The following is a 113,119-nucleotide window of genomic DNA, read 5'->3' as shown; positions in this document are numbered from 1 at the left end:
TAATTAGAGAAAGCAGAAGCCATCTCTTTGGGAGGGTGTGGGTAACCTGAAAAGGTTGCATAAATAATTTTGTAGTTTCTCACATGCGGATGAAAAAAATATATAGAGACTTCCGGTCAAGATGGCGGGTAGGTAAACGCAGTATTGCGTCCTCCCACAACCACATCCAAGTTACAACTAAACTACAGAACAACCACCATTCAAAACCGCCTGAAATCAAGCTGAATGGAAGTCCTACAACTACGGAATTAAAGAAGCTGCATCGAGACTGGTAGGAGGGGCGGCGGCGAGACTACAGTGAGACGGGCTGGTCCCACACCCACGTGTGGTGGATAAAAATCAGGAGGATACCTCGGCTGGGAAGGTCCTTCCTGAGGACTGAGGGGTCCCCGTCCCACACCAGGTGCCCTGTTCAGGATTCCAGCGCCAGGAAGAGAATCCCCATAACTTCTGGCTGGAAAAACCAGCAGGAACTGAGGCTCAGGGGGGCGGCTGGAGCCCCAGGCAGCTCCTTAAAGGGCCCGCGCACGGACTTATCGGACTCTCTCCCTCTGAGCTTGGAGGGGAGGCAGCTCGAGGGGCCCCAGAGACATACAGGGAAGAACTGAGCTGTTTGGCACTGGAGAGGGGGCTTTCTCCGGGACAAACGTGCTGTCAGAGGCCTTTGTTCCTTTGGTGAGCCCTTCCCTGGGGCGGCAGACAGTCGCCATATCTGGGACTCCAGCAACCTGGCTCACACTGGTAGCCCCGCCCTGCTGACTCCCTGAGGCCCCGCCCCACCCAACTTTCAAGCCCACCCAAGCTGTTGCCACTTGCTTAACCATAGAGATTGGCCGGTCTTGGACCCTGCTTCGGGTTTTTCCTAAATTCTTTCAAACGAGCAGCATCTGGTTTCAGCGAGCCCCATACCTCTCATTAAGTAATACACTGAAACAAACACAGGGCAGCAGCCAAAATGAGGAGACAAAGAAACAGGTCCCAAATGAAAGAACAGAACAAAACCCCAATAAAAGAACTAAGCGAAATGGAGATAAGCAACCTAACAGATACTGAGTTCAAAATACTGCTTATAAGGATGCTCGATGAACTTAGTGAGAACCTCAGTGAACTTAGGGAGGGCCTCAAGAGCATAAAAAAGGACCAGTTAGAAATCATGGATACACAGTTAGAATTGAAGGAGGCATTAACTGAAATAAAGAGTATGTAACAGCTTCAATAATAGAGTATGTAAATCAAAGGAGCAAACCATCGATTTGGAATATAAGGAAGCAAAAAATGCCCAATCAGAACAGCAAAAAGAAAAAAGAATCCAAAAAAATGAGGATAGTGTAAGGAGCCTCTGGGACGACTTCAAGTGTGCCAACATTCGCATCTTGGGGGTGCCAGAAGGAGAAGAGCAAGAACAAGAAATCGAAAATCTGTTTGAAACAATAATGGCAGAAAACTTTCCTAACTTGGTGAAGGAAGCAGACATACAAGTCCAGAAAGCACAGAGAGTCCCAAAAAAGATGAACCCCAAGAGGCCCACACCAAGACACATCATCATCAAAATGCAAAAGGTTCAAGACAAAGAGAGAATCTTAAAAGCAGCAAGAGAAAGGCAGCTAGTTACCTACAAGGGAGTTCCCATTAGGCTGTCAGCTGATATCTCAAAAGAAACTTTGCAGGCCAGAAGGGAGTGACAAGAAATCTCCAGAGTGATGAAAAGCAAGAACCTACAACCAAGATTACTCTATCCTGCAAAGCTGTCATTTAGAATCGATGAACATACAAAAACTTTCCCAGACAAGAAAAAGTTAAAGGAGTTCATCACTACCAAACCATTATATGAAATGATGAAGGGTCTTTTTAAAGAAAAAGATAAAATGTATGAACAAAATGGCAATGAATACATATCTATCAACAATGGAATCTACAAACAAAATGAACAGATAGAACAGAAACATTCTCATAGATACAGGGAACATTTTGTTGGTTGCCAGTTGGGAGAGGGGTTGGGAGAATGGGTGGAAAAGGTGAAGGGATTAAGAAGCACAAATTCATTGCTAGACTGACAAACCTCAAAGGGAAAGGGGTGGGGGGGATGGGAAGAAATAAACCAAAGAACATATATGCATAACCAATGGACACAGACAATAGTGTGGGAAAAGTGGGAGGGGGGCGGGAGTGGGGAGGAGGGGGTCAATGGGGGTAAAATGTGGAACATTTGTAATACATTTTACATCCAACAATAAAAATTTGGAAAAAAAAAAAACACCAGGAAAAAAAACCAAAAAACTAAAGGAGCTAATAATCACCACCAAACCAGTATTATATGACATGTTGAAGGGTCTTCTTGAAGGAGAAGACAAAAAATGTAAACAATAAAATGGCAAGAAATACACATCTACCAACAATTGAATCTACAAACAAATGAGCAAGAAGAACAGAAACAGACTTATAGATACAGAGAACTTTTTGTTGCTTGCCAGGTGGGCAGGGGCTGGGGGTGTGGGTGAAAAAGATGAAGGAATTAAGAAGTACAAATTGGTTGTTAGACTGATGAACCTCAAAGGGAAGGGGTGGCGAGGGCAAATGAGATAAACCAAAGAATTTCTATGCATATATGCATAACCAATAGACACCGACAATAGCGTGGGGAAGGAGGAAGGGGGCCGAATTGGGATGGAGGGGGGTCAATGGGGAAAAAAAGGGAGGACAACTGTAATACATTCAACAATAAAGATGAATTAAAATATTTTTTAAATGTTTTTATTGTTTAGAGAGAGGAAGGGAGAGAAACATCATGTGAGAGAGAAACATCAGTCAGCTGCTCCTGCATGCTCCCTACTGGGGACAGAGTCTGAAACAGGCATGTGCCCTGACTGGGAATTGAACTGGGATCTCTCAGTGCACAGGGCAATACTCAATCCACTGAGCCACACTGGCCAGATGGGCCTTGTTATTTTATTTTATTATTTATTTTTATCCTCACCCGAGGACATTTTTCCATTTTTTGTACAGATAGAGTGGGAGGGAGAGAGGAAGAGAGAGAGAGGGAAACATCGATGTGAAAGGGACACATCGAGTGGCTGCCACCCGCACGACCAACCAGGGCCGGGGACAAACTGCAACCGAGGTACGCGTGCCCGTAGCGGGAACCGAACCTGGGTCTCTCCGGACCGCAGACGGACGCTCCAACCGCTGAGCCAAACCGGCCAGGGCTGGGCCTTGTTATTTTAAAATGTCACCTTGATTTTTATCAGGAGTGCTGGGTCTGACGCTCCATCCTGGACCAGCTGGATCATGATTTGCATTTTTAAATATTTTGTATTGATTTTTTTTTTGTTTTTAAGAGCAAGAGGAAGGGAGAAAGAGAAAAACATCAGTATGAGAGAACATCCATCAGTCACTTCCTGCATGCCCCCCACTGGGGATTGAGCCTGCAACCCACGCATATGCCTCAACTGAGAATCGAACCCCCAATATTTTGGTGCACAGGGCGATGCCCAACTAACTGAGCCACACCAGCCAAGGCTATAATCTACATTTTAACAAGATCCCAGGTGCCTTAGGTGCACATAATATTTGAGAGGCACCATTCTAAATGACTGATATTTTACTATAGATAGTTAAAAGCCAAAAACACAGAAAACAAAAATCTCAGAATCACCAAAGACAAGTCAGGTGGCAACCTTACAATGTACACACACACCACACTACACTGTTCCTATTCTTGTTCTACCTGAGCCACTGAAACTATTCTTGTGGACTGACACTGACCTGCTGTGAGGGGTAAATCCTTACTCTGGCAGCATTAGTAGAAAAATGGCAGTTGGTGTGGCCTCTGGGAAACTAAAAAAAATTGATTAAGCCAATTGAGACTATTCTGCGCCCCTGTGAGAAGCCTCTCCCCTCCATTTCTGTTCTACCTCCCTTCAGCTCTGCCTAGGGAATGTTCCCTACACAACTTCCTTTCCTCTAATATTTTTGTTCCCAAACTACTTTCTCAGAGTGCTGGGCTAACACTGGAGTATTTGGTAATGAGGGGCCCTGAGGTACTGGAGCATGACATTCTTTCTTTATTGATTTTAGAGAGAGAGGGAGGGAGGGAGAGATGGAAACATCGATGAGAAAGAACATCGATTGGCCGCCTCCTGCATGCCCCACAGGATCTGGTCCACAACCTGGGCATGTGCCCTGACCAGGAATTGAACCAGTGAACTCTTAGTGTATGGGTCAACACTCAACCACTGAGATACACCGGCCGGACCATGTCAGATATTTTTTAAAAAGCAACAAATAAACAAAAAACTCATAGATAGAACAGAATGGCAGAAGGGTAGAGGGGTAGAGGGAGGAAGATGAGAGTAAACAGGATCAACTAATGACAGAAAGAGACTAAGCTTGGGGTGGTGAGCACACAATAGAGTATACAGATGCCATAACATTATATACCTGAAATTTAATGTTATTAATCAATGTTACTCCAATCAATAAAAAAAAACACACCTAATCAGTGTGAAAGATTCATATGCTAAAGTCAATTAACATTACCGACTAAAAACTCCAAATAACAAATCTTGCCAAATTTAAAATCAGCAAAATTTGACGTAAAATATAAATAAAACTTGGTAGAAACCTACAACAGCACTGTAAAATGTCAGACTAAAATCTGATCACTGAGTGGAGTACTTGTCCTTTCCTAGGAAAATAATTCCTAAGGAAAATAATTTCTGTAAGATTAAACAAAAACTAGTTTGCTAATTCTCTACAGAAAATGGATTCAGCCTTGGCCCATTTGGCTCAGCGGTTAAAGTGTCGGCCCACAGACCAGAGAGACCCAGGTTTAGTTCCCGGCCCCTGACCAGGAATTGAACAGAAAACCAACCTTTCGAAACTGAGGGTACTCAACCAAATGAGCCACTCTGGCTGGGCTGTTAAGAATATTTGTATTTAGTCAAAATATTCTCAAAGTCAAAAAACTTCCATTGAGTAAAAACATTCCTATTCAAGGGATCACAAAATGGCTATTTGGAATTTCTGATAAAGGGATTTGAAAGTTAGGCCTCCTTCCCTACCCCTACCTAAAATGCCATCTGGTTTCCTAGTGGTAAGGAGATACTATAAGAACTCTGTAAGCCCTGACCATGAGCTTGGCCACTCTCCACATGGGGTCCTCCAGTGTGTCCACCCACGGACTCTAGTGCAAGGTGTATGTGGGCACACTGACCCTGGCCAGCCTCTCTCCTGTGGCCGGCTCTTCCTGGTGGTCATACTAGACGTTGTACATCTAGCCTGAGCTTATAAAGGCTTACAACAGAAATTCAAAAATACAACAGAAACCAGTCTTGCTTACATTTATTTCCACTCTCAACTTCTTTTCCTCTGGTTTGAGTCAGAGTATTACTCATTTTTAAGAAGCCATTTGCTTAAGTTGTTGGGAGAGTCATTCTTTTCCTCCCTTTCTCTCATTGTTTCTCTGTCTCCTGAATTTATAGAAATGTTACCATACATGGAAATGATCACGTGTCCTGGAGCCTTTCCTATATAGAGATGGCCAGTTTCAAACCCTGCATCCATCTACTCCTGGCAGCCCCTCCTGCCCGAGTTGCATGTGCAGCCCTGCTCCCCAGCGCCCCCACGTACACTGAGCACGCACGCCTGGCGTTCCAGGCATTCCACGTTCCCCTGGAAAGCTGACACTGGAGAGGGCATGAGATCCAGACATGTTTCCTGTGGCACATTCAGCTTGCAGTACGCAGGGAAATACTCGTCCTGATAGAAGGTGAGACCTGGACCGATGAGCCTGAGAACAGTACCCAGCAGTGCACCCAGTGCCTGCCCAGCACTCACATCCCCCAGAACAGTGTTTCCTGACAAGATGCTGGCAGCTTGGGGAGCTCTCGGAGCATGAACGTGGTGCTCTCAGGAACTCGGCGCTTGCCCAATTCAGAGTTAAAGGGCTCTAGAAAGCGGACAGTGGTCTGGCATCACAGAAATACCCCTAAGACTTGGAAAAAAGGTGACCCTCGAGCCACTCCTCTAGGCAAACAGAAAGTCTGCTGGCTGGGTGATTCAGTGAGGGTCACTCTGAAAGTGCACAAAAATGTCTCCGACAAGGGGCAGGGCAGCAGAGAGCACTCAGTGTGCCATCGCCTAGCCGTGAGGCCGGATGTGAGGAAGGGGCCTGTGTGTGGGAGGGGAGGAGACACCGGGCAATGTCACTACGTACATGGGCTGAGAAAATGCAGTTTTCCTCTTCACCTTGGTTATTCACAAGTCCTAAAATATCTCAGAATATCTTCTGATTAGCCATCAATGTTTAATCCCTATGAGGACATAATTACTACCACTCTGTTCATTTTTCTATTGTGAAGTTAATAGTCTATGTATGAATTGTTTTTGCAGTTTTGTTTTTGCCTCCTGGGGGATTTCAATGAACTGCTAAATCATCAATTTTCTAGATTTGCTTGCTTGCTTTTATAACTGCCCCTGGAAGCCCATTTCCCCCCCTTGGAAGATCCTGTACAATAGGCTGCAGGGTAGACAGGTTCCAACACCCCTTGCCGTCCTCAGGACCTGGCTGCCTGCTCCTCACACCCGATGCAGACAAGCCGCACGGCGCCAGCCTCAGGAGCACAGCGCCCAGGGTGCCTCTGTCATCTGCCAAGAGTACAACCCAGCCCGGGGGGCATGAGCAGATTTCAATGAAATTACTAAACTAGTTAAAAGACAAATTTTTAATCTACTTTTCCCATTTTATACTAAATCATTAATACAGGTCACAAATTTCATTTATTCGCAGGCATCTATAAAACAATCAAAACTGTCTATATATCTCTATACAGATCTTATTAATAAATTTTATTTGGACAAGAGAACTTGTGCCACAACAGTTTTAAACAGCATGATTAAAGTCTGTAACACTCCTAAGAGTGGTCACAGATATGTACAGTATGTGAAGGAAAAGATGCACCTCAGAGCTGATCATGATCAAGTTAAAAACACCTGACATACAGTATACGTGCTAATAAATTTCATTCAGGTCATGACCAGCATGAAAAAAAGTCAGGACATAGATAACTCAGCGAACATTCTGTAAATGTATACAGCAATATGCTGCATTTATGAGTTAAAATCACATTCTACTTTAGTGTTAGCATCAAGCCCTTAGGAGAAATAAAAAGCATCTCCTTCCCCATTAACACATGTCAAAAACTATTCACACGTAGGGCTGACTGGGCAGCTAGCCATGAAGCGCATAGGTCCTTGACTGTGCGGAAACAGTGAGAGTTAATACTGAAGATCTCTTTCACATCCTGGCTCTCAGCCGCCTTCTGGCTATAATTCCATCTATCAGTCATTAAATAAAACCCGGAGAAAGCAATGCAGGTCTCTGGGAATCTCATCCCTTCCATAAGAAAATGCTCTGCCAATTCAAGTTTCATTCAGTCAGGAAGACAGAAGGATTTAAGGCTTCGGTGACAATTATAATCCTCTGAGAAATTATTTTCCCTTAAAGTCAAGATAAGATAATAGTGTTTACTGTACTTTCTCTTGACTCTTAAAATCCCTGGTGCCGGTGTGGGCAACATGCATCTGCAACTAAGTCTGCAAAAAAGAAAGGTCTCCCTTCCTCCTCAAAGTGTCCCAGCTCACACTCGTGTGGAGCGTGTGTCAAACCTTAACTTCCTAGGAAGCAGGAAAGACACCGAGGTCGACACTTTCTAGTAGGTTGAGGAAGCTGTGCTCATGGCATCTTCAGAGATTTTGGTACTGGCAGGGTGGATGCTTGCAAAATACTTGACGTCACTGTCACGATCCATCTGAAGAGCCATGATGGTTTGTTCTACAGCTTCCTGATGACAGCTGGCAGAGGTTAAGAAATAGTCTGGAAATGAGAAGTGCAAATTACAAACAATTAGTCTAACATTTCAGTTTTGTTAAGTACAAGTATACAAAGTTCTCAGTCATTATAAAACATGATTTTTCTATAAATATAAAACACAAGCTATGCTGAATTATAAACAGTAATCCACACTGATTTGTTATATAAAAAAACAAACACAAAAGTCCCCAAACTTAGATTAAATCTCATGATGATTGTTCAATGGCAGCGGAGCTAATATATTAACACTTATACTTGTTACAGCTATTAATTAGCTAAAAAAGGAAAAACACTCCCAAATACCAAACATACATACTGAAAACCAGAGTCTTCTCTAGCTATTTTATTGTAATTGCTATTTTAAAAAATTAAATGAATTCCAAAAAAGAAAAAACAAGCAATATTAATTTACCCATATTCACTGAAGTCTATTAAAAACTTCTTTCTGTGATTCATTCATGAGTTCATGCATTCAAATGATATTTATGAGGTATTGTGGGGGGATGACAACAAATAAAATGATCTGAATCTTAAGGAGTTTATAATTTGTATCAAAACAAATAATATCGGCATTTGTGTTCTGCCTAAGAAAGAAGAGGAGGAAACACAAACACGCCTGGAGGCCCCAAACAACATATCATGGGGGGGGGAGGGGGGACTCTAACGGCAGTATTTTTTCATAGTTATGAGTGAATGCCCAAAATTCAAACTAGTAAGTTTTTTTTTTATCCTCACCCGAGGACATTTTTCCATTTTTTGTTCAGATAGAGTGGGAGGGAGGGGGGAGAGACAGAGAGAGAGAGAGAGAGAAACATCAACGTGAAAGGGACACATCGAGTGGCTGCCACCCGCACAACCGACCAGGGCCGGGGACAAACTGCAACCGAGGTACACGCCCTTAGCGGGAACCGAACCTGGGTCTCTCCGGACCGCAGGCTGACGCTCTAACCGCTGAGCCAAACCGGCCAGGGCAGGGCTGTAAGTTTTAAATTATTAAAAGAAATTCACTTAGAACAGAAGGGCAATAATTAAAAGTTCCTATCACTGCCCTTTAATCTTCACAGAAGGAACCACTATGAACTTACAATATCTTCTTCTATCAGATTATTTCTACAAACATATTATCTCCTCCCCACCACAAACACTTTTCCTAAGAATTAGGTACCTACCTTTTTCTAGCAGAGTTTGTCTTAATGTCTTTGCAAGCAGCACTCTAACATTTGGAACCCTGTCATTTGCTAAGGTCAGCAAATGTGGCATCAGACGCACAGCAAACTGGTCCATGGGAAGGCAATCATCTTCAATGACAGTCTGGGGAAAAGAAGTAACTGCTTCAGATTTGCCAATTTAGTCTACCTGAGCCATACTAATCAAGTCTTTTAGTAACAATGTAATTATTACAGATTTTAGTTACTGCTTTTAAACCAATATTCCAGGCACTTGGGAACTCAAAACAAAAACGACATAATTAAGTCCCCACTGAGACACAGTTTTTAAACTGCCCCACAGAGACCTGGAGTGTTCATGGTCACATTCATTTTCACACCTGTGCTATGGTCCACAGACCCCAAGCGTCCTCTAGGGGACCACTGTGGATGTGCCAGCTTTATGAAGAGCTCAGTGAACTTTATAGGACTTGTCAACCAGGCAGATACCCAACTGAGGAACAGGAGATCCTATAAATAACCAGGTGGCAAAATTCTGTCCTTTAAGAATAAAGAAAATGTTGAGAGAGATAAGGAGTAAAAGAATAAACCTAGTTCTAGATAGAAAGATGTGTCACAAACAGCCCTGGTTGGTTTTGCGCAGTGGTTCAAGCATTGGTCTGAAGACCCAAGAGTTGTGGGTTCAATTCCCAGTCAAGGGCATGTACCTGGGTTGCAGGTTTGGTTCCCTGCCCCGTCAGGGTCATGCAGGAGGCAACCACTGTATCTTTCTCACATTGATGTTTCTCTTTCCCTCCCTCCTTTCTACCCTCTCTAAAAAGCAATGGAAAAATATCCTCAGGTGAGCATTATCCACATTTTAAAAGTGTCACTAGCCCTGGCCAGTTTGGCTCAGCGGTTAGAGCGTCGGCCTGCGGTCCGGAGAGACCCGGGTTCGGTTCCCGCTAAGGGCACATACCTCGGTTGCAGTTTGTCCCCAGCCCTGGTTGGTCGTGCGGGTGGCAGCCACTCGATGTGTCCCTTCACGTCGATGTTTCTCTCTCTCTCTCCCTTCCTCTCTCTCCCTCCCACTCTATCTGTACAAAAAATGGAAAAATGTCCTCGGGTGAGGATAAAAAAAAAAAAAAAAAGTGTCACTAATGGGTAAGTCTTCACTTACCTGGCAGACAAAGACAAAGGCTTGACGACCAGACCACTTGGGACATCTACCAAAATTTTCCACAAGCTCATCGATGAGGTCCACACCAAATGTTGGTGGTGTCGCCATGTGCAGCTTCTTCACCATCTCACTGACCTAGGAGAGCGAACGTGGAGAAGTGAGGAATATCTTCATTTTGTGATCTTATTAAAGACTTTGCTGATCTAAAATTGTAACAATTTAAAAACATACCAACTTGTAGGAAATCCAGCGAACAGAAGAAACTTTATCTGCACATAGATTCAGAGCAATGGGGCGTAAATAATCATAAACATCTCTGGGACTATATAATTCTAGAAGTAAAATCAGCTGTCTACAAAAATGAATATGAAAAAGATAGTTAATATTTTAAAACAAGACAAATAAAGATATGTTGATCATCTGAATATTTATAATACTGGATACTACTTGTAAGATGACCACATACAAAGACTAGTGATTAACCTGGTCTCTCATGCATAGCATTATCCCTGTCTCTGCGCATCTGTGTCCACAAGAACTGAGACAGAGCAAAGCATTTCCTAATATGTTCAACTGGAACATGAAACCCATTTTTCTCACACTAACTGTTTAGAATGTGCTGAGAAACCTTCATCTACAATCAGTTATCTAAATAAGAAAGTTCTGCCAGGCCAGTGTGGCTCAATGGATTGAGTGTTGTCCCATGGACTAAGAGGTCCCGGTTTGATTCCCAGTCAGGGCACATGCTGGGGTCACGGGCTTGATCCCTAGTAGGGAGTGAACAGGAGGCAGCTGATCTATGTCTCACATCAACGTTTCTACATCTCTCCACCTCCCCCAAATCAATAAAAACATAAAAATAAATAAATTAATTAAAAGTTCTAGCAGTTTAAGGTAGCCTAGTATTAAGGCTCTATGCAGATTCTAAGGGAAAGATACATTTACTAGAGATAACATAAGTGGTCCTCTACCAAATTCCCATTACATCTGAGGAGTACTGAAGACTAAAAGCACCCACCAGGCTAATTTGAGTAGATGCAACAATGTTCATAAAAAAACAACTTGAATATAAATGAGAATTCTGCCTTTCAGATTTTAAATTTAAGATTATCTACATGTGTAACCAATAGAAAGTGAACTGGTCATGGTTTCAGTAACCAGTTATCAATCAGAATCCAAAATTATTAAATGGAAAATTTCAGGAGCAAATAATTCATGTTTTAAATTGCACACCATTCTGAGCAATGTGATGAAATCTCGAGCCATCCTGTTCCTGCCTTCCTGGGACTGAATCATCCCTTTGTCTAGCATCCACACTGTACACACTACCTGCCTGTGGTCACTTAGCAGACGATTATCAGATAGACTACTGTGGTACTACAGAGCTTGCTGTGTCCAAGTAGCCCTCATTTTACCTCATAATGGCTTCAAAGCACAAGAGTAGTAGTAATGCTGGCAATTCGAATATGCAACAAGAAGCTTTTAAGTGCTTCTTGACATAATAAGAAAAAAAAAATCGTATGCTGAAGTTGTTAAAATCTATGGTAAGGACAAATCTATCCATGAATAAATCTTGAAATCATTATGCTAAGTGAAGAAGCCGGACACAAAAAACCATGTTATGTAACCATTTATTTTTATTTAAAAAAAAAATTTTTTTTTCTTTATTGATTCAGAAAGAAAGGAAGGGAGAGGAAGAGAGAAACATCAATGAGAGAGAACATCGACTGGCCGCCTTCTGCACGCCTCCCACTGGGGATTGAACCCACAGCCTGGGCATGTGCCCTGATCGGGAATCAAACCGGCAACTTTGTGGTCCATGGGTCGACACTCAACCACTGAGCCAAGCTGGCTGGGCTGTAACTACATTTGTATAAAATGCTCAGAAAAGGCAGATCCAGAGACAGAAAGTAAATTAATGACTGCTAGGGGAAAGGGACAGACAGAAGTAAAGGTTTCATGTTTGAGATGATGAAATGTTCTAGAACTAGTTGTATTATATTGTGAACATACTAAATGTTATCAACTGCAACTTTGGTTATGTGCATTTTATCACAATTAAAAAAAAAGAGAAACAGACTTAAAAAAACAAAAAACAAAAAAAACAAAACACTAAGAAAATTCACTACATTACAACAAATGTTAAAGACAGGATACCAGTTGAAACTTGGATTTACACAAAGTAATGAACAAATCCAGAAATGGTAAAGATGAAGTAAATGTACACCTCTGCAAAATAATCTAATAAACTGTAAGAACTTACTCAGCCAGTTCAGCTCGAAAGCGCCAATTTCTACTATTATCTGTCACCAAAAACTCCTGAAGTTGATAAAGATATTCTCTTCTTTTGTCAATATGAAGAAGCTAAAATAACAAAAAAATATTCACTAGGACAAGGCATAGACATTACTTTTTTTTTTTTTTTTGTGGTACGTGCCCCTAGCAGGAACCAAACCCAGGACTCTCTGGTCTGTAGGCTGACGCTCAAATGCTGAGCCAAACTGGCCATGGCCAGACATTACTTTTTTTACAAGACTGCTTAAAAATCACTATAGATAATATGGTTAATTCGAATATATATTAGTAAGTCCATTTAATTATCTGGCTGGTTTGGCTCACTGGTTAGAGCATTGGCCCAAGGACCCAAGAGTCTTGGGTTCAATTCCTGGCCAAAGGCATGTACCTTGGTTGCAGGTTCAAACCCCAGCCCCAGCTGGGGTCATGTAGGAGGCAGCCAATCAATGTGTTTCTCTCACATTGATATTTCTCTCTCTCTCTTTCTCTCTCTCTCTCCCTACCTCCCACTTTATCTGAAAAAAAAAAAAAAAAGGAAAGATATCTTCAGGTGAGGATTTAAAAGAAAAATAGATACATTTACCTTTACCTTTAAGAGTGATTATCCTGTGGCTCAGTGGTTGAGTGTCAACCCCATGCACCAAGAGGTTGCCGATTCGATTCTCGGTCAGGGCATATACCCAGGTTGTGGGCCAAATCCCCAGTGAGGGGCATGCAGGAGGCGGCCAATCGATGTTTCTATCTCTCTCTCCCTCTCCCTCTAAAATCAACCAATAAATAAAAAAAAAATTTTTTTTTAAGTAATTCTAGGGATCACACTGATACTAAAAATATTTCCAAAAGTGGGAAGAAAAAGGAAAGGTTATCTTTACATGAGAAAAGAAATTAATAAATGTTGAAGAAATTATAAAAACAAAAAAACCCATAACATTTTACAACAAATACAGTAACAATTGATTCAGGCAAGAACTGCATATAGATGCATGGATGGAAAAAGCACTGGGTGAAAGACTTGGGGGGAAAGGATGTTCGGAGTTTGAACCCATCACCACACCAAGAAGATATTAATCACAAACGTAAAAAAAAAATTTTACAATGAAGGAAGTGAGCCGAAACTACTATAACCAAGTGACCAGACTCAGTGTCACCAGTTAATTGAACGAGCTCACATCAGGGCTAATATGATGTGATGCATTCAGAAAACACCTGCTGTCCTATATAGATAGGTATTCCTGCAAAGAAAAACCTGTTTAATTTGAATCTAACTGTGTAATAGCACTCAGACCATTTCAGATTGAAGGGCATTTTGTAAAAAAAAAACAAAAAAAAAAACTGGCTTGGCCTCTTCAAATATGCCAATGACATTAAAGACAAAAAGTCAGGAAAACTGTTCTAGATTTCAGAGGAATAAGGATACATGATTTCAAATTCAATATGCAACTCTTGATTGGATTCTAAATTGAGGGACAAAAGGCTTTAGGACATTATTGGGACAATCAGAAAAATTTCAATGTGATTGGTATGAAAAAGTACATGTTATTAATGTTTTTTTAAAAAGTAGGATTACAAGGTAATTCCTCCACTGAAGTACTTTTGTGCCTTAAGCCTTAGAACTTCTAAAGAATAGTCTGTTGGTTGCCAGAGGAGAGACGAACTAAGGGAACTGACTGGGTGAAAAAGGTGAAGGGATTAAGAACTACAAATCTGTAGTTACAGGGATGTGAAGTACAGCACAGAGAACATAGTAATATTGTAATAACTAAGTATGGCAGCAATTTTCAACCTTTTTCATCTCTTGGCACACAAACTAGTTACAAAAATTCTGCAGCACACCAAAAATTATATTTTTTGCTGATCTGACAAAAAATGGGTATAATTTTGATTCATTCACATTGGACAACTATTGTTATGTTGGCTGTTGTCATTTTTTACTTGACAATCTAAGGGAAAAGAGGTAAGTGCCCCTGACTAAATAGTCAGGTACTGCATGCTTTAAAAATTCTTGAGTCACACTGGTTGAAAGTGGCTGGTGTATGGTGCCAGGTGGGTACTGGAAATATTGGGGGAACACTGTATGAAGTATTTGATTGTCTAAACACTATGCTGTACATCTGGAACTAATACAAAATTGTATTGAATATAAAATGCAATTGGAAAAAAAAAAAGACCTATGAGGTGCCAATTTCAAGGCTAAAGTCTAAGAAACAATAGTATTTGAGGATCAAGCAATTTGTGCGGTCAGGGCTGTTCACCTCAGACACCGAAGATCTGACATCAAAGGAGGGAGGATTAAGGTTAAATTCTTTTTTATTTTACGTTAAAAAAATTTTTTTTTCTTTATTGATTTTAGAGAGAGAGAAAGAGAGAGAGATAGAAACATCGATGGGCCACCTTCTGCATGCCCCCCACTGGGGATTGAGCCCACAACCTGGGCTTGTGCCCCAACCAGGTATTGATTGTACTGGCAACCTCTTGGTGCATGGGTCAACATTCAACTACGGAGCCACACCAGCCGGGCTAAGGTTAAATTCTTCTGAAATACCACATAAAACCTCTGAACTTAATGAAAATCTTTTATATATATTTAATTCAATTCAATAATTTTGAACAAGTACAAATATTTATAAACATGTTCTAACATCTTAAATAATAATTATGATAAATTTTATTTTTAATTTACTTACTGAAATTGATTTTAGAGAGAGAGAGAGAAAAACATCAATGTGAGGGAAAAACATCAACCGCTTGCCTCCACATGGGCCCTGAACGGGATCAAACCCACAGCCCAGGTATGTACCCTGACCAGAACTGAACTCTCCATCTAATGGTATACAGGACGACACTCCAACCAACTAAGCCACACTGGCCAGGGCAGCATAATTATTATTTTTTAATCCTCACCACAGGATATTTTTCCATTGATTTTCAGACAGAGTGGGAGGGAGGTAGAGAGAAAGAGAGACAGACAGACAGACAGACAGACAGACATTGACTGATTGCCTCCTGTACAACCCCAACCAGGGCCAAGGATTAAACCTGCAACCGAGGTACATGCCCTTGACCAGAATCGAACCCAAGACTCTGTTTTTTTTTTGTTTTGTTTTTTATCCTCAAAACCAGGGCAAGACTCTGGTTTAAAAGCCAACGTTCTAACTGCTGAGCCAAATGGGCCAGGGCTATTTTTAAATTAAAATTTAAAATGATACCAGCAAAAATGATCAGAATGGGACTTTTTTTTTTTTTTAAGTCACAGCTCACCATCAACATATGGATACATTTTCTTATATAGAACATACAGAAACAGATCTTGGTAGAAGTAGAAAATTAAAATTTCACATCTACAGTGGAATTTTAGTGTTTTTATGCAAAAGAATTTAAAAGTTACCTTCAGAAAATCATGCAAGTGTTTAAGGACACCTATCCTTACTTCATCGAGGTCTTTTAAAAATCCATTAAAAATTGGAACCAGATCTGCAGCTGTCAATTGATCTCCGAGAATGACTGCAAGCTCATGGATGGAGAAGGCCAAAGTTCTTCGAACTTTCCACTGCAGAAATAAAAACAATTGCATTAGTAAGCTAAATACAAAGTACTTAGTACTTTAACTTTTAGACAATATAGTAGTAGTTCCCCCTTAAATGCAGTTTCACTTTCCGAGGTCTCAGCTCCTCTGGTCAACTGTGGTCCAAAAATAGTAAATGGAAAACTCCAGAAATAAACAATGCCTAAGTCTTTTGTTTTTGTTTTCAATTTTTATTAATATATTTTTGTTATAGATGTTTCTCCTCCCCCCCAGACCCTTTCTTAACAATGCCTAAGTTTTAAATGAGTACCATTCTAAGTAATAAGATGAAGTATTTTTTTCTTTATTGATTTGAGAGAGAGAGGAAGGGAAAGAGAGACACATAGAGACATCAATGAAAGAGACATGGATTGGCCGCCTCCTGCATGCCCCCCATTGAGGATCAGGCCCACAACCTGGGCATGTGCCCTGACTGGGAATTGAACCCGCAACCTTTTGGTGCATGGGTTGACGCCCAACCACTGACCCACACCAGCTGGCTAATGATTCATGTCCCAGGCGTATGGAGCCACATCCTGCTCCATATGCCTGGGACATGAATCATTAGTCTTTTTGTCCAGCGTCACCATACTGTGTAAACTCTAGCCCATTAGTCACTTAGTAGCCATCTTGATTATCATATTGACTATTGTGGTTTCGCTGTGTTTATGTTCAAGTAACCCTAATTTTACTTAATAATGGTGCCAAAGCCCAAGAGAAATGATGCTGGGAATTCAGACATGCTAAAGCGCTTCCTTTAGTGAAAAGATGCAAGTTGTCAACTTAATAAGGGCAGGAAAAAAAATATCATATGCTGAAGTTTCTAAGATCTGTGGTAAGAATGAATTTCCTATCCATGAAATTGTGAAGGAGAAAGAAATTTATGCTACTTTGCTGAGATAAATAATATTCGAATAATTTTTATCACAGTATGTATATTGGTCTTTTTGTGTGTTTTCTTAAATCCTCACCGGAGGATGTTTTTCATTGATTTAAATCGGGGAGGGGGGGGGGCGCGGGGAGAAACACTGACATGAGGAACAAATCAACAACCTATGTATGTGCCCTGACCAGAAATCAAACCTGCCACCTTTCGGTGCACAGGACAATGCTCCAACCAACTGAGCCACACTGGCCAAGGAACAGTATATTGTTTTAATTTTTCTATTTTATTCTTAGTTATTGTTAATTTCTTACCGTGTTTAATTTATAAATTAAACTTATTCCTAAGTATGTACGCATATGAAAAATTAGTATTTTTAGGATTTGGTACTATCTAGGGTTCTAGGCATCCAGTGGGGTCTTGGAATGTAGGCCCCTAGATAAAGGGACTATTGTATATAATAGCCAATTTACATCTGAATGTTATTAAAACCAAAACATTAAATTAGAATAAAAGTAACAATAAATACTAAGTTTTAAGTATTTATCAAAAACTAGAAGAAAATATTTAAATCCCAGCACAGTATGTATTATCCACCCTTTCATTTATGAAAAAAAAAAAAGTTTGGAAATTATAAATGGCATAGTTTTTGTAGTTTTCTGAACACTGGCTACCCGATTTACCTTTGTTCTACACTGACCAAAGCCTGGCTAGTATCATCCTCACATTACTGTTCCCCTTCCAATTACTGTACAGCCTATTTTTGATTACAAAAACAACAAAACTAGTTTTTAAGGAATTGGCAATTAAAGAAATACAATAGAAAGATCTGTTGTGTATTGTCCTGGAAAAGAACTCCTATAAAGAAATGCCCTGTGCCCTGGCCAGTTTGGCTCAGCAGTTAGAGCGTCGGCCTGTGGTCCAGAGAGACCCAAGTTCGGTTCCCGCTAAGGGCACATACCTTGGTTGCAGTTTGTCCCCAGCCCCAGTGGGGGTCGTGCAGGAGACAGCCACTCGATGTGTCCCTTTCACATCAATGTTTCTCTCTCTCTTTTCCTCCCACTCTATCTGAACAAAAATGGTAAAATGTCCTTGGTTGAGGATAAAAGAAAAAAAAGAAATGCCTTGCATTTATAGAAAACTTCAGGTTAAAAACATCTTTTTGTTCACGTTGCCTCAATTAAAAATTTTTTTTTTACTGTTACTTAATTCAAAATTTTACCTGCTGAGAAATGGTTTAGAGCAAAGGTTTTATTCCACCCCAAACACTAGAACCTTGTTCTTAAAGTAAAATTTCTATCCATGTTCAACATGTCACACAGATGAAGGCAGAGATGTTTTGATGGAGGGGAAGGGATAGGAGGCATGAAGCCCTGCCCATCCTGAGCCCTCCTAGTCAGCAGGCGCCCAGAGGTACCTGCCCCACCAGCAGAGTGTTCTGTGGGATAAAAATGAAAAACCACTAATAAAGAAGATAAAGTACTCTATGGAAATTGGGCCTTTCTAGGGAGAAACTAAACCCTATATTCTTAAGCATTAATCTACATATAAACATGTCCAATTCTACCACTGAAGAAATGTGTGAATATGGGATAAATTCACTCTGCCTAGACCCTGGTTTCCTAACTTCATAGGTCAGAAGAGGAACAAAAACTGGTCTCTTAAGGTTACTTCGAACTTTAAACTTGCTGAGTCAGCGGCACTGATTCTTTGAAAACTGCAATAATTACTAAGATATCTTAAGAAAAAAATCATTCCTTTTTCAGTATAAATTAGTCTAACCAGACTGTTTTCTTTTTTTTTTTAATTTTTTTTTTAATCCTCACTCGAGGACATTTTTCCATTTTTTGTCCAGGTAGAGTGGGAGGGAGAGAGAGGAACAGAGATAGAGAGAGAAACATCGATGTGAAAGGAACACATCGAGTGGCTGCCACCCGCACGACCGACCAGGGCCGGGGACAAACTGCAACCGAGGTACGTGCCCTTAGCGGGAACCGAACCCGGGTCTCTCTGGACCGCAGGCCGACGCTCCAACCGCTGAGCCAAACCGGCCAGGGCCAGACTGTTTTCTTACAAACTGATTAATTTCATGAAGGAATAGGTTTTGTGGAAGTCATGCAAAATTTTGGTATAAGGAAATCCAACCTAAAGACAGAGAAAGTTAAGTCAATAAAGCCTAGCAAAAGAGCCACAGAAAAGTCAGATATCCAAACAAATGACCGAGAATCAATGTTTCATACAGGGTGTAGTGGTGTGCAGTGTAGGGAATAGCACAGATGCACACACCGTTAACCTCCTCCCATCGGTACAGTGACACTCACAGCACTCCAAGCTCAAAACTCAGCAGTGTCAATACTAACAGTTCTATTAAAAGTTTTAAAATAGAAGCATTTATAACTGTTTCTAATTGCTTCTCGGCCTTTTGGCTAAGATCAAGTGTAGTGTCTGTTCTGTTTCTAGGGAGAAAACTAAATCCCATATTCTTAAGAATTAATCTACACATAAATTTTAGACAATAACACATTTATAAATTAGGAGCTTAGACATGTCAAATGTCATCATTTCCAACACTAGAGATAAAAAGGAAGTCGCCAAATTGTGGAACTTGGACAATGTAAAAAGAAAGCTCTTTGGTATTATTTTCAAACTCTTCTGCATATAATTTCCTATATAATACCAGGTACTTGCTAGATCATGAACAGAAATTCTATTAGGTTTTGAAAGGCAAACTGTGCTTTCTATATGCACATTCTGTTAATTCCTTGGCTGCTTTACTCACCTGCATGTCTGATGCCAGAGTCTCGTAAGTCTCTCTTAGGCAGTGCCAGTTCTGCCTGCCTAGTGTCAAGGCCACGCCTGGAAGGCTATATGCACAGTGCTTAGCAATTTCGGTGTCAACTGTCTGTGCACGAGAGGGATCAGTCATAGACAAATACTGATCTAATAGAGCCTGAGGCACAATGTCCTAATGAACAAAGAGAAAGTACAGGGATGCATTTTGAGTTTAGATATAAACTAGGTAAAATTATTTTTAAATATATGATTTTAACATAGCATCAGAAATAGTAAAGAAAAACCAACCTGAAATTTTCAGTTACATAACTAAAAAGATAAGAAAAACATGCTGAGGGGAATGCATACATAAATAAAAGCAATTCTAGGAGAAAAACAATAAATAAGATCTTAAAACAGCAATCAGCTTAAAGGACAATTAGAATTGATTTCTAAATTTAAAAGAAACATTAAAAATGTGACCAACATGCTGGCCGGTTTGGCTCAGCGGTTAGAGCATTGGCCTGCGGTCCAGAGAGACCTGGGTTCAGTTCCCAATTAGGGCACGTACCTTGGTTGCAGTTTGTCCCCGGCCCTGGTTGGTCGTGCGGGTGGCAGCCACTCGATGTGTCCCTTTCACGTCGATGTTTCTCTCTCTCTCCCTTCCTCTCTCTCTCCCTCCCACTATCTGAACAAAAAACGGAAAAATGTCCTCGGGTGAGGATAAATAAACAAAAAAAATGTGACCAACACCCAGCTGGTGTGGCTCAGTGGATTGAGCGTTGTTCCATGGACTGAGAGGTCCCAGTTTGATTCCCAGTCAGGGCACATGCCCAGGTTGCGGGCATAATCCCCAGTTGGGGAGCGTGCAGGAGGCAGCCAATTGATGTTTCTGTCTCTGTCTCCCTTTCTCTTTCTAAAACAATCAATGAAAACATTAAAAAATACATATATACAACCAGCACCTTTCAGTATTATAAAAGGTTGATATAACCTAGCGAATGTGGTTACAGGTACTTCTGTGCATTATTACCAACATGTATATTTTTAAAAACACTATCACCTGCCTTCGGATGGAAATTTAGCAATTATCTATAAAAATTTTAAGTGTAGCCCTGGCCAGTTTGGTTCAGCGGTTAGAGCGTCGGCCCGCGGTCCTGGGAGACCCGGGTTCGGTTCCCGCTAAGGGCGCGTACCTCGGTTACAGTTTGTCCCCGGCCCTGGTCGGTTGTGCGGGTGGCAGCCACTTGATGTGTCCCTTTCACATCGATGTTTCTCTCTCTCTCTCTGTTCCTCTCTCTCCCGCCCACTCTACCTGAACAAAAAAATGGAAAAATGTCCTCTGGTGAGGATAAAAAAAAAAAAAATTTTAAGTGTATATACACTCAACCATTTGTATAAATGTGAGAGTGGCCCTGGCCGATTTGGCTCAGCGGTTAGAGCGTTGGCCTGCGGTCCGGAGAGACCCGGGTTCGGTTCCCGCTGAGGGCGCGTGCCTCGGTTGCAGTTTGTCCCCGGCCCTGGTGGGTTGTACGGGTGGCAGCCACTCGATGTGTTCCTTTCACATCGATGTTTCTCTTTCTCTCTCCCTCCCACTCTACCTGAACAAAAAATGGAAAAATGTCCTCTGGTGAGGATAAAAAAAAAAATGTGAGAGTGTACAGTCGTCCCTCCCCACTTCACGCTTCGACTTTTGCAGCTTCTTCAAATACTATATTGTATTTGAAAAAAAAAACACGATAGAGTGAAGCCTCGAAGTGGGGAGGGACGACTGTATATAAATAAAGAATCCTACTTTGCAGAAACTCATTTATGGCAGTAGAGTCTGGAACTGATTAACCACAATAAATGAGGACTGACTGTGTGTGTGTGTGTGTGTATATATATATATATATATATATATAATCTTGGTTAGGTATGTATAATATAGTTTTAAAAGGATATACAAAACACAGGTGAAACGGGCTATTTTGGGGAGAACAAGATGGATGGTGTAGGAGAAACACTGGGAAGGAAAAATCACTGAAAGCCTTTGTACCTTTTGAATTCTGAACTATGTAAATTTATTATCTACTTTAAAGAAAGAAAATAAACTGGAAATACATTTACTACAAGAAAGAGACAATCTGTATGTATGACTTGAGAATGTTTCCAATATAAGAGGTGAAAACATTTTAAAAACTATGAACGTTTTTAAAAGACTATGACTCCGCCCTGGCCAGTTTGGCTCAGCGGTTAGAGCGTCAGCCTGCGGTCCGGAGAGACCCGGGTTCGGTTCCCGCTAAGGGCACGTACTTCGGTTGCAGTTTGTCCCCGGCCCTGGTTGGTCGTGCGGGTGGCAGCCACTGGATGTGTCCCTTCACGTCGATGTTTCTCACTCTCTCTCCCTCCCACTCTATCAGTACAAAAAATGGAAAAAATATCCTCAGGTGAGGATAAAAAAAATAAAATAAAAATAAATAAATAAAAGACTGACTCCATTTTTAATAAACAGAACCAACAAAAATAAAGAATATATACAATTAATTTGACCTAGGAAATGTACTCATAACAACATATATAGTCCTAGAAGCAAATAACATGCATAATCATGATAAATTTAACACTGCTTATAATATAATATGACAGCAAAACAACACTTGGAAGCATGTAAGAAACTACTGAAGTTACAGCACCTGGCCCTAATGAAGTATGACACCAGGCTGCCCGGATGCTGTGTTGCGGGGAAGGGGGGTGGGGTGTCTTCATGTGCTCATACAGAAAGATCTCCAAAACGCAATTTTTTTCCCTTTACTGATTTTGAGAGAGAGACAGAGATAAAAACATTGATGAGAGGGAACATTGATTGACTGCCTCCTGCATGCCCCCCCACTGGGGATTTGGCCCACAACCTGGGCATGTGCCCTGACTGGGAATCAAACCTGCGATTTTTTGGTGCATGGGTCGATGCTCAACCACTGAGCCTCACTGGCAGGGCCAAAGTACAATGTTTTAAATAAAGATAAAAGGCAAGGCACAAACTATCATGTTCTGATGATTCCTTAAGCATATTTTCCCACATTTAAAATCTCTAAAATTGGAGTACAATTTGTCACAGATAGCACTTTATTGAGCCTTTTTTTTTTTTTTTAACGTTTTCATCTCTAAAATTGAGCTGTATCTTAGAATTCTTGGCAACTTAGGCATTATAAAATACCTTGGTATGATGGTGTGATTCTACATCTCTTTGAAAAACAGAAAGGGGTACATATATATCCACAATAAGTTTTATATAGCCACAATAAATTTATAAAGATATAGAGAAGGAACTGTGAATGAAAAACGGGATAACAGATGTGAGAAGAGGAAGATTTTTGCTTATATTTTACCCTATTGTTTGAAATTTCTTATTGAAAGTATGATACACTAGTCTTAATTTTTAAAACACTCATTATAAAAAGAACCAATTTCAATGAGAAATGGCTCTAAAAGAGGAGTTAACAACATCTACACCAAATAGAGCATTTTTGTCACTTACTTGTACTTTAGATCTCCTTTCCTCATCAGGGCTAAAACTATTCCTGGTGCTCAAGTCTGAATCATTATGAATATGACGAAGGTTGGAGTCCATATTCTGTTAGGAAAAAATATTTACTTAAAAAATTGAACTGTCTTTATCTAGTTTCCTTCATCTAAATGATCTAAGTTACTCACCTCTTGAGACTGCCAAAGATATAAATACATATAAATTCTTCATGCTTTTAAAAGTTTATGAATATACATTCAGCCTCATAAGAACTTCCCCTGCCGCCCTGGCAGGTTTTGCTCAGCGGTTAGAGCGTCAGCCTGCGGTCCAGAGACCTGGGTTCGGTTCCTACTAAGGGCGCGTACATCGGTTGCAGTTTGTCCCCGGCCCTGGATGGGTCATGCAGGTGGCAACCACTCGATGTGTCCTTTCACATCAATGTTTCTCTCTCTCGCTCTTCCTCTCTCTCCCTCCCACTCTATCTGAACAAAAAATGGAAAAATATCTTCGGATGAGGATAAAAAAAATTAAAATAAAATACTTAAAAAAAAAAAAAACTTCCCCTGCCTTAAATCAAACTTGCTGAATAGTATGCTATATGTATGAAAAAGAATTTCAGAATAAAACTATTTAAAAATTTAGAAGTAATTCTGAAATGGCCCAAATAGCTAAAATTAGCTTGTTTATAAAAAGTACATAGAGGCCCTGGCCAGTTTGGCTCAGCGGTTAGAGAGTCGGCCTGCAGTCCAGAGAGACCTGGGTTCGGTTCTCGCTCAGGGTGCGTACCTTGGTTGCAGTTTGTGCCCGGCCCTGGTTGGTTGTGCAGGTGGCAGCCACTCGACGTGTCCCTTTCACGTCGATGTTTCTCTCTCTATTCCTCTCTCTCCCTCCCACTCTGTCCGAACAAAAAATGGAGAAATGTCCTCGAGTGAAGATAATAAAAAAAAAGGTACATAGAGGACTTGGGATGTCATATGCAGTTTTTCCTCCACTGCTTCTAGTCTTGACCATTTGTAATTTCACAAATATACTTTTTAACAGTAATAAAAAACCACCCCAAAATAAAACAAGATACCTTCCAAAATGCAAAGATAGCACAGTATTCACATCCAATGATAATAAGTAGTCAAGGTTTCATTCTGAACCACCCATATTATACAAAAGTTCTAATATACTAGATGTCATCAACCAAAACACAAAACAGAAATCTGTTAAAGGTCTAAAATCCTTCTTGCCACCCCCAATGTATGTACGTAGGCCCTCTTTCCTGAGCCTTTCATTCAAGCTACTCTGATCTGTGGCTATGTGATTCTGGCATTGTGGTGTATTCCTTCTCCGTTTATAAAAACAAGGGATCAGAAATACTGATACCAAATGATGCTGGTTTGGTGGAATGTGGCAGGAAACTAAGGAAGAATCATACAAAACAGCTCCAAGTATACAGCAAAGATGATGCTAGTAACAGTACCCACCCTCACACTCCAGAGTCCAGATAATGCCACTGGCCCTCCGCAACATGGCCTCAAGTCCCGATCTTCTGCTCAGAATACTGTGTTGCTTGCTGCAGTGAAATGGTCCGATCAGAAACAAAGCACCTCTCCAAAAAGAAAAGGGAAGAGTTAATTATTCTTGATAAAGGGCTTTGTTTCCAGTAAGACTATTTCACTGCAGTGAGCTACATTAACATTGAGGCTACTAAAATGGTCATGTAGACAGGATTAGGATTTACTTTTCTAAACACGGAACATAACACCAATGTGGTGACAATTACTTTTACTTGATGCAAAAAAAGGGAGAGCTGAGAAAATCAGCAACAAACAAAATGTACTAACTAGAAAGTGATTAACTACAACTAATCCCCAATGAAACACTTAAACTGCTCTCACTTGAAAATACTGAGTTTGTTACCTCAACAGCATCGCTGATTAAAGGCATGGCGGCATCATGATTTATTTTACAGTTTGGTAGCTCACTGACGCCCAGTTCATCTTGCGCATCACTTTTCTTTTCTGCATCGCTGGCCTCTTCACGAGCATCCAGACTGGAAGCTCGAAGCGCGGCAGACAGCACGTCTACTTGTGCTATAGGCAGAATTGGAAAAGGTTGTTAAATGGCAGAATTACAATGTGCTTGCAAGTTTTTTCTCCATTTGATTACATGTTATCAATGAAATGTATACTTTTTGACATTGCCACCAAAAAGCTGGAAAAAAACTCTATGATGGTAAATCATTAGTCCTCCAAGAGAAAAAGTAGAAAACTAATATGCTTTCATGAGATTAAAAATGTTTATCCACTATTGTACATTATTCTGCGTTAGTATGAAGGGAGAAATGCTATCTAGTTTTGGAGGTACCTCCAGTTTATTAAAAGGAGTCAATTTCAGTGTGAGTTAACTATGTTTTGGTAGTGCATGAATTGAACTTATAAGGCTTACTTACTAAGCTATTTTAGTAGAAGAGCAGTCACTTTACAAACCCTGCCAACATAAAACAATCGTAATTACAAAGATTTTTGTTGCAGTTACATTTAAACACCTCATATCTTATTCCACTTTATTTTTCTCCAATTCTTTTTTTTTTTATCCTCACCCGAGGACATTTTTTGATATTTTGTTCAGATAGAGTGTGAGAGAGAGAGAGAGAGAGTGAGAAACATCGATGTGAAAGGGACACGTCAAGTAGCTGCCACCCGCACAACCCAACCAAGGCCGGGGACAAACTGCAACCAAGGTACATGCCCTTAGCGGGAACCAAACCCAGGTCTCTTGGTACCGCAGGACGACGCTCTAACCGCTGAGCCAAACCGGCCAGGGCTCTCCAATTCTTTTTGAAAATGAAATCAATGTCTTGCCCCAAACACTGGGATTTCAAATGAGAACTGTCATGCTTGCAGCAAACAACTGACAACTTATCAAGTTCTTAAATGTGACAAGTAGCACTGTCTACATTCTGAGTTACACCTTCCTTAAAAATGTGACTCAAAACTGAGACAAATCGTTCTTCCTTCCCACAAACGAGAAATTTGACACACACACAAAAAAATTGCTTAGCATTACTTCAAGTAACAATCCACCGGAATACTCAAAATATAAATATTTATAATTTTTTAATCCTCACTTGAGGACATTTTTATCTTCAGATAGAGCAGGAGGGAGAGACAGGGGAAGAGACAGAGAGAGAAACATCTATGTGAAAGATAATCGGGTGGTTGCCACCCCCAAGACCCCATCCGGGGCTGAGGACAAACTGCAACCGAGGTACATGCCCATAGCAGGAACCGAACCCAGGACTCTCTGGTCCGCAGGATGATGCTCTAACTGCTAAGCCAAACCAGCCAGAGGAAAAAAAACTTTTTTTTTTTTTACTTTATTGTTTGAGAGAAAGAGAGAGAAACATCTGTGAGACAGCACATCAACTGGTGGCCTCCTGCATGCCCCCCACTGGGGATTTTTGGCCCACAACCTGGCCATGTGCCCTGACCGGAAATCGAACCTGCGACCTCTTGGTGCATGGGTCGATGCTCAACCACTGAGCCACACCAACCGGGCTTTAAAAATTTATAATATTTTAACTTTAAATTTATTTAGTACAAAGTTTAGAAAGTATGCCCCTAAAGCAATCAGAGTATCCATTTTATTAAGATTACCTACTACTATACCTACACATTTATAATATTCTAGTCTAAGTATATTTAGGTCCTTATATACATAAGATACATGAAACATACAGAACAAGGTTCTAGCCTATTAGGGCATTATTTGCTACATTACGTAAATAGAAGGTGTTCAATCATGAAAAATTACTCATGAAAAACATACGCATTCTTTTGAGAATTTCAGGGGCAATGTGTACGAATCCTTTTAATCATTTTAGTTCCCCATTTTGGAATCTTTTAAGTTTCCAAAACAAAATCAAAATAATACTAAAAGACACTGACAATATATAATGGTTAAAATGTTTTGTCCCACATAAAATTCATGGTGTGTATGAGTGAGAGAAAGAGCCCTAATGCATCTTGATTCTGTTCCCTGGAAAGTAACTAATAAATCAGAGCCTTTCACAGAAAATGCCATACATAGATCATTTATCTCTAAATGGACTATGTATTTCTCTTTGTCTATGTTAAGCTTCATCTTCAGGTTTGTATGTTCATAAAAGTTTAAATGAATTACGATGTGAAGTTAAGTTTCTTAAAAAAATTGATATAAAGATCATGAAGATAAAGACTAATGCTGATTCCTCAAGAAACATGACACTTAAATTCTCCAGTAGAGAATGAGGTAGAATGTAATGCTTTGGTAATACTAAAAAAAAAATTTTTTTTTATCCTCACTCAAGAACATTTTTCCATTTTTTGTTCAGACAGAGTGGGAGGGAGAGAGAGGAAGAGAGAGAGAGAGAAACATCGATGTGAAGGGGACATATCGAGTGGCTGCCTCCTGCATGACCCAACCAGGGCCGGGGACAGACTGAAGTACATGCCCTTAGCAGGAACCAAACCTGGGTCTCTCTGGACCGCAGGACGACGCTCTAACCACTGAGCCAAACTGGCCAGGGCTGTAATTCTAAAATTTTAGTAGGATATACCACCATGACAAATTTAACACATGGGTCTTTATCAAGATCTTGATTTTCTTACAATCTAGATTGAAATCCAAGGAACCAGAGCTCATTTAACCACAGATTTGTGAAGAAACATAGTCTGTATTGATTCATGCTCAGAAATAAGGACTCACCTAGAAACTTTGAGTTTTACTCCTTCCCTGAAGAATCTGGTACAGCTGAGCCTTTATAATCTCTTCTAACTCTTCCACAAACTATATTGGTGGTTAGTCACAAATTCCTAACAATTCCTTCATTTAAATCACTAAACAATATGATTTTTTTCTTACTATGACTGCCAAAAGGACCCAATTCTTCCTTTTCTTTCTCAAACTGGAAAGAAATCTATATTGTGTGGGCTTGGGACATTTTTTCTTTTGTAGCCTATGGTAGCTGTGGTAAATCAAACTAGCATCAATAATTCTACTCGGGAACTGCTCTAATTCAATCCTGAAACAATCTGGCAATCCCACATTCCAGGTATTTGAAACTCTGAACAAAGACAGAAGAACTTCAAATTCCATGGGTAAGCATTTCGGGAAAGAGGATCTCTAACACCTTCTTCATATTTTACTACTTCCCTTTTTGGACTTTCATGTAGGATCTACTTCTGTTATAACTCAGAAAGGGCTTTCTTTTTCTGAAAAGTAGTATCTCATGATAGTCTAAGGAAACACTTAAATTATTTGCCCAAAAACTCACAAAGAAAATAAAAACCACCTATGCTTCAAGGAAGGTAAGAGTTAAATTGTGGCACAGAGGCAACAAAGCTGACGTTGGAACTGGAAGGGTATCTCTAAGATGGTTTCTCTGGGCAGGGCCTCCTCAGATCTCACTGCCCATTGTCAAGAAAAAACTTACACATGCGACATAACAAGTTTAGTCCCTGGTCAGAACTTAGTTTTCAACTTTGGCTTCAATTTCTGCCTTTCAAAAAAGTAGACATTTTGCCCTGGCCAGTTTGGCTCAGCGGTCGGAGTGTCGGCCTGCGGTCCTTAGAGACCCGGGTTCGGTTCCCGCTAAGGGCACATACCTCGGTTGCAGTTTGTCCCCAGCCCTGGTTGGTCGTGTGGATGGCAGCCACTCGATGTGTCCCTTTCACGTCGATGTTTCTCTCTCTCTCTCTGTTCCTCTCTCTCCTTCCCACTCTACCTGAACAAAATATTGAAAATGTCCTCGGGTGAGGATAAAAAAAAAGTAGACATTTTCTCACAATTTGAAGAAAATGCCCACGATGGCAGATTAGAAAAGAAACAGCACCCAAAACTAAAGTATACTCCTTTAAAAACTCAAAACACATTCTAACACCATAGAAAATTGGGCATAATACATTTTCAATTAACTATGAAATTAACGTGAATTAAACATGCACTCAGATGTCAATAAAATCAAATGCTTAAGAATTCTGCAGCCTAAGCAGAAAATCCTCAACACTGTCCATCTACATTTTACTATAGAACATTTGACACATAGGCAGTTAATGTACGGTTTCACCTTCTGTGCTCTGAGGCTGGGATTTTTGTCTGGTTTGTTGCTGCTATATATTTAGTACCTAGGGGAACATTAGGCACACAGTAGGTGCTCAATAAATAATGTTAAATTAATAAATCAAGCAATGGCTATGTTATGAAAGTTAACATCCTTATGGACAGAAAGGGCATGACAAATGTAAAACATAAGCCCTGGCCGGTTTGGCTCAGTGGTTAGAGCGTCGGCCTGCTGTCCAGAGAGACCCAGGTTCAGTTCCCGCTAAGGGCGCGTGCCTCCGTTGCGGTTTGTCCCTGGGTCCTGGTTGGGTCATGGAGGTGGCAACCACTAGATGTGTCCCTTTCGTGTGGATGTTTCTCTCTCTCTCTCTCTCACCCTCCCTCCCTCCTACTCTATCTGAACAACAACAACAACAAAAATGGAGGAATGTCCTCGGGTGAGGATAAAAAAATAAATAAAACATAGTGGGTTTTTGAGTATTATGCTAAGCGAAATAAGCCAGTCAGAGAAAGACAAGTGTCACAGGATTTCACTAATTTGTGGAATATAATGAACAAAATAAACCCAGAGACATAGAAGTAGGGTTCAGACTGACAAACGGGGGGGGGGGATATAAACCAAAGAACTTATGCATATAAGCATAACCAATGGACATAGACAACAATGCGGTGGGGGGGGGGGGTCAGGAATAGGGTGTCAATGGGGGAAAAAGGAGAAACATCTGTAACAAAAATAAATTAATTTAAAAAACAAAATAAAAATAAATAGTGGGTTTAAGAGGTAAACTAGAAAGAGAACGGATTAAATCACAATATAGTATGTGTTGAAATCTCTCAATTGCAGCTTATAAATTTACAAACAATTTTAAGTCAAACATGATAAGTATTACCCATCTTCTGAAATGCAAAGTCATATACTGACACTTACATGTACATGTAGGTCTTTTTCAAAAGCAAACTATGGCCCTGGCCGGTTTGGCTCAGCAGTTGGAGCATCGGCCTGCGGGCCAGAGTCCTGGGTTCGGTTCCCGCTAGGGGCACATACCAAAAAAAAGCAAACTATGCATATTACTTTTAGTTTCTTTATTTAAAAAAAAATTAGAGTAGCTATTCAATATTTCAGTATTTTTTAAGTACCTATTATGTGTCAGAAAACTAGAAGGTCCTAAATACAGTGAGAGCTCCCAGAACAGGCTTAAAGTTCTTTTCCATAAAAATGGAGTATAAGAAAAATGAAGTATGAACATTATTGAAGTTTAATCAATCAAATAAAATTTAAGTTGATAAATGATAATAAAACTTATTTCAACAAAAAGCTTAAAGCTGTAAAGACATTTAACAAGAGTTGACTATCCTCAGCTATGAACATCTTTAGTTTTAGATGTAATTCTCTGTCTCAATTCTCCTCATCTGGGAATGGAAGAGAGTGGAGGGATGGAAGAGAAAGACTATAAAGGCAAGATTTTGATGAATATTCTAATTTGTCAAACAAACAAAAACTTCAGTACTTGCTACATCATCAAGTTTCATAAAATGCAGAATGCTGGATCAACAGTGTAAAAAAAAAAAAAAAAATCAATGACTGCCTGGCTGGTGTGGCTCAGTGAATTGAGCATCGACCAATGGACTGAGAGGTCCTAGTTCGATTCCCGGTCAGGGCACATGCCCAAGTTGTGGGCCTAATCCCCAGTGCGGGGCATGCAGGTGGCAGCCTATTGATGTTCTCTCTCATTGATGTTTCTATCTCTCTCTCTCTCTCTCTCTTTCCCCCTCTCCATTTCCCTCTCTATAATCAATAAAGAAAAATTAAACACAAGAACAAAAAACAATCTACCATGAGAGATAAAAAGTAGGATATGTTATTGAAAATATTCATATTGCCCGTTTCAGAATATAACAAAAAAGAATGGACTACTGATACATGAACCAAGAATAAATCTCAAATACATGATGTTAAGTGATAGACTCAGAAAAGTTTGTTATTGCTTGATTCTATGCATGTGGCACTCTACAAAACACAAGATCATAGGGACAGAAAGCAGAGCATAGGTTGCTGGAGGCTGGGCATGACTATAAAGGGGGACACGGGAATGTTCTGGGGCGATGGAACTGTTCTGTATCTTGACTGTGGTGATGGTTACACACAACTGTGTTTGTCAAATCTCACAGAACCGTCCATTCAAAAGGCTAAATTTTACTGATATAAATTATGTCCCAATAAACCTAAAAAAAAAAGAAAGAAACTGTCCATCTACCAGTTAAATTAACTTTCAACAATCAAGGATATGAATTTGCCTTTAATCAAATATAATTTTACATTTGGAGAAAAACTAACAGGAAATCTTTAAAAAATCATGATAAAGCCAAATAAAGAGAACTGCTAACTTAACCACCATTAATGCACTTTTCAAAGTTTGAACACAAGGTTTAGTATATTTTTGTTTTTTTTCCAAAGATTTTTAAATTGATTTTTAGAGAGGAAGGCAGAGGGAGAGAGAAACATTGATATGAGAGTGATACATTGATCACCTGCCTCCTGCATGCTCCTCACAAGGGATCAAGTCCAAAACCTGGGCACAACCCCTGACCCAACCAGGAATCAAACCAGCAACATCCCCAGTCCCCAGCTGCCCAACCAAGCCTCACCAGGAAGGGTGAGGTTTTGTGTTTTAGAAGGATACTGAAGGTTATCGCTTTAACTGCTTTAAAAATGATGTTTACTAACATTAAGCAAACCCACAGTTTATAAATTTTAACTTTAAGACAGGCCAAAAAAACCCCCAAAGACATATAAATCCTGACGACTTCTAATTATAGGGTTTTTCAAAATTGCTTTTGTTTTAAAAATAGCATCTCGGATTTCATTGAATAAGGTTACGAGAGTCCTTAAGAAGCCTTAATCTTCAAAGAAACAGAAAGATAACATCTGCATCAGGCTCTGGCCCCATGGACTTTAATCACTTCCTAAACCCCAGCAAGCAGAACAATGGGACTGCTTCAGGACATTTCATTTCCCATAGCTTAGAACACATATTCCACTTAATAAGAGGTAACTTTTGGTTTGAACATAGAATAACTTTAAGGCTGTCATTCACAATGAAAGAATCTAGGTGATACACATGTAACCCAATGGAAAAAGTAATCTAATTGACTCTTATGGATAGACATCTACAGCTCTTAAAACACATCATATTCCACAGGAAAATAGGAATCTTTGTCTACTGTTAATAAACCATAGTCATTCCTTTGAAAACACTGCATCCAGCTTTGGCCAGTTTGGCTCAGTGGGTAGAGTATCGGCCTGTGGACCAAAGAGTCACAGGTTCAATCCAGTCTAGGGCACGTATCTCAGTTGTGGTTCGGTCCCCGGACCTGGTCAGAGTGGTGTGGGAGGCAACCAGTCAATGTGTCTCTCTCACATCGATGTTTCTCTCCCCTAACCGCTCTAAAAATAAATGGAAAAATATCCTCAGGTAAGGATTTAAAAAATAACAATAATAAATAAATAAAAACACTGCATCCACTGCTATTTTATAAAAAAGCTAACGAGATCAAGAGCAAGATAGTTAAGGCAGGACAAGATTTAAAACTATAGCCCTGGCCGGTTTGGTTCAGCGGTTAGAGCGTCGGCCTGCGGTCCAGAGAGACCCGGGTTTGGTTCCTGCTAAGGGCATGTACTTTGGTTGCAGTTTGTCCCTGGCCCTGGTTGGTCGTGCAGGTGGCAGCCACTCGATGTGTCCCTTTCACACTGATGTTTCTCTTCCTCTCTCTCCTCCCACTCTATCGAACAAAAAATGGAAAAATGTCCTCGGGTGAGGATTAAAAAAAAAAAAAAAAAGATTTAAAACTATAAATTAAAAAAAAAAACACTGAATGGTTGTGAAAATTTCAGAGATTTGTGAATCAACAATTCTGTACATACTATAGTTAGGAACACAGTGATGAGCTTATCTAAATGAAATGTCCTAAAAATCATATCAGTTATTAAGATAAGAAATGATGACAAATAGTCAAATATTTAAAAAGGCATTTTTTCCCCTGGAAAAATGGTCAGAAAATAACATTGTACACCAACTTTAGAATAAAGAATTTGATTGAGTCTTCCATACCTCTAACATCTGGATCATCAATATGCGGCTCTAGATTTTCTATCATTTCTTCAAGTTCCTTTCTGGTGGCCATAGTGATGTTTGAAGAACCTGGTATGGTTACTTCAGGTGTTTCTTCTGGTCTCTCTGGGTTGACTTTATTCCCAGAGCTCTGCTCAAGCTCTATATCTAGATTTATTTCAGGAAGAGGAGTCCTCCAGAAATGGAAAGAGTTGTACAATTCCTGATCTAAGGGAGTGAAATCTTGTGAGCTGGTGCCAACCTCTGGCCGTAATGTAGATATGTAGTTACCAGGTTTTTTATCATTCTCATTACTAGCTGCTTCCTGATGAGAGTCTGAGGACAAAGTACAAAGTAAAGAACTGTCCATTGGAACACTTATTTCACCTGGAGATTTCCTAGTTGTTTCAGCACGATCTTCCATAGTATTTTCCAGTTTGACACTGGAATTACTAATACTGGGATCTGAAGGAACATCCTCTGGCCTGATTTGTAAATCCACTGGGACTTCTTGATCTCTGATCCTTTTATTGTTTCATTTGGGGGGGGAAAATGAAAGTATAAAAATAATTACTGGAAAAAAACAACAACCAATGACAGATAGTACATAAAAAGCATTTAAATAAGCTAAATATTAAAAATTACAAATTATCCATACAACTTGAGTAGTTTATGTAAATTACTGATAATGCTTCTTTTTCCATCAGTTGCTCTGTTCAGAGATGTAAACATCTGTTAAGTCTAAGTCTAGATATTAAAGCATTAGATATTAGTTGGAGAAGATAATATTTAAGAATCCTGGGATTCTATTATACCATGATAATTTCAATAATTAAAAAATAGTAGGAAGGTAAACACCTACAATGCATTTTAGATACACACATTTTTAAAGTTATCTGATATTTAGGGTTATGGCACTGCCACTCTGCTCCAGTGACATATTGAAAAGCTGAGAATTAAAACCTATTTGCTTACATAAAAATGAAAAAACCTCTATACAGCATTACAAAATATCTTATTTCTATCTCACAAAACATATAGGAATCAACTCATGTATTTAAGTTATTTTTATTTCTTCCAGCTCTACTCCCAAAAGTTTTCCCAAAATGGAGTCATGACTTAATTGATAAGGGCAGATGATACAAGTTTCTAAAGACCACTGATTACCAGCCATCCATTATGTAAACTAAAGCACTACATTAATGTTTATCCCCTATATTTTATTAGACTCAAATTAAACTTAACAAATATGCATTGAGCACCTACTAGGAACCAGAAAATGAAATGGGTATTGAGGATTCATATGTGAGATGTAGATCTTATTCGTGAGATTACAATTAGAAGCAAAATGGAAAAAAGAATTTATAAGCAAATAATTGCCAGATAGAATGGTAAACACAGAAGTATGCACAATAAACACAGGAGGTAGAGATGAGAGTTGAAATTAAAAAGCTTTAGAGGAAATGATATAAGTTGTGTTTAGAAAAACCAATAAATGTTTATGAAGCTAAGGGGAAAAACGTATGGAAAGAAAAAACAACATATGCAAAGGCAAGGGTAATAAAAGAGGTGTAATGTTCAGAAAAGAGCAATTAGTTTATTATGGCTAAAAGAAGGACACAATGGACAATAAGAATGAAAAACTTTGCAGAAATCACTGTCTTCCATACCAAATACCTCTGGAATTTATCCTGTGTGCTAAAGGAAATAATGTAAGAATTAAGAGACTAACATTTTTAGATGTATTATTTTTGAAAGACCATTCTGGAAGCAGTATAGAAAATTAGTTGGAGATAAGACAAGAGGCTGGAAACTTAGAAGAGCAGGTGAGAGACAGTGATGACTTTCTGAATGAAGGCAGTGTCTTGGGGGCTAAAGAAGTAGTAAATACATTCAAACCAGTAAGATTTGTTCACTTACTGCATGCTGGTAAGATATTTAGATTTCTGGCTGGAGCAACTGATTAGATACTGGTAGCACCAATAAAAAGTGAAAAATGCAAGAACAATTTAATGAGAAAGCTAACGAGTTCTAGTACGTACAGGATGAGTTAGGTATCTATGTCAAAGGTGGTGGTGAGGTCCATGGGAAACTGTTCAGACACTGGTGACAGGTTTGGAAGTCATCAAGTCAGAGAAACGTGTGTAGGGCTTAGATGTGGGGCAAAAAATATGAATGAAGGAAAACACAAAAGTCACAAAGACTAACAAAGAGTGAAGGCATTTTTCATGTATAAAAGAATAGTAAAGATGAACATATTTTTAAACTTAGAGAAAGAGTGTTATAAGAGATGAAGAAACTGCAGATACAGGAGACTGACGAAGAGACACCTCTTTCTAAAAAACATAAAAGAGCCCTGGCCAGTTTGGCTCAGCGGTTAGAGCGTCGGCCTACGGTCCAGAGAGACCCGGGTTCGGTTCCCGCAAAGGGCACGTACTTCGGTTACAGTTTGTCCCCGGCCCTGGTTGGTCGTGTGGGTGGCAGCCACTCGATGTGTCCCTTCACATCGATGTTTCTCGCTCTCTCTCCCTTCCTCTCTCTCCCTCCCACTCTATCTGTACAAAAAATGGAAAAATATCCTCGGGTGAGGATAAAAAAAAAATAAAAAATAAAAAAATAAAAAAATAAAAAACATAAAAGAGCCCTGGCTGGTTTGGCTCAGTGGTTAGAGTGTCGGCCGGCGGACCAGAGAGTCCCAGATTCGGTTCCCGCTAAGGGCATGTACCTCGGTTGCGGTTTGTCCCCAGTCCTGGTTGGGGTTATATGGACAGCAACCACTCGATGTGTCTCTCTCACATCAATGTTTCTCTCTCTCTCTCCCTCCCTCCTGCTGTCTATAAAAAAATTAAATAAATAAAAAATAATAAAAAACATGAAAAAGAAGCAAGCATGGATATGTAGGTAAATTTGTAAGGTGAGTGTGGGGGTGCTCCCTCGAAACATTATGTGGCTTTACATATACACAATAAAGGATATTAAACAGAAGGCCTAATAGAACTGTGCAAAAGTGGAAGGTGATATTAACACCTATGTAATATCCCATACATGTTAAGTAGTCATCATACATATTCTCTGAAATTATCAACTTTCCTCTGATTAGGCTTTATCTAATATTAATGTTCACTTTATTTTCAGAAACATTTTTAAAAAATATGTAGTTTTTAAAAGTTTTTAAATACAGATACAATATTTAATAAGTCATCTGAAAACATACCACCGTGAAGGCATTTTAAATTCTGATGCTGCCCTTCAATTCTTAAAACTATAAAATATATAGTATGCACACATAAAAAATTGTTACAACTGTGAAAAGACTGAATTACAGCCCTGGCCGGTTTGGCTCAGTGGTTAGAGCGTCGGCCTGCGGTCCTGAGAGACCCGGGTTCGGTTCCCGCTAAGGGCGCGTACCTTGGTTGCAGTTTGTCCCCGGCCCTGGTCGGTCGTGCGGGTGGCAGCCACTCAATATGTTCCTTTCACATCGATGTTTCTCTCTCTCTCTCTCTGTTCCTCTCTCTCCCTCCCACTCTACCTGAACAAAACAATGGGAAAATGTCCTCAGGTGAGGATAAAAAAAAAAAGACTGAATTACAAGTTCTTAAGATTCTCATTACAGCATTGGCACTACATTAATATAAAACTCCAAGCCTTTTAGGGACTCAGATTCCACATTTACTCCTTATTCATAAATATGAGGGATTGGCCTAGATGACCTAAAAAATCCTTTTCCTCTTCAAAAGAGTTCTTGAAGATAGTGCTATTATGCAAAACAAATGTCTTCTATATGTGTATGAATTATTTAATATTTTCCAATTTTGTCTTTCTTATTAAAAGGTATTTTTTTCTTTTGTTTTAAAGAACATTAGTGAAATACTTGGTAAAAACTGAATAAAGTCTTTAGATTAGATGACAGTATTGTATCTATGTTAATTTCTTAATTTTGGTAACTAGACTGTGTGGTTATATATTAATGTCTATGTTTTGAGAAAATATCCACTGAAATATTTAAGGTAAAAAAATATATCTAAAAGTTATTCTCAAAGAATTCAGAAAAAAGAAACAATAAAGCAAATATGGTAAAATAGATTTGGAAAATCTCGGTAAAAGGTACATGGGATCCTTTGTGTTATTTCTGCAGTTTTTCTGATGCCATGCAAACTAAAATTTTCAAATTACAGTAACAAGGTATTGTTTTGTGGGGTTGGGGAGAAAATGAGTAAAACTTTTAAGACTTCATCTTTATCTGATGAATTTTAGAAAGTTCTATTTAAAATATACAAAAAGAATCCAATTAAAAGGCCATTTCATTCAGTATGTAAACTATCCCAAGGGTCTCAAGTTCCTTGGATCACTATTTTCACCTTAGCATTCAGATTAAATGTTAATATTAAAGTTAATTAAGAACATTAAATTTTGCTCTGGCTGGTGTGGCTCAGGTGGTTGAGCATTGTCTGTGTACTGAAAGGTCACCAGTTCGATTCCCGATCAGGGCACATGGCCAGGGTGCAGCTCAATCCGCAGTAGGAGTGCGTGCAGGAGACACCCAATGAATGTTTCTCTTTCTCTCTCTCTCTTTTTTTATCCTCACCTGAGGACATTTTTGCATTAATCTTCAGATAGAGCAGGAGGGAAAGAGGGAAGAAGGAAAAGAAACATCAATGTGAGAGAGACACATCGACTGGTTGCCACGCACACGACCACAACTGGGGCCGAGAACAAACTACAACTGAGGTACGCAAGCTGATGCTCTAACTCCTGAGCCAAACCGGCCAGGGCTGAATGTTTCTCTCTCATATTGTTATTTCTCTCTCCCGCTCTCTCTTCCTCTCTCTCTAAAATCAATAAAAACACATTAAAAAAATGAATATAAAATTTTAATATTCTTAGCAGGAAAAAACAAAGAATGGCCAAGTCATTCTATTTGACTAATGTAAAATTACTAGTTTATCCAAACTTAAAACTCCTAGTCCAGTTTTTTGTTTTGTTTTTATCCTCATCTGAGGACATTTTTCCATTTTTTGTACAGAAAGAGTGGGAGGAAGAGAGAGGAAGAGAGAGAGAGGGAAACATCGATGTGAAAGGGACACATCGAGTGGCTGCCACCCGCACGACCAACCAGGGCCGGGGACAAACTGCAACCGAGGTATATGCCCTTAGCGGGAACCGAACCCGGGTCTCTCTGTACCGCAGGCGGACGCTCTAACCGCTGAGCCAAACCGGCCAGGGCTCCTAGTCCAGTTTTAAAGAGACAAAAACGACACCCAGAGAAGATGGAGGCGTAGGTAAACACGGTATCACCTCCTCCCACAACCACATTAAAATTACAGCTAAACCACAGAACAACCATCATTCAAAACCACCTGAAATCGAGTTGAATGGAAGTCCTACAACTACGAAATTAAAGAAGCCACATTGAGACTGTTGGGGGGGACAGAGATGCTGACAGGCTGGTTCCACACCCATGTGTGGCAGATTAAAATCAGGAGGGACACCTCGGCTGAGAAGGTCCTCCCTGAGCAATGAGGGGTCCCTGTCCCACACCAGTCCCCCCAGCTCAGGGTTCCAGTGCCAGTCCCCATAACTTCTGTCTGTAAAAACCAGAAGGAACTGAGGCTGAGGGAGGCTGAGGCTGCTGGAGCCTCAGGCAGTTCCTTTTAAAGGGCCACACTGACTTACTCGGACTTGCTCCCTCCAGGCTCCAGTATGGGGGAGACAGCTTGAAGGGCATCAGAGACACACTGGGAAGAACTGAGTTGTCTGGCATTGGGGTGAGAGCTGGAGAGGCAGCTTTCTCCTGGACAGACCTGCTGGTGGAGGCCATTGTTCCTTGGTGAAGCCCCTCCCTATAGCTGCAGACTGCAGCCATATCTGGGATGCCAGCAACCTGGCTCACACTGTTTGCCCCACCCTGGTCATTACCTGAGGCCCCGCCCGACCCAACTTTCAGGCCACCCAAGGTGTTTCCAGTGACTTTAGCACAGGAATGGCCTGTTTCAGATTTTACTAAATGCTCTCAAAAATGCAGCATCTGGCCTCAGCAAGCCCCATAACCTCTCACTAAGTAGCCCAAGGCTCAGCACCAGAAGCAGACAGCCTTGGTTCACAGCTTGGTTTTTTTTTGTTTTTGTTTTTTATCCTCACCCGAGGACATTTTTCCATTTTCTGCACAGACAGAGTGGGAGGGAGAGAAAGGAAGAGAGAGAGAGAGAGAGAGAGAAACATCGATGTGAAAGGGACACATCGAGTGGCTGCCACCCGCACGACCAACCAGGGCCGGGGACAAACTGCAACCGAGGTACGTGCCCTTAGCGGGAACCGAACCCGGGTCCCTCCGGACCGCAAGCCGACGCTCTAACTGCTGAGCCAAACCGGCCAGGGCCACAGCTTGGTTTTATCTGGGCAATTCCAAGCCCAGCACAAGCAGCAGCCATCTGTAGATCACTTTAGAGCTTATGCCTGGTGGTCCCAGGTAGAACATAGGCAGAGGCTGACCTTACCCCAGAGGCAGCACACCCAGTAAACAGCTCCAGAACACGGCGAAGCACCACCACCCAGACACCTGCACAAGCGACATATGCAAGGGGTGGACTCAGTGGGTACCAGAACCTTGCTGAAGTAAGTCTTGCTCTATGTGGTGGGCCCCTGCAGAGCTGGTTCTCCAAAGTAGTCCGAGGTCAGTGGGCAGTGGGCACCGCCAGTCCTTGCAGCTGATCAGCCTGAGTAAATCTCTCCCATTGATGTGCCAACAGCAATCAAGACTCAATTACAACAGAAGGGTGTGTACCTCAAGGGCACAGCGGAGGTGACCAGGGAGGTAATGCCACTGGACTCTACGAGACACCTACTACAGTAGGCTGCCCTAGAAAGCCTAAGAGACATAACAACTCTTCCTAATACATAGAAAGAAACACAGGGAGGCAGCCAAAATGAGGGGACAAAGAAACATGTCCCAAATGAAAGAACAGAACAAAACTCCAGGAAAAGAACTAAATGAAATGGAGATAAGCAATCTAACAGATGCAGAGTTCAAAACACTGCTTATAAGGTCACTCAATGAACTTAGTGAGGGCCTCAAGAGCATAACAAAGGACCAGTCAGAAATGAAGGAAGCACTAATTGGAATAAAGAATAATTTATAGAGAATCAATAGTAGAGTAGATAAAGCCAAGAAGTAAGCCATCGATATGGAATATAAGGAAATAAAACACACCAATCAGAATAGCAAAAAGAAAAAAGAATCCAAAAAAGAAAATGAGGATAGTGTAACGAGCTTTTTGTACAACTTCAAGTGTACCAACATTTGTAACATGGAGAAGAAGAGAGAGAATAAGAAATTAAAAACTTGCCCTGGCCAGTTTGGCTCAGCGGTTGGAGCGTCGGCTTACCTCGGTTGCAGTTTGTTCCCGGCCCTGGTTGGGTTGTGTGGGTGGCAACAACTCAATGTGTACCTTTCACGTTGATATTTCTCACTCTCTCTCTCCCTCCTACTCTATCTGAACAAAAGATGGAAAAATGTCCTCAGGTGAGGATAAAAAAAAATTAAACACCTATTTGAAAACTTCCCTAAATTGGTGAAGGAAATAAACATACAAGTTCAGGAAGCACAGAGAGTCCCAAACAAGAGAACTCCCAGAAGCCCACACCAAGAAACATTATAATCAAAATGCAAAAGATTCAAGACAAAGAGAATCTTAAAAGAAGAGAAAAGAAGAGAAAAGAATCTTAAAAGAAGAAACATTATAATCAAAATGCAAAAGATTCAAGACAAAGAGAATCTTAAAAGAAGAGAAAAGCAGTTCATTACCTACAAGGGAGGTTCCATAAGACTGTCGGCTGATTTCTAAAAAGAAATTTTGCAGGCCAGAAGGGAGTGGCAAGAAATATTCAGAGTGATGAAAAGCAAGAACCTACAACCAAGATTACTCTATCCCACAAAGCTACCATTTAGAATTGATGGACATGTAGTTTCTCGGAAAAGAAAAAGCACAAAGAGTTTATCACCACCAAACCAGTATTATATGAAATGTAAAAGGGTCTTGAAGAAAAAGATCAAAATATGAACAATAAAATAGCAATAAATACAATTGGATCTATAAACAAAGTGAACAAGCAGAACAGAAACAGATTCATTGATACAGAGAACAATTTGATGGTTGCCAGAAGGGGAAATGGGTGAAAAAGGTGAAGAGATTAAGAAGTACAAATTGGCCCGGCCGGTGTGGCTCAGTGGCTGAGTGTTGACACATGTACCAAGAGGGTGCCGGTTCGATTCCTGGTCAGGGCACAAGCCCAGGTTGTGGGCCAAATCCCCAGTTAGGGGCATGCAGGAGGCAGCCAACTGATGTTTTTTCTCATTGATGTTTCTCTCTCTCTTTCTCCCCCCTCCCTTCCTTTCTCTCTGAAAATTCATTTAAAAAAAAAAACAAACAAATTGGCAGCCAGTGTGGCTCAGTGGCTGAGTGATGACTCATGCACCAAGAGGTCGCCAGTTCGATTCCCGGTAAGGGCACATGCCCAGGTTGTGGGCCTAATCTCCAATGAGGGGCATGCAGGAAGCGGCCAATCGATGTTCTCTCTCATTCAATGTTTCTCTCTCTCTCCCTCTCTGTTCCTCTCTCTATATAAAAATCAATAGAGAAAAAAAAATTTTAAAGTACAAATTGGTTGTTAGACTGACAAACCTCAAAGGGAAGGGAGAGGAGGAATGGGAAGAGACAGACCAAAGAACTTTTATGCATAACCAAAGGACACAGACAACAGTGTGGGGAAAGGCAGGAGGGGGATGGGAGCGGGGAGGAGGGAGTCAATAGGAGAAAAAGAAGGGACATCTGTAATACAATCAACAATGAAGTTTGACAAAACATAAAGAGACAAAAAAATTTGCTAGTATTAATTCTGAAAAGAATTATACATGTATGAATAACAGTTACTTCAAATTATCAAAAATATAAATTCTCCAAATACTGATTTTTCCTGGAACTGGATAAGAGTCAATGCAAGATCAAACTGCTAAATGCCAAAATTCTGATATTCTGAATTGTCAGGCTTCCAAATGCCATTACACTAGTAAACATTGTTTTCAAAATTGCGACAAAATTCTGCATAGTGAGAATTATCTCCTAAGAGATTGTAGGCAACAAGAGCAGAGGGTAAGCCAGAAATTTCTTTTAAAAAAAAGGAAAACCCTTAAGTGTCCTTTAGTTTATAATTAATATCCTCAGAGTTCCTGACTAGAGAAACTATGGGCCTAGAAAATAAGTACTCACACGTGTATTTCAAGGAAAGAATGACCTATAGAACATCTGGTTAAAGAAGCACTGTATCCTGAGATAAAAGCAAAGAACACTCTCTAAGATACATCTTTCAAGTACTATGAATTAACTAAATAAAGTTTTAACATCAGTAAAATACATCCAAATTTGTACCAATAACAATTTTACTTTCATATAGGTGGCATTATGCTAAACTGACAAAAACTAGCGTAAGTGGTTCATTATTTAAGGTTTTTAAAATCAAGTATTTCCTTATAATAATTCATTCAAAATTTATTATGTGCCAACTATGTGCCAGGCCCGGTGAAGGTGTGACCATATAGAAAGATAAAAAACTAGATTGCTATACAGGATGGGCTTGTAATCTACTGGGTAATATACTCAAATAGATAACTGAAAAGATATTATTAAAAATCAGTGTTCTCATTCCAGTCCTACTGACAGCCAAGATGCAAAAGCTATGAATTTCTGGAGACAGCAAACATACTGACACTGACTTTGTTAAATGAGGTAAAAGTGGAACAGCAGGACTTCCCAAACAGAAAGCAGGGAAAACCAAAAGAATAATATATTCAGAGAACAATATACTTGTTGGTTTGACATAATTTAGAAATGCAAATAAGGAAGTAGCCTTTATTAACACCTTCAAAGAACTGTTAATAGTCTAATCTGGGGTGAGTGAAACAAATTTTATATATAAAGTCAGATGTTTATAATCAATAAAATGCTTCAAAGAGTGTTAAGTGATAGTAAAAGTTTCCAGGATCAGATGAAACAAAATATAATGGAAATATAATGCCAAAAAATTGCTTAATTTGTAACATATTTAAGAAATCTGAATTCTAGGAAGCTGAGAGGACCATGAGAACAGGAACCAAGTTCTCTATTTCTGTCGACAGTAACTGATTCTTAGTAGGTGCTCAATTTTTGCTTCATCAATCAATCTTAAATAACAAGACAAGTTTTAACACAACTTAAAACAAAAGCTAGAGCAGTATTTAAGAGAGGTTAAATATGGTTATGAGATTAATAATAACTAGAACTACCCTTTTTGAAGCTAGGGAGTAAAACTACACAAGAGCTTTTACAGTGTTTAACACAACTTCCTTAGCCAGGAATTCTCCCTTCCTTCCCCTATACCATTAACACAATTCAATAAAGTCAAACACAATAGTGAAAATCCAATGCTACAAATAGTATTGACTTGACATTAAGACATACCTTGTTACAATGGAAGAGAAATTAAAGTTTGTAGCTAAAAGATAACTACCTTTAAATAGCTCTTCCAATAATGTCCTATATAGGCAGTCAGCAGAACCATTGGCCATGATAGACACAGAAACTATTTTTATCAATAAAGTTTTATTAGAACAGAGCCAAACCCATCTGTTTATGTACTGTCTATGGCTACTACACACTGCAAAGGCAGAGAATAGTTGTGACAGAGTTCAAAACATTTACTATTTGGCCTTTTACAGAAAGTCTGCTTACCCCTGTCCTATGCAATTCTCTGTAAATTTTTATTTTCACTTACTAGACTGTCTCCAGATTTAAAAATAAATGTTACATCATAGCCTTTGTAAAATTAGACAATGAAAAGATACACTGATTTTAAAAATGAAAAACAGATAACACCCCCCACCCCATCAGCACTTTTGTCAAACTTCTTGTAGTAGCTGTTTTCAAAAGAACTGACAGATTGTGCTTGCTAGGAAGGCAGGTTTAGAGTGATTTTTCTTCCTTTACAAAAAACAGTACCTCAGGTTTGTTTGGCTACTCAGCAGGACAGTAGGAGAACAGGCAAAAAGGTAAAACAAGGCAGCAGAGAAGAAAGGAAGAACTGCCAAATCAAAACACCAAGAAAGCAAATATCACAGTATCAAGACCTACAGAAGAAAATGTCCATTAGCATCAAGACAAGGGAGGGACAAGACACTATGGTAACTCAAGCATTATAGTAGGGGCTGTTTCAATTATTTCAAGTGCACACCTGCAAAAATTTGTGCGTATTTCCCATGCACTAAGTAAGGTTTGAATTGTTTTTTCCCTAAGTATGTAATATAATAAATTTTAAAAAACTAAAAGTCAATTAAATTTTTTAAATACAAAAAATTTTTTAAATAAAAATCAGTTGTCCTCTAAGTTTCATTTTAAAACCTGTTGCCCTATTAAGACTAATATACTTAAAATTGATATTCTAGTTAGTACACTAATATGATGCTAATCATTAAAATACTTTCCTCCTCAACTGAGATTACAATCATTCTGCAGATAGAGAATCCAAGATCCACAACTAAATAACTGATTAGAAGGAAACATAATAGTAAGAAATGGACTGTATACTAAAACATATTCCTAAATTAGGTTTTACTACTTAAAAAAACCAAACCCTTTAAATTGTATAACCATTACCTCATATATTCTAAATGTCAACTGATGATTTACTAGATAATTAACTTATTAAGTAAACTTATTCCAAACTATTATCAAATCTATCATTTATAGTTTTCTATGTGCCTGGCATCAAGCTAAGTGTGTCATGTGCATCTTCATCTATTCATTTCATATACAAGCAACCCGAAACGACATTTAACAAAGTATTTAAAAAATAGAACGATAAAAATATTAACTAATTTGTATAATCAAGAGAAATAGAAAACTCTCCAAAAAGCCTTATATAAAAAAATAGTAAAAAAAAGTTCCCAAGCAGTAAAACTGGAAAGCAAAGTTTTAAGAATTTATACCTATTTCTGTCTTCTGCAGATATATTTTCTGAACTTTTGCTTTCTTCTTTAAAATACTGGCCTGAGCTTGATGGATTAGCAAAAGTAGATATGAAAGGTCCCAGAGACTGAAAAGCTGCTTGGCGAACCTAGGAAGAAAAGAAGAACAGTCATATAACAGAAAATATAGAATTATTAACAATCTACTTTCTATATGCTGAAAAAAGTATGTTTAAGATAATAACATTTTTCTAAAAGAAACCCAGATTCAGAACTATAAATCATTCTTCGGCTAGAATTTAAAGTTCTTTATAAATTATTTTCTCTTTTACTTTCAATTTTCTTCTTTGTCCTGGCGTGAATGAATATTTAAACCATGAGAGCATGAATGCAAGATCCTGTAAAACATTCATATGAAACTACAGAAAGCCCTGTTGTGTTCTCAGGAACAATAAGAATGAATAAAATTAAGATGCCAAACAGGAAATATTGATAAAGTCCACAAAATGTGATAACTCTATTTAATATTTTCAGGTAGGAAAAACTATAATTTATTCACTACAAGGAAGCAAGGCAGATGTACGAGAGCTACATACGTACACATCAGAAATACAATATTGACTTAAAATATTTTCCACAAAAATCTGGAAGCATATTATTACTGGAAGCATATATTACTGTTATCAATAATAGGTTATAGAATTTTTCTTCATATTGTGTTCCTGCATTATGTTTGTAATCAAGATTAAAATACACAAACATTTGGAAAGGAGAGGTTTTATGGGAAGAAATAGAAGGATGGACACAATCTGCCAAAAGCAACTATGATGGGAAAAACTATAAATCAGTTTCTCTGAGATTACGCCTTTTAGGCATGACAATACCTTTTCCAAGTTTTAAAATGAAGATTACTTGCTATGTGTAAATTTTACAAATGCAAATAAAGATATGAAAAGTATGCCTATTTTTTATATTTACCTGCTTGGAGAGGCAGATACGGAATGATTCAATTGATTTAAAAAAGAGACTAGCATTATACTCATGATAGTAAAAAGAATAGTGTGTGTTAAGATTTTTTTTCCCCTTTATACTTCCATAAAAACATAAAAGGTAACTTTTTAAATTATATGCATAAGTTTAGTGTACTCTGGATATTGTTAAAACTCTGAGCTTGTCTCAAATAGGCATAGAATTTATATGTACCTCAAATGACAGATTTAATGAATCCTTCATTTTAATATAAACTTATTTCCAAATTAATAAGAAATACTGCATGCTGCTCTGCCCAAACAATGACAAAGTGGTTAAATTTCAAAATAAAAACTTCAAATAAGCTACGAAGTCTTTTCTAATAATCTTATACAAGATAAAAACAACATTAAAATAGAATTAAGGCTTAACAGTCTTTTCCTCTATGTAGATTTTGTTTTAAAAATTAATGTGGTGAGATCCTGAGATCAACTTCTGGCATGACAGCATAAGGAGCTCCACTGACCCACACTCTGCAGTGAAATGGGAAAAAGAAACCCACCATTTAACACTTCTGGAAAAGGTCCTAAGGGCAAACAACAAATGAAGTAATATCTAGTGAATAAAATCCACAAAAGCTCAATAAAAAGTTGAGAGTCTATAGTATCTAAACTAAGACCAGCTCAGGGAGGCAGAGCTTCCACTCCAGACTGCTGTAGTCAAGAACAGTGGGTTCCCTCTCCCCCAGCTCCCAGATAAGAAGGCTTTCAGCATTTCTTGCCTTGCCCTCAGCTTCCTGTTGCTTGAGGACAGGTCCTGGGCAAGTGCAATGGAGTGGTAGGGGTTCCCTTCTTCCACCTAAAGCCCATTAGTGGAATAGAGGCTCTATCTCGGACATGGATCAGATTCCTGAGGCCCCAACGATCCATGCCCCAATTGGTGAAGCCAGGAGAGACAAGTCAAGAGAACCTCAAGCTGGTAAACCTCCCACTCCTACCAAAATGCTCTCATCCCAAGGGTGACCTGCGCCTCCTGGAGGGGGAAAACAGGAGTCCACTAAAGTATTCCATCAGTCACTAAACAAACAAATAACAATTACAAGCCCCCCAAAAGGGTACCACTACCCAAATTTGCTACAATTTATTATCTAAAATGTCCAGTTTCCAACAAAAAATTACAGGGCATAGAAAAGAACAGAAAAGTATGATCCATACACAGAAAAAAAAATTAGGTAACAGAAACTGTGTGTAAGAGCAATAAGATGTAGGACTTAACAACAACAATAAAAAATAAGAATAAAGCCCTGGCCGGTTTGGCTCAGCGGTCAGAGCATTGGCCTGCAGTCTGGAGAGATCTGGGTTCAGTTCCCGCTAAGGGCATGTACCTTGGTTGCAGTTTGTCCCCGGCCCTGGTTGGGTCGTGTGGGTGGCAACCACTCGATGTGTACCTTTCACGTCGATGTTTCTCTCTCTCTCCCTCCCACTCTATCTAAAAAAAATAGCAAAAAAAACCACTTCAAAGTAGCTATCACAAATTGTTCACAGAACTGGAAAGCATGATTAAAGAAGTAAAGATATGATGACAATGTCATATCAAATAAAGAATATTAATAAAGAGACATATTAAAAAAGAGAGAACCAAACGGGAATTCTGGAGTTGAGAAGTACAATAACTGAAATGAAAAACTTACTTCATGAATTCAACAATGGATCTGAACTGACAGAAAAAAAATTAGTGAACTCGAGGTATATCAGTATAACTAATACATGACAAAAAACAGAGAGAAAAGAGAATATGAGGGAAAATAAACACAGCATCAGAATAATGTAGGACACCATTTAAGCACACCAACATGTGTGTAATGGGAATACCAGAAGGAGAAGACAGAAAGAGAAGACAAAATATTGAAGAAACAGACAATCTGGACAGACTTATGTAACAAGTGAAGAGATTAAATTAGTAATAAAAAAAAGACTATATCCACAAAGAAAAGTCCAGGCCCAGATGGCTTCACTCCTGAATTCTATTAAACAAGTAAAAGAGAATTACTACAAATTCTTTTTTTTTTTTTTAAATCCTCACCTGAGGACATTTTTGCATTTTTGTTCAGACAGAGCGGGAGGGAGAGAGAGGAAGAGAGAGAGAGAGAAACATCAATGTGAAAGGGACACATCGAGTGGTTGCCACCCGCACGACCAACCAGGGCCGGGGACAAACTGCAACCGAGGTATGCGCCCTTAGCGGAAACCGAACCCGGGTCTCTCCGAACCACAGGCCGACGCTCTGACCGCTGAGCCAAACCGGCCAGGGCAATTACTACAAATTCTTAACAAATCCTTGCCAGAGAAGAGCAGGGAACACTTCCTAACTTATTTTATCAGGCTATTATTGCCCTGATAGCAAAACCAAGCAAAAAGAATTTTTAAAAACTATCGAAGAAAACTATAGACCAGTACCTCGTATATGAATATAAAAATCCTTACCAAAATACTAGCAAAATCCAGCAGCATATAAAGAATTATTATACTATGACCAAGTAAAACATCCCAGAGACTGAAGGTTAGTTTAAAATCTGAAAATCAATATACTACATCATAGTAATGGAATGAACATATTTTATATTTGAACAGTTTAAAAAAAAGAAAGCTAATATAGCTGTCTATTGTCTACTCCTAGACTTAACAATAACATGCCTTAAATATTAAATTGTTACTTAAATTATGAAATCCAAACCATATTTGCTGTAAAATGTATTATTTTACAAAAATAATAAACAAAATCCTACCCAACGTGAAGGATCACTGATCAAATTAATAAATAGTGCCGATAATTTAGTCCGTCGAATTTCTTGACAAGTTGCACATGAAACCGCCATGAAGCATTCAGCACAAGCTTTCCGGACTCCCCACACGTTATCAGAACAAAGTTGGAAAAACCTGGGCAGCTATGCAAAGACAGTGTTTTGTTAAGCAGACAAACACAGTGAGTTGAAATACAGGCATATGTCATTTACTGTGCTTTGCTTTGGCAACCTTTCACAAAGCAATTCTATTGGCACCACTTTTTCAACAAGCTCAGATGATGGCTTGCAATTTTTAGCAATAAAGTGTTTTAACATTAAGGTATGTACATTTTTTTAGATATACTGCTACCACACACTTAATAGACTATATAGTATAATGTAAACAATGTTTTTAAACATTTTTTTTTCTTTATTGATTTTTTTTCATTTTTATCTTCATATAGAGCGGGAGGGAGACAGGAAGGGAGAGAGAGAGAGAAACATGGATGTGAAAGAGACATATTGAGTGGCTATCGTCCACATGACACCAACCAGGGCCGGGGACAAACTGCAACCCAGGCTCGTGCCCTTAGTGGGAACCAAACCCGGGACTTTCTGGTCCGTGGGCCAACACTCTAACTGCTAAGCCAAACCCGCCAGGCCTCTTTACTGAGTTTTAGAGAGAGAGGAAGGAAGAGGAAGAGAGAGACAGAAAGACCAATGAGAGAGAACACCGATAGGCCGCCTCCTGCATGCCCCCCACTGGTGACCTCACCTACAACCTGGGCATGTGCTCTGACTGGGAATTGAACTGGTGACCTCTTGATGCATGGGTTAATGCTCAACCAGTGAGCCACACCGGCCAGGCTGTAAACATAATTTTTATATGTACTGGGAAACCAAAAAATTCATGTGACTTTCTTTATTGTGATATTTACTTTACTGTAGTGGTCGGAACCAATTTACAATCTCTGAGGTATTCGTGTAGTTTTTATTTAATTTTCTATTTTTACAGTGTTTTAAAGTATTAGATTTTAACAAAATTTAAAAGACCTTTATAGTATTAATACTCAGTAATTTTAAATAAATTACACCTAATTCACAATATTATTGGCTATGAATAAGCAAAACACTCCCAACAACTACAGCTTAAATGTTATTATTCAAGAGCTTGTACGTAAACTTATTTTGCATAACAGATGGTTTCAGAAACACTTAAATTATGTTAACTTGTACATTACACATATATATGTGTATATATATAATCTATAAACTAAAAATAATCTGCTGGGGATTTGTCACTAAAAAACTTGAGGGTTGCTAATAAAGACTGAATAAATAAGAATTTATTTGTTTAATAAACATGAGAGACATAAAAACTGATCAGAGTTCTTACACACAATTGCATTTTTAACAAACTGTCTTTATCAAAAACACAGTTCAGATTACAGAAATTTAAACTCCTAAAGTCAAAGTCCTAATATCTTTCTGGTTTACATTCGTAAAATTGTGTTAATAAAATCTGGGTTTAAATGTATACATTTTAAACTTTATGTGCTATTTTGTAATGCACTGCCTTACTCCTTTGTTTCTGTTATACTTACCAACATTTCCTCAGTAGCTTGCTGGCCAACTACACTGCAAATATCTCCAAAATTGGCAGCACAGACCTGATAACAAAGCATCATTGATATTTCAAAATATTACACATAAAAGTTCTTAAAAAAACTTTTTAATTTCACATATCAATATAGTATACACTAAACAGCCCAAGTGTCCATCAGTAGACGAACGGATAAAAAAGCTGTGATACATATACACAATGGAGTACTATGCAGCTGTAAGAAAGAAAGATCTCTCATCCTTTGAGACTACATGGAGGGACCTGGAAAGTATTATTCTAAGCAAAACAAGCCAAACAGAGAAAGACAAGTATCATATGATCTCACTTATTTGTGGAATATAATGAACATAACACACAGTCTGAGGAATGGGGTAGTCCCAGAGATGTAGAAGTGGGGTACAGACTAACAATCCCCAGAAGAGGGGGTGGTGGGGGAGAGATAAACCACAGAACTTGTATGCATGTATGCATGAACAATGGACATGGGCAACAAAGCTGGGGACAGGGCAGGGAGGGAGGGGGAGGGGGAAATCAATGGGGGGAAAAGGAGAAACATCTGTAACAAAAGTAAATAAATTAATTTAAAAATATATATATATAGTATACACTAGAATCAAGTGTCCTTAAACAAACAAGACCAAAAAATACCTTTCGAACATGAAACATTCTGCAATCACAGCACATCTCACAAAACCTAGGCAGGATAAGACGCTCTGTAATGTCCTTCCCAACCATAGGAGCCATTTTGCACATGATCTAAAATAAGAAAACACAATAAAAATATCTTCAAACAAGACTTTTCCAGTTAAGTTTGCTAACTTATTAGAAATATATAATTTAAGAATATACATAATGTGATATGGCATCACATACATTACAAAAATCATTTATCTTATCTGAGTTGAAAACAGATAGTAACTACCAATAATGAAATCAACCAATAATTACCAAATGCACAGTAAATCCAGAGAACATCCTTAAAATTTCATTTTTGTCTACAGTTTCAATCTTATTAATCATTTTACCTGACAACATTAAAAGCAAAAAGAAACCCTACATTTTTCCAGTAAGAAAATAAATGTGGACTGTTTAAAGGGAAAGAGTATCCATAAGAAGGATCTGGGTTTAGTATATCTGTATTGCTAAGAAAAGACTATACAGAAGCAGTACTTACCTTACAAAGTACTATTTTAAATGAAATTGTGCATATTGGAACCATGTCTTTATCCTGCAAAGCTTAGGTTCCAAGGAAGGCAAGGACACAGTTCTGACATACACGTTTTAGTTAATGCAGTGCTAGGCAAAGTGAGTATGAATTGTTTGAAAACCAGTCCAACATTATTTAAATAAATTCCCCCTACAGTTGATATAGAAAGAACTCTGATGATTTGTCATCATTTATCTACTCTATCTACCCCTAGCCATGCAAATATGACAAGTAAAAGGCATAAAGATTGGAAAGAAAGCTCTATTCATATATGACATGATTGTCTGCATAGAAAATCCCTAAGAATCTACAAAGAAGTCAAGGAAACAAATAAGTGAGTTTAGAAAGTTTGTAGGACATATGTCAGAATACAAAAATCAAATACACTTCTATAAATTAGCAATGAACAAGTGGAAACATCTGAAAAGTTAACTGTGTTTAAAAAGCATGAAATCTGCCCTGGCTGATGTGGCTCAGTTGGTTGCTTGGCATCCCGTGTACCAAGAGAGGTCGCAGGTTTGATGCCCAGTCAGGGCACATTTCTCGGCTGCAGGCTCTATCCCCAGTAGGGGCCGTGCATTGGAGGCAGCCTATCGATGGTTCTAAGTTCTCTCTCACTCTCCCTTCTCTCTCTAAAATCAATAAAAACATATTAAAAAACAACATGAAATCTAACAAAATACATACATGATGTCTACTGAAAACTACAAAACATTGATGAGATAAATAAAATACTTAAATAAATGGAGAAATCTACCGTGCTCATGACTTGTAAAGCTGGCAATTATTTCCTAATTGATCTATAGATTCAACACAACCCCTATCAAAATCCCAATCTCCTCAGAACTGGGGATAACACCTACATCTCCCAAACCCCAGCCAGTTTTGTATTTTGACTCCATAATGTTTCTAAGGATTTCCAAGCTCTAGGTTAGAGACCCAAAGTTATACTGTATCACTAATTAAATTTATTCCCCAGATAAAGAACATCTGGGAAGCCAGGGAATGCAAAACATGACAAAATAAACATGAACCAATTAAAAGAGAATGATAGGTTTCATACTAGCACTAGACATAGTCTTTTTACTGTAATCACAATGGTTTACTATTGTTAAATGCCATCCAAAATAATAATAGAGCAAGTAAAACTCTGCTCAATATAAACCAACAGTGATGCCAAATATGATTTCCCTTAAGGAGAAAGTAAAATTTTTAAAATAAAAAATTAATGTATGTCTTAGAACTTGACAGAGGATGAAGGATGTACAACATTGTGAAAATACTAAATATTACTTAACTGTACACTTTAAATGGTTAATTTTATATTTACATTTTACTTCAATAAAAATGGTATTACTGGAAAAAAGTAAACTTATTAACTGGTATCAGAGTACAAAAAAATGAAATCAAGGAATTTCACCAGGAAATGAACTATTTGGATTTAAACAGCAAACTCTCTATCCAAACAGATTTGAATAAATTTTCAGATGGATATATCAGTTTTCTTTATTTTTTGCATTTATCTTCAGCTAGAGCGGGAGGGAGAGAGGGAGGAAGAGAGATAGAGAAACATCGACGTGACAGAAACACATCAAATGGCTGCCACCCACACAACCCCAACCAGGGCCAGAGACAAACTGCAACTGAGGTACATGCCCTTAGCAGGAACCAAACCCAGGTCTCTCTGATCCGCGGGCCAACGCTCTAACCGTTGAGCCAAATGAGCCAGGGTGGATTTATCAGTTTTCTAATTTATTATCAGAATTCTTACTATCTGAACTCAGGAACCACAGATATGAACTGCAACAGATATTACTATATATTCTAATTCATGCCCTATTTTTGATGGCTCTCTATAAAAATATTTGCTAACCATGTCAAAAAAAAAACCACCTGAGAAAATGTACTATCATACTTGACTTTATCATGTGCACAATGAATTTATATATAGTCAAATAATCATAGTTTATATGAAGTAAAATTATTTGCCTGACTATCCTTCCTACAGTGTCAAGGGTAGGAGCCAAGTATTACTCTTCTTTTCCTATTGTTTTTACACAATGCCTGGAAAAGTGTTCAATAGCAATTAAATGGGTTCCTATGTTTCTTCATTCAATACAGTTGTTGCTCTTTTAAAATATTTTTTCTTGCCCTGGCCGGTTTGGCTCAGCGGTTAGAGCGTCAGCCTGTGGTCCAGAGAGACCCGGGTTCGGTTCCCGCTAAGGGTGCGTACCTTGTTTGCAGTCTGTCCCCGGCCCTGGTTGGGTCGTGTGGCTGGCAACCACTTGATGTGTCGCTTTCACGTCGATGTTTCTCTCTCTCTCTCTCTCTCTCCCTCCCACTCTATCTGAACAAAATATCGAAAAATGTCCTCGGGTGAGGATAAAAAAAATAAAAATTTAAAAAATATATATTTTTTTTCTTTAGCCCTGGCCGGTTTTGCTCAGTGGTTAGAGCATCGGCCTGCGGTCCACACAGACCCGGGTTCGGTTCCCACTAAGGGCATGTACCACGGTTGCAGTTTGCCCCCGGCCCAGGTTGGGTTGTGTGGGTGGCAGCCACTGTGTCCTTTTTGCGTCGATATTTCTCTCTCTCTCTCTTTTCTCTCTCCCTCTTACTCTGGGCAAAAAAGGAAAAATGCCCTCGGGTGAGGATAAAAAAAAAAAAAAATTTTTTTTTCTTCATTGATTTTAGAGAGAGAGAGAAACATCGATGAGAGAGAACTTCGATGAGTTGCCTCCTGCACGTCCCCCCAATGAGAATCAGGCCCACAACCTAGTATTGTGACCTGACCAAGATTCGAACCAGCAACCCTTTGGTGCATTGGCTGATGCGCAACCACTGAGCCACACTGGCTGGGCATTAATACAGTTGTTTTTAACTGTATCGGTTATTTCTCCCATTTTTCCATTTTGACATAATAATACATTTACAGTTACTTACTTTCTTGCTGTATATCTTGCTTTTCAGAGCCGAGTGACAGAACCATCTAATTTCCAGTTGCTTGGCACAATAGGGGGCCCACAGAAAATACACTTTTTTCTTGTAAGCCTATGTCCCCTTCTAACTAGTCATTCTACAAATTCAGTAATTTGTGGATGCTTTGATACCTAATACATAATAAACCCTATAACACATAATGTAGTATATTTAATGAGCACCTCCTATTAGTCAATAGAATGACTAATTTTTATGTACATTGAAAAATCACATTCTACTTACAGCCACAGCTTCTGTTTTCACATCGTCATTGCTATCAGGGGCAGTTAGCTCTATCAGGACGGGGCACACTTTGGTCTCCACATCAAATCGCTCAATTAACTCTTGTTCCAACAAAGCCAGCAAAGCGGCCTGACTTGTTTTTCTTACCTAGGAGAAAATTCATAGTATAAACAAAGTATATGCTCAATATAGCAAAACTCTATTACTTGACTTTCATAAAACTAAAGACTTCTCATTTCAGCTGATAAAACCAGGCAAATAAAAATATGTTAATATTTTCTTCAAGTATTAGAAAGATAGAACCTTATAGACTGTGTTATAACAAAAGTGCAACAAAGAAACCATCTACTAAAATGTCTCACAAAGAAACTTTCTGAGGAACACTTATGAGGGAGCCAAGTGAGGATGCAGCTATGAGGTACTGTCTATAATGGCATTAAGGAGACCTCCTACATTTGTCAAACTCTCAACACATCTTGTCTGACATAAATAGTCTTTTGACAAACCGGAATAACAATGTCAAACAGGAAAAAACATTCAAATGAGACCACATAGAATAGACCATTCTACATACATCATACTACATAAATTTCCATTAGGAACATGTAAATGACATTCTTACCTGATTATTCTGATCTGCGAGATATCTAACCACAATAGGTAGTAAGTATTTGGAAAAAGCATATGGGATTGAAGGCCGGTTTTCTTGACAAAACAATGCAATATGAGGCACCTGTTCCATCAGCTCTGCTCTCACAGTTGGCTCTATGAAATGACAGAAATGTGAGTAAACATTCCCCACAATCACAAAATCTTTTCCTGGGCTTGAAACTATTGAGGAAAGGTTTAGACTTTCATCCTCGTTATAAAAAGGACTTACAAGATGTTCTCTAAATCTGCAGTCCCTTCCACAATCACACACAGGTCAACCCCATGAGTTAAAGGACCACCTTACCCCCACCCCAAGCTTGTATCTTCATAGTACAAACTTAGCATGCAATCATTTCCTATAGTGACTGGATGAGTTTATTCATCACCTACATTGTGCCACACTGTGCTAGAGTTTAAATATCCAAGTCACACAAACTATTATATGGTATTATCTATAAATACTACTATTTAAAAACTTCCTCGGACAAGTCATAAGGTCTAGCTTCTAATCTAAGTTTAATCAGTGAATGGAGGATTTATAGTTAGACTTAACTTAGACTAAAAAGGGTATGTAAGTATTAAAGAAGACCAATAGATTTTTTTACAAAACCAAAAAATCCTGAGAACAACCAAGTATATATGGTATATTTAAATGTTGCAAATATAGCACTTCAAATCTCTGGGTTTCAAAAGGGTGAACTATCCAATAAATAATGCTAAGAAAATCAGCCAGTCAGTCAGCAAAAAAGATAGCATTCCCATACCGTACACGTCACATTAATTCTAGTTCTAAAATTAAAGTTCCAAAAGTTTTTATTTTTAAGATCAAAAGCACTAAAAGACAGTATTTTTTAAAAAATGTTTAATCTTGGGGTGGGAAGCCCTTTCAAAGCAAACAAATCCAAAGACCAGCACAATTCACTTTATAAAGGCTTCATTACAGACAACAGATACTCCTACTCAGTTAAAAGGCAAAACTGCATGAAAGAAAACACATGCACAATAAAGTATTAATAATAAATATACAAAGAACCCACTGTTAAAATTACTACAAGAAATAAAATGAGGATATGAACAGGTGATTCACAGAAGAGATGTAAGTGACTGACAAACATATAGACAAGTCATTACATCAGACCACATTAGAACTTTGGCACCTATTACTAATACTATTAAAGTTACCTTAAAATAAATATGCATGTGTCCAGAAGAACTTTGGATTTCAACAAACAGAAATTAATAAAACTATCAATAGAAAATGTTCTAGCATTTTACAAAGCAAGAGCCTTCCTTACCCACAAACCATTTTTGGAATTTCTATTACATGACTATGCCATTTGAAGTTAGACAGTATTTAAAATAGAGTGCTGTTTTGAAAAATAAAAACTTATTTTAAAAAATAGATAATATGGCCCTGGCCGGTTTGGCTCAGCGGTTAGAGCGTCGGCCTGCGGTCCGGAGAGACCCGGGTTCGGTTCCCGCTAAGGGCATGTACCTCGGTTGCAGTTTGTCCCCGGCCCTGGTTGGTCGTGCGGGTGGCAGCCACTCGATGTGTCCCTTTCACATCGAGGTTTCTCTCTCTCTCTCCCTCCTGCTCTATCTGAACAAAGAATGAAAAAGTGTCCTCGGGTGAGGATAAAAAGATAATATGGCCGCTAAAACTGCTAACACTGACCCTAATATATATATATTTCGGAGCAAAAGAAAGACAAGTTACAGTTTTAGTTAAGAATGAAATCAGTAAGTTTTCTTTCTTTGAAGCCCTGTTTAGGCAAATAGACCAATAGAACAAATCAAGTACAAAAAAGACCCATTGACTGCTGACTCATTAAAACATGAAAAGGGAAAAATGGTCTGGTTCAATAAATAGCACTGTGTCAACTGGATACCCACATCTAAAAAGAAAGAAACAAAATACCCTGGCTGGTGTGGCTCCAATGGTTGAGTGTAGTCCCGTCCACCAAAAGATTACTGGTTTGATTCCTGTTCAGGGCACATGCCCTGGTTTCGGGCTGGATGCCGGGTAGGGGGCATGCAGAAGGCAGCCAATCGATGTTCTGCTCTCACACTGATGTTTCTCTTTCTCTCTCTCCCCCCATCTTCTTCTCTCTCTCTCTAAAAATCAGTAAAAATATATTTTAAAAAAGAAACAAAATAAAACTTGTTCCCTACTTCATATCATACCCAAGAATAAATTCCAGGTGGAATGTAGATTTACAAGCCAAAGGTGTAAACCACAAAGCTTCTAGATGAGATAATATAAAAGGATATATTCATAATTTTGAGTTAAGAAAATTTTTCTTAAGCAGGACCAATAGTATTATGAATAAGAGAAAAGAATTACTCTTCTTTACCAGGCACCATTAAGAGTGTGAAAAGACAAGTCACAGCGTGACTTACATTCATTCAAACATGTAAGAAAAAGACTGCTAATTTTTTTAAAAGGGAAGATATTTGAAAAGGTATTTCAGAAAAGATGTCCAAATAGCCAATAAGCATAAACTAGGTGCTCAGCTTTACTGGTCACTGAGGAAATGTAAAAATAAAATTACAATGAGACACAAATTTAAACTACTACCCCTTTTTGAAAAATTTAAAATAAACAAGTTTTGGTGAAGATGTAAAAGACAGATACTCTCATACACTACTAGTAGGACTACTAATTGTTATACCACTTTGAAAAACTCTATGGCATATCAAAGATAAATATATGCATACACTAGAATACAGTAACTCCATTTCTAAGTATATACCAACAGAAATGTGTGCACATGTGCTCCATGTGATTCCTTGGCTCACAGCACTTACAGCCTAAAGCTAAAAGTAATCCACATGCACACTAACAGAAAAAAGGATAAACAAGTTGTACTATATTCACACAGTGATCACTATGTATAACAAATTTCAAAACCTATAAATACATTTACATGCAACAACACGATGAGCTTTAGAAGTATAAAGAAGCTAGGCACAAAATAATACTTTGTGTTTGATTCCATATAAAGTTCACATAGGCAAACTAATCTATATGTTTTATGGTCAAAATGGTGATTACCTTTGGGGGAGAAGACTGAAACAGAAATTAGGAGGTACAGTGAGATGGTTTCTGGATGCTAGTTCTATTTCTTGATTTGAGTAGCAATTACAAGGGCTTTCATTTTGTGATACTTCATGGAGCTGTGCATTTATACTTCATGTATTTTTACTTTTGTTTTTTTAATTAAATTTTTTTTCTTTTATTGATTTTTAGACAGAGAAGGGAGAGAAATAGAAACAACTGATGAGAGAGAACATCGACTGGCCACCTCCTGTGTGCCCCCCACTGGGGATCTGGCCCACAACCTGGCCATGTGCCCTGACCAGGAATCGAACTGGTAACCTCTTGGTGCATGGGTCAACGCTCAACCACTGAGCCACAATGGCCGGGAAATGTACTTTTTCTAGTGTGTTATATTCAATATTAAAAACATAAACCCTGATACTTGTAACTGATTTGGGTTCCAAATTTACACACCCAGGAATAGTTTGAGAATTGCTTCTCTCCTCTCCCCTTCTTCTACCCCCAAAAAGTTACAAACATATGCACAAACAAGAAACTAACATAGAGGAAATCAGAAAGAGGAAAATGGCAGCGGAGTGAATGGAAGCTACACAGACTGTCTCCAAAGACCAAATTGGAATTACAACTAAAATAAAGGCAAGTCATCTGGAAAAACTAACTTAAAAGCAGCTGTAGAGAACCCTTATAACCAGGGATGTAAAGAAGACCCATAAGTGAGGCTGGTAGGAGTTGCGGAGGCACGAGAGGGCTGGCTGGGTACCGACGGGCAACAGCTGAGGGCTGTCTTAGCTGTGAGAAATAACCTCTGAAAAGTCGGAGGTTGAAAACCCAAGCCAGCTCCCCAGCAGAGAGTGGCAGATTTGGGAAAGGCACCCAGATATCACCTGGCTGAGAAAAATCACCAAAGCAGAGGTTAGGTCAGGGAGGGAGAGGTGCAGGGAACACCAGCACTTCCCCGAAGGGCCAGTACACTAAATTACAGCTATACCCACTAACCTTGGGCTCCAGCAGAGAGGGCTGACTGGACTGGAACTGTGTGAGCAGAGTCAGGGGTTTGTGGCACTAGGGAAAGAGCTGGGCAGGACACCACCAGGAACTCTATGCTGAGCCACTCCCCCACAAGACTGTAGCCATCTTACTCAAGAAGACCCTTCTCCCAGAGCGACTTTAGCCTGGGGTAGAAGCAACTGCTCCTCCTTGGGAATTTAACACAACCCAGCCCTGAGAACTACAACCTGAGGCTCATTAACAGCCAGAGACTACCAGTAAGCCAGCAGGCAGAGAAGAGCCTCTGAAAGCTTTGAGCTTTGGACCTGGCTCTTAGTGTTGGGGGGCATGGCTCTGGAGGATGAGCTGTGAAGCCTGAGGCCAAAGTTCCTATGCTAAACCACTCCCTCATGCTTCAGTAGCCATCTCTATCAAGTGGCCCCACCAGAGAGGATTTAGCCTGCAGGAAAAGCAACCGCCCCTCCCTCAAGAATTTAAAACCACCCAGCCCAGAGAAGTGCAACCTGAGGCTCATTAACAGCCAGAGACTACCAGTAAGCCAGTAGGCAAAGACGAGATTCTGAAGTCTTTGAGCCTTGGGTCTGACTCTGTGTTGGGTGTCTTGGCTCTGGGGACTGAGCTATGAAGGCTAAGACCTGGGTCTCTGCACTGAGCCAATAACTCACACTGCAGAAACCATTTTCCTCTCAAAGCAACTTTAGCCCAATGGAAAGCAAATGCCCTACCTGCTGAAAATCCTCTTGCCTTGCCCATCAGTGGGATTTTTCATTCAGCTGAGGGCTATAATCTGAGGATCCTTAAGTAACTGAGACTAACAGTCAGCCTGCAGGCAAAAGCTATGGGATAAATGAGTCTTTTCTTGGCCTGCAACTCTACTCAGGAAAGTAAGACTAGACATTGTGGTTTAGTGTGGTCCCTTCCATACTCATCCAAACCCAGTAGAGAGAGCCACAATCAGCATAACACCAACACTGACAGGGAAAATCTGGTAGGCTCCAAACTCTGCTGAGACAGCCAAAATGGCAAAACAAAGAAACAAATTCCAAATGAAAGACAAGAGAATTCTACAGAAGAAGGGTTAAATGAGATGGAGTTAAGCAAGTTATCAGAGGTAGAGATCAGAATAATGGTTATGAAGATATCGAAACAATGAAAATCAACCAACTGGAAATGAAAAACCACCAAGTAGAACTGAAGAATGACATGGCAGCCCTGGCCGGTTTGGCTCAGCAGTTAGAGCATCGGCCTGCAATCCAGACAGACCCGGGTTCGGTTCCCACTAAGGGCACGTACCTCGGTTGCAGTTTGTCCCCTGCCCTGGTTGGGTCGTGTGGGTTGCAGCCACTTGATGTGTGCCTTTCACGTCAATGTTTCTCTCTTTCTCTCTCTTCCTCTCTTTCCCTCCCGCTCTATCTGAACAAAAAATGAAAAAATGTCCTCAGGTGAGGATTAAAAAAAAGAAAGAATGACATGGTAGAAATAAAGAACACATTGGAAGGAATAACCAGCAGATTAGACAAAACCAAGGATCAGATCAGCAAATTAGGAAACAGGGTAGAAGAAAAATCACTAAATCAGAAAACTAAAAAGAAAAAACAATTAAAAAACAGGACAGTTTAGGATAGATGTGGACAACATGACACATAACAATATCGCCATCACAGGACTACCAGAAGAAGAAAATGAGCAAAGGTAAGAGAACATATTTGAAGAAATAATGGCAGACAACTTCCCTAACTTGGTGAAAGAAAAGGGCATACAAGTTCAGAAAGCACAGAGAGTCCCAAGTAAGAAGCAGCCAAGAAACCCAAACCAAGACACATCATAATTAAAATGCCAAAAATTAAAGACAAAGAGAATCCTAAAGGGAACAAGAAAACAGCAACAGGTAACCTACAAAGGAACCATTATGCATTCAGCTGACTTTTCAACAGAAATACTACAGGCCATAAGGAAATGGCATGAAGTATTCAAGGTAATGAAAAACAAGGATCTGAATCTAAGACTACTCTATCTAGCAAGGCTATCATTCAAAATAGATGGTGAAATAAAGAGCTTCACAGACAAAAAAAGGCTAAGGGTCTATATTAGCACCAAACCAGCAATACAAGAAATGTTAAAAAGGACTGCTGTAATAAGCAGAAGAAATAGACAGAAACATAGCCATAATAAATTAAAATGGCAAATTATAAATACATATCAATAATAACCTAAAAATAAATAGGTGAAACGCTCCATTCAAAAGACACAGAGTAGCTGAACAAATAAGAAAGCATGACTCATATATATGTTGTTTACAAGAGACCCGCCTCACAAAGGTTGAAAGTAAAGGGATGGAAAAAAATTACCAAGCAAATGGATATGAAAAAAAAAAAGCTGGCGTAGCAATACTCATCTGATAAAATAGACTTCAAAATGAAGGCCATAACAAGACACAAAGAGAGCCACTAGATAATATTGAAAGGATCTATCCAACGGGAACATATAACCTTGGTAAACATGTATGCACCAAAATATATTTGAAAACTTCTGGAAGATTTCAAAGGAGAAATTGACAGCAATACAATCATAGCAGGGGACTTCAACACCCCGCTGATATCACTGGATAGATCCTCTAGACAAAAAGTTAGCAAGGAAACAGAGACTCTAAATCAGTGGTTCTCAACCTTCCTAATGCCGCGACCCTTAAATACAGTTCCTCATGTTGTGGTGACCCCCAACCATAAAATTATTTTCGTTGCTACTTCGTAACTGTAACTTTGCTACTGTTATCAATCGCCATCAGAAATATGTGTTTTCCTATGGTCTAAGGCGACCCTTGTGAAAGGGTCATTTGACCCCCAAAGGGGTTGCGATCTACAGGTTGAGAACCGCTGCTCTAAATGATACATGAGTCCGACCGGTGTGGCTCAGTGGACTAAGCACTGTCCCATGGATTGAGAGATCCTGCTTCAATTCCCGGTCAGGACATATGCCCAGGTTATGGGCTCGATCCCCAGTGGGGTGTGTGCAGGAGGCAGCTGATCAGTGTTTCTCTCCCACATTCATGTTTCAATCTTTCTCTCCCTTTCCCTTCCTTTCTCTCTAAAAGAAATAAAGAAAACAATTTAAAAAAATAAATGATACATGAGAGCAAATGAATTTGATAAACATTTACAGAGAATTACACTACAAAACAGCAGAATTCACATTCTTCTCAAGTGCACATGGGACATTCTCAAAGACAGACCACATGTTAGGACACAAACTAAATCTCTACAAGTTCAAGACTGAAATCATATCAAGTATCTGTTCAGATCACAATGGCATGAAACAAGAAAGTAATTACAATGAAAACATTCAAACACATGGAGGCTAAATAGCATGTGATTAAACAATGAATGGGTTACAAAGGAGAACAAAGAAGAAATTCAAAAATTCCTGGAAATCAATGAAAATGTACACACAACAACACAAAATCTATGGGAAGCAGCTAAAGTAATCCTGAGTGAAGTTCACAGTACTACAGGCCTACCTCAAGAAAGAAAAAAAAATTTTTTTTTTTTTTATCCTCACCAGAGGACATTTTTCCATTTTTTGTTCAGGTAGAGTGGGAGGGAGAGAGAGGAACAGAGAGAGAGAGAGAAACATCGATGTGAAAGGAACACATCGAGTGGCTGCCACCCGCACAACCGACCAGGGCCGGGGACAAACTGCAACCGAGGTACATGCCCTTAGCGGGAACCGAACCCGGGTCTCTCAGGACCGCAGGCCAACGCTCTAACCACTGAGCCAAAGCGGCCAGGGCAAGAAAGAAAAATTTTTGATTGACTATCTAACCTCACAACTTAAAGAACTAGAAAGTAAACAAAAAGAAAATCCCAGAGCAAGTAGAAGGAAAGAGATAGTTGCCTGGCCGGTGTGGTTCAGTGGTTGAGAGTCGACCCATGCACCGAGAGGTCACTGGTTCAATTCCCAGTCGGAGCACAAGCCCAGGTTGTGGGCCCCCTGATCACCAGTGGGGGTGGAGCATGCAGGAGGTGGCCAATCAATGTTCTCTTTCACTGATGTTTCTCTCTCCCTCTCTAAAATAAATACAGAAAAAAATAAAGAAAGAAAGAATAAAGCCTCTCACAGCCTGATTTCTAGAAAGGAAAGGGAAGGGAAAGGGACAGGGACAGGGACAGGGACAGGGACAGGGAAAGGGAAGGAAAGGAAAGAAAGAAAATTAGACAGCTATATGCAAAAAAAAGAAACTAGACCGCCAACTTACACCATATACAAGAATAAACTCAAGCCCTGGCCGGTTTTGCTCAGCGGTTAGAGCGTCAGCCTGCGGTCCACAGAGACCCGGGTTTGGTTCCCGCTAACGGCATGTACCTTGGCTGCAGTTCATCCCCGGCCCTGGTTGGGTCGTGTGGGTGGTGGCCACTCGATGTGTCCCTTTCACGTCGATGTTTCTCTCTCTTCCTCTCTCTCCTTCCCACTCTATCTGAGTAAAAAATGGAAAAATGTCCTCGGATGAGGATAAAAAAAAAAAAAAAAAAGAATAAACTCAAAATGAGTAAAAGACTTAAATGTAACTCGTGAAACCATAAAGCACCTAGAAGAAAATGTAGGCAGAAAAATCTCACACAACATACACAGTAGAATTTTCACTGATACATCGCCTAGGGCAAGAGAAACAAAGGAAAAAATAAATGGGACTACATAAAATTAAAAGGCTTCTGCATAGCAAAAGAAACCAGCATCAAAACTAGCACTATGTGAGAGAGCATAACTGCCAACAATACATCAGACAAGGGGTTAATATCCAAAATATATAGAGTACTCATACAACTCAACAAAAGGAAGACAAACAATTCAATTAAAAAACGGGCAGAGGCCCTGGCCAGTTTGGCTCAGCAGTTAGAGTATCGGCCCACAGACCAAAAAGTCACGGGTTCGATTCCAGTCAAGGGTACATACTTTGGTTGAGGTTTGGTCCCCGATCCAGGTGGGGGTTGTGCAGGAGGCAACTGATCAGTGTGTCTCTCTCAAATCAATGTTTCTCTCTCTCTCTCTCTTTCCCTCCCATTCTATCTAAAAATAAATGGAGCCCTGGCCAGTTTGGCTTGGCAGCTGAAGCACTGGCCCGTGGACCAATGAATAGTGGGTTTGATTCCAGTCAAGGGCACATACCTCAGTTGTGTTCGTCCCTGGCCTTGGTCTGGTCGTGTGGGAGGCAACCAGTCAATGTGCCTCTCTCACACTGATGTTTCTCTCCCTCCCTCTCTATCTCAAGATAAATGCAAAAATGTCCTCAGGGGAAGATAAAAATAAATAAGTAAATAAATCTTTTTAAAAAGTCTGAGGTGAAAGGAAGTCAATATTCAAAATGTTAAATTAAAGGTTGAAAATTTCCCCTATCTGACGAGAAGGTAAGAATCCTCAAATTCAAGGAGGAGGGCAAAGTCCTGAGTAAAATAAATAAAAATAAATCTGTACCTAAACACATGACAGTGAAACTGAAGAATGCCAAGGAAAAGAAGTCTTAAAAGCAATCAGAAAAGAAAAACAAGATTACCTACAAAGACCAAATTAAACAACAGGCTTCTCAGTAGTAACAACAGTAAGATGAGAATGGAATATTGGAATTATCAGCTAGAGTTTTATAGTACTTAGTTAAATGATAATTTAAGAGTAATGGTGAAATAAAAACATTTCCAGAAAGGAAAAAGGATATGTCACTGTCAGACCCTCATTAATATATGTCTTTTCAGAAAGAGGAAACTGAACCAGAAAACAGTCAAATGAAAGATGTACTAAGGGAAAAAAAAAATTAGTAAATTAAGTAGTAAATCTAAACAAACATTTATTATATAAAATCATAAAAATATAAATGCTAAATTTAGGGGAATAAAAATCAAGATAAAAGTTGAGCCTGGCTGGTGTGGCTCAGTGGTTGAGCATCGACCTATGCACCAGTTTGATTCCCGGACAGGGCATGTGGCCAGGTTGTGGGCCAAATCCCCAGTGGGGGGCATGCAGTGGGTGGCCAATAGATGTTCTCTCTCATCAATGTTTCTATCTCTCCCTCTCCCTTTCTCTGACTCTAATATCAACAAAGAAAAAAAATTACAAAAAAAAAAAAAAAAAAGATAAAAGTTGATAAAAATAAGGCAGAACAACGGTTTCAAGATTCTGAGCTCATTTGTTTAGGAAGATGGACTATATGCATTACCTTTAAAGTAGTATATATTTAAAATGTCTTTATCTTACTTGAACATCACAATCAACCCAGCCTACCAAGTTTGAAACCTGAAGGTCAACTCCCTTTCTTCCTTCCCTCTCTCTCAACTATCACAGTAGCATTAAAATCCCTCCCTAACCACTTTAATTTCTCTCGAACAACTCTGTCACCCATCTTTTTCATCAAGTCCATCTATACAGCTTGCTGCATTCGTGTTTTAAATCACAAAAATGCAAACTCTCTAGCAGGGCACAGTATCTTTATAATCTAGCCTTCACCTATCTTATTATATAACAGCCTCATTTTTCTAAACTGTAGACTCAGTTAATTCCCTGCTGACCAAATGGGCCAACATCTTGGAACTCTTCAAGCCTCCAAATCTCTTTTCCTCTCCAGAGTAGTTTTCCCCTCTTTATACCTCATCATTCTATCAAATCCAACTTAAATGTCACTTACTTTTCTGAAGTCAGCCCCAACCCTCCCCATTATAATTTATTATTTATATGTTGGTTGCATTCATTAAACTGTTCATTTGATTAGAGGAACCTTATTCATTTTAATAACCACTTTAACATAAAATGTAGAACCTGACATAAAATGTATGTACACTCTTTTATGTTTACTGAGTGAATGGAAAGTATTAAGTGTTAACAGAGATATTTATCATAAACTCAACAAGTTGAGAACAAAGTTCTTTAACTATATGCACATATATGTTTCTAAAAACCAACACTATGGTTGGTAAACAGGTAAAATAAAATAAATTCAAATTCCTCCTTAAAAAATATGCCTCAACTAAGAAAGGAGTAATCACAATGGGATGCAACACTGACAAAATTTTAAGTTAAATTTTATCCATGTCAAATCAAGAAATAAAATTGTAAGTATCAATTATAGTAGATAAGACTCTTTCCTAAAACCATTCTGGAATAAGCATATACATGAGCAACTATGTATACAGAATGTCACCCTGAAAAAGATAATTAGTAAAATTATAAATGTTTTTTCTACCCCATAAGAAAATAAAAAATAAGGCTTATGTCAATAATGAACAGACATTCCCATAAAATAAACTGCTTACCAAAAGATGAGCTCATCTAAAAGTTAAAATATTTCCTAACATGTCAAAAAGTTCACTAGATACTGAAAGACAACACATTTTAATAGTCTTTAAGAAAAACAACACTCTTGTTTTCAAATTTTTTCTAAAGTCAAATATAAAACTATGCTTAAAATTTAGTATTAGGCAAAATTTAATGTTAGGGCCCTAGCTGGGTAGCACAGTTGGTTAGGACGTTGTCCCGATATGCCAAGGTTTGGGGTTCAATCCCCAGTCAGGGCACATACAAGAAACAATCAATAAATGCATAAATAAGTGGAACAACAAAATTGATGCTTCTCTCTCTCTCTCTAAAAATCAATTAAAAAAAATCCAAAAAACAGCCCTGGCCAGTTTGGCTCAGCGGTTAGAGCATCGGCCTGTGGTCCGGAGAGACCCGGGTTCGGTTCCCGCTAAGGGCACGTACTTCGGTTGCAGTTTGTCCCCGGCCCTGGTTGGTTGTGCGGGTGGCAGCCACTCGATGTGTCCCTTCACGTCGATGTTTCTCTCTCTCTCTCCCTTCCTCTCTCTCCCTCCCACTCTATCTGTACAAAAATGGAAAAATATCCTCGGGTGAGGATTAAAAAAAAAAAAAAAAAATCCAAAAAACAGTGTTAGGTTAAAATGGTAAATTTTATTTTATGCATATTTTATCACAATAAAAAATATTTTTAAAAAACTTAACTGTTTTCTAGGCCTCAAATCAAATTTACCTCTTTATTTTTAGAATTTTACAAATTTATTATTATTTTTTTAATCTTACCTGAGGATACATTTATTGATTTTATTTTTTATTTTATTTATTTTTTGGTACATGCCCCTAGCGGGAACTGAACCAGGGACTCTCTGGTCCTCAGGCCAATGCTCCAACTGCTGAGCCAAACTGGCCAGGGCACATCTATTGATTTTAAAGAGAGGAAGAAGAGAGACAAAGAGAGTTAGAGAGACAAAGAGAGTGAGAGAGACAGAGAACCATCGAGTGTGAGAAACATCAACTGACTGTTTCTCAAAGATGCCCCAACCTTGGGTGCCCCCAACAGAGAACCAATCCTGTAACCTAAGAATGTACCCTGACCAGGAATCAAGCCTGCGACCTTTGGTTGCACAGGACTATGCTAAGCAGACCCTCCTATTTTCACTTTGGAGACAAAATGCTTTAGTTTTACAATGGGTGATTAACATTTTTTGCAAGTGAGAAAACATACCAAAGGAAAGGCCCAGCTGAGCAGGGACCCATGCACCAAGAGGTTAGCAGTCCCTGGTCTGGGCACATGCCCAGGCTGTGGGCCTGATCCCCAGTGAGGGGCATGAAAGAGGTAGCCAATCAATGTTCTCTCTCATTGATGTTTCTCTCTCTCTCTCCCTCTGCCTTCCTCTCTCTCTCTCTAATAGCAATAAAAGAAAAAGGAAAAGACTCTCATCTTTAATTTTTTTAAAAAGGGAAAGCATTTTATATATGTGTATAAATATTTACAGCCCACTCCATCCCATCAAATAATTTATTCAAAGTTATTTTTAAAGTTTGTATTATTCCTAAAATATTAATATACATGATGAAAAACAATGTTAAGACTTTTCTACTGAGAAATTTCCTAAATTAAACTACTCTGTCCTGCTATAAAATATTTGGAGTTTGCCCTGGCTGGTTTGGCTCAGCAGTTAGAGCATCAGTCTGCGGACCACAGGGTCATAGGTTCCAGGTTTGATCCCAGGTCCCAATGGGGGGGGGGGGTGGTTCGTGTGGGAGGCAACCAACCGATGTGCCTCTCACATAGATGTTACTTTCTCCCTCCCTCCCTTCCACTTTATCTTAAAATCAATAAAAACATGCTCGGGTGAGGATTAACCAAAAACAAAAGTTTGGATTTTAATAACAGGTTTTTATTTTCTTATTACGAATGGGTTTGATCATTTACTTTGGAAAAATTTTAAAGACATTTCTTATCACACTAAGTTTTATATTAGTTTTAAAAATACAAATATGGTACAATAAAACTTTCTCTGCATGAACATATACCTGAATCGTCAGCTAATCGGCTAATTCTTTCCAAAACAGCAATGCAATCTCTTTCATCATCGCAGACTTCCCTCAATGTATCCAGCAAACTCCGGGCCACCATTTGTCTACACATTCACACACACGCACAAAAAACAAAACAAAACAAATAAACAATAAATATATATAGTGATCAGTGGCATCAATAGTTAATATTCAGAATTTCAAATGGCAGAATCTATATAGTTTTAAAAAAACTTTTTTCTTATACATTAATAACATATATATGTCCATAATTTCCCAAGTGACAAATGCTAGCATGGATTTTATTTTAACAAAATGAAATTGAATATTTACTAAAATATTTTTCATCTTTATCTAATTGATTTAACAAATTTCTAAGGTCAGTGAAAATTCATTTCAACTATAATCTTCAACTATAATAATGAGAAAATTTACTCATTCTTCTTTATATAAAACATCTTTATATTTTTTTACTAAAAGAGTTTTATACATCTATACTCAAAAATGTTAGCAAAGACTTTCAGATTTCCCAGAAAAGTCTGATACAGGTATTCTTTTGACCACAGGAAAAACAATGCATTAGGAAGTGTTAATCTCTTAGTCATTGGCATATCACAATCCCCTTGAACATCACCTGGCACACAGTAGTTATATATTATCATCTGCTGAAAGAAAAATATACTCCTTAGTAATCACCTTACATGAATATCAAAATCATGTCTAAGAGCAAAAAAGCAATAGTACTATTTATTTTTTTGCCAAAAAGCGAAGAAAGAGTGCTTTGTGGTTACTAGGATCAAGAAATAAACAACTGTAAGAGGCCATGGCTGTGATTATTAAGAGAATTTGGTCACAGACTGCATGTTCAATACCTTAAACTAGGTAATTTTATTTTCCCTCCAGAAATTAATGTAATAAAAACCAACCCTCCTCTTCCACTTTAATGAAAAAAATATGCACGTACCTGTTAAATACGTTCTCACTTGCAGCATACTTGTCCAATCTCCCCAGTGGCGTCAACATTTCATCTTGTGAGACAAAGTCCAGGGCTGAAGGTATAATAATCACATCAGACTCTGAGCTGTAGTCATCCACACCAACTATCAGAGACCAGAAATACTCCTTATAACACTCTGAAACTAAAAAGTACCCCTTGCCTGTCTGAAGCAGCACAAGTAAAACTGCCCTTAATGAGTCTAGAATAATACAAAGAATCCACAAGAGAATCTTAGAATCAATTCAGAAGCCATGAACAACTGAAGGATGCTTCCTCTGCCTTTTTTTCCCTAACAGATATGTTCTAAATTGCCTCTAGAAGCACAGGAGTCAGAGGCTGTAGAAACTCAGTATGACATGATCACAGAACAGTGATCAGAAAAGAGTGATGATCACAGAGACCTGAAAACTTATACTTCTAATTAGAGCTCAACTTGTAAACAAATACAATGTCAAACACTGATAGTTAATTCTGCAATGAAGTCAGAGAAAAGCATTATACACAGAAGAGAAAGATAATAATTAACAGCAAATTTATCATCAGAAGCAATATAAGCCAGAAGACTAAAAGAAAAAAAACAATGCTAACCTCCAACTCTACACACTGTAAACAGAAATCTTTTAATTATCTTTGAAATTCACATGTTTCAAATGCAAAGGAGAATTAAAGATTTTTTTCGGACATACAAAAGCTGACAGATAGTATCATCAGCAGACCTGCAATATAAGATTAAAGGAAGTCCTTCAAACAAATAAACAAAAAATTATACTAGATAGAAATCTAGATTTACAACAAAGAAATTAAGAGCAACAGAAATGACAAATATGTGGGTAAAAACAAAAGCCTTATTTTTAAAATCTCTTTAAAGGGTAATTGACTGTTTAAAGCAAAATATGTGCTCTATAAAATAGAGATTAAAAATGTATGGTAAAGCGCCCTGGCCAGTTTGGCTCAGCAGTTAGAGCGTCGGCCTGTGGTCCGGAGAGACCCAGGTTCGGTTCCCGCTAGGGGCATGTACCTCGGTTGCAGTTTGTCCTTGGCCCTGGTTAGTCGTGCGGGTGGCAGCCACTCGATGTGTCCCTTTCACATCGATGTTTCTCTCTCTCTCCCTCCTGCTCTATCTGAACAAAAAATGAAAAAGTGTCCTCGGGTGAGGATAAAAAAAAATATATATATGGTAAGGTTTATAACACATACAGAAGTAAAATGTATGACCTACACTAGCACAAAGGCAGGAAAAGAGTAAAGTACACAGTCCTAAAGTTCCTATACTGCATGTGAAAAGATACATACTAATTGAAGGTAGACTGTAATAAGTTAAACAGACACACACACACACATTAATTATAAACTCTGTAGTGACCATTAAACATCAAAAAACCAACCAAAGACACAGAGCTAGTAAGCCAATAAAAGACATAAAATGAAATCATAAAATAAAAAAAATACTCAAGTCTGGCCAGTGTGGCTCAGTAGTGTGGCTCAGTAGTTGAGCGTGTCGCTGGTTCAATTCACCATCAGGACACATGCCCAGGCTGTGGGCCTAACCCCCAGTAGGGGGCATGCAGGAGGCGGCCAATTGATGTTCTCTCTCATCGATGTTTCTATCTCTCCCTCTGCCTTCCTCTCCCTCTAAAATCAATAAAGGGAAAAAAATTAAGGAAAAAAAAAAAAGAAAAACTCAAAAGAAAGCAGAAAAAGAGTTTGATAAAAAGGAACCAATAAAATGAATAGATGAAAAATAGCAAGATAAGAGACTTAAACCCAACGATATCAATAATCACTTTAAGTGCAAATGGTCTGAAATAGGCCAATTAAAAAGCAGATTGCCATATGGATTAAAAATAACACTTCACATAAAATAATTACTTACATAGTGCAGACATATTTTATACAGGTTATCCTGATCTACAATTCATAGCAAAGTACCTTAATTACAAATCAGAGTTGTAAAAACCACTCAGACACTCTCATTTGGCCTCCGTTTTCTCCTCTGTAAAGTAAGACTGTAGAGCTAGCATGACCTCCATGGTACCTGATGCAGGCTCTAGAATTCTGTCTACCACCAAACTGTTTCAGTCTCAGCTCACACTTGTTAATTTTAAAGATCAACATTAATAATACTGATTCTTGCCATGGCCAGTTTGGCTCAGCGGTTAGAGTGTTGGCCCGCAGACCAGAGAGACCTGGGTTTGGTTCCCGCTAAGGTCACGTACCTCGGTTGCAGTTTGTCCGGGCCCTGGTTGGTGTTGTGTGAGTGGCAGCCACTCAGTGTGTCTCTCTCACATTGATGTTTCTCTCTCTCTCTCCCTTCCTTTCTCCCTCCCGCTCTATCTGAAGATAAATGCAAAAATGTCCTCGGATGAAGATAAAAAAAAAACATAACTGTGTTTAAGACAAGCTTGGGGCACTTAACTCTAAAATAGATTCCCAGATCTCACATATAGACACTGATATATAGATTTGGAGTGAGGCTCAGAACTACTCATTTTTAATAAATATCCCCACTAATTCAAATGCAAATTGTTGAACAACCATATTTGAGAAACACACTTCTAGAAGGTTAACAAAATAATATTTTGCTTCAACTTCTGTCACCACTCTATCAATCATGGCTGACAATTTCTATACAAAAGGAAGTGTTCCACTCTGGCAGAGGCACTGGCAACAAAGGTTTATCTCTATTTCCTAGTACTGCCGCCTCCTGTCATTATCATTCTGACCTCCATCATCCTCCTCTCCAAATTCACGATTTCCTGAGCAATTATAATTATTCTTTTTTAATTTTAAAAAATGATTTGAGAAAGAGGGGAAGGAGAGAAGGAGGGAGGGAGAGAGAGAGAGAAAAGAGTAACATTGGTTGTTTGTGCACAGACAGGAAATGGAACCGGCACCCTTGGCCTATCAGAACAACATTCCAACCAACTGAACTACCCCGCCAGATCAGCTTAGCAATTCTTGATTGGACTAATAAGGCTCTAGATTTCATCTTTGTGGAGGCCACAAGGACAGTGCATACTTAAGTCTTACCCAGTCATACCCTGCAAATGCCTGCAACAGGTAACAAAGAGAAACACAAAATATAATCAATAGGATGTGAGGGCTATCTGGCTGTAACATCCGTCACCCCATTAATCACCAGGGTTGATTCAGCTGATCTGGCTGGCTAGGTGTGTGTCCCCCTCCTCCCTCACCGATCCATATGCGTCCCTCCCGAAGCTGCGTGCTGGGTGGAAGAGGATGACCTTCGTCCCAGAGAAGAGGACCAGTTTTCAGTCAAGGGTATACAAGTAGCTGCGTTCCCCTGCTAGAACCTCCAAACAAGCTCTCCAAATATAATCAATAAAAAACTATCACCACTAATGAAAAGAAATCCTACAGCATATGCTCGAAGTGATGGCACAGTCAATAATATAATCAGATAAAATAGCATACAGGGCCCAGCTGGTTTGGCTCAGTGAACTGAGCATAGTCCCATGGACTGAGAGGTCCTGGTTCAATTCCTGGTCAGGGCACATGTCCAGGTTATGGGCTCAATCCCCAGTAGGGGGTGTGCAGGAGGCAGCCAATTGATGTTTCTCTCTCCCTCTCTCTCTAAAAAAATCAATAAAAACATTAAAATTTTTTTAAAAGCCCAGCTGGTGTGGCTCAGTGGACTGAGCATAGTCCCATGCACCAAGAGGTCACCAGTTCAATTCCCAGGGAGGACACATGCCCAGGTTGTGGGCCAAATCCCCAGTGCAGGGCATGCAGGAGGCAGCCAATAGATGTTCTCGCATCAATGTTTCTCTTTCTCTCCCCTCTCCCTTCCTCACTCTCTAAAATCAATAAAGAAAAAAAAAATAGCATACAGGGAATAAATGTAGCTATATACTGTTATAAGGATTCTACAGCTTATGCAAAGTTGTACATTAACTTTAAATAGATTATGATATATTAAAGATGCAAATTACAACCCTTAGAAATAATCTCTAAAACATGCAAGAAAGGATAGCTAGAAAGTCAATATAGGAATTAAAATGGAATACTAAAAATAGCATGAGCATGAAACCTTGAATTGTCCTGCTCCTTCCTGTCTGCCTGGAAATCGAGTCATCCCTTTGTCCAGCTTGTCCATGCCTTATCATCAGGTCAACAGTAGCCTAACAGTACCTCATAATTCACCTTACTTCATCTCACTATGTAGACACTGTACTATCTCACATCATCATAAGGAGTGTTACTACAGTACAGTCAGATGATTTGGGGGGGAAAATGAGACCCCCACATTCATACAACTTTTATTAGAGTATATTGCTATAATTATTCTATTGGTAGTTATTGTTGTTAATCTCTTACTGTACCAATTCTTGAAAGATACAGGAGGACAGAGAGCAGGAAGAAGGTATTCTAAGCAGAGAAATCCAAAGACAGGGAGTCATGGAAAACCATGTCATATTTAGAAAACTTACAAGTAATTTAGTAGAGGGGGGTCACACAGTTCACATAGACTTGAGGTAGGAGCAGCAGGTGAATGTGACCAACCAAAATCAATTTAGCCTTCTAATTTTTTCTTCTAATCCTCACCAGAGGATATTTTTCCATTGATTTTTAGAAGGGAGGGAGGGAGAAATATTGATGTGAGAGACACATGGATTGGTTGCCTCCTTCGACATGACCTGGAACGGGGCCAGGGATCAAACCTGCAACCCAGGTACTTGTCCTTGACAGGGAATCGAACCCCTTGGTCCACAGGCCAACACTCTAACAGCTGAGCCAAACCGGCCAAGGCAGTCTTCTAATTAATTAATTATTTATTTATTTATTTATATTTTTTTTTATCCTCACCCGAGGACATTTTTCCATTTTTTGTTCAGATAGAGTGGGAGGGAGAGAGAGGAAGAGAGAGAGAGAGAAACATCACTGTGAAGGGACACATCGAGTGGCTGCCACCCTCACAACCAACCAGGGCCGGGGACAAACTGCAACCGAGGCACATGCCCTGAGCGGGAACCGAACCCGGGTCTCTCTGCACAGCCAGGGCAGCCTTCTAATTTTTAAAGAGTAACATTATTACATTTTGCAAATCCTCTTACCTGACTAGAGAAATCACATTACCACTCTGTAGAGTTAGGAATGGTATTTGAGATTTTCTAAGCTATACTTTAAATTCAACAGTTATCTCCTTTAAGCAACAGATAATTCAGGCAGTGTATATATTTATTCAACTATATCATAATATAATTTTATTAAAATTACCAATTATTAATTAAAACCATCATTTATTTATTTATTTATTTATTTATTTAATCCCCACCCAAGGACATTTTTCTATTTTTTGTTCAGGTAGAGTGGGAGAGAGAGAGAGAAGGAGGGAGATGGAGAGAGAGAGAGAGAGAGAGAGAGAAACATCAACGTGAAAGGAACACATCGAGTGGCTGCCACCCGCACGACCAACCAGGGCCGGGGACAAACTGTAACCGAGGTACACGCCCTTAGCGGAAACCGAACCTGGTGTCTCGGGACCGCAGGCTGATGCTCTAACTGCTGAGCCAAACCAGCCAGGGCCATTTACTTATTTTTAATTAAGAAAGAAGAAAATATGATGATGGCTTTCCGAAGCCAAATGACCTGTCTTTACACAGCATTCTAAGAGAACCGAAGGCCTCATTTTGCTCCTCTTCCAATTATACTACACTTAGTTATCATAGAGCAGAGGAAGACAAGTACACAGAAACCTAGTCCCCACAAGAGTACAACATTCTAACTCAATGGAGACACTTCTATTTCTACCTGTATCAATATTATAAGTAAGCCTCTTTTCTATTTCTCTTCAACAATGCTCAGATATAACACAAATTCATGCTAATTTTATGCTGACTCAACAAGAATTTTGTATTGTTTTGTTTTTTACTTATTTTTATTGTTGCAAGTATTATAGATGTTCCCCTTTTTCACCCTTTGACCCCCTCCTTCCCGCTCCTATCCCCCTCCTGCCTTCCCTCCAGCCCTAGTGTCCGAGTCCATTGGTTGTTCATATATGCATATAAGTTCTTTGGTTCATCTCTTCCCACCCCTATCCCTTTGTCAGTCTGTTCCCTATTTCCATGACTCTGGATCACTTTTGGTAGACAACTTATTTTGTTCATTATGTTCCACAAATAAGTGAGATTATATTGTACTTGTCTATCTCTACTGGCTTATTTTGATTAGCATAATACTCTCCAGCTCCCTCCATGTCATCTCAAAGGGTAAGAGATCTCTCTTTCTTACAGCTGCATAATATTCCATTGTGTAAATGTACCACAGCTTGTTTATCCACTCATCTACTGATGGGCACTAGGGCTGTTTCCAGATCTTAGCTATTGTAAATAGCACTGCTATGAACATAGGGGTGCATATATTCTTTCTACTTGGTGTATCAAGCTTCTTAGGATATATTCCTAGAAGTAGAATCACTGGATCCATTTCCAGCACCATTTAAAAAATTTTTTTTCCTTTACTGATTTTAGAGAGAGAGAAAGTGAGAGGGAAAGAAAGACAGAAACATCAGTGAGAAAGAACACTGAATGGCTGCCTCCTACATACCCCCATTGGGGACAAGGCCCACAACCTGGGCATGTATCCTGACCAGGAATCAAAACGGTGACCTCTTGGTGCATGGGTCAATGCTCAACAACTGAACCACACTGGCAGCACCATTTTTAATTTTTTGAGGAAGCACCAAAATGTTTCCCATAATGGCTGCACCAATATGCATTCCCAACTGCAGTGTACTAGAGTACCCTTTTCTCCACATACTAGCCAGTATTTGTTGTTTGAGGATTTGTTGATGGCCGCCATTCTGGCAAGTGTGAGGTGATATCTCCTAGTCATTTTAATATGCATCTCTCTGATGATTAGCAATGTTGAGCATTTTGTCGTGTCTCCTGGCCATTTGTATGTCCTGTTTGGAGAAGTGTCTATTCAGGTCCTTTGCCCATTTTTTAATTGGAAAATTTGTCTTCCTTTTGTTGAGTTGTATGAATACTTTATATATTTTGAATGTTAATCCCTTATCTAATGTACTGATGACAAATATGTCCTCCCAGAGAATGGGTTCCCTTTTCATTTTGATGCTGGTTTCTTTTGCCATGCAGAAACTTTTAAGTTTGATGTAGTCCCATTTATGCATATTTTCCTTTGTTTCTCTTGCTCTAGGTGATGTATCAGTGAAAATTCCATTATGTGTTCCCTGGCTGGTTTGGCTCAGTGGTTAGAGCGTCGGCCCACAGACCAGAGAGTCCCAGGTTTGGTTCCCACTAAGGGCACGTACCTCAGTTACAGTTTGTCCCTCGTTCTGATTGGGGTCGTGTGGGTGGCAACCATTTGTGTCTCTCTTACATCGATGTTTCTCTCTCTCTCTCCCCCCACTCTCCCTCCCGCTCTATCTGAAGATAAATGCAAAAATGTCCTCAGGTGAGAATGGAAAAAAAAAGAAAATTCCACTACCTATGATGTCCCAGATTTTTCTGCCTACATTTTCTTATAGGCTCTTTATGGTTTCACGGGTTACATTTAAGTCTTTTATCCATTTTGAGTTTATTCTTATGTATGGTGTAAGTTGATGGGGTCTAGTTTCATTTTTTTGCATGTAGCAGCTGTCCAATTTTCCCAGAATCATTTATTAAAGAGACTGTCTTTTCTCCACTGTATGCTCTTGCTTCCTTCATCAAATATTAACTGTGCATACTGTCTTGGGTAGATATCTGGGTTCTCTGTTCTGTTCCATTGGTCTATATGTCTGTGCTTGTGCCAGTGTTAGGATGTTTTGATTATGATGGCTTTGTAGTATAACTTGATATCTGGTATTGTGACCTCTCCCACTTTGTTCTCTTTCAAGATTGCTGTGGCTATTTGAGGTCTTTTGTGGTTCCATATAAACCTTCTGGAGTATTTGTTCTAGATCTGTGAAATATTCTATTGGTACTTTATTAGGGATTGCAATGAATCTGTAGATTGCTTTGGGTAGTATACACATTTTAATGCTATCGATTTTACCAATCCATGAACATGGTATATGTTTTTATTTTTTATATCTTCCTCTATTTGTTTTCAATATCCTGTAGTTTTCTAAGAATGGGTCTTTTACCTCCTTGGTTAAATTTATTCCTAGGTATTTTATTTTTTGTTGCAATGGTAAATGGGATTTTTGTTTGTTTATTTGTTTCCCTGAGTGTTCATTATTGGTGTATACGGATGTCATCGTCTTCTGGATGTTAATTTTGTATCCTGATACTTTGCCAAATTAATTTATTAAATCTAGTAGATTTTTGATGGCGTCTGTAAGGTTTTCTATGTGTAATATCATGTCATCAGAAAATAACGACAGTTTACTTCCTCCTTTCCAATTAGGATCCCTTTTATTTTTTCTTCTTTTCTAATCGCTGTGGCTAAGACTTCTAGTGCTATGTTTAATAAGAGTGGTGCAAGTGGGCATCCCTGTCTTGTTCCTGTTCTTAAGGGAAATGCTTGTAGTTTTTGCCCATGGAGTATGCTGTTGGCTTTAGGTTTTTCATATATGGTCTTTATTATGTTGAGATATGATCCCTCTATTCCCACTTTCCTGAGGGTTTTTATCAGAAATGGGTGCTGGATTTTGCATCCCATGCTTTTTCAGCATCTATTGATATGATCATATGATTTTTATCTTTCATTTTGTTTATGTGGTGTATCACTTTTATTGATTTGCAAATATTGTACCAGCCTTGTATCCCAGGGATGAATCCCACTTGATCATGGTGAATAATTTTTTTTTTAATGTATTGTTGGATCTGATTTGCTAATATTTTGTTGAGGATTTTGGCATCTATGTTCATCAGAGATATTGGCCTGCTGTTTCCTTTCTTTGTGGTGTCTTTATCTGGTTTTGGAATTAGGATAATGCAGGCCTCATAAAAAGAGTTTGGAAGGCTTACTTCTTGAATTTTTTAGAATAGTTTGAGGAGAATGGGTGTTAGTTCTTCTTTGAATGTTTAGTGAAACTTCCCTGTTAGGCTGTCTGGGCTTTTGTTTGCTGGGAGTTTCTCTAATTACATTTTTAATTTCCTTAGTTGTTATTGTTTTGTTCAAGTGTTCTGACTCTTCCCAGTTCAGTTTTGGGAGACTGTGTATTTCTAGTAATCTGTCCATTTCGCCTAGATTGTTCAATTTGGTGGCGTGTATAATTGTCCTAGTAGTTTTTAACAATCCTTTGTATTTCTGTGTTGTAAGTTTTTATTTCTCCCCTTCCATTTCTCATTTTGTTTATTTGGGTCCTCTCTCTGTTTCTTGGTGAGTCTGGCTAAGGGTTCATCAATAATTTATCTTTTCAAAGAACCAGCTCTTTGTTTCATTGATCTTTTGAATTGTTTAGTCTCCATGTCACATTTCTTCTGCTCTGATCTTTACTATTTATTTCCTTCTACCGGCTCGGTGTTTTTATTTTTGTTTGCTTTCTAGTTCTTTAAGTTGTGAGGTTAGATAGTCAAACAGAAATTTTTCTTGTTTCTTGAGATAGGCCTATAGTGCTATGAACGTCCCTCTCAGGACTGCTTTCACCGAGTCCCATGGATTTTGTGTTGTTGTGTGTTTATTTTCATTGGTTTCCAGGAAGTTTTTAATTTCTTCCTTGCTCTCCTTGGTAACCCAGTCATTATTTAATAACATGCTATTTAGCCTCGTTTTTGAGTGTTTTTATTGTAACTTGATTTCTAGTTTCATGCCACTGTGATCTGAGAAATGTGCTTGATATGATTTCAATCTTCTTGAATTTGTAGAGACTTGCTTTGTGTTCTTACATGTGGTCTATCTTTGAGAATGTCCCATGTATGCTTCAGAAGAATGTGAATTGTGCTGTTTTGGGGTGTAAGTCTCTATAAATATCTATTAAATCCATTTGATCTAGTGCATCATTTAGAACCTCTGTTTCCTTGTTAATATTTAGTGTACAGGATCTATCTAGTGATGTCAGCAGGGTGTTGAAGTCCCCTGCTACGATTGTATTGCTGTTGATTTCTTCTTTGAAGTCCTCCAGAAGTTTTTAAATATATTTTGGTGCTTCTATATTGGGTGCATTTATGTTTACCAAGGTTATATCTTCCTACTTGAATAGAGCTTTTCAACATTATGTAGTGGCTTTCTTTGTCTCTAATTATGGCCTTCATTTTTAAGTCCATTTTATCAGATACAAGTTCAGTAAGAATTTTTAATCTAGCCCTGGCTAGTGTGGGTCACTTGCTTGGGCATCATCCCATGCACCAAAAGGTTGCCAGTTCGATATCCAGGGCATGTGCCCAGGTTGCATGCCTGATCACCAGTAGGGGGGCGTGCAGGTGGCAGCGCACTAATGTTTTGCTCTCACATGGAAGTTGCTCTCCCACTCTCTCTTAAAAAATCAATCTAGCCTGGCTGGTGTGGCTCAGTGGATTGAGTGTCGTCCCATGGACTGAGAGGTCCCAATTCGATTCCCAGTCAGAGCACATGCCAGGGTTGTGGATTTGATCCCCAGTAGGGGTAATGCAGGAGGCAGCTGATCAATGTTTCTCTCTCACATGTATGTTTCTATCTCCCTTCCTCTCTCTAAAAAACCAATAAAAACATATTTTTTAAAAAATCTAAAAAAAGTCTTTGAAAATATTTTGAATCTACATTGTTCAATCTTACAATTCCCTCAGATGTTTCAAATCCCTATTCTAACACCCAAGATCTACACTCAAAACATCAACCTCTAGTCCTACCTTACTATCATACAATGCTTTTGATGTTTTCTATAGTGCAAGTCAGAGAAAAAAGTGCCAGCAACCAGGAGAACAAAAGCAAGGGAGAGGATACTTTGAGTGGTGTCCTGTCCACTGTTCTATTACATGACATACACACATGCTTAAGGGCACGAGGAGGAAATAAAAAGTAATTCAGCTGTTCTCATATGCTTTTCAAAATGAAGCATCTCACTGCTACTGTCTAAAGATGTATTTTCCAAAAACATGGCCTTTAACACCAACCACCTCATTGAGGAATAAACTACAGAAATAATAAACGAGATACAATGGTGGAGGAAAAGTATGACTTGTAAATATGGCCATGTACATCATACTTTATGAAAAACTATATGGGTTTTTTTCTGACATAATGAATCTAGAAGTTAAGCTTGCTATTCTCTAAAATGACTTTTTCATCAAACTTTTTAAAGGTATAGTTCGTTTAGAAGCCTTCACCTTCCCATCAACACAAATATAATCAATCTGTCCTATTTTTCACTCTTGTGAATCTCTTCTCAAAGATTAGCAATAATATTGCAAAATTTGGGGGGGGGGGGGTGCTTCTTAGACCTACTGTATTCTCTCCAGTATTTGACAAGGCTGACTCTCCCTATTCCAACAGCCTCCTCTTAAATTCCTTTCTTGTGTTCTCTGGAAGTACACAATCCTGAGTATTTTTCCACCTTTCTGTACTATTCTTGCCTATTCCTGTCTGACCCTTTTATGTAAATATAGCTGTATTTCCCTCTACTTTTCTACTCATACATGCATTACACACACAACACACCTCTTCCCTCCTTGATAATCCACAGCTTCAATAATTACTTATAATGCAGATGACCCCTAAAGTTCTGCCCTGATCCCCAGATCCATAGTCGCAGGTATTTCATAGAATCTCCACCTCTATGCTGCATTTGTTCTGAAAATTAAACTGTCCAAACTGAATGAGCTATTCCTCATGACTTTTCAATACCACTTTCTCCCCAGTAACACTGAGTTCTCTTCAAACATGAGATTTTGAGTTACTTTTATTTTACCATTATTTTCTTGCTCCCGTATTTAATTAGATGCTAAGAACTATAAATTCTACTTTTATAAGTGTTCTATATTCCAACCTCTCATTTCCCAACCACAATTCAGAGGCTCTGATATCTTTTGCTAAAGTAAATTGGGGTATTCGAACTCCCTGAGGTAGACAGAGATTTTCTGAGAATAAATCATGTGAATAACTTTAAGGACTATTCCAGACACCAACTTCCAACAGTCCACCCCAAAAATATGCCTGGGGATTTGTGTCAAACCTCCCATATCCCCTTAGACAGAAAGGTATACCTCTAAACCATCGCCAGGCTACAATCGCTACACTTAATACTCAAGGATAATTACTTGATGCACAGCACCAAAGCAAAAAAAACCTCTACTGCAAACAAAGGGACCCTTGAATGTATTTATGAATGTGTTAAGAAATCAACTCTCTAAAGACAGTAATAAATAGTTTTAAAAGTCAGGTACTTTTCAATCCTTTGCTTTAAAAACAAAAAGAAACTGCAAGTTTTTGACACATAAATTGGAAAAAGTTCAAGAAATGCTAACAAAGTTTTTTCTATCAACTTATTTTTGTCAACAAAATTTCTCAGTGCTTATACCTCTTAAAAAAAACAAACTGAAGCTGTAAAGGACAAACACATGACCTTGCCCCCTGGTTTTTAAGGGAATGGCAAGAACTATCTGCTAATAGATAACCACTGCATTGTATAGATAACCATTGCTTTGTGTACACCGGAACTGATTATTCCCTCAGGCATAACAGCTAACTGCAAATATCTGCTTCTGTACAGTGCTTGCTTGCTCCCATACCCTTAATCCAAATTCCTTAACAGGGGCTAAGACAACTATATAAGCAACTCACCCCCTGAGCTCGGGGCTGCTCTCTCCTCTGTGTAGGACGGGACAGTCACCGTGCAGTTAATAAAGCTCTCTTAATTTGAACCCAGTTCGGAGTCTGAGTCTGGTCTGTCTCGTTGGTCTACATACAACATTTGGAGGGCCCAGCGAGATAGACAAATGAGGTCCCCAACTTCGACGGGTTGACCTCCTCAGACTCCGGGAGACAGGACCATTCCAGAAGCAGACGAGCGGTCTAGGAGAAGGCCTCGGAGGAGATGTTCCTCTGCCCCAGACGCCATTCTGCCCCGGAATTGTCTCCACTCCAAAATTCCATCTAGAGAGCATCTGGAAACCCTGGGCCCAGGTTCGGTTCAGCAGATGGGACGTCCCTCGGTAAATCTGTTTCTGAAAACTCTGCAGAGTAAGGGGAAGTGGATCTGCTGGACGCAGCACATAGATCCAGCCCCAGGGCCATAGCAAGACGTTCGATTTGTCTGGTTTTTTGGTCTGTCTTATTTGTTTGTCCTTTTATGTTTGTCCTTTTGTGTTTTGTGTTTCTGTGCTATGCTGGCCTGTGTCCTTCAAAATGGGTCAGGGACCTTCAGGACCTAGGACCCTCTTCAATGTCTCCTTAATAACTTCTCAGACTTTTCCAAGCGCGCTTCAGGTTACAGCATCTCAGTAGACCCTGGATTCTTGCGCACTTTGTGCAAAGTGGAGAGGCCCACTTTCCGGGTCAGTTGGACCTCCCAGGGCACTTTTGACTTAAGCTCTTTGTTTGCAATTCGAGGCGTCATCTACGGGACTCCCGGACACCCAGACCAAACTCCTTACATTGATGTTTGGATTGACATAGCTACTGACAAGCCTAATTATATTAAGAAATGTTTGTGCCCTAATAGGGAGAAGATTTTAATTGCCCAGCTTTCGCGGAAACCTTAGAAGCCCTCGGCTTCTGCTCCTTCCCAAAGGCTTTACCCTGTTCTTTCAGGTCCCCCAGAAGACCCCCTTACTGACCCTGTGGGGCCACCCCCTTGTTGGTCTCTGCCACCTGCCGCTGCCGTGGCTAGAGAGGCTGAAGCCCTTCAGCAGCTCAGTCCTTCCCATACACATGGCGTGGCGGCACCCCTTATAACCCTCCTCCACAGGCGCCAGACTCCTCGGCTGCCATCCTGCCCCTCCGTCAGGTTGCTCCACCACCAGGTGGAGACCAGACTCGGCCCTTCATGGTTTATGTCCCCTTCTCAACTGGCAACCTGTATAATTGGAAACAACAGAGCCCTTCCTTCTCTGATAAACCCCAAGGTTTAATCTCTCTCCTAGAGACAGTCTTCCACACCCATCAGCCCAGTTGGGATGACTGTCAGCAATTGTTGCAGGTCCTGTTGACCTCTGAGGAGAGGGACAGGATCCACCGAGAGGAAGCAAAATTTGTCCTCGGGCCAGATGGCCAACTCCTCACAGATCCGGCCAAAATAGGAGCCTACCTCCCAATTGCTGATCTCTACTTCAGGGCCTCCGAGGAGCAGCCAAAAAGCCAACTCATCTGTCTAAGGCAAGCAAGACTGTTCAAACCACAGGGGAATCCCCAGCGGCCTTTCTTGAACGTCTCATGGAGGCTTATCGCCTCTTTACTCCCATAGACCCAGAGGCCCCTGAGAATAGACGGGCAATTAATACTGCTTTTGTCACCCAGTTGGCCCCAGACATTAGGAAGAAATTCCAGAAATTAGAGGGTTTTGAAGGAAAGAATCTTAGTGAGTTAGTAGAAATAGCTCAGAGAGTATTTAACAATTGGGACAACCCAGAAACGGCCAATATTAAAAAAGTCACAAGAGTAATCATAGCCGCTCTTCAAGAGAATCAAAAAGGGCAACGGGGAAATAGGCCTAAAAACATAGGGCCAACCCCACAGAGACCTAGGGAATGATCTCAGCCACCTCTTGACCAATGTGCCTACTGCAAAGAATATGGTCATTGGAAAAAGGACTGCCTTAAGAGGGGAGCCCAACAGAAACCTAAGGACATCATCCTCTTAGAAGACACTGAATGAGGGGGCCAGGGCTCCTACAGATTAGGCCCCCGGGAGCCCAAGGTAACATTACAAGTTGGGGGCCATCCTGTTGAATTTCTAGTTGATACTGGAGCCACCTTTTCTGTTTTAATGGAGACCACAGGGGCACTTTCATCTGAGAAAATGCCAATTGTAGGGGCAACAGGGAAGTCCAAATCCTACCCTTGGACTACAGCGAGAATAACTGACCGAGGCAAAGGAACTATCACTCATTCCTTCTTAGTTATGCTGGACTGTCCCTACCCCCTCCTTGGCCGAGATCTCCAGAAATTGCAGGCCATGATCTCCTTCAAACAGGGCTCCACTCTAACCCTTAGGGAACCAGCGGTCTCTCTCCTGCTCTCTGTGCCCCTATCCGAGGAATACCTCCTACTAGAAGAGCCTTTTAAAGAAACCTCTAATGCTGTCCTCGAAAAATGGAAAAAAGAAATACCGAGGGTTTGGTCAGAAACTAACCCCCCTGGCCTAGCTAAGCATCAGGCTCCAGTTATAGTACAACTAAGCAGCAATGCCTCCCCCATTCCCGTCTGCCAATACCCGATCTCCATAAAGGCCAAACTAGGAATAACTACCATATTAACAGACTCAGAGAAGCTGGCATTTTAAAACCTTGCCAGTCAGGCCCTGGCCAGTTTGTCTCAGCGGATGAAGCGTTGGCTTGCGGACCAGAGTCCCGGGTTCGGTTCCCGTAAGGGGCACGTTCCACCAAAAAAATAAAATAAAATAAAAAATAAAACCTTGCCAGTAGGCCTGGAACACTCCCCTCTTGCCAGTTAAAAAGCCTGGGACTGAGGATTTTAGGCCGGTCCAAGATTTAAGGGAAGTAAACACTCGGGTGGAAACCATCCACCCCACGGTTCCGAACCCTTACACGCTTCTGAGCCTGATCCCTCTTAACCATGTTTACTATACTGTCTTGGACCTCAAGGACGCCTTCTTTTCAATTCCCTTATTGCCTCTCAGCCAACCCATGTTCGCCTTCGAATGGGTTGATCCGGAAGGGGGATTCTCAGGACAACTGACCTGGACCCGACTGCCTCAAGGATTCAAGAACTCTCCCACCCTCTTCCATGAGGCCTTGAGCAAGGACCTCCAACTGTTCCGGGAAAGGTACGGACATGTCACCCTGCTACAGTATGTAGATGATTTGCTTCTAGCAGTCGCTTCTCTCCCTGAATGTGAGGAGGCCTTGAAGGCACCCCTACTAGAGCTAGAACACTTAGGATATCGGGTCTCAGCCAAGAAAGCTCAATTATGCACCACCACCGTGACCTACCTAGGTTATGAACTCAAAGAAGGAAAATGGTCACTCTTCAATATCAGGATAGAGGCGGTCATGAAAATCCCTACCCCAACCAAGAGACAGGTATGGGAATTTCTTGGGGCTGTAGGGTACTGCCGCATCTGGATCTCTAGCTTTGCAGAGATCGCTAAACCTCTCTATACCAGCACAGGGGGAAAAGACAATGCCTTAATCTGGACTGAGAACAACAGGCCTTTGAGAAACTAAAAATGGCCTTAATGTCTGCACTGGCCCTAGCTCTGCCTGATATCACTAAGCCCGAGACATTGCCAAAGGGGTCCTAACCGAATCATTAGGGTCCTGAAAGAGACCAGTTGCCTACTTATCTAAGAGATTAGACTCCATAGCCTCCGGCTATCCCAACTGCCTGCAAGCCATAGCAGCTACTGCTCCCATTCATGATTGCTCAGACATTCTTTAGACTCTAACTAACCTGAGGTCTGACTTAACTGACAACCCTCTCTCAACTCCAGAGCATGCTCTCTATACAGATGCAGCTTCATCGGGGAAGGAGTCCGATATGCAGAAGCAGCGGTATTCACGCAAGACAAGGTCATGTGGGCCCAGGCACTAGGGCACGGGACTTCAGCTCAGAGGGCTGAATTAATTGCCCTAACTCAGGCTTTAAGATGGGCAAAAGGCAAGTAAACACCTACACTGACAGCCGGTATACCTTCGCCACAGCCCATGTCCACGGGGCCCTCTGCCAAGAAAGGGGACTCCTAACGTCAGGAGGGAAACAGATCAAAAATAAAGAAGAAGTTCTTGCCCTCCTAGAGGCCATTTGGCTACCAACAAAAGTGGCCACTATCCACTGCCGGGGCCATCAGAACTCCAACACCCCTGAAGCTAAGGGGAACGCCTTCACTGATCAGACAGCCAAGGAGGCTGCCCTAAGACCAGTGGGGCCACTAGAGATCCTTCCAGTCCTTCCAGGGGAAGATCTCCCCAAAGAGCCCTCCTATACCCAAGAGGAGGAAGAACTTGGATGGAGGCTCAGCTGCAACCAGGGGCCACATGGCTGGAGACTTCTCCCCAATGGGAGGATCCTCTTGCCTGTGGCCCTAGGCAGAGAGATGATCTCTCAGCTCCATCAGGGCACCCACCTGGGCAAGACTAAACTCTCCAGTCTCATAGCCCGGGACTTTTATGTCCCAAACCTCAACAGACGGACAGAATCTGAAATAAGGAGATGCCCTGCCTGTGCCCAAGTCAACTCTCACCCTCGGGAAACAACAGAACTCGAGACCCGAGAACGAGGCACAGCTCCTGGTGACCACTGGGAAATTGACTTTACTGAAGTCACCCCTGACCAATATAGCTATAAATATCTGCTTGTTTTCATAGATACCTACTCCGGCTGGACTGAGGCTTTTCCTACCAAGACTGAAACTGCAACCACGGTAGCCCGGTTACTGCTCTCTGAGATAGTCCCCGATTTGGCATCCCTCCAGGTCTGGGGTCTGACAATGGCCCGACATTCATTGCTCAAACTACAAAATTATTAGCTAAAGCTTTAGGGATTACTTGGAAATTGCATTGTGTCTACAGGCCTCAGAGATCAGGACAGGTAGAAAGAATGAATAGGGCATTAAAGGAAACTTTAAGCTCCACCTTGAGACGGGCAATAACTGGGTAAGGCTCCTTCCCTTTGCCCTCCTCCGTGTGCGCTATACCCCTTATCTTAAGGGTTTCACCCCATTTGAAATCATGTTTGGCCGACCTCCCCATATCCTATCCAAAATCGGGGACGAGGTCTTAGCCAACCTAGGTAACCATAACCTCCTCAGCTCTTTGCAAGCAATCCAGAGGCTGAGAGAACAGACCCGACAGCTAATCAAGGACACCAGACCCCAACCGGGGACACCCCAGATACCATTGCACGACTTCACCCCTGGTGACTGGGTCTGGGTCTAGAAACATCAGCCTGCTTCCCTCGAGCCTCGCTGGACTGGCCCTTTTCCTGTTATTCTGACTGCGCCCACCGCTCTGAAGGTAGCAGGATGAAAATTTTGGATTCACCACACTCAGGTAAATAAAGCACACCCTGAGCAAATACCTGAACAATGGGCCTTACAGTGGACTGATGATCCCCTGAAGATAAAGCTCTCCAGGGTTTCCTCCTAATCTCTTTCCTGACTCTGATCACCGATAGGGTACCTACCCAATTAGACTTGAGTTCTTACCGCACCCTTCGGGACTTGGTTTGCTTGTGCCTCAGGACTGAACTACCTGCATTTTCCCCCAAGACTCCAAAGACTTATGTATTCTCGCTTATTTTATTCCACAGGTTTATTTCTTCTCAGGAGAAGCCAGGACAGAACATCTCGAATCTACTAATCTTGGGCATCACCTTTTCAAGAGAGCCCCGATCCTAGTTCCTCTTTTAGTGGGACTAGACATTGCAGGATTGACAGCAGTAGAAACAGCGGGCCTTTTACAGGGCCATTTTAGCCTAACCAGCCTGTTCGGCTCAGGTCACCCGAGATCTTCAGGACCTCGAAGACCAGGTATCTCACTTAGAGAAAGCCCTTGACTCCCTTGCCGAGGTGGTCCTTCAGAACCGGCAAGGACTTGACCTATTATTTCTTAAACAAGGGGGTCTTTGTATAGCTTTGGGAGAAGCCTGTTGCTTTTATGCTAACCAATCTGGTATTATTAGAGAAAGCATAAAATTAGTTAAGACGGCGACTAGATGAACGAGAACAGGCTCTATCCACGTCTAAGAATTGGTATGAGAACCTCTTTAATTGGTCCCCATGGTTCACTACTCTTATCACTGGCCTTGAGGGTCCCTTAATCCTCCTCCTATTAATATTAACTTGTGGCCCAATCCTGATTAATCGCTTAATACAATTTTTTAGAGAAAAAGTACAGACTGTTAAGCTCATGGTCCTTAGCACTCACTATCAGAGGCTAGCCACAATGGAAGAAATTGAAGACACTTTAGAATCAAAGATTTGATTTAACCCTAAGACCAGTGGGGAATGTAAAGGACAAACACATGACCTTGCCCCCTGGTTTTTAAGGAAATGGCAAGAACTAGCTACTAATAGATAACCACTGCATTGTATAGACAACCAATGCATTGCATAGATAACCATTGCTTTGTGTACACTGACTGTTCCCTCAGGCATAACAGCTAACTGCAAATATCTGCTTCTGTAAAGTGCTTGCTTGCTCCCATACCCTTAATCCAAATTCCTTAACAGGGGCTAAGACAACTATAAAAGCAACCCACCCCGAGCTTGGGGCTGCTCTCTCCTCTGCGTAGGATGGGACAGTCGCCGCGCGGCTAATAAAGCTCTCTTAATTTGAACCCAGTTCGGAGTCTGAGTCTGGTCTGTCTCATTGGTCTACAACAAAGCTAAATATTGTCTCATTCCAGCAATGAACTGTATTCATCACAAATACATAATTATTTGTTAAAGCCTTATCCGTTTCATTAACTGATGCCTATGAAAGTTTGCCACCCTGAGGCTGCCTTTTTGGGATATTGATTTTAACCTGTTTATTAAGAAACAAGAATCAGTCCTGGCTGGTTTGGCTCAGCGGTTGGATCGTCGGTCTGCGGTCCAGAGAGACCCAGGTTCGGTTCTCACTAAGGGCCCTGGTTGGTCGTGAGGGTGGCAGCCACTCGATGTGTCCCTTTCATGTTGATGTTTCTCTCTCTCTCTCTCTCTCTCTCTTTCTTCCTCTCTCTCCCTCCCACTCTATCTGAACAAAAAAATGGAAAAATGTCCTCAGGTGAGGATTAAAAAATAAAGGAAACAAGAATCAGAAAGAACCTTTGACCCTCCCCTCTTTCCTGCCCAGGAGATTCAGATAAAGGAAACTTACTTAAGGAGACAGAAAGTTTGCCTTAGCCTAATTTAGATTAAATATGGTTAAAAAGAGGGCTTCAAGCAGGGAGGGGCCTGTTAGCTAAATAATTCCCCTTCCCCAATACTATGTCTCATAGTTTCTGAGTTGTATAGAAAGAATTTTCCAGCCAGATATGTCCTGCTCTTTCTCAAATACTTATAAATCACCCATTCTCACTTCTGAAATCTAATACCCTACCCCTTTCTCCTTTTCCCAAAAATGTAATATACCCCATCTTTTGTCTTTGGAATTTTCATGACTATGTGAATTCCCCATTGGTATTAAAATTTTTATTTCCTTCTGTTAATCTGTCTGTTTATTTGATTAGCAGAGCTAGAAGAACTTAAAATGCGGGAGGAAAGTATTAACTTTTTCAGCCTCCACACTATTCAATAAAATTTTGTTTACAAAGTATTTATCATCATTATAATACATTCTGACTGATCAACTGTGCATTAATAATGAAAGCAAAAAAAAAAATGTTTTATGGCCACAGGAAATAAAAATTTTCCATCACTCTTTATGTACTTTTTAGTGCAAAGAAATGTGATAGGGTAATTATTAAAACTTTCAAGCATGTAAATTATTCCAAAATTCTTGTAGGAAATGAAAAGAGATCAAGAAGAAAAAAGAACAATGTAATTTTCTGAAATTTTTTTTATCCTCACCCGAGGACATTTTTCCATTTTTTGATCAGATAGAGCAGGAGGGAGAGAGAGGAAGAGAGAGAGAAACATCGATGTGAAGGGACACATCGAGTGGTCGCCACCCGCACGACCAACCAGGGCCGGGGACAAACTGCAACCGAGGTACGTGCCCTTCGCAGGAACCGAACCCGGGTCTCTCTGTACCGCAGGCCGATGCTCCAACCGCTAAGCCAAACCGGCCAGGGCAATTTTCAGAATTTTTAAAAATAGCTTTAAATGTTAAAATGTATGAGATACAGAGTTTTCTAAATTATTTTAGGAGGTATATAGTAACTGTGTAACACCATTGCCTTAGACTATTACAACTGCCTCAATCCATCTACTTCAGTCTCTCCTCTTTCTAATCCAGTTTATATACCAGAACCACTTCAATATTCCTTAAGTCCTGCTCTGTGCCATACATTCCCTGCCCTTCTTTCACTCTCTCCCAACCCCACCCCCAAACCTCCTGGCAATATTAATTAAGGTACAACTTTCTCGTACTGCAATTCCAAGGATCTCCATGATCTAAGTTCCTCCACTGCATATAGCCCACGCTCGCTCGGATCCATTTTCTACCACTTGTCCCACCACTCTGGGGTCTTAAGTGATTTCATTTGTTCCTTTCTGCCTTCTTTATCATCATCTCAGTTTAAATGTACCTATTTACAAAACCATCAAGGAAGCATTTCCTATTCCTTATAATTAAGATTTCATCCTTTGAATTCCCTGCAGTCTTGTAGGCCCATGCTTTTACTCTGCTAGTAATTGCAGTATTTGAGTTATTTATTTTCTTTTTTTTTCATTTTCTTCTAAGTCTCCCACCCCTAAAACAGACAAATTCACTCTGAAGACAAAAAATGCCTTGCTAATATTTTTATTACCTGAAAACCAGATTCAAGAATGCAAATCATTAATATTTGTTAATAAAAAGGTGGTTCCTAGAAGTACTTTAAGGGACAAGGGTATTTTAACCATGCTTTATCCTCCCCTAAGATATCCACAAAATTAGCATATTAATGCCTTTGAAGTACCACACCAAAGAGAACTGACTAATTTGTAAAACCTAACTTTTCACCAAGCTTGATCAAAATTGCTTTCAAATTATACACTGATCAAAACTGCTTTCATATTACACACAGAGCCTCTAATAATTTCCTCAAAAGCAGGAAAAAGCTAATAACCTGACCTCCCCTTCATTTTTTCCAGATACTGCTCAGGCCACAACAAACTTGCCAAATTTTCTTTTCTGTTTCCCAAGTCTTTACATCTTAGAAAAGATACAACAAGATACACCAAGGAGATTTAATCACTTTTATAAGACATTACCTTAAGATTTAGGACTTTAAAGTATTTTAACAAATAAACCAATAAATGAACAGAGAAGAGAGGGCAAGATCTTCTGTGAAGCAGAATACCAGCCAGGTAAGAACCATCAACACATTATTTTATTTTATTTTATTTATTTATTTATTATTTTTTATTTATTTTTTATATGTATGTATGTATGTATGTATGTATGTACGTACATACGTACGTACGTGCCCCTAGCGGAAACTGAACCCGGGACTGTCTGGTCCGCACACCGACGCTCCAACCGCTGAGCCAAACCAGCCAGGGCAACACCAACACATTCTAACACTACTGGATAGAAGTTTGTTTGGGAATGAGCTATTTCCCCGGTGTCAAATTATTTAATTCCCTTACTAAGTACAAAGGGAAAAAACAAAATCTTTAAGTGAAGACATCTGGAAGACGTCACCTTAACCAAGTGAACACCAACAATGAACAACAGACTTCAGGTGCATCTTGAGGAAGCACTGATAAATTCACAGTATTATTTACACAGTATTCCTGACTCCCAAAACTACAACAACAAAACAAAACAAAATGACTCTTCTAAAATATATCGTGAAAGATAAAGGCTGAGAAATTGTTCCTAAAAAGATATACAATGCAGAAGCCTGGACTGACAAGATAGTTGCTATAAAGAGCATTAATGGATAACTGTTCAAATTCTTCCAATTGTATCAATGTTACCTTTTCTGCCTTTAATTGGTGATTGTAAGAGAATGGCCTTGCTCTTGAGAGACACAGTACAAGGTCATACTCTCTATCACTTGTTCTCAAAAGGTGCAATAAAGAAGTTAAGATTCAGAAAAATGTATACATTACATTGTGTGTGTATAAATAATTGTAGAGAAAAATAGAATACATTGGTAAAATGCTAACAAAGGCTGCATATTCTGTGCAGGTCTGAAATTTTTCGAAGTAACAGTTTAATTTAAAGTAAGTTATTTCATTATTTGACTGCAGTTAGGTTTCCGGCCTTATTTAGTATGGCCAGAAAAATCAAGATACATCTCAGCAAGCATGTCATGAAGGCCTATTGTGTGCCAGGCACTCTGTGAGGGGTAAAGAATAAAAATATTGTAGACTTTAGAATTACAGTATAGTGCAGGGTCAGCAAACTATGGCCAGCAGGTTAAACTATCCCATGTCTGTTTTTGTAAACAAAGTTCTATAGAAAGGCAGCTACACTCACTCATTTACATATTATCTAAGACTGCTTTCACCTTACAATGGCAGATCTGAGTAGGTGCAACAGAGAGCAGTACAGGACCCACAAAACCTAAATTATTTACTATCTGGCCCTTCAGAGAAAATTTCCAACTCTGGTCTGGTGATGTAGCAGAAATGCAATTAAATCATTGTTTGCGGACAAAAATTAACAGGGACCTTACAGCCTCAAGCAAACAGGTATGTCAAGTTTCAATTTGTACTCTGTGACAATATGTGGTTATCAGAAATCTTTCCTTCAAATTTAACTGCTAAATGTTTACTAAATCCTTAGAAATGATCTTTTACTAATAAGTATAAAATTGCCCAATAGCATGTTTCATCTCAACTTAAGATTTAAGCATGAACAATTCACTAAAGTTCACTCTATGAAAATTTCAATGGGGAGGAGGGAATCAGTGGGGGAAAAAGGAGAAACATCTGTAACAAAAATAAATTAATTAAATTTTAAAAAAGAAAATTTCAAAGAACATTTCGCTAAAGTATACATATAAATAAGTAAGACATCACTATGTTTGTCTGCTTTCCAATTAGCTACCAAGATCATGCTTTCTAAACAGTATTTTGACCTGGGCCCCGAGGCTAAGGCGACTAAAAGACTCCATTTTTATCATCAGTGGACCTTCCTGGATATTTTTCCAATAATAGGTTAATTACCCCTAGAAGTAAAGGAATTTTGCCTAAGATTATAGTTGCCCCATGAGTTGGGAGGTATTTGCAGTCGGAAACTGCAATCATGAGCCCACTGAATAATGCTAATTTTGACTTCTGTAATCACTGTCACACCCACTATTGTACCGGTCCCCTGGGGGGGGGGGTGCAAATGGGGGGAGAGGGTGGAGCTTCCCTCTTTAAAATTAGATGAACAAGAATAGGGGCTGAGGATCTGGGGAAGCTGTACCCCCCATCCCGCCGGTGTAATGAAGTGCTCCTTTACAATTCCACTGTGCGTCTCTGGTTATCTCGCTGACACATTACAACAATTTGACAATCTGAGAAACATGTAGGATATCAAAGCAGCTGTACATGTGGATCTCCCACATATGATGGATGTGCTATTTGTTCCCTTCAGTGAGTAAATGTTTTCCTTATAATCTATTAACCCAATTACTTTGGCAATTCTTTTTTATTTCCATAGGTAATCCAAATATAAAAAGTTGAGCTAATCCAGGTCCAAATAACCACAAACCCCTAACAAATAAAGTCTTGAACTTATTTCTACCAAAAACTACATTGATAGACTTTAAATTATATTTATCAAATCTGACATTGAATATAAATTCAAAGTAGTATATAAATTTAAATATAAATTCAGCAGTAAGACTTTGAAATTACTACTTCAGGTCATTCCTAGTGACAGGATCAAGACATATCAGATCACATCAATGTTTTTATCCCCTTTTAAAAAAAATTTTTTTCTTTCTTTCTTTTTTTTTTTTTAGAGAGAGAGAGGAAGGGAGAGGGAGAGATAGAAACGTGGAGAGACAACATCAATTGGCCACCTCCTGCATGTTCCCCACTGGGGTTTTGGCCCACAACCTGGGCATGTGCTTTGACCTAGAATCAAACCAGCAAACTCTTGGTGCAGGGGTCAACGCTCAGGGCTGGGCCTTACCCCCTTTTTAAAAAACTGAATTTAATGGGGTGAGTCGGGTTCATTCTTACCCACTTTTACTCCAATGACTTGTTCCCTCATACATGAGTACTTTAAAACAAAGGAAAGAGTATATTTTGCTTTTACCATTCTAATAAAAGACAGGAGCTATCTAGGACAAAAAGTATTTTACCCAAATAGTTGAAAAGCACGTATCACCTTTATATCCTCTAGACTATTTAGGAGGTAAAATGACCTAAATATGTTGTAAATTAAGAGAAGCCAAAACTGGAAGGCATTAAGTGCACAGTAATAAAAAGTAACAAAAAAGTAAATTAGGTGATTGAGCAAATTAACCATTAGATAGATAAGCCTTATCAAGTACAACTTTTGTAAATTTGTGGGACCACACACCTCTCAGGGGAATAAGTAAGGTTATAGCACAGTGCCCAACATACAGTGAGACAATAAATGGTCATTTTAAAAATATAATTTTAATAATATTTTTTATTTTTAAAGAGGATTTTTTTTCATCTTAGTATCTTTATTTTTATTTTTTTTAATCCTCATCCGAGGACATTTTTCCATTTTTTGTACAGACAGAGTGGGAGGGAAAGAGAAGAAGAAAGAGGGAAACATCGATGTGAAAGGGACACATCGAGTGGCTGCCACCCGCACGACCAACCAGGGCCGGGGACAAACTGCAACCAAGGTACATGCCCTTAGTGGGAACCGAACCCGGGTCTCTCCGGACCGCAGATGGACGCTCTAACTGCTGAGCCAAACCAGCCAGGGCTATTTTTTTATTTTTAGAGAGAGAAACATCTATGTTAGAGTGGCTGTCTCCTGTACTCCCCCCACTGGGGACTGAGCCCGAAACCTGGGCACGTGCCCTGACTAGGAATCAAACCGGCAACCTTTTAGTGCACAGGACGATGCCCAACCGAGCCACACTAGCCAGGGCAATAAATGGTCATTTAAAAAATCCAGAAATTTCTCCCATCTTCCTTTTACAGCAAGTTAAAGGGCTATATTAGATGATACCTAGGAAAAGAATATTAAAATCTACAAAGTATGAGTTGTACTCTAGCCTCTGCCACCATTCCACTTTTATATCTGTGACATCCTTGGGCCCAAACTTCCTCGTGCTTAAAATAAAAAGAATGACTATATAATCTGTCCTCTAGTTCTTGACTTCAGTAATTCTGAGATAACTAGCTCACCAGAGGCATAGAACAACTCAAATTTTAAAAGTTCATGTGATCCGCCCTGGCTTGTTTGGCTCAGCGGTTAGAGCGTTGGCCTGTGGACCAAAGGATCTCGGGTTCGATTCTGGTCAAGGGCACATACCTCAGCTACAGTTCAGTTGCCAGCCCTGGTCAGGCACATATGAGGCAACCAATCAATGTGTCTCTCTCACACTGATGTTTCTCTCTCTCCCACTCCTACTCGATCTGAAGATAAATGGGAAAATATCCTCAAGTGAAGATTTAAAAAAAAGTATATCCCTTGTGAAGTATTTATAGTTAAAATAAAATGACACCTGGGATGTATTTAAAGTACTCTATCTCCTCCCTTGCCCTACCCCAAAGGTTCAGATGTTAGAAAAGGATAGATGAAAGAAAAAAGATAAAGCTAAGTGGTGGGTATATGTTGGCTCATTAGCTTGTGTGTATATTTGAGATTTCCCACTAAGAAAATTAACAATACTTACTTTTAAAAGTCAACATAATTCATCATATTAAAAAACTAAAAAAGAAAAAAAACATCCTATATGTAGAAAAAGCAATGACAAAATCCAACCTCTATTCCTAACTCCAAGAAAGCTCTCAGTAAATTCAGGGAACTCTCTCAATCTGGTAAAGGGCATCTTTAAAAATATAATAAGTTGGGCCCTGACCAATGTAGCTCAGTTGGCTGAGCGTCACACCATGCACGGAGAGGTCACCAGTTCGATTCCTAGTCAGAGCACATGCCTGGGTTGTGGGTTCAATCCCCAGAAGGGGGTATGCAGGAGACAGCTGAATCAATGTTTCTCTCTCACACTCGAATCAACAAAAACATACTTTAAAAAATATAGTAAGTTGAACATCAAATTAAAATCTTCTCTTAGAAATACACTGTTATGACAATGAAAAGAGTAGTCACAGACTGGAAAATATTTGCAAATCACCTGAGAGAAGACTTGTATCTGGAACATATAAGGAACTCTCAAAACTTAATAGGAAAACAAATAACCCAATAAAAAAAGAGGCAAAAGATAAAAAACATTTCACCAAAGAAAATATATAGATGGTAAATGAAAAGATGAGCAGTTATTATTCATTAAGGAAATGTAGTTTCCCATATTGCTGGTGGGAGTATAAAATGGTACAATCACTTTGGAAACAGTTTCAGTTTCTTAAAAAGGTAAACAGCCATTCCACTCCTAGGTATATACCCAAGAGAAAGAGTATATACATATTCACACAAAAACTTGTACATGAACGAATGCTCATAGCAGCTTTATTTGTAACAGCCAAAAACTGAAAACAATTCAAAAGCCCATCAACATTTTAAAGACAAAAAACAGCTGAGTAAAGCAACTTGCTCAAGATTATCCAATGAATAAATGGCAAGGGTCAGAATCTGAACCCAGGTTTGAATTTTTATGAAGCCTAGTACTCTTTCCCCCTACACAAAACTATACTGGGACATATTTCAGAATTATAGCATGATGAATGCTCAAATACCAACCACACTGATATAAATTAGGCCAGAAAACAAGTCTGCTCTTAAACCTAGAGGGATAAGGAGCTAAGAAGACTTGACTTAGGAGAGTCAGGGGATGGATTTGGAGAAAGAGAACCTTAGGTGATGGGCCAGAAAGATCTGTAAAAAAATAACTTCTTAGCAGTTATAAGGAATAAAGGCCTTTCAACCTCCTTAGTCAAAATTCCATAGATGCTGCCACCTCTCTTCTTCCTAAAACATTAAATTAGGCTTATTTTTCAGCTCTGGCCAGATAGCTCCATTGATTAGACTGTCATCCTTATGTGCCAAGTTTGTGAGTTTGACCCCTAGTCAGGACACACAAGAATCAACCAGTGGCCCAATCAGTGGCTCAATTGGTTGAGCATCATCCCATGCACCAAAAGGTCGCACTAGTTAGGTTCTCCAACAAGGCATGCAGGAGGCACCTGATCGATGACCAATGTTCGTCTCATTGATGTTTCTCTCTCTTCCTTTCCCTTCCCCTCCCTCTAAAACAAAAAAGAAAATCAATAAAAATATATTTTAAAAAAAAGAATCAACCGCCCTGGCCGGTTTGGCTCAGCGGTTAGAGCGCTGGCCTGCGGTCCGGAGAGACCCAGGTTCGGTTCCCGCTAAGGGCACGTACCTTGGTTGCAGTTTGTCCCCAGCCCTGGTTGGGTCGTGTGGGTGGCAACCACTCGATGTGTCGCTCTCACATCGATGTTTCTCTCTCTCTCTCTCTCCCTCTCACTCTATCTGAACAAAATATTGAAAAATGTCCTCGGGTGAGGATAAAAAAAAAAAAAGAATCAACCAATGAATGCATAAATGGAACAAATCAATGTTTCTCCCCCCTAAAATTAATCAATAAAATTTTTTTTTAAATTAGGTTTATTTTCAGATCCAAGCTAAAAGCAAAACACCACCCTAATTTAAGTTTAGGGATTGTCCACCATGTACTGATGGCAAAAATTGTTTGCCATCAAGAAAGACAAATCCAAAATTCCAAAATATAGGGCAAATGTAGGAGTAAAGTAGTAATAGTTTATTAAATATAAAATTCTTTGTTCTGATGAGAAGAAGAACTGAGGTAAAAGAACCAGAGATAAAATAATAAACCAGTGATCAAACAAATGTAGCAGATTAGTGAACTTTACCTACTAGGGGCTATTTATCTTTCACAGATAGGAAGAACAAACAAAAAGCTATGTATTTAGGTGAGGTTGGTTATTTTGTGTGCAGCCACCTTCTGAGGCAGCCAACACATATATTTTTACAAAGGGTTTCTCCTGCTTTTTCCTTCTTTTTTTTAAAAAAAATCTATATGGGGAATTGTTACTCAAGGCATTAACTGTTTCTACACACATGTGAGTACCATCAAAACCATTTTAAACACTCTTTTCTAGGAATATCAATTATATTCACTCTAAATAAATATTTCTCCTGTCCGGTCTATGTTGGTAGTAATTAAAACATGCTACCAAGTCCCATGATTCACATTCACATTTCCAAATGCCCAAAACATTTATAAACATCATGACTTCCAAGGGCACCTTCCTAGGATTTTTTAGTGATTCCCTGACTGGCACTTCCCAGGTGGCAAGGACTTAAGGAAGTTTATCAAAACCAGTTTTAGGTTTTTAAAAGTAGTTGGAGTGCAGTCTAGGCAGTTACACCCATGTTGTGATCCATGTAAAAGGATTCTAAAACTTAAATACAGAAAATTCTGTGGTATGGCATATTCCATAATACAGCTCCAAAAGCTCTTTAACATCATGCTAGTTACAGCTGAAAGAAAAGTTAACATAAAAACTAAACAAGTTAGCCCAGCCGGTGTGGTTCAGTAGTTGAGCATCAACCCATGCACCAAGAGGTTGCCAGATGGATTCCCGATCAGGGCACATGCCCAGGTTGTGGGGGGCATGCAGGAGGCAGCCAATTGATGTTCTCTCTCATCAATGTTTCTATCTCTCTCTCCCTCTCTCTCCCTCTCCCTTCCTCTCACTAAAATTCAATAAAGAAAAAAATTTTTTTTTTCTTATCCTCACCCAAGGATATTTTTGCATTCATTTTTCAGATAGAGCGGGAGGGAGAGAGGAAGGAAGAGAGAGAGAGACACACACACATCAATGTGAGAGAGACACATCAATTGCTTGCCACCCACACGACCCCAATCAAGGCTGGAGACGAACTACAACCGAGGTACATGCCCTTTAATGGGAATCAAACCTGGTCCACAGGCTGATGCTCTAACCGCTGAACCAAACTGGCCAGGGCCAATAAAGAAAAATAATTTAAAAAACAAAACAAAAAACTAAACAAGTTATATTATATCCAAGTTTCATTCTAATAATCTCTCTCTCAGTTAAATTAAACCATACGCAGCATATACTAGATTAATCTTCAAGGGTACTTTAAACATGGTTCAAACAAATTGCCTATGTAAGTAACTTGGGCTGCTCAATGTTATAAACTGGGCAATTTAAAAAGAGACTATTTAAGCCCTGGCTGGTTTGGCTCAGCGGTTAGAGCGTCCACCTGCGGTCCGGAGAGGCCCGGGTTCAGTTCCCGCTAAGGGCATGTACCTCGGTTGCAGTTTGTCCCCGGCCCTGGTTGGTCGTGCGGGTGGCAGCCACTCGATGTGTCCCTTTCACGTCCATGTTTCTCTCTCTCTCTCTTCCTCTCTCTCCCTCCCACTCTGTCTGAACAAAATATGGAAAAATAAAAAAAATATATTTTTATATATTAAAAAAATAAAATACAATATTTTAAAATCAGAAGGTCTAACTTAAAATTCTGGCTGGTACTTAGAAATTTTCCCTGAGAAAATAATTTAGTCCCTTTGTGTGTCAGTTGACTTATTTATTTTATTAATATTAGAATACCACAGCCTACACCTCACAGGGCTGCTATGAAGAACAGTCTGTTTATGAAAGCTACTATAAACTATTAAGTATTATATAACCATTCCTTTAAAATATTCTTCAATGTATTCTTTTCATGAATATAAAATTTTAATCAAACTCCTTCAATGAAATTATTTTTACAAACATTAACTCATAAAATCTTACTATAACTTAGAAAAAAAAATTTTTTTTTTACTGACTTTAGAGGTAGAGGAAGGGAGAGAGTGGGAAACATCAATTTGTTGTTCCACTTATTTATGCATGGTTGATTCTTGTATGTGCCCTGACTGGGGACTGAACCTGCAACCCTCGTATCAGGATGACGCTCTTAAAAACTGAGCCACCTGGCCACAGCAAATCTTACTCTATCTTAAGCCTATCTTACATCTTTTAGAAATCTAGCAACTTAAATCTAAGTCAAATTTGAATCTTTGGAAAACTGACAGTAGAAATTTAAAACATCTTTCTCTGAAAGTCTACCTGTTATCTTGCATTGCCTCCCATTATTCAAGGAACAAAAAGGGTTTACCCAACTCTGAAGTCATCTATTCAAAGAGAATCAATGGCTTGCTTTCACTTTGAAATCCAAAGTACGTTTCATGTATAGTACTGTATCATTTTTAAACTAAAAGTTGTAATTTTTTTATCACATTATTTTCCTAAAGTGAATTTTTTTTTTTAATCCTCACTCGAGGACATTTTTCCACTTCTTTATTCAGATAGAGCGGGAGAGAGAGGAAGAGAGAGAGAAACATCGATGTGAAAGGGACACATCGAGTGGCTGCCACCCACACAACTCAACCAGGGCCGGGGACAAACTGCAACCGAGGTACATGCCCCTAGCGGGAACCGAACCCGGGTCTCTCTGGATTGCAGGCCGATGCTCTAACCACTGAGCCAAACCGGCCAGGGCCTAGAGTGAATTTTAATTGTACCTAATAATAATTTCATTTACTTGCCTTTATGATCTTTTAATATGTACATATAGGGTGCGGCAAAAGTAGGTTTACAGTTGCTCTTATGGAAAATACAGTAATTAAGTAATACAAAAATAAACTGTGTTTCACATCCTCACAACTGTATGCCTGCTTTTGCCCCACCCTGTACAACGCACCATTTTTTACATACTAGGACTTTCTTTTCTCCCGAGTATCAGTCAAGTCAGACTTTGACCAATCCTTTCTCCTATTCTACCTGCTTTTCTAATGACTCTACACAGACTTTAGGGCTTAAAATAAAACAAATAAAAAAAAGACATGAGACTCTTACCAAGGTCTGATAATTCATCCCTTCCAAGTTCTAGACCCTACTCAGGTCCTCCCCTAGTCTCCACAGCTGCAGATTATCTGTATAATACTATTTACCCTCTCTTCTGCCTTAGTCTAGGTTCTGCATTTAGGAAAGACAACTGAGATTCTAGAGCTTGGCTAGAAAATAATTTCTTCCCATCTTCAAGGCCAACATAGATCTAGCTTGGATTAAGTGGCAGGACTTGGTCCACAACTACTCAGGAGGCCAGCCCCCATACCAGTGTTGCCAGAGACAGAAAATTGGACTCATAGAATACTGTCTAGTTGTAAGGGAAGCCCACGCTTTATTCTTGCTGACATCTCTGGTTTTCTACCTCCTCCAGGATGTGACAAGCTTTTTCATTCCTTTACCAAACATCTTGCCCTTGACCTTGGTACCATGCGCAAATTTCTCTCTCATTCATTCTCACTTCACAATAGAAGGCAAGTGGTTCTTCAACTGGCCATATAGTCAAAGATCCAGTGTTTCTGAATATTCTGGGTAAAGGTACTGCCAGGGTAGGGAGCTCTCCCTGGGATGTGCCACCCTGGCACGAAGATTATTTTGAGCTGTAAACAATTAAAGTCCAACAAATTCAGGATGTGTGGGTTTTGTTTTGTTTTTTAACCTCCCCCTTTACTTCTTAAAGCTTAAAGGGATTCAGATAACCACCTTAGCATATTCATTTTAGCACATATAAATTAAGTGTGGTAGATAGGAAGGATCCATGAAACAATCTGTTCCCCAGATTCCCCACTGTCCTGTTGTCTGAGTGGTGTAGCAAGAATGGGTTTGCAACTTTCTCAGCTACCTGTAACTTGCCTATATCCCCTTAGAAATCCAGACCCCCACCAATCCTTTTCTCCAAAATGCATCTTTACCTCATTTTGCCTCACTGTCTTTGGAATTGTTATGCTTCTGTAAATTCCCTGTGCACATGAATTAAAATGTTATTTTCTCCTGTTAATCTGCTATATATAGTTTGACTTATTTGACCAGCCAGAAGAACTAAAGGAGTAAGGGGAAAGTTTCCCAGGCATGACAGTATCACCTATAAAAACTACCACTTATAAAAACTAACAACTGAGAAAAACAATTACTCTAATAAAGTCTTCAATGAAATTATACATGTGCAAAAAAACTATCTGTGCCTTTAAATGTCTAGCATTTCATCCTAAATTAAAACACACTGGGAACTAACACAACTTTAAAAAGTTAACTGCAAGTATTAGAAGCATATATAAATTTATATTAGTTCTACAGTGTAATATTCAACATCAGTATTATCTTCTCTGCTCTTTCTTTCAAGCTTCTCTTACACTTTATTAATGATAACAACAAACACACAATAGTCACTAATTATCAGGTAGCGTTCTCTTTTATTGTTTAAGAAAGAGAGAAACAAGAATCAGTTGTCTCCCATTCGGGGATCGAACCCAAAACCTAGGTAATGTGCCCTGATCTGCAATAGAACCCCCAACCTTTTGGTGCATGGGACGATGCTCCAACCAACTGAACCACCCAACCAGGGCTACTAGGTACTCTTCTAAGTGTTTCATATGCATTAATTTACATAAGGCTCTAAACAACTCTATAACATACATAACATTTACACGCCTATTTACAAATAACAAATCTTAGACCCAGACAGGTTGAGTTACTGAAATCTGTTCAAAGTGACAATGCCAAGATTGGAACAAAGTAGTCTGGCTCTAGAGTCTTGTCTATAAACTACTGTGCTATATGGCCTCTGATACATCCTTTGCACAGCTATATCCTCGGTACAGAGCAGAAGTCTTGAGACTCATGAATAAATCCTTGTTTGATTCTTCACAGGTATGCTTTCCCCTCTCAACTATGTTCCCTGAAGGTTCACACAAGAAAAAAGTGATACTGCAGCAGCTCATCCTTTAAGAGTGCACGGCACATTGACCTGGCCGGTTTGGCTCAGCGGTTACAGCCTCGGTCTGTGGTCCGGAGAGACCTGGGTTCGGTTCCCGCTAAGGGCACGTACCTCAGTTGCAGTTTGTCCCTGGCCCTGGTAGGGTCGTGTGAGTGGCAACCACTCGATGTGTCCCTTTCACATCGATGTTTCTCTCTCTCTCTCCCCCCCCTCCCTCCCACTCTATCTGAACAAAATATTGAAAAATGTCCTCGAGTGAGGATTAAAAAAAAAAAGAGTGCATGGCACCTAGGTGAAAATAAATCAATGTGCAGAAGTTCTTGCTCCATACATTCTTAAACACCTGCTGAATGAATACATCTTTTATTTTTAAATCCTCATCAGATGATATTTTCCCATTTTTATTTTCAGATAGTATGGGAGGGAGGGAGGGAAGGAGAGGAATGGGAGAGGGAGAGAGAGACATGGACTGGTTGCCTCCCACAGGACCCCGACCAGGGTCAGGACTGAACCTCCAGTGAGGTATATGCCCTTGACCAGAATGGAACCAGAAACTCTTTGGTCCGAGGGCCAATACTCTAACTGCTGAGCCAAAGCAGCCAGGTCTGAACATACCTTTTATTTACAAAAACTTGAAGCAAAATACAAGAATGAGAAGCCCCTGTTTAGAGGTTACAACCAGAACCACCTCTCTAAACCTAACTTTGCAAGAAATCAACAGCTGCCTTAACATTTCAAACTTACTAGTAGGAAGATTAGTGGACTAAGGTAAAACATTAACTGAAATGTAAAAGCTGTCCACTACATGAGTACTGCTCCCTTTAAGAGGTTATTACTTCAAAAAAACAAACAAAAAAGCAGGACCAAACATAAATAAATCCACACTTAGCAAAAAATGTTTGCATATGGTTCAGTTACTTTAAAAACAAATTACTCTTTTTATAGAATCCTTCTAAATAGTAAATTCCCCTTAATTCCCTCAAAACACCGAGGAATTTAAAAATTAAGCTTAACTTGGGCAAGGAAAACCATAATAGACAATGCTAAGGATTAATTACACAGTATTCAAAAGAGCAATTTCAAACTTAGCTCTCTCTGAATTACTTATATAGGTGTCAGCCACAGTGGATCTCAGCACCAGGCAGGCTGGCCCCTCAACACACCAGGAATTCCACCATGGTTATCATCTCAACGCAGAGCAAATTCCAAATTACCTCCGGATGCCAGGAGAGCATATAGGAAATGAACTATTCCTTTCTGATACTATTCTGGAAACAATGTCAAAATTTTTTTCTTGAAAGAAAACTCCAGTACCTCAAAGAAAAGCTGGAATTGTAATATTTAAGGAGGTCTGGGTGATTTGTGAACATTTGCGTTAATTCAGTAATTCCCGCCAACGCCACACGGTCTAACCTCCCCCGAATCCACAAGTAAAATGGACACGGAGCAATGTAAAAACTGTGAGAGACAGCTGAGTTACAGTAAGCAACCTCCACACAGTCCGAAGCCGGGCCCCCGAAGCGCGCAGGCTAAGGGACCAGGCGGCCTGCAGCGAGCGGCGGAGGAACTGCGAGCAACTCGAAGAAAACACCTTCCTTCATCACAGCCTCTTCCTTCCTCAGGGGGTTGCGGGGAGGGGACGGCTCCCGGAAGGCACTCAAAGGAGAAACACACGCTCCAAATTCCTACTTCAAATTTCCGCCTACTAGTTTCTCCTTCCTAAACGGACCGCCGGTCGGTTCCGGAGCCCACGAGCGATCGGGGGGTGGTGAAAGGGGTGGCGATGGGGTGGCCCCCGAGCGGAAGCACACAGGGCCTCTCTCCCCACCGGCGCGGGGCACACCGTTTCCTCCAGGAAGCGCACTATTCCCTCAAAACCGCGACCCCGGCAGGCCCAGGGCCACGCCTCGCCGAGCCCGTCCCCCCGCCCGGCCGGCCCAGGCTGCCGCCGCCCGCCCTCCCTTCTAGGCCGCTCCTCGCGGGCCGCCGGCGACGGCGACGGCGACAGCAGGGTGGGCGAACTCACATCCGTCCGTGTCCTCCTGCAGGTCCTCCTGGAGCAGCGAGAGGTCTGCGCCGAGAAAAGAAAGGCCCTGTTAGCGGCCCCACGACCCGGCGCGCCACCCCCGCCACCCGCCCTCCCGACCCCGCGGCGCCTCCCCGCGCCGGGACCCCGCGCCGGCCTCGGCCCCACACGGGACGGCGGCGAATGGGCGGACGCGGGGAGGCGCCGCTGCCGCACCGCCCAAAGAACAGGGGGCCACGTACCCGCCATCTTGTGGTCGCCCCCTCCTCCTCGGTCTCCCGGGAATCCGGGGCTACATGGAGCGGCGCGAGCCGGGGAGCCGGTGGACGCGCGCGGGAGGGGCGGCGAGGAGGAGGGACGGGCCGGCGGGGGCGCGCGCGCGGGGCGGGCTGAGGTCCCGGGACTGGGCCGCAGGCGGAGCGGCTCCCAATCGCCGGGAGTGGGCGGGCGCTGCGGGCCCCGGGCCTCGTCCCGCTTCGCCCGTCCGCTTCGTGCGGCACCGGGACGGCCGGCGCTCCCTCCTCCCGCCTCCCTCGCTCCCGGCCCGGCGGCGCGCGCTCACACCCTCGGCCGGAGGCGCCCTCACGCCGAGAGCCGCGGACGGAGGCGCGCGAGCTGCCGCCGGCCCGGGACCCTGCGGCTTTGGCCGGAGCCGGGCTGGGCCTCCCGCAGCCCGACCCGCTTTATTGGGTCACCAGCCTCGCCCACCGCCTCGTCGGTCGCAGCCCTTCTTCGCGGGCGCGCCGTTCGCTGCCCCGCGCCCCCTCCCCAGGGCTGCACGTACGTCGGCGGCGATCCGAGGCCTGGCGGAGGCCGAGGGTCCCACCCTCCGGCTGGAGGAAGCGCCGCCTCCCCGCGCGCCCGGGGCCGGTGTGGAATGGCTGGTAACAAAGCCCAGGGCCCGGCTGCCTGGTCTTGGAGTGACAAAGTCATCCTTGCTCAGCCGGCTTTCACACTCGGCAGGTTTAAGTTTTAGACCCAGGTTATTAGCCCTATGCCCTACTGATCCTGAACTGACAAAGCGGAAGTCCTCCAGCGAGTGCGTTGGCAGGCCTGGGCTCGGATCCTTATTCTGACATTTACTAAGGAGGCGGGTGACCCATTTGTAAAGTGAAGGATGATAGCTGCCCCTTGGGATGACTGGAATTAATGAAGAATGTAAGGAACCTAGCACAGTACTTGATAACTAGGAGGTGCTCGATGAAGGGTGCCTATGATTAGTTTTTTTCGTTAAATAATTTTGATAGCACTTCAGCTCAACCGAATTCTGTATTACAGATTTTATTTTCCCTTTTTACATGTGTGTGATTATCTCAAGCTCCCAAGTGATAAGCCAGGGCTAAATCTAGGTTTTCTGATTTCATTTCACACTGTCCTATCTCCACCTCCAATTCTACTCAAGTTCTCCAATATGGTAATCCCCTGAAGTGGAGAACAAAACAAGAACTTATTTAATTGATGCCACTTTGAGGGTCTAATTTCTTGGAGAGGGAATTCTAAATAGTTAATCATTTTGTTCCTTTCTGCATTGTGTCCCTAACCCATGAAGGATCAGTCTAAAGAATCAGATCCCCTGAAGTTCATAATTCTGTGTAATAAAATGGGTTCTACATAGCTATTCCCGAAATTTTCCTCTCAGATATGGAACACACTGTACAGTAAGTGCTAAACTTCTGAGAGTAATAAAAAGTGGAATATAATCTCTATAACTCCAGGTGTGTGTCTAGTTTTGTCAAATATAGAATAATTAAAACTAAAGGCTAAACTGTCATATATTTCTCTCCTTCCCTGGAAAAATGCCCTTACATGAATTCTGCTAACACCAATTCTCAAAATGACGAGTTAGAAATTCAGAAAGTATCAACAGAAACCCATCCCAATTGACTCAATCTTTGACAGTTTTGCCCCACTGTGATACTTGTCTTGTTGACACCTACCACTTGAACAATTCTGGAAGGATGAGGGAAGAGGATTTGGCTCTTTACACTAACTGGTGATCTCTAAACAATTAAAATTTACAGAGTGCCAACTATTCTTCAGCTACTGGACATCCAAAGACAACTATCTAAATGATCTACCCAGTATAATTTCCCATGATCTTGATAAAATAAATAGAGGTTATATACCAAATGCTAGCCTGGGATACAGAATGACTGTCTTTGGTAGCTAGGCCTCAGTAAATTTTATCTCACTATTCTCTGGGAAGGCAACAAAGGACAAGGGCCTGTATAACTTTTGTTCGTGTTTTAAGGAGCTATGCATTTGATTATCATCTTATCTGCATTACACGTCTCAGTAGGTTCCTTTAGGTAGTATGTTTTCAGACAGTTCAGTAAAGTTATCTTCATGGTTTAGCACAAGTACATATTTTTTACATTTGATTTTCTCTCATTTTCTACTCCTTTCTCAAAGATAAAATAAATGGTTTTTAAACCAGTATTTACTCTATGAAATGCACTGACTGTTTCCTCATTATAAAAATGATATTTAAACAAAGAATAGCAATCATGTAAACTTACTCCAATTTCAATTAGAATGTAGCCTATGGATACCAGAAGTTGTGTTGTCTAGTGATCAGAACATAACACAATGTCTGAATTCTTGACCTGCTCTGCCCTGAAATCTGTAAAATAGAAGGAGTGTCACTAGTCAACTTTAAAATATATATATGTATGTATATATATCTGTACGTGCCCCTAGCGGGAACCGAACCCAGGACTCTCTGGTCCACAGGCTGATGCTCCAACAGCTGAGCCAAACAGGCCGGGCCTAAAAAAAAAATAGTATCTAACTCTGTATCTACTAAGGCTTGAATTTTTCAGAATAAGTCCTCTTCCAAATGACAGTGAAAACTTTAGTAGTCAAGGAAACTTGGAAATTAATTAATTTGGTTCTTCAAACACAAACATAATATCCCTGGCTGGTTTGGCTCTGTGGTTAGAGCGTCGACCTGCGGTCCAGAGAGACCTGGGTTCGGTTCCCGCTAAGGGCATGTACCTCAGTCACAGTTTGTCCCCGGCCCTGGTTGGGTCGTGCAGGTGGCAGCCACTCGATGTGTACCTTTCACGTCGATATTTTTCTCTCTCTCCCTCCTGCTCTATCTGAACAAAAAAATGAAAGAATGTCCTCGGGTGAGGATAAAAAAAATACAATAAAAGTCCTCTGGTGAAGATAAAAAAACAAAACACACAAACATAATAAATATAATGGGGAAAATATTGCTAATAAACAAACAAACCTACCTGGCATTGCTTGATGCTATCCCATTTATTAATATTTATATCAATAATGGAACCATTTACTTTTTTCTTCAGAATGATCATTCCTGAAGCTGAAAGTACATAAAGGCAGATTATCAGTTATTTTTTTGTAAAATAAAAATGAATCAGACAATGAATAAATAGGATAAATACTTTTTAAACAAATTTTTAACATTTCATTTGCCTTTTTTTTTTGAGACAGGTTGATGAGATGTCCCTCACAGACTGTCATTCCCCAGTAAAAAGAACAAATATATTCCTTTTTTATTTTTTAAAATTTATTGCGAGTCTCTTACCTGAACCCTCATACACACACACACACACACACACACACACACACACATATATAGGTATATTTTATAAAGGAAAATATTTGTGTGAAATATGTCTTATCTTTCCTTCTTATGCTTCTTCTACTTCCTTTTAAAAGCTTCATGTCAAGATGACATTCAAAAATATGAAATCTTGCACAGCTGGTGTCACTCACTGGCTGAGCATCGACCCAGGGGCTTGCAGGAGGCGGCCCATCGATGTTCTTACTCATTGATATTTCTATCTCTCTCCCTCTCCCTTCCTCTCTTCCTAAAATCAATAAAGAAAAAAATTTTAATGAAATCTTAGCCTTTTCTAGAGCTTTCATAGTTAGGTTTTGTTTTTCAAAGACACTGGACTCTCTTTTTTAATATCAGCTAAAGATACATTTTCTCACACTATCCTAGCAAAAGGAAGGAAGGAAGGAAGGAAGGAAGGAAGGAAGGAAGGAAGGAAGGAAGGAAGGAAGGAAGGGAGGAAGGAAGGAAGGGAGGGAGGGAGGGAGGAAGGGAGGAAGGAAGGAAAAATAGTTACAGAACTGAGCCCTATTCAGGCTGTTCTTTTTCCATTTACAGGATTTGAAGGAAGCCCATGCAACAGAACATAAGCTCTGTCCCACTATCAGCCAAAGCTGCAAGTTTCTTAGCATAGGCTTCTTCTGACAAGAATAATGCATCCTGTCATAAATACCACTGTAAACTGAGTATAAAGGAAAATAAATCCTCTGCCCTGGCACCCAAGGGTATGGGATTTGATTCCCTGTGAAGGGTAAGTTCCTGGGTTGCAGGTTCAAGGCCAGCCCAGTAGGGGCATGCTTGGGAGGCAACCAATCGGTGTTTCTCTCTTACATTTGCTTTTTATTCCCCTCATAACCCCCCCACCACCACCACCACTGTTTGTAAAAAAAAAATAATGGAAAAAAGTATCGTCAGATGGGGATTAACAAAAAAAAAGAAAAGAAACCTCCTGTTTCTTATCCACCACCTTGTAAAATACTCCAGTGCTTTTCACTGTGCTCCAGATTAGCAGAGCCAAAAGTATTCTCCACTGAGCAATTTTGTAGTTATTCCAGCAGAGATAAGGCATCCTATACAGTTTGTTCCACACATTTCAATTTCATTTAAAAAACTAAGATGTAGCCCAGCCAGTGTGGCTGAGTGGTTGAACGTCGACCCATGCACCAAGAGGTCATTGGTTTGATTCTCGGTCAGGGCACATGCCCAGATTGTGGGCCTGATCCCTAGTAGGGGCACGCAGGAGATAGCTAATCAATGTTCTCACTCATTAATGTTTCTATTTCTCTCTCCCTCTTTCCCTCTCTCTAAAAATCAATAAAACCAATCAATAAAAATAAAAGAGTAGCAATTATATATATAAAAAAACACTAAGATGTAAAAATAGTGAGTTAAATTGGTTACAACGGCAGTGTTGATTTTTTTTATACCTTTCTTTTAATGCAGAAAGCATTAGTTGCAGTTACATTCAAAGCAATGTGGAAGACCCAACCCCAGTGTTGTTGGCAGAGTATAGAGTATGTGCTGAAGAAATGCTTATTATTCTGTCTCTGAGTAGATTTAAGGTGATCCAGGAAAAAACCATAAGCAAACCACACATTCAAACCCAGATATGCCTTGATTCTAAGGTCCTTTCATACTAATGCTGCCCTGTGGTCTACAACTTAGAAGAAATTGCTTATAATTTCATCTTTCTGTGTATCTCTTTGTAACAAAATTATTGTATTCCTAGTCTTGATTCCTTCATTTGATAAGAAATATATTAGCACAATACAATTCACCAACAAGATAGCTAATACATTTTTTTAACTTTTTATTTTGAAATAATCACAAATTCACAGGAGATTGCCAAAAAAAAAAAAATGTACAGGGAGGTCCTGTGTACCCTTCACCCAGTTTTTGTCAATGGCAATGTGGTTCATTCTGAAACATTTTGATACCTATGTACCAGTTATTATGCTAGGTGTTTTTGTGTACTTTCTGATCTAATCCTTAAAACAACTCTTTCAAGTAGATATTAATATTCCCATTTATTATTATTTATTTGTTAATCCTCACCTGAGGATATCTTTCCACTAATTTTTTTTTTATCCTCACCCGAGGACATTTTTTTCATTTTTTTGTTCAGATAGAGCGGGAGGGAGAGAGAGGAACAGAGAGAGAGAGAGAGAGAGAGAGAGAGAGAGAAACATCAACGGGACCAGGGAACTCCACGGGACCAGGGAACTCAGCGGGAAATTATTCCCACCGCCTCCCTTGCCACCCTGCATGGGCCCTCGTAACGCTATTGCCTGCTAAACTCTCGGCTGGAGCCACACAGACTCCCGGAGAACAGGGGACTTGGCCGGATTAAAGTGGGTCCTCCCTGGAGCATCCAAACCCAGGAGAGGGAGCCACAAACAGCAAAACACCAACACCCACTGGGAAAAGTTGGCAGACTCCAAAGCCCACTGTGATAACGAAAATGGTGAGAAACAGAAACAAAAGCCAAATGAAAGATCAAGAGACCTCTACAGAAGATGAAATAAATGAGGTGCAGTTAAGCAAGTTAACAGAACTAGAATTTAGAGCCATGATGCTGCGGAATCTCAACAGCATGTGTAAGGACATGAGCAACATGAGTAAAGACATAGAAATGTTGAAAATAAACCATCTGGAAATGAAAAACCAACAGGAAGAAATGAAGAATGACATATCAGAAATGAAAAACACACTGGAAGGTCTAAAAAGCAGAGTAGGGGAAGCTGAGGACCGGATCAGTGAATTAGAAGACAGGCTAGAAGAAATCAACCAATCAGAAAACCAAAAGGAAAAAAAGATTAAAAAACAAGAAGAGAGCTTAAGAGAATTGTGGGACAACTGGAAACGTAATAATATTCGTATCATAGGAGTCCCTGAAGAAGAAGAAAGTAAGCGAGGGCTAGAGAATATATTCAAAGAAATAGTGACAGAAAACTTCCCTAATTTGGTGAAGGAAGAAGGCATTCAAGTTCAAGAAGCTCAGAGAGCCCCAAGTAAGAAGAACCCAAACAGGCCCACACCAAGACACATAGTAATCAAACTGCCAAAAATTCAAGACAAAGAGAGAATCCTAAAAGCAGCAAGAGATAAGCAACAGGTTACCTACAAAGGAACCCCCATAAGGCTCTCAGCTGACTTCTCACAAGAAACATTACAGGCTCGAAGGGAATGGCATGAAGTAATCAAGGTCATGAAAAACAAGGATCTGAATCCAAGACTACTCTACCCAGCAAGGCTATCGTTCAAAATAGAAGGTCAAATAAAGAGCTTCCCAGACAAAATAAGGCTAAGGGAGTACATTAGCACCAAACCAGCACTGCAAGAAATGTTAAAAGGACTGCTGTAATTACCAGGAGAAATGGGAAGAAAAATAGAACCACACTAAACAAAAATGGCAATAAATAAGTACATATCAATAACCACCTTAAATGTAAATGGACTGAATGCTCCCATAAAAAGACACAGAGTAGCTGATTGGATAAGAAAGCAAGACTCATCTATATGCTGTTTACAAGAAACCCACCTCACAACAAAAGACTCACATAGATTGAAAGTGAAGGGATGGAAAAAAATCTTTCAAGCAAATGGAAAAGAAAAAAAAGCTGGGGTAGCAATACTGATATCCGATAAAATAGACTTCAGATTGAAGGCCATA

At 39.9% G+C, this 113,119-nt stretch overlaps 1 protein-coding gene and 1 pseudogene across 1 annotated transcript; one reads left to right on the top strand and one right to left on the bottom strand.

Moving 5' to 3' along the window:
• Positions 1-6,704: 6,704 nt before the first annotated feature.
• Positions 6,705-106,191, bottom strand: PPP4R1 (protein phosphatase 4 regulatory subunit 1). Its single transcript, XM_036244090.1, has 20 exons — positions 106,100-106,191; positions 105,858-105,902; positions 70,222-70,357; positions 69,255-69,361; positions 55,830-55,972; positions 55,208-55,354; positions 51,427-51,534; positions 50,759-50,824; positions 49,158-49,316; positions 45,425-45,552; positions 33,412-33,935; positions 25,121-25,293; positions 23,225-23,320; positions 19,715-19,900; positions 15,876-16,037; positions 12,459-12,559; positions 10,427-10,547; positions 10,196-10,330; positions 9,040-9,181; positions 6,705-7,873 (listed from the first exon to the last, which is right to left on the bottom strand). The coding sequence occupies exons 1-20, from the start codon at positions 106,104-106,106 to the stop codon at positions 7,710-7,712; spliced, it is 2,850 nt and encodes a 949-aa protein (XP_036099983.1). The 5' UTR covers positions 106,107-106,191; the 3' UTR covers positions 6,705-7,709.
• LOC118619510 lies at positions 19,342-19,460 on the top strand (annotated as a pseudogene).
• Positions 106,192-113,119: the final 6,928 nt, after the last annotated feature.

The sequence above is a fragment of the Molossus molossus genome, unplaced genomic scaffold, assembly GCF_014108415.1.
Source record: "Molossus molossus isolate mMolMol1 unplaced genomic scaffold, mMolMol1.p scaffold_m16_p_6, whole genome shotgun sequence".
NCBI lineage: Eukaryota > Metazoa > Chordata > Mammalia > Chiroptera > Molossidae > Molossus > Molossus molossus.
Note: the sequence above shows the minus strand (reverse complement) of the source record. Positions and strands in the feature narration are given on the sequence as shown.

Coding starts and splice junctions, on each gene's coding strand:
- PPP4R1 (XM_036244090.1), bottom strand. Junction 10,331..10,426: donor GCTGGATTTCCTACAAGTTG/GTATGTTTTTAA, acceptor TCGCTCTCCTAG/GTCAGTGAGATGGTGAAGAA. Junction 9,182..10,195: donor CCTTTGTCTTTGTCTGCCAG/GTAAGTGAAGAC, acceptor TCTTTTCCCCAG/ACTGTCATTGAAGATGATTG.